Genomic DNA, 122,784 nt, shown 5'->3' on the forward strand with positions numbered 1-122,784 from the left:
CAAAAAATATTTAAATAAACTAGTTTTTTGAGTTTCTGTTCCCTTCCTGTCAGCTCTAAGCAGTCTGGCCATTCCCCTTTAACCTCATCAGTGGGGCATTTTCACCCAGAGAACTGTGGCTCACTGGATATTTTCTCTTTTTCAGGCCATTCTCTGTAAACCCTAGAGATGGTAGTGTGGGAAAATCCCAGTAGATCAGAAATACTCAGACTAGCTCATCTGGCACCATCGACCATGCCACGTTCAAAGTCACTTGAGTCACCTTTCTCCCCCACTCTGATGCTCAGTTTGAATATCAGCAGGTCATCTTCATCACATCTACATGCCTTAATACATTGACTTGTTAGCATGTGATTGTCTGATTAGATATTTGTATTAAAAAGCAGTTGAAAAGGTGTACTGTGAGTATATCATTCAATAAACATGACAAAATTAATATCTCAGGTTAAAAAAAAGTTGACAGTACAGATAGATAAGTTAAAATCTGCATCAAATACAGTAAAAAGAATTTAATACAATACAATAAAGTGACTTTATAAAGTAAAATGTATCCAAAAAGAAAAAGCCCAGAGCAAGTGTCAGATGACATTAAAGTGGCTCAGTATGTCAGAGTGTTAAGTGTTGAAATAAGGGTCAAAGTGAGAGGACAGATGGACAGATGTGTTCCCGTTTTAGGGGTTTTCGCTCCTCTGTCGTTTGTGAAGCCTCCAGAAGGTGTCTTATGTGCTTTAATCTGCTGCACTGCCATTTTTACCTCAGCAGAGGGCAGAAATGTCCCCCGTTAACTTCTTTCTGCTCACACTGTTGCTCCGCAGGGTTGTGAAAGAAACTCAATAATGACAATTGTTGAAAAGCTGTTTTGTTTTTTGTTTTTTTTAAATTGATGTTTGTCCAAACAAAACAGGAACCAAACAAACAAAATAAAAATCTAAGAGCTGCCAGGCAAACCTGGCAGACCTGCACAGTGGACAATAATAAATCATCTCAGGGTCAGTTTTATGTGCTGGCTGACTCATACTTTTCCCTCATTTTCCCCGAAAAGTTGGGATGCTGTGTTAAATCCAGAGTGCAACACTGAACTAAAAATAGTATAAACAAGATCGGGGCATGCTTTAAAACGTATGCCCATCCTGAACTTGACTTTTAAGAAAGCAGGATAGGGGAAACCAAAGGGTTGGGGAAAGTTGTGGAAGGAAACGTTAATGCATTAATTAGTAACACCACCGGGTGTAAATGGAGGATCACAGAGAGGCCGAGTCCTTCATGAAGAAGGATGGGCAAAAACATGAAGTTACAAAGACTGACTAAAAATTATCTTTGAAACATTCACTGAATCTGGGGGAATGTCCTGCCCCTCGGGGGAACGCCGTCTCAAAAGCAAAGGTGGCCCTGTAGTCACACAGTGGCCAGCTCATCACTGCGTTAATACTCTACCACACAAGAGAAGCAAAAAAAAAAACATACACAGAGAAGCTGCAGCCCTCTCTGGGCTCTGAACTCTAAGACAAGGTCGACAACTGATCTGACCGATCAGAATCTGTATGCTTACAGTTAGTTCACACAACATGGATAAACTACAAACACATTATGTTATGCCAGTGTTGTGTTTTGGTCATAATTGAATAAGGTCAGCATTACTAACTGTGGTCATAAAAAACTTTTCTGTAGCGGTGTCAAGGCCCTGAGGCCTTAACTAGGCCCCCAAAAGGCTCCAATCTGGCTCAATGGATGGTTCTGGAAAATGTGAAAATTTCAAGAAAGGAGGGCAGAAATTTGCCTCCTAGTTCCAATTTTTCATGTTCGGGGGTGACATAATAATCAGGCTTTGTTGTGCTTCCTAGGAAGGTTGAGCTAGTTCAGCCATCACTGGTACAACGCAATTCCTGTTTTAATTTGTTTGTTTGTATGCAATTAAAATCGCAGCTTTGTTCACCGATGGAGCCTGCTTGTTCTTTGTGTGTGGTTTATTTAGCAAGTTACAAAACACACAACAGTGGCAGTGTTGGTTGCTTTTACTACTGTTTACGAGCACTGCTGCCATATTGGATTGCAAAGTCGTGGCTGGTGTGGCTGGTGTGACTTCTGTGACTTTTCCAAGTGGGAACTCTGACTTAAGGGGGCGTTCCAGCTGAAAATTCCAGCTTCCCTTTTCTAATGGAACGCAGTATTTATTGTTAGTAATTGTACTTGAATACACCGTGTTTGTCCTCCTACACAATCAGGAGCTTCACTGGTCTGGCCCCCTGTGATCAAACTGGGTTGTATGTGGCCCATGATGTAAAATGGTACAACAAAACATGCCTTTACTGTGTGCTTCACTAGTGTAACTATGGCATTACACCAAAGTTAGGGTAAAAAAACAATGTTTTTAGAATGTAAATATAGCATGTTTACAGTGTTATTTTGCACCTTTGCTGACACAGAGCCCCGGTCTTACCGTTTCACATTATTATTACGTAATCTGATTCACATTTGTTTTGTAAGTGAAAGGTCACTGGTTCAGTTCCAGCAGGAGACACAAATCTCCTTTGGAGCGGGATCAGAAAGGGCAGTAAAAAAAAACAAAAACAAAATCCAAAACAAACAAATTTACCAAATCCAACATGTGGCGCTGCCTGCTGTGGTGACCCCTTGTGACAAGGGAGCAGCTGAAAGTAGCTTTGATTATGTAACCTGTTGTGTTAAGAGCGCAAATAGAGGACATCGCCACTATACTGGGTTAAACTCCACATCTACTAAAGTAGAATTATTACTGAGCGTGTGCTGCCACTTAGACGAAAGTCATTTCTGTGGGTATCACAGCAGCGGTATCACATTTGGCTCACTGTGAAAAACATCCACAAGTGTTTTGAAATTGCACTTCAAGCAGAAATGGGAAAACATTACTGTTTTGAAACCAATCAGCTGTTCAGTTTCAATTCAGCTTTATTTATAAAGTGCCAATTCACCAAAACAGACCCTTCATACTGCAAAGACCCTAAAATAATCAAGAGAAAACCAACAATCAAAACGGTCTGTAATATAGCACCTATCTACTGTAAGTTTTTATTTTTTTTAATTTTATTTTATTAATTCTCAGAATATAAGCAAAAGCAGTCTTGTTTTAAGGAAAGCATCCAAACCTCTGCACGATGATTTAAATGACAGAGGACACTAAAACAAAGAGATCAGAGTGGAGTAGGAAACAATCTCCAGACGTGATTTAATTAGCAAAAATCACATCAGCCTGCTGATGCAAACTGCTACCTTTTACCCAGGTGTTTACTGTGCTTAACTGGTTCTCTTTGTCTTTTTTTTTTTTTTTTACAAAAATCCAACATTACTTTAACATGTTGCTCCTTTTGGTTTAAATGCTGCCACTTTCACACCGATAAAAATTGACTAAACATGTTCATCGTTTATTTGCATGGTTGCTTCTACCCCCTACCTTTATCCAATTCTGACAGCTGGAAGTCACAGTGAGGAAAGTGTGTTCATTTGTGTGTTGCTGTCCTGCAACGTTTAATAACCTCTCTCATATTTAGGTGTGTTTAATTTAGATTCATGGACAAGATGAGCTATTTGTACCTTGCTTTTGGGTCTTTCTTTCTTTTTTTTTTTTTTTAATATCTAATTACTCACGTTCAAAGGTGAAAGATGAAAAATGAGATAGCTAAACGTTAACCTTCTTTTAACCTAAAAGTCCAAACTGTAAAATATTATATAAATATATTCGAGGGCTAAAGGTCTTAGACAAATGATCAGCCAGCATAGTGAACAATTAGTGCAAAGGGCAGACAAAAGGCAAAGTTCAAAAAGTTAGAAACGAGGACACGAGATGTGTGGCTGTAAGGAGTGGTGGAGTGAGGCTGAATTCAGGTGGCACAGGAACAAGGAGAAACAGAACAAAGTGACGGGAATGAGCAAAAACCACATGAAACAGGGAATGACTTTGTGACATGCAGCACGTTAGGGAGGGAATCAGGATAGTCTTTGGTCTTATTGCAGTGAAAAATCAAACAATTTTTGGTTAAAGGAAAGTTTTTTGGGTGATGTTTCAGGAAGAGAATCAGGAATATGTCACATTTTTGATCTAAGGACTGCTTTGCAACAGTGACGAGGCAGTAATGTTCAAGAGGTGTGCTTGTTATCTCAGTCAGTGCTGGTTGGGGGGGGATTACAGTGGATCTATGCCTCTGCGTTAAATCTGCACCGTAGGTACGTCGTAACCGCAGGCCCTTCTGAAAACAGAGGCCTGATTTAGAGTTTTGTGTTGGGTGTACACACATAACCAGAAATCCCCTCTGAACCCTACGTGGTGATCACGATCCCTGCAAGCCGCATCAAACCGACGTGTACCTGAGTTCAGTTTCATTAACCACACCCAGGCCTGATTACTGCAAGATCTGCTGTATCAAGAAATCATTAAACAGAACCTGTCTGACAACGTGAAGCAGGCTAAAAGATCTCACAAAGCAACACATCATCTCACAATCTGAAAAAACAGCTGAGAAGCAAAGACACTGATATCTATCAGCCTGGAAAGGGTTTCAAAGCCATTTCCTTAAAAATGACCTTAAACAGGTTGTTCATACTGGAAAACCCTCCAGTGTAGCTGAGAGAAAACAATTCTGCAAAGAAGAGTGGGACAAAATTCCTTGACAGCGATGTGAATAACTCAAAGGCATTTATAACACATGCTTGATTGCAGTTCTTGCTGCCAAGGGCGGAAAAACCAGCTTTTAGGTTTAGGGGGTAATTACTTTTTCACAGAGTAGGTTTTGAGCGCTCCAGAATATTTGAATTTTACTCAAGTATGGATGGTCTATAGCCCACAATGGGCCATAATATTAGTCAGATAATCCATTAAAAATGCTCCAAAATGCACCAGAAGCACAAACGCAGTGCAAAGATCCAGTTTAATGACTCAGTAATGGATGAGACCAAGCAGAACCTGCCTTTGTCAAGATATACTGTAGGTCAGTGCATGCAGACACATCCACAAGTCCAATATCATGATGGATGAGTTCTTATGGGGGGGGGGACAATAAAAGAGACTAGAGAAACTGCAGCTTTTGGTATTGTAGTACTGAAGATATTGTTTATGTTCACCTTATTAGGACAGATATTTGTGCCGATGGGGGGAAGAAACAGGTGAGTTTAGGATTAAATCAATCAGGCTATTCATCAATCATTAATTTAGTCAGGCAGTAATCAATTACAATAATATGGTACTTTGTAACAATGTAATGATGCCAACACTAATAAAAAAAATGTAAACAATTAAATTCCTCATAAACCAAAGTCCTTCTCATGTCAATCTATAAAATGTTCCTCATTCATGTGTTTTGGTATAAAATCGCATATACAAATGTTTCCTTTACTTTTTAAACTTCAGTGTGAGGATTACTGAAATATTACCGGCCAAAAAATAATCACTATGATCACTTTTTTGTGATTTTTTTTTTTTTTTTTTCATAGAACGAGATCCTGATAAACTCTAACAATGACCTGTAGAATAAATTAATGATAGGATAACAGAAAGAAGGCAACTCTGAGCTGCCATACTTGTTTCACCATCACATTGAACTCCTGGCTATCATAACAGGGACCATACAGGCTGCAATAAAGTCAAATGTGAGTGCGTTTTGTTTTCTCTTGACCTGCTCTTCCTCCGCCCCACCGTCTGCTTCTTCATGCGGGTGGATGTGTTTCACAGAGGGAGGTCTATAACAGCGATGCCCTGCAGACCACAATAGCAGAGACTACATGAGAGCAGCAGAAAGACTTTTACAGCTTTTGTTACTGTCCTAGATTAATGAATGTGAAAGGAGGGCTTTTAACAGAGGGGGGCAGACAACCTGGAGAAAGACAGGGGGCCGAGGATGTTAGATTAGTTGGCTGTGTTGGGAAACCTCCGTATGTCCTGACTGTTTTGCTTTTCAATCAGTTTAGTTTCAGTTAGTTTCCACAGTGGATTTACTCAAACAATAAAAGCACAGTTTATATACTTTGGTAATGTTTCATTTTAGTTGCCTTATTTGGGGTTGTCAGCATACCAGATTTATTTTAAATAATTGACTTTAATGATATGATTGAATATCTAGTTCAGAAAATTAAAAATAAAGATTAAAACAGTGCCAGGCTGTGTGTTTTGTCTCTTTTTGGCAACTGAATTACAGTCAAGATGAGAGTAAAGGGAAGGTCACACTCAGGTGTGTTGAAGCAGAGACACATCTAAAAGTTGCAGGACACTCGAGGCCTGGATTTGAGGATCCCTGCTCTAGTGTGACTTGTCTCCAAGTACTTATCGAGTAATATCATATAAATAGATTTGGAAACAGCAGAGGCTGGGGTCATGCTGGACTGAGGGAACTTTGTCTGGGGAATGTGTTTAGCTTTCAGTCCTTACAGTCTAAATTTGTTTATGTATGTGGGGCCAAACTGTTAGTTTTATTTCCCAGACAGGCAGAAACTAATGTATCTAAAATTGCCAGCACCACGTATGTTTCAAAGGTGGGCAAAGCTTTAACAAAACCCCAAAACTGTGGCCTTCTTCTAAACCCGAAAAACTAGTTTTAGCAAAAACTGGAGTAAACAGCACAACGTAGATAAAATACCAAACAAAAGGAACAAAGCATTGGTCCAGGGTGGGATTCAAACTGTTGTCTGTTAAAGTGAAGGGGGACTGATGTATGGCAAACACAGAAATATGCACAGAGATGTTTTCCAATTAAAGAAATGGCCAAAATGAAGAAATATATGATAAAACTTTACAGGTGAGGTGTTGTTGCAAACATTTTACAGTTACTAGCATCTTTTAAGCTGATTTTGATGTTGGGTAAAATCCTAAAATAAATTATTTTGTTTCTGCAAAAGCAAACTTAAAAGTATAATTTCTGTGGGTAAATAACCTTTTAAAAACCAAAGTCAGATAACTTTTTAGGCCATTATTGTCATAATAAAGTTAATGTAGCTGTAGTAGCTACTCACAGCTGCTTGAGTAGCTCCCCAGAGATGCCCTTCCTGACACAACCCTAAACGGGATTTGCGTCTCCTCTCAGGATCGAACCAGCAAACTTGAATGTGTAAACCACTACACTATGGAGGCAGTAAATAAAATTAAAATACGTGCCCAGATTGACCTGAATTTCAGCTTTAGAAACATTTAAAGCTACTAAGTGTTGATGAGCTGATTCTGTGTGCTGGTTTCCAAAAGATAAGGAGAAAACTGATACTTTAAATATTTGAATTGAAGACACAAATTGCTTTTGTGGCTGTGTCAGAAAGGACATCTGACATAAAAATCTGCTAAACCAATCATGGGGAGCTACCCGCTGTGGCGACCCCTCGAGGATAAAGGAAAGCGGCTTCATTTAAATATCATGAATGTACCTAAAAAACCAAATCACTTTTCAAATCCATGAACAAGCCCATCTTCTTTTTGATATTTTTGATGTGAAATTTTCTTTTGTCATCAAATTTTTTTATTTTTTTTTTTTAAAGAAAGAGACTTTGGGGTCCCCTTGAATGCCAATGAGATGTTTATGTGCCAATCGGGTGCAAACATAGACTTCATTTAAAAGGAGGAGGTGGGCGCTGTGTCCACTTTTTTTTGTGCTTCTCCCATTCCCGGTGAACTCTGCTGTCATTCCCTTACCTGGCATGGCCCACTTGACGATCAACTGACCGACATTCGACCAACGTATAGATACAGCAACACCAGTGTTGGGGTGAAAACCCCTCTCTGCTTGCTGTCCGAATGGAAACACGTCCACAGAAGGACACATTTGCGGGAACATAAGTTACGCTTCAGTAGGGGAAGATTTGTTTTCTGAAAAAGTCACTAAATCTTGTAAAAAAGTTGCTATGTTGGCACCGCTGCAGCCAACATTCAACCAACAGGAGATGATCTTAAAGTACGTGAGAAACCTGGAAATAACCAGTCAACACCAGTGTTAATTTTGACAGCAAATTTTGATTTAGTTTTAGTCATAGTCTTCTGACGAAAATGTATTTTAGTCATCTGAATAGTTTTAGGTTTAGTCTAGTTTTAATTGACTAATTAGCGTAAGAATATAGTCAACTAAATTATAAAGGGTGTAAAATATAAATGCTTTTTCTTCATTTCCCTTGAATTAGTCATTATACACACTTACATGAAATTAAACATTTATTAAAAGTTATTCATTCATTTATTCATTTATTCATTTATATAGCGCTTAACACAACTGACAAGGTGACCAAAGCACTTTACAAATATACAATAAAATAAATCAATTACATTAAATATAAATAATATTACATCACAGAAGACAAAAATAAGATCGTTCCATTACATGGTATTAAAAGCCTGTTTAAACAAATAAGTCTTAAGTTTAGATTTAAAAATTTTCAGATCCGAAATAAGTCGGAAATCTAAAGGAAGGCTGTTCCACAGTCGGGTGCAGCCACTGAAAAGGCCCGATCACCCCAATACTTTAACCTGGTTCTTGGGACATCTAATAAAAGACGATTAGAAGACCTCAAAGATCTCTCGTATACAGCAAAACTTAAAAGATCTGATAAGTACGGTGGGGCCAATCCATTCAACACTTTAAAAACAAACAATAAGATTTTAAAATGAATTCTATAATGAACAGGAAGCCAATGGAGATTGAACAAAGTAGGCGTAATATGATCACGTCTAGAGGTGTTAGTTAAGAGACGAGCAGCAGCATTTTGGACGAGTTGAAGTCGTCTCAGGGAAGACTGACGAACACCAATATAAAGGCTGTTGCAATAGTCAAGTCTGGAACTAATAAGAGCGTGAATTGCCCTCTCTAAATCAGTGCGATCTACAAAAGATTTTACTTTAGTCAGTAGACGCAAGTAATAAAAACTAGTTTGGACTACAGAGTTAATCTGTTTGTCAAAATTGAATTCCTGATCAAACAAGTTATGGGATATTATTAATGCTTAAAAGACCAATATACACACAAACATATTGAACAAACAACATCTTTATTTACCTGACCTTGTTTATTGAGCATAACAATAAAATATTGAGTAGGCCTGCTCTGCCTGAAAAATTCACAGGCTAGTTGTCCTTCCCGGGTTCAGATCAAATTTGTGCAACTGTGCATTTAATTGGATGTTTTCCTAACTTGTCCCTCCCTGTCACAAAATTAAATACGTTCTGATTGGATATCGTCCCTGCCAAGCATTTTTGTCTCATTTTCATTCAATGACAAAAGTGTCAATTAATTTTGTCTTTTTTTTCCTTTTAGGTAGTTTTTATCTAGTTATTGCCTCATTTTCATCATGAAAAAAGGGTCGTTGACAAAAACTATGATGAAAATAGCTCGTCAACGAAACTAACACTGGTCGGCACAAATATTTATGCTTGTTTAAGAAGGGACATAAGTATTTGGACACACTATCAATCCTGTGTTAGCAAAATAAATAAAAAAAAATATGGGCTTGTTTTTCAGTATTTTAACCATTTAGCTCCAGTCACTCATACTCATTCTAGCTATCTAACGCCTTTCAGTGGCTCCATGCTACATTACAGCCAACTTCTGCATGGACCATCTTTTATGTACAGTCTTAATATGATATTTAATAGGGTAAGAAACGTGATTTATGTTTGGGGTTTTCTTGCGAGGCTAACATTTCATTTTAAAGTGCAGTTTGTACATTTTTCCGGGTATAAATGAGCTTCCATACACCTCACCCAGTAGTTTGATTTCGGGGCTCAGGCTGTGGGCTGAGCGACTTCGAAAGGGGCGGGACAGGTGAGGAAGTCACAGGCGGATGGTATAAATCCTCCAGCCTGTGCGAGCAGGGCAGAAAGTTGAGAAGGTGCTGTGTCGTTCTTTTATATCTTCTTTTTTTTTTTTTTTTCTTGTTTCTGCTTCTTTGTTACTGCGTTTGTTCGTTTGGCTGTGGCTAAGCTAGCAACAGCTAGCGCTCAGTTTCCAACTGCCGGGGAAACTTTTAAGGCTCCGCTGAAAAACGTCCCTGAGCACAGCCTGACCTCCTTTTTTCTCTCTCTCTCGGGCATTTTTAGTTAAACTTTCAGCAGCAAAAGAGCATGAATCACTTTTAAAGCTTTTATAGTTAGTAGAACCCGTCTGTTTTGCATATTCTATGGAGAGCCACGGCAGTAGCAGCAGCAGGGACGGGGCTGAGCAAGAGTGCCCAAATCCCTTCATTCACGAACTGAAGCTCACGAAGGTGCAATGGATCAAGGTAATCATTAAATGTATAGATTTTACGTTTGAAAGTAGGGCACACTTACTGCCCTACTTTAAACATTACAGTTAATCTCTCGCTTAAAAAGAGAGCTGTGCTAACTCCGGGTTTAACTCTGGCTTTTTCGGGGTTATGAAGGTAATCCATGCCATGCTAATTTATGCTACCAGATGTGCGCCCTCCTCCTTTTTTTTTAGCTCCTTTTTCTTCGTAAATCTGACCAGAAATACACTCAAAGTTTCCTATAAAAGTCCTATAAAATAACCATGCTAAACAAATAAAATGGGAATGTTAAAATTTGTATCGAAAAGTATTGGTAGGTCTTTTTTTGTAACTTTCCGTGGTAAATGGTTAAAGTCATCCAGTTTGCGCTTATTGTTATTGTCTTATTGTTACTATAAGTAGATAAGGCTAACCAAACTGAGCAAATGAAATAAAGTTATTAGAAATTATTGAGGAAAATTATCCACTAGTACTTGCTATGTAAAAACTGTGTTATTGATCTTTTTCTTTGAATTTCTTAGATTTCCATTTTTTTTGTTATGGTAAGTAGACATGACTAATCCACCTGAGCAGATGAAATGAGAGTCAGGGAATTGCGCCACTATTGCACATTAGTGACTGTAGAAAAATGTGAATTTCGGGGGTAAATTTTCTCCTTAACCCTTCTGGGGATCTTGGTATTTTTTAATGGCTCCACATGAGCCTTTAGGGAGGACTCCACAGATAGTTATGCAAATGATTTTCTTACCTCAATTAACAGTAGTCATTTAATTGCTATTTCTTGCCATTTGCTGCACAGAAAAAAAAAAAAAAAAATAAAATAAAAAAAAAAAAAAATATATATATATATATATATATATATATATATATATATATATATATATATATATATATATATATATATATGTGTGTGTGTGTGTGTGTGTGAGTACCTGCACAGGAAAGGTTTGATTTGAGTTTTATCCTGAATAATTCAGTATTAATTTCAGTCTCCTTTATTTGTACTGTGATACACTCACAAATGTATGTCACGAAGATCAGACTTTATGTCTTTATATCAGGTGTGCCGACTCCCAGCCTTCTCAATTAAATCATAAAAGAAGCAGAAAAGCCTCATTACTCACTAGAGGCAGTTTGTTTCAAATCTATATTAAAGGCTTTCAGGGCCTGATTTTAAGACATTTCTGCTCCAGGTGGGTTCAGCAAAGGTACAGATTAGTGCATAAAAATTCACCAGGACTCAGGAACCAAAGTGTCTGATGCTCAGAATTTATGCTGTGAGTAAACAAACTAATATTGAGTGTCCACGTTAAGCTACTGTATCTTTATGGATTGGGTGGCCAAGGTTGCAGGTTAAAAAAACTACAGTTATAGTCATGGTCAGATCTGGCCGTGCCTTCGTGATAGGGTGGTGATTTCAGTAAGACTTACATGTGATTGTTTTTCCTGGACTTAAATGTGCTGCTCAGTCTTACTGACCATTTATAATAATGCTTTAGAGTATAATCCATATTAAGCTGTTAATATACAAATTCATATCTAACTTATTTTGTACTAAACCATTCCAACTTTATTTTCTAGTTAAGTTTAGCCTAAAAGTGATCAAGCGGGGTCATGTGTTTCTATGCGCTGTTGGGATATTTTTGACCATAAAAATGTTGCCTACCACAAATTTGTCAGTCTACTTCTCCTACAGCTTTTCATAGTCTAATTTCTTTAAATAGGAATTAGTCTGCTGCTGTGGCAGGAATAACAGAAGGTTAAAGCTTTTATTTTTTTGCAGTTTGTTAGTAATTGTTCCATAATTAGACACACCTTAGATATATCAGAAATGTAAATAATCCGAGTGCTTCTGTACTAAGTATATTACATATCTGTAAACCAAATGCTTGTTTGGATTTAGTTTGAAACAAAGGCAGTAAAGTAACAAAGGGTGAAAAAAACACTTCACTGTAATTGGATGTTCAGTAAAGTATTATGTAGTCCGTTTAGTGTTCAAATGATACTAGCATTTATATAATACATATAAATGGTAACATACCTAAAGTTTGAACATGTACTTTCTACATGTACAGAGAAAAATGATTGCATTTTTTGGGGGTTTTTTTACTCCTTTTTTAAGCCTAAAAATGAATGAAAGTCATGATTATTTTTATTTAGATGAAAACATTTTATATTATCTGTCATACATGAAGGAAACAGTATAGACATGATAAACACAATTATGGCCGTAAAAACGTATTCCTGTGTAAAATGCATCAGAGCCGCTCTGTCAATAAAATAGTTTGGTTGTTTGAGCTTCCAGGCAAGAAATGGTTAGAAACTGTGTTTTTCTTCAGGGTTTTATTACTAACTCATCCAACATGAACACGTGTAGACAGAAGCTGGTTATTTTGTGAAGGATATATGTGTGTGTCATATACTAATTGTTGATGCAGTGCTGGGGTGGACGTGAAGGGATTAATCAAGGATGAGCGGTGAGCAGATTGAGCCTCATCCTGGAGTGTGTGTTGTCACGATGGCATGCTTTAACCAGCCATTATCAGCTCCTCCACAAGCACATGGCATATTAACATGTCATTATATAAAACAAAGACTGCTATTCAAATATCCTATATTTACATAAATCTAGGATATATGAATAGAAGTGTTTGCATTTTTCAAACGATGATCAGGTGTAAACTTGATGTCTACTGAACCTGACAGTCACGTATTAGTTAGACGTCTTTTTTAATGGATAAGAACGCTCAGTAGGTAAATTAATAAATGGATGAGATTAGGTTGAATTCAAGTGTTTCTGATGGCACGAAAAGACAGCTTTTCACCTCTCACTTTTAAGTCAGATTTAGATGTTTTAGATTTCGGCTGCAAAACAGCCTCCACGCTCTTCTGGTGTTTGGGATGGGTGAATTCTGGTTTAACATGTCTAATTGTTCCTCTGATCATGCAGTGTATTATCCTGGGCTGCACCCTGCTCCCTTTACGTGTCATCCTGGCTTCTGCCTTCATGCTCATCGCGTGGTTCGCTGCCTGGCTGCGAATCGTTGGCCTGTCTGAGGAAGAACGCTCTAAACCCTTAAAAGGCTGGCGACTCTGGTTTTTCCACTCGATCCTGTGGCTGCTGGGCCGCGCCGTGTTCTTCTGCGTGGGCTTCCACTGGGTTAAGGTGAAAGGTCGCAAGGCAGACGTGAAGGAGGCCCCGATCATGGTGGTGGCGCCCCACAGCAGCTACTTGGACATGGTGATTATGTTTCCAGGCCAGGTGCCGTCAGTGGTGTCGCGGTCGGAGAACAAGAACCTGCCGGTCATAGGAGGTAAAGACATGCAGTTTTGTTACCATACCAACAGTCTTATTGTTTCTACACCTCAAAGCACCTTTTGGATCGCTGAAGAGTTAAAAAAAAAATCCCAGTGCTGATGGGAGCAGTTGGTGTTTCTCTGCTTTGCGTCAGAGTAAACAGAGTTTTTAGCTTTGTGAGTTCACACTGTGCTCTGTACTGAGCAGATACACAGTTCACCGTTTATGGGCTAAAATATCAATTTATTCTTTTAGGTCCAGCTTGCAGTCACAGTGCAGACCTGTAGCCTACTTACTATGCAGACAACCAACAGTGTTTTTTAATGTTTTAGCTCTACTGGAGTGCAGCCAGTCTATAATGGTGAGCAGGAAGGATCCAAACTCGAGGAAAAGGGTCGTCTCTGAAGTGAGCCAGAGGGTGACTTCTAACGGATACTGGCCTCAGGTGAGATGTTTTGTGGTCACTCGACCCACTTGTGGCTTCTGTCATTCAATGAGCTTCTTTGCCTTGAATTTCTTCAGGTAGAAAGACTGAAATGATCCAGCTGTCTTGGCTATAGTCTTTTCATTACTGCCAAACTATAAGGCCAAACTTTGCAGCACTTCGAAACACCAGAAGATAGAAAAACACATGGCACTGAGCTGTGAGGGCTGCTGCTCGTCTTATCTAACAAACTGCCTTTTCTTCATACGTCGCTAGATGCTGATGTTTCCTGAGGGAACCACAACTAACGGCCGCTGTTTGCTCAAATTCAAGCACGGTGAGTTAAATCTACACATGCAAATAGAGAAAACCAACAAAGAAAGTTTGGTCTGCTCGCAAACCCAACTTAGGAAAAGCATTCCAGTCTGGTTTTCCTTGATGTGGCACACTACAGTTTGTCAGTTGTTTGCACAAATCATGTAGGAATGAGTAACAAGAGTGGGAATTACTCCAGGCTGTTTTTCATTTCCTCAATCCTCCGATCTTAATACAGTGATGACGGATGTCGAAGGACTGATTTGTGTATATGTTTGAAAAAGGTATAATTTTGTGTCCTGTGGTGCCACACTTAATTAAAAATAACCCTAAACATTTTTTTAAAAAGTGAAGAACGCTGTGACACCTGAGCTATTAAAGGACAGATTTGGGCTGTGAGAGAACAAACGTGTCGAGGCGAACACATCGCCTTCTGTTAAATCCTTGTAGCCTCAGCTGCTCCGTCTTCCTGTCTCAGACATGACATGAGGGGGAGGAATCAAGGATGTCTAAAAATGAGAAGTGAGGGGGGCGCTGTCTTATTTCTGTCTCTCTGTCACATCAGGTGCTTTCGTTCCCGGCGTCCCCGTCCAACCCGTCGTGTTGCATTACCCCAATGAGCTGGTGAGTAAAGTCATTAAAGCGACAGCTTCATGTGCTAGTTATTAACAACACAGTGTGTTATTAATAAGAGCTTCATTTTATTATGTTTTATTTGTCTGTTTGGTAACATGGAGTAAATCACGGCACTAGGATGAAACCTCCATGAAACAAAATGTAATAAGCTGTTATTGTATGGAGCGAGCTCTCTGTGCTGATGCAACATGTCGTTTTCTGCCGCTGCAGACATGTGTTTGACTCTGGGTTACTCCAACCTCAGTAGAAATACCTGGTTCAGTTTCCCTCATGCTTGTAGAACATTTCAGAGCCACAGTACTAAAAATGAACCATTTTGGTGGTGTCGAGCATCCTGATGCAGCATCTAATCAAAGTTTCAGCAGTTCTGCAAACGTGCTTTCACTTGTTTTGCTGTCTGAATGAATGCAGGTAAACCTGCTGCAAAGAAAGGGATTGAGCTTCAGCTACTTAAGCCTCACATCTTAGACTGTCAGGATTTGACAGGCGCCCTGTATTTAAAATGTCTTACTAGACTTAATTAAGTAATGCTTTTCCAACAGTGAATATATTCTAGACTTGGTCTCTGATGGAGGACACGCATACATAAACTGCTGCCAAAAAATGAATCGAAATTAGAAGTTATAATTTAATAATTTTATAATTTGTAAGCACGCAAAACATATTTTTTAACCTTCTTTTCATTTGGTTTACAACATACAAAAACAATCTATCCTCCTCTTTATAGTTCTATCCTAAAACTGTATCTCTTAAAGAGCTGGAAATCATTTCCACAACCTTGTAGTCTTAAATATTTACATTTCTGTGGCAAATGGGTAACGAGTATGAGCTGCTCAACACACACGTGCTCAATATCAGCATTAACCTGTGGATTCTACCAGAGGTAAATGGATCACATCCCAGCAGTGACAACACCGCCAAAGGCGATCACACACAGTGGAGACAACGCTCCACTCGACACGCTTCAACACGTTCCAAAATCATCTGTCTGCATGCGAAATGCATACCGAGGCCAGTCTGACAGAAGGTGATGTATGTGAAATATTTCAGTCAGGCCAGCTGCAGTCAAAAGGTCATTTCCATCTGCAGCAGTTCAGCGAGTACAGCAAGACACAGAGCAGGCATGAGATATGATTTTAGGTCAAATACAGCACGATAGGGAAAGGAGGAGCTGGAAACACCAGGACTGCAAAGCGGTTTGTAGAAGTAGGCAACTGTGGGCAGGCTGAAGCTGCTTTAATAGCGAAACTGTGTGACGCGTAGAGTGGAAGCAGCCAAGTCATCAGCTGATGTGGGCTGATTCTCTTACGTCAATGGCCTGTGTATGTTTGACACGCACAGGCCATTGACGTAAGCCACAGCACAAAAAAATTGGTAAATAACAACAGTAAACACAATTTAAACTAAGAGCAGCCTGAGAGTGCACATCTCCACCAACATAATTGTGAAAAACTTTTTTATACATACATTTTTTAATGAAATACATTTTTTTTCATGTGTAATAAATCAATGCCTTTCCTTTGCAGCAGTGCACTTTCTCTCTCTCTAAATTCTCTCATTTAATTGTCCTCAGCTGCATGCTGGTCAGCAGGGTTGCCCTTTATTTGTGCAGTCTCACAACACTGAGCCAGAACTGCTCTGCAGACACATCAGAGGCCTTTACTGTGTGTAATATCAGATCTAGTTGCTGCCTCATTCTGTGCAGAGCTGCAGCCACAATATCTTCAAGGGATGTGTAAAAACAGATTGTCACTGAAGTTACATAATAAAACAGAATGGATAAATATGCATAAACAGAATGAAAACATTGTAGTATTACTACTGAACGAGGTCTTCTTCACTTTCAAAAGGAAACAGGTGCACAACCCGTACAGGTGGTTAATACTGTGATACATAGTAAATACTGTGACAGTTTTACTCTGTATGTATGCACTAATCTACATCAGGCTGTAGATACGTCTTCTAAACAAACCCTGATGTTTGTCCAGGCCACTGTTTACATACTGGGTCCTGTCAGGGGGGACAAAACACTGCTAAAATTATACATGCTGTGTAAATCTCCCACTCAGACTGCTGTAAAACCTCCTTTTATTTGCTTTGCACGGAGTCCACTGTTTCTTGAAATGTTTTCTCCGACTCTCCCTCAGGATACCGTTCGCTGGACGTACAAAGGAAGCAACTGGTGAGTCGTTGCCTTTCTTCAGGTTCAGGTCTCTGTGTTTCATTCATGACATTATGATGTCAGGCTTATAAACACTGGATGGGTCCAGCAGAGTGAATGAGGTTGGAGTTTCCCGGACTTTGACCTTTTTAACTCTTCTGAGAAATGTTCATGTGACAGTTTAAATTATCCCTAATGTACAGAAACTGCTCTAGCAGTGTTATGAATCCTAACTTGTTAGTAATGCAGCATGCTGCATTAAAAAAAATTGATTAATCAGAATTTATTATTTCAGTTAAATTAGGAAAAGATTTAATACATCCAGCAGACATCAGTTGGTGCTGTGATAACTTTGTGACACATTTTGTTGATTTTAAACCCGTTTTGAAGCTCTGAATGCCACAGCCACTTGTCTGAGGGTGAAATCTATGTCAAATATATTTTCCTGTTTTTTGTGTGTTAGGATTCAGGTGCTGCTGTACACACTTTCACAGCTGTACACCAACATCACTGTTGAGGTAAGAATTCACTCGGCTCACAAACACACTTAAAACAACAGCACGATGTCCTCTTTAGCCGTTGTGCTTGTGCTGATTTTTTTGTGGCCGCCCTGCCTGTCTGTTTAGCTGTTACTGCCTGTACAATGCTGTGAAGACACAAACGAGTGTTTGGCTGTTTATTGTGCTGCAGTTCCTGCCAGTTTACACCCCTTCTGAGGTGGAGAAGAAGGACCCCAACCTGTTTGCAAACAACGTTCAGAAACTCATGGCCAGGTGAGACCCGCGGCACACAGCTGCTTTTATGGCTGACTCATTCATCAGCATCAGTCGCATTAACAGAACACTACCTGATTCGAGAAAAAATCTGATGATGGAGCTACTGTAACTTTAAATAAGTCACACGCCACACTGCGTCCATTTAACTAGACATGCGTTATAATACAGGTGGCATCTTTCACAGGTATATCTGTCTTTCATAGAGGTGCATGTTGTGTAACCCCATGCTTTGAATACTTATCTACAGATCTATAGTTTTATCTGAAGTGGTTTCAGATTATTGAAAATAACCAGTTCCCCGACTATGAAAGTCTGAGCTGGTGATTCCAGCCTTCAGAGTAAAAAAAAGTCAGATATGAAGAGTTGTCTGTCTTGGGGTAAAAATCACCACCTGTGTTTATTATACGGTTTATTATTTACACTGGTCTGGTTGTTTTGTTCTGGTATCTCAGGGACTAAATATTTGTTTAATGACTTAGGTTTGGGAAGAAGAAGTATCTACATTAGCTGTACTTGTTGTTACATCTGTAAACTGCACTTTGGAGTCACATTGATCCTAACAGAGCTCACCACCTGTATTTCCAGGCTGAAAGAAAATACTTGAATAATAATAAATGATCCAGTAATCCAAATAAAAACACTGCTGTCTTGAAAGGGGATCTTTAGGCAGACAGATTAAAGTTAAATCTTCCTCTTTGTGAGTGATTTCTGTGTCCGTCAGTTGTTGTAATGTATTATTTCTCTTGTTGTGTTAGGGCCCTCGGAGTCCCCGCCTCAGACTATGTGATGGTGGGCCGGTGGCCTGTGCGTAAACTGGCCGATCTCTATGTGCCACTGGAGTCTCCTGCCAGAGAAACGGTGACGCTGCTGTACAAAAAAGGGTAAGAACCCATTTGGATTCATGTTTTACTAAATCTGCTTTATTTATTTTGCAGGAACCTGGTTTCTGCTTTTATATTTTATCTTCTCTTCTTCTTCTCACCACATGGTCTTTGTCCTCCTCTCCGTCAGTTTGGGAGCAGATGAGATAGAAGCAGCGCTGGACCTGATGATTGAGAGGTGCCTCTCAGGAGCTAAGAACACAAAGGTCAGCGCAGAGGAGCTCGCCTCCATCCTCGGGCTGACTGACAGAAACACAGCTGTCCACATCTGTGGCCTCTACTCCAAGGTACACTTATTAAAGTGAAAAAGCTCTTCATCAGATGCTCCACATGCTTTGATTTTTTTTTGAGGCCTCCCTATGCTGAGGCAGTTTTAGTCAGCTGATTCATTAGCAAATCGGTTTGATACAGGAAGTAGATCTAGAGAAACCCCACCAAAATAAAAGTGCAGATGACTGAGAATGTGTTTGTGTGTTTGCTGTTGTGTTTTAGGATAAAATGGTGGACCTCAGATGTATCTACTTCAATGTTGCAGCCCTTACTGGACATGTTGACGTGAACTCTCTGCTTCACTTTGCTTTTATTGTAAGTTCTGCTGTTTTAGATTCAGGAACACCCCCAGAAAATGGATTTTTTTTTCATTTTAATATTTATTTATTTATTTTGTTGTACCTGCTGTTTCCAAGAACACAAAGTGTCTCGTTTTAGTTTTTTTTTTTTCTGATAGCGCAACCTTTTTGTTTTCCAGGTGTTTGACACAGAGAGCAAAGGCAGTCTGAGTAAAAAGGAGCTGACGGCGCTCATGGGAGCGCTGCTGGGTGTTCCTCAGGACAGCACCGAGGAGCTCTACAGGACAGCCGCCGATGAGGGCGAGCTCACCGAAGGTGAGAACCTGCCAGGATTTTTGTTTGGAGAGCTGCTGGGAAAGCGGTGAACCAGCTGTTGACGTCACATTTGTGTCCAGCTGCCGGACGTTTGAGAGCTCAGAGTTATTATCGTGTGTTTAATTGCTGACACAAACTGCAAGCAGTACTGGGGAGTGTGAGGACACAAGAAGGTTTATTAAAGTTGGCAGGAAACATTAGAAAAAAACAGATGTCAGAATATTAGGGTTGAATATTTGTGGATTTCCAAATGGTACAATGTGCAGTGAACCTTGCTGTCTAACACCGTATGAAACAGGGCAGGGAAGGACAGTAACACAAAGGACTCAGACTGTAACACAGAGCGAGTCACATTTTTGTTCATTCACTAGCAGATAGTTATGTCTGTAAATTATGAACTAACTGCATTAACATAGGAGCAGAAACACAAACTGTGTTACTTGTAAAACTGTCCTCAGATTGCTCTGCAGGACCCGGTCTGTTTCAGTGCCATCCGTTGCTACACAGTAAAAACCTGCTGTCGGTTTCTTTGGCACAGTTTTTTGTAGTTATTTACTGATTCCAGTGATCACAATCCCCCCCCCCCCCCCCCCCCCCCCCCCCGCACTGGTCCTGAAGCCCAGTGGATCATACTTTTATTTTCCTACAGAAAAAATGGTTTAAATAATTTATATTTTGCTCAATCTATAAGAACTCTGCCTGGTTCATTAGTAGATTTATATTTTATGTTACAAATTTATATCAGAAAAATAATGTAGAACTATAAAATATATATGTGTTGGAGTAAAGGCTGTGCCCCTCTCTAACCTCGGCCTGGCAGTTTATCTGCATACTGTGGGTTTAACATCAGCTTTTCCTTCATTGAGCTGTGCTGTGTTAAACTGACTCCAGGTGGATCTAAAAAGATCGCTTTTCTTCACATTTCCTCAGAGAATCTGCTGCACGTGCTGACGACCAACACAACCTATCAGAAAGTGACGAAGGAGTACCTGCAGCCTGAGCCCATCATTTCTGTGGCCAACGGGACGCCTGTGAACACCAGACACCTCCTCAACGGATCCATCGAGCGCAGCAAGTCCAAATGAGGATCTTTTCTCTGTAACCAGGTTTTCAAAGAGTTTTGCCTCCTCGAGTGCATGAAGGTGGAGGAAGATTGAATCAGAATAGAATTAACGAAGGATTGTGTTTTGATCTTTTAAGTCTTTTTTTCTTTGCTGTTATGTTTTGGAAAGTATTACATATCTGTTTGCACCAACACTGAAAAGCCAAGAAAAACAAAAGCTCTAAGGTTGGTCTGAGTGATGCTGCTGCGGCTCTCTGAGGTGTTTGTGTGAGGACGGCGCCTTCTGACTTTACCACTGTGCCATTTTTTTTGTATTTTTTTTTAAATTACCAACTCACCCTTCTCTGTGCTGTTACTTTGTCGTTTAAGGGCATAAAACATCTTATTTATAACCTTTCCATTCACACGTTTTAGGGACCTTTCTGTTGATAAAGGGATAATCATAATGACACTTGCAAACAACCCTGGAATACAGTTCATGTGAATTAACTGTTTACATTTGAAAAATAAACTGTGAATTCATCAGAGGACGTGTCCCTGAGATTATTTCCCCATTGAAACAGTCTTCTCTGACCACCTTAATCACCTGTAAGATTGAAGTGCAGCAGAAAATGGACATCAGCTGTCCCGAGCTGTTGTTTGCCACATAGAAACTACAATCACTTTTGTTCCTCATTTATTTAATTCTGTTTGCTGCCTTTGGACTTTTTCGTCCCTTCATGTTTCCTCTTTGTGCTTTTTTTTGGCCCAAGTTGCTCGTTTTCCATCCTCATGTTATCCGCAGATTGCCCCCTCTCTCCGGTTGCCTCCCATTTCTCCCTGAGTCTTTTCACTGGACTTCCTGTGAGGCTCGGGCACTCTCCACGCGGCCCTTTGTCATCTTGCACTCCAGCCCCTGGACTTGGTTTAGGACTTGACGCGGTTGATGGTTGGATCTGGGGCCTCATGTTCCAAATTGTGCCTTCAAAGACGTTTTTGCTTTTTCGACACTGGGCTGTAGGGGATCCAGAGGTCGTCACAGATGTGTTTGCAGAGGTCGATTTCCGGCATGAGCTGGAACTCCCAGGCTTGCATCCCTCATCCAGAGGTGCCTTTCTTTCTTTGGTTGGATGAGCAGAAACGGTCTTCTCTCTGATCTTTGCAGCACCAGCCTTCACTTCTTCACCTCTCATGCTTCTGCTTCTTTTGACCGGGCTTATCATGTTCACATTCTGAAGCACAAAATCCTTTGCTTCCTGTTTCATACCTTCCACTTCCCCCTCAGGTGAGGACTTCCCAGTCTGCTCTCTGTCCTCCTGGGAGTGCTTGGTTTTGCTTCTAGCTGTGGGAGTTGGCTGCCCTCTTTTTGGTGTGGAGAAAAGAGTCCTGTTTACCCGCGTTCCACTGTAGAAAGTCGGGTTAGAGGGCTCACCCTGCTTCCCTGCCTCTGCTTTGGGATCCTTCTTTGCCATCTCCAAAAGCTGCTCTGCAGTGCTTGTTATTTTTGTTTTCTGGCTCCTCTTGTCGCCTTCCTTTCTCTTAAATAACTGCTTTTCTCGTCTCTTCTGCTGTTCTGCTTCATTTCTCTTTGGGGTGAGTTTAGTTGTTTTCTTTCTGTTCTCTTCACTTGTTTTCCTTTCACCATCTTTCTTTTGTTTGCGTTTATCCAAAACCCTCTGATCGCTTCTGATGAGGATGCTGGGCTTAACTTTGATCTTATTGTCCATGCGCACCTTCTCCTCCTTTTCAAGAGTCTTTCTACCCGCCTTTTTCTCTCCTCCTTTCATAACTTGCTGCCTCTGTGGCCCTCTCATTTCAACACGTTTTCCCTTCATTTCACCCTGCGCTTCTCTTCTGGGTTTAGCTGGTTTTTCTGTTTGTTTTTCAGACTCCAACTCTGACAAAGTGCTTTTAACTGGGAGATTAAAGGAGTCTGGGTCAGAGTGCACTGCAAAAGACAAATCATCAGCACTCACACTGGGCCCCATTCTGGAGGTTGAGGGGGACTCCACAGGTGGAGGCGTGGTCTTAATCTTCAGCTTCCTAAGGTTTAAGAAGGAGCATGAGTTGTCCAGTCTGTCATCGCTTTCCAGATCAGAAACCTTGCTGGTGTCTGGAAACAAGTGCACCATTGACATAAAATTGTCATTGTGAGAAGGAGCAGAGCAGGCATCCAGAGGGGTCTGGGATTCTTCAGGTGGTGGAAATGGGTCCTCCACAGGGCCTTCAGCTGCAGCGTCAGCTGTAGGTGGTTCTTCTAGAAGGTGTGAGGGCAGGAGGGGGGCGCAGCGGATCCAGTCTTTCATCTTGGGTGAATTTTGTTTGGGACTGGCAGCAGACGGGATTCCTGCGGGGGCCAAAAAGAGCGACTGCAAAGGTTTTTCGTAACTTGGTGTTGCTGGAGCTGTTTCTTCAGGGAGGGGAGCACTGTTTGCAGGAAGTGGTGGCAGCTCCTCCTGCATCGGTAAACCAAGAGGAAAAACAAAATGTATTATTAAAAATTACCATTACAGGCTTAGTAATTAAAGGATGCTCCACAACACATCATGACTGACAAAACGACATGACACTACCTTTCGCTCTCCCTGTGTGAAAACCTCAAGGGGGTCCTGGTCTGAAGAGAGGGGGGGTATCAAGGTATCGTTGTCCAGTATGGACTCCACCTGGCATAAAGAGAGGCAACAGTTTGGAACACATGAGTGACAAAACTGAAGAAGAAGAAGAAGAGGATGAAGCATTAATATTCAGGAAGCGTTATGAGCAAAATGTACTGAAAGTATCATGAAAATAAGGACACTAGTGCATCGATGCACAATTAGCATTTCACTGCTTTAGACAGCAAAGTGTCACAAGATAATTCATATATCAATTCAATAACTCATTTAAATTTCCAATTATAATTTTTTGTATTCTTCTCTTCTTCTGTGTAACAGTCACAGAAATCTGAGAAGTTTGTTTTCAAAACCCCCGTTTTGATCACAAGCCCTTCAACAACGTGCTAAATTTCGATGCAAGATTTTAATCTGTAAAGTAACTGGAGCTCTCAGTTGACTGTAGAGGAGTAAAAAACTTGTAGAAAATTCTTCTTCTACAAAACGTAGTGACATAGACATTTAAAGTGGCAAAAAAATAAACATGGAAATACACCTTAGAACTGATCTGTAGCCCCTTAACTGGCAAGGGCCCGGTGACGGGCCGTTTGTAGTCCCTTTTATATGGCAGGCTAGACCCTCCCATTTTTATTGACATGTCATTCGGCCAATCATGTAACTGGCTGCACCAAATCACCTGACAAAGCTACGTGACGCCCTCTGAGTATTATTGGCTCTGGGAAACCCATTTCTTAACATGATTGGCCGAATGAGGTGTCAGTCAAAATGGGCGGGTCTAGCCTGCCATATAAATGCACTTCATTCGGCCCGCGGACCAGACGCAGCCGATTAATAGGCTATGAAATGGGTTGTTCAGAGCCAATAATAACCAGAGGGTGTTATGTAGTTGTTTCAGGTGATTTTATTTGCTGCCAGTTAAGGGGTTAATGAAGCAGTTGGGTTGAATTTAAGAATTGTTTGGTTTAGGCACCGACTGTAACGTAGCTAGGGGAAAATGTGGTTTCAGTAAAACCTCAAATTGATGATTGAGCCTATGAACTCATCAGGAACGCCTTTACTGAACTCGTAAATTCACTATGGAGAGGGGTGGTTTTTCTCAGACTTCTATTGCATTCAGACTTTTTTTAAGCGACCAGGGGAGTTGCCCCCTGCTGGCAATTAGAAAGAATTCAAGTTGAAGGCACTTCCCCGTCTGCCTCATGTTTCAGACCACCTTTTTAACAGCTGTTAATATCTAACAGTAACAAATCTAGTTAATAAAAGTTAATAAAAGAGAAGAGATGCTTAACATGCTTAATATATCCTCATTACTAAAATGGCATCTGTAACACTGCTGCTTTGCCCATTTTTTTTCCCTTGAGAAACCATACTGCTGCACGCCAATTTCCTGAATACTATCAGTGGTGTAAGGGCAATTTTTGAGGCTCATAACGTTTTGGTGAGATGCTGTCTTCCTGCAACAAATATAATGAAAGGGTCATGCACAGATAGCGTACCTTACTGACAAATTCTGGATCACTGCACAGCTCACCCACATACTCCAGGAGTGAGCTGTTTTCTAAATTCAGTGCCCCAGCCTCTCCACACTCCTCTTCCCCAGTCTCTTTAGCCTGAGCAGGAAGCAGCTGAAAAGTGAAGGCAATGAGGGTAAATTAACTTTGATGAACAAACACAGTTTTACAAGACAGTTTTAAAACTTATTTTATATGCTTGTGCTTACTAAACCGATAACTTTTCCTGTATTTTATACGATACAGTTGCAGACCTCGTCAAAGAAGAAGTCCAAGCGCGCCATGCATTCCTCAAAGCCATCTTCTTTCATCAGTTCCTCATTCCAAAAGGATGAAGGCTCTGGAAAATCAGCTATCTTTATTTCATTGCCTGGGTTGCTTTCTTGCAGTTTGCTCTTCTGGTCCTCTGTGAGGGATGGTAGGCAGAATAAGAAAGGAGGAAAAATGTTAGCTTTTATTTCTTTCAAATGTCTCACAGTTCTGCTCAAATTTGTTTTTTTTGTTTTGTTTTGTATTTGTGGGGTGGGGGGGGGGGGGCGCTCATGTACCTTTTACGTGATTCATCGACCTCTGATCTCCCTCACTCCTCTCTGATGCGGGAGTTACATGTATCTGCATGCTTCCCGAGGCCCTGCGGCACAGATGGGAGGGTCAGACACAATCATGACACTTCCAGTGTTAGTTACCATGATATCTGCAATAATAGATCCCTTACTGGTCTGCAGCACATGTCTGATGGATTGGCATTATCTGCGGACACAAGATGGGTGGGAGGAGCCCGGGGTTGCACCAGAACTCTGGTGGATTGCTGAATGGGTGCAGCATATAGGGGCTGAAACCGAAACTGTAGCTGGGGCCGTGCGGCAAAGCAGGGGGCAGCCAGTAGGACAGCGGGGGAAAACAGGGGGGACACAGGAACTGTGGTACGGCACCAGGTGATAAAGCTTGGAGGTGGGGAGGAGGGGGGTAGGTAGCTGGCAGGAAGTTCACACTGATGGAGCTCGCCTGCGCCTGGGCATGGGTGGGGCTCACCTGGGCTGGGAAATGTTGCACAGCTTGCTTTTTTTGATAAGATGTGACTTCTTTCCTGGGCATTTGCATAGATCTTGTTTCGTGGACATCTGGCTTTTCCTTTGAAGGAGATCCCTCAGCAGAGAGACGCTGGTGGGGATTTTGTGGGTAGACTTGAGGGAAGACCGGAGCTCCTGACTGAGCGTGGTTCCCTCTGTCATTTGGGTCCATTTCAAGCAGAAATGAAGGTGCTGGATCCATCCTGGTTCTATGTATGCCTGTTGCTTTACTGTCAAAAATAAGAAGGTGATGAATATCACTTATTTCAACCAAAACATGAGCAGATTCTCAGCATATAAAAAAACATTTGCTTTCAGTTTTTCCTGCTCCACCCCAGCTTCTTATAGAGAAGCTCCGGCAGAAAAACAATTATTTTATCTTCCTGAGGATAGATGAACCAGCTGAAGGAAACTGCTGACGACTGCACAGAGTTGAGCCTATTTCTTTAATTAATAAGTGAAAGAGCAAAGAATGTAACTCATGAGCCATTTTATTAGGTACACCTTTTAAGCTGCTTGTAACCGTGTGATGCTATCATGTCAACATTGACTAAAAGCTCAGAGGAATGTTTCCAGCAACTTGCTGAATCTGTGCCACAAAGAATTGAAGGCAATTAAACTATTAAGGAATTACATGGAATTAAATGCACATTATGCACATATGTTGATATTTATTCTATATGTCAACAGTTTTCATACAGTTCAGTTTTTTGAATTAATAACAGTTTGCATTAATAAATTGTAATGGTCCATTACCGCCAAAACAGCCTGATGACTGCCCCCCTCCCTGAGCCTGGTTCTGCTGGAGGTTTCTTCCTGTTAAAAGGGAGTTTTTTTTCTTCCCACTGTCGCCAAGTGCTGCTCATAGGGGGTTGTTTTAGCTGTTGGATTTTCTCTGTAATTATTGTAGGGTCTTTACTTTACAATATAAAGCACCTTGGGGGGACTGTTGGGATTTGGTGCTATATAAAATAAGTTGAACTGAATTGAATTAAACTGAAAAAGCATGATTTGATCGGATGCATCAGCCTTATAGTGTACCTCCTCAACTCCGGCTCAGACAGTCATTTGAATTTTTAGCTCTCTGGAAGAACAGTTAATAAATACCTCACATGCATCAACAGGATTCAGACTTTCCTCGCCACCTGCTCACATGTTACAGATCAGAACAGGTAGCAGAGAAAATAACTGGCATAATAAACGTATAATAAAAGTAGCATTTAGTCACAGTGGAACTATTATGTCCCATATTTTCAAACTTTAGGGTTGCTTTGTATCATTAAAATGAAAAAAATATAAAATAAGGGGCCACACGTGTGTGTGTGTGTGTGTGTGTGTGTGTGTGTGTGTGTGTGTGTGTGTGTGTGTGTGTGTGTGTGTGTGTGTGTGTGTGTGTGTGGATCTATTTGAAAGTCAAAGACAGCCGAGTGTGAGAAGCTTAAAAGATTGATCTGTGTTTGAAAAGGTTTCAGTAGTGAGATTGAAAACAGTCAGATTGTGGGCTGTTTGTCACACAGTTATAGGACAACACTACTGAGGCTAGGTTTACTGCGTGCAGACGTGTTTATTATTAACTTGGTGTTTAAATGAGAGATTTTAGATGCTGCTGGCAGATGGTGAAGACTGAGAAACCAGTATCAGTATCTAACGTAGAAAAGTGGCATTGAGCCACCTCTGTTTTCAACACTTATAATAAAACATAAATAAAATATTTGTCATAGCATGAGCCATTATAACAAACTTTATGGTAAGGACACTCAGTGAGCATTATCTGCACAGTGTCTTTAAATACTTTCAGCTATGAGTACACACAACAGAAACAGCTGATGGTGCACACTGTAGTTAGTAGCAGTTCTTGTTGGGCTTACCTTTCTTAGTGGAGATAAACCAAGGCTTTCATAGACACTGTAAGAGTGTGCTCATGCTTCAGCTCAGTCCATCATTCAAAATAAGCTGGATTCAAGACTATTTTTATGCATAAACATTCCATATTTCATCCACAAATACATCAGAATTCACTACAGTTTATTTATTTTTATTTAATTTTGTTTTTTACAGTGTAGCCTTTATTTATTATATTCCTGTGAATTTCATTTATTAGAACTTTTTCTCACGTGTTGGTTGACTAAATGTTTTGTTTGTTTCGCAGACCCAAGGAGGATGCAGCTGCTATATTCTATGACGCACAGAATACTCGGTTGGTGGAATAATCCAGAATAATTATTCAAGAAACTTGTTGCTTTGTTAACCAGTTAAAATTAAAAATTATCTAAAAGAAAATTAAACAATAGTGTTCAACTTTGGTCACGTGACAAGAATAAGCGACACGGTAACTGATCCGGCCCTGTCTCCGAACGCAGAGGCGATAAAAGCACGTGAGAAACTCCGTTTCCCAGAATGCCGAGCGCTCTGAGTTGTGAACCGGATATCCGCTCTGTCTTTCTGGAGAGGACGCTCCGCAGCTGCACGTGGAAATCACAAGAAAAAAAACGTATTACAACAAAATCTAAGCTGTTGTTGCTATAAAACAGCTTCTCCGACGTGTTTTTAATCCGTGAGGCGTAAATTCCAGCTCCGTCAGGATGTTTCTGCAGTATTACCTGAATGAAAACGGGGACAGAGTGTATACTCTGAAGGTAATGTTGTGTTTATCTCCGGCATGTTTCACGTTGTTCTGTATAATCGTGTCACCGCGGCTAACGTTAAGGTAGATGTAAAGACACAGCACACCTGTGAAAACTTTAAAGTGGGCCAACGAAAACATCGATTAGTGCTTTCAACCTCACAAAAAGCTAAATTCCCAAACGGTGTACACCGTTTGGGAATTTAGCTTTTTTGCTATGCTTCCCGTAAGTGTGCAGGTGTTGTAAACACAGACGTCGCATACGTTAATAAAAGAGTGGGATATAGTCGTATCTTAAGGTAAAAACGGCTTTGAAATCAAAATAAACACGAAAAGCTGTGCGTTTTAAATAAAAATTAAGAATTCAGTATAATAAAGGAAAATACTTAAAACTGAACAAACCCAAGTCAAACCGAATAAAAATAGTTTGCTAAAAGTAGTAAAAACGGTGCAGCGACACGATAGTTAACAATGTTAAGTAGGCGTCAAAGTGAAGTTGTCAGGTGGGTGAAGCCAAAGACCAGCAGTGTGACTTAGTAGAAAATTGGATAAGTCTTTGCATTGTTACTTCTAGTAGATAATGCTTTGTGGACACGCTGCTATCAGCTGACATGTCTAAAGCTTTACTGATCATTCTTAAATTCAGCTGGCTCCACTATTCTATGAGCAGGTGCATTATAAAAGCTTATTACAGCTGCTTTCCATACTGTAGCCACTGTAAAGCCTGTATAAATGGAGGGATGTGGTTTAAACACCATCATCAGACTACCCTTGATTTAACCCAACAGTGGGGGCCGATCCCACAGCCTGCTCTGCACCGCTCTGCTGTAGTTCAGTGTGCCACAGTAATCCAAACTAACCAGATAATCTCAGCGAGCAATGCATGCACAGATTTAGTGTCTGATTTAAAATGTCCGATGTGATTTAGGACATTACAGCTTCAGGCTTTAAATTCCTGCATAACTGAACGGTCCTCACCTTTGAATGTAACGCGTTGTCTTCCTCTGCTCTCGACTGTTGCTTCCATCCCTGTCCATCTCTTGAGTATGAAGTTATCACACATTAACTTTTTTCCTTCCCGGGAAATGCGGCCTCTGCCACGTTACCGGGCGTGCAGATTCACTGTCAAGACTGCACAGACGCAGTTTGCGTGGCATTCATCGGGCTGTTTTGAAATGAATTACCTGGAGCTTCACAAGAGTTACAAAATAACAGGAAACCCGGATATGTAGAGGGTGTAAGTGAGGCTACACATGAACCGACGTATGTTTGAAGTCGTCCGTGGTACAGTTTGTCCGCCGTAACCACTTGACCAACAGTGGGCAGTTTCAGAATGAAATAAAGACCCATTTTCACCTGCTTCTAGTCGAGTCTGAGGTGCCTTGTGGCTTTTGTCACATTCACTGTGAACATTGTCTTGCTGCTGCAGGATTTTTATATTATTTTTGTAATTCTTGGCTTTGCTTTTCACTTTAATCAGGCTGTTTATTTATAAATTTCTGTGTTTGGTACTTGTGTTTTTGGAGACCTGCAGTATTCGTAAATCTGTCTCACTTGGAAAGCGCTCTGGGTCAACTCTTGTTGTTTGAAACATGCTCTATGCTTTTCAACAGCAGGACGTCTTGCATCCATGTCAGCAGCAATGAGGAATCGGGGAACTATGTGCAGATTTTAGCTCAGTGCCTGCTGGTTACTTATTATGTCACAAGTGGAGAGACTTTCTAACTGGTTCTTAAAGCTGGTTGGTTGCCAGGGGCTAGAAAAAACACGCAGCCTGGGGGTGGGTGGAGGTGTTGGGCAGAACCGGTCCGCCGAATTATCCAGTCTGAACAAGTAGATGGCTTTGGAAAATGTTAAAACTGCAAAGAGGAAAAGCATAAATTCAAAACTTTTAACTGTGTTTTCCTGGCATTTGTGTTTTGCTGCTCTTTGGATTTCTTTGATTTATTGCAGCAGACTGGCGATCTGTCCAGGGTGTACCCCCACCTCTCGCCCCGTGACAGCTGGGATAGACTCTCGAGACTATCCCAGCTGTCATGGATGGATGGAAGTTTATAAAAAAGATTTCGACAAGAGCTTAAAATGTATTTTCATGATATGAAAACCTTAAAAATGGTGACACAAGAACATATTTTGCTCTTATTTCATTCTTCTTTTGTGGCTCCTCTTTCCACAGAAGGTGAAACCTGACGGGCAGCCCACCAGCTCAGCCCACCCGGCTCGATTCTCCCCGGACGACAAGTTCTCCCGGCACCGGGTGATGCTGAAGAAACGCTTCAACATACTGCTCACCCAGCAGCCCAAACCTGTCCTGTGAGGGAGCGAAGGAGGGCGAGGAGAGACGGAGCTACAAGGAGAAGAACAAGAAAACTCCTAGGCTGGATTCAAAGGACTGCTCATACCTTCCATTTATGTGATGCCGTTTGTTCATATTTTTTTAAGGTTGTTGTTTTGATTTGTTCAAGCTAAATATGTTTATGCTTCATTGTTCCTCACTTGTTGTCCCCGTGTGTATAAAATCCAGACAAGTTGACAGCTTGGAGGATAAATGAAGAAAACTGAATGCAGATTGTCTTTAATGTGTCACCCACCTGCAGGGGTCGCTGTAGGAATAGGATCACATAATGTGTGGCATTGCCAAAACACGCATACTAGATTTGAGGAAGTGCTTCAGCATGAGATTTGCAGATTCTGCAGATATTCATTTTCCAGCACAGTATAACCTCCTTCCTAATCTTTTTTTTTTTTTTTAAATCTGTTTTACACAAAAACCTGCAGCCAAAGCACTGAAATGACTCGTAGATGTAGGACAGGCATGTGTCCCTCTTCATGTGTGACTGCACAGTATTTTTCTTTTCTCCTTTGTCCAACTGTCCCACATTTTGATTTGCCCTGGTTTTTGAAAACCAGCGTAAGTGGTAAACGCTTTCATAAAGCCTGGCTCGTATTGAGCGGCTGTGAAGAAAGGATGTCAACACATGTTGTCCCGCAGGTTGTGTCACTGTTGTTTTGCTGCCGACAAGATGCCAAAGGTGGAACTGCAAGAGACCGCAGAGTCCCAAGATGAGATTATGATGCAAACTGTCAAATTAAAGGAAATGTAGCTACAATTGAAAGTGGTGGAAGGTTATTCTCTGAAATTTGTGGCTCATTTTTAGCAGACAAAACAGCAACTGGAATAAGTTTTAAGTGTTATTGAGGCAAAAAGGAGAGGACTATCACAAAGTACTAAAATTCACCTTCTTACGGTCATTGTAAATTTCTCAAAAGTTAAGGGAACATTCGATAATCCCAATGTAACGCAGACATTTAAATTTTAGGAATATCAGTCTGGTTTGGAAGCAGAAACTATTGTGAATTAATTTTAGTTGCTTTGGTACAAATGAAAGCTGCACTGGAGAGGCAACAAGAAGAAAACCCTCAAAAGGGGAATGGCTTCTCAGGTGGTGGTAATAGACTGCTGTTCAGTCCTCATTCCTCGTTACTGGTTTGTCTCTAGTTTTGCTTTTTACAAGTGTCCTTATCACTGCTGGTAGCATGAGACAATCTTTGGGTATGATGAGAGGGTGGATGGTGTCCTCGGGGATCTGCTTGCAGACCTGGATTAAGGCATCAGTGAGCTCCTGGACAGCATGTGGCGTGTGCATGATCCGTAACATCCCAGGGGTTCTCAGTTGGATTTAGTTTTGGGGGAGCATGAGGGGCAATCATATCCAGGAGCTTCCTGGACACTGTGATCGCAAGAGGCCAGGCATTGTCCAACACTAGATGAACCCACAGCCCACTGCACGGCACAAGGTCTGAGGAATTAATTGCGGTACCTGACAACAGGGTACTGCTGGCTAATACCATTCCCTTGTTGGGAATGGTGCTTTTCTGGAGCAGCTGTTGTCACTCTGATTTGCAGTTGAAATGGATTCACATGGCTTTATGCTTCCTAACAATATGTCAAAGGTGGAACTGAAAGTGGCCACAAAGTCACAAGATTTGTGTAGAACATGATGCAAGATGCAGGAAATGAAAGGAAATGTAGCTAAAATGAAGACTGTGAACTTTCTAGTGAGAGGGAAAGTGCTGGAAGGTTATTTTCAGTTATTGATTTATTTTTTGACTTGTTTTTGTCGGTTTTTATTCTGACTCTTACAAGGACAAATGGATACCCCTGAAGTTTAATCGTTTTGTGGTGTGATGTGTGACTGTAACATGGAAAACATACTTTAAGCTTTCCCAACAAAAAATAACAGTGAAACAATGGAAAGATACTTTATTAAAATAAGTAAAACTACAGGAGTATTATCATCAAAACAAAAAGTACTGTTTAATGCATGAAAATAGCAAAGGGCACAGTATTTCAGATATTTAGCATCATGTTATTGAATTGCTAATGCAACAGCAATTCTTTAAAGTTTCATATTTTAAGGTTTGGTACTCAGTGACCCTTTGGGCTGCCTCCAAAGGGTCACATGAAAAGTGTGGGGGTCCGCAGTGATAATTAAAGGGGTATGAAGGGAGCAAAACTTAATGTAGCTGGTAGAAAGTTACATTATTCATATTTTTAATATGGTGAAGTAACAAGAAGCTATAGCTGACAGATAACAAAAAAAAGTACCATATCTCACACTGAAATGCCATTGGACATTCTGTATAATGACAATAAAGGCATTCTGTTCTATTCTAGTGGAAACAAAGTACAAGTGGCATAAAATTGAAATAATTATAAGTAATTATTGTGGTTTAACTTAATATTAAATTTGTTATTTATTAACGCATTCTAAGTAATATGTATTAATACGAATGGATAGATAGATGGACGTTCAAAGAAATAACTGATAAATTTGAAATATGTAGCAGCAATCTTCGGAACTACATTACCCATGTAGCGTTTTACCGCTTGTTCGCCACTACGCATGCGCGAGCCATTGAAGCGACGGCAAGGAAAAAAGGACCCGCCGGGCACTCTCGCGTGTGTTTTGTTGAGTCTGTTGGACAAGAAAAAAAAAAAGTGAAAATCTGGGAGAGGATCCAAATCTTCCCAGATGTAACAGAAAACAGCCATATATGCAAGGTGGAAGCATCCTTTAAAGGAAACCAGAGCCAGGTATGTGTTTTAGGTGACTATTGTGTAAGATTGGAGGGGGTTTTTTTCTTAATCATTTGTCGGTGTCGGAGCTCTGCGGAGTTGACAGTTTGTATGGCACCGTTAGCCGCTGCGTTAGCTCCGGTTAGCCGCGCCGACTGAAGGCGACCGACCCGACACGACCTCCGCGCGTATATGTGTGTGTATGTGTGCATCTATGGACACCCGGGTGATGGCTCGGTGCTGGACGTGCTACCCCTCTGTCACACGACCCTTGGTTAAAACGAAAATTGAAACTTTGTAAGTAACGAGCTAATTACCCGGCCGGTTTATCCTGGAATTTACAAACGGCTTTTAAATTTATTTCTTTTTTAGCCATTTGTTTTCAGCCGGCGTTCAAGCGGCTGCGCTCAAAACAGCTCCCTCATGCCATTAAAAACGCTCTCCGTAACGAGGTTTGAAACATCTGCTCGCAGTTTTATTCTAACGCTGGCTCTGACCGTACCGTACCATCTGCAGGTGTTGAGTGACCGGTTCAAGCCAGAATTATTATGGCCAGCTTAATTGGCTTAGAGTGGGCGGTGGTTAGAGAGGCGAGCATCACCCGGCACCCGATTTCCCTAAACTGGCTAATTAGATGTTTTTTTTTTTTATCTTAACTGGTAAAGGTGTTTTTGGCTGTGTCCTTGTCACTGGATCATATTGGCTTACAGCCGCATTAAACTGGTGATGGAGACTGTGCCTGCCGAGAGAGCAGGAGGACATAATCTCCCTAATCTGACGGTAAAGTTCGTTAATTATAGCAATATTACGGCAGTGTTTTCACAAACCTGGAAAAATCTGGAACTTACTATGATTTGACAGCCACACAGTGATGAGTTAGTCATTTTCTGTTAGTTTAGGTTTAAAAGTAATCATTAGTAATGCCTCTTTGATATGTTTGGGATGTCAGGCTAAAAGACTCAGGTAGTCGCACAGGTATTGATCTGGCAACTTGGTGAATTAATCCCTTGTCATTGATTATGGGCCGTACCACTGTGACTGTCTCGTGATGCCAAAATAACAGCTTAAAGTGCAAAAATGAGGACTGAGTTGACAGAAAAGAGAACATAATGTACTCGATACCTATATAAAAATAGACTCTGTAATATTATGTAAGTGGCATACAGTACCAGTTAAAAATTTGGACAAACTGGTACTGTATAGAAGAGTAAATGTGTGTGTTTAAAAAAAATAAGCAACAAAAAACCCCACCCTGGATTTGGTTTGAAACCCCCCAAAATTGCATTTTGCTGGCGCTGGTTGGGTGAAGGGTCACAGGAAATCAGTCAGAATCCACTATCCTTCACAATACAAAGTAGCCACCCCACTTTCTCGGCACCAGATCTTAACCAGGTTATCACCTCTGAGAGATTTTGAATCTGTGTGTTAGACAGCAGTCCACCTCCAAGACCAAAACAAAGTGAGGGAATATGGTATATTAGCCCTTGCAGGTATCTGTATTACAAATCAAGCTCCGCATACCTGGGATCTTTTCCTGGCTTTGCTTAAACTCACCATAGACTGTATATAACACGGATGATACTATATTGCCAAAGTATTCACTCACCTATCCAAATCATTGAATTCAGGTGTTCCAATCACTTCCATGGCCTCTGGTGTATCAGACCAAGCACCCAGGCAGACTGCTTCTACAAACATTTGTGAAAGAATGCGTCGCTCTCAGGAGCTCAGTGAATTCCAGCATGGCACCATGATAGGATGCCATCTGTGCAAAAAGTCCAGTCGTGAAATTTCCTTGCTCCTAAATATTTCACAGTCAACTGTTAGTGGTATTATAACAAAGTGGAAGCAGTTGGGAATGACGGCAAATCTGCCATGAAGTGGTAGGCCATGTAAAATCACAGTCGGGTCAGCGGATGCTGAGGTGCATAGTGCACAGAGGTTGGCAACTTTCTGCAGAGTCAATCGCTAAAGACCTCCAAACTTCATGTGGCCTTCAGATTAGCTCAAGAACAGTGCATAGAGAGCTTCATGGAATGGGTTTCCATGGCAAAGCAGCTGCATCCAAACCTTCCATCACCAATCACAATGCAAGGCGTTGGATGTAGTGGTGTAAAGCACAGCACCACTGGACTCTAGAGCCGTGGAGATGTGTTCTCTAGAATGAAAAAAATCACTCTTCTCTGTCTGGCAATCTGATGGACGACTCTAAAGATTATTTTGGTAGTCGACTAATCTGTCAATTATTTTATCAATTAGTCACCTTACCTCTTCTATAATAATGACCCATAAAAATATGAGTTTGAAAAAAATCTAATGTATTTTTAACATTAATGTGACTGTCACAACAAGTATCAAATAAACTATGCATATTAAAGTGAATGCAATTTTATTGTTAAATGAAAATATAATGTGCAAATAAGTAAATAAAAATGGTCTCTGTCCAAAAGTTCAAATAAAGCTTCATATTAAATCAAAAAGATTTTTCCCGTCCAAAACAGCTGAAAAGTTTACAGATGATTCAGTTCATGAAGAGGTTTACTATTCAGAATGAACGCTGATATTAATGCGAGGAAAAAAAGCAGGAGACAACAAAGCTGCTCCTATTGTCCTTCACTTGTTAGCTAACATAACTGAAATGGTGCCGAGACCATCATCCATGAGAGCTTGTTTCCGACAGGTAAACTAACAGAAACATTACTGTACAAACATTAACAGGTATCAGCGACGCACTAACGTATCCTTCCAGAGCTGATGTCACAGCTCCAGGGTGCTGGTGTTTTAAATGCTCAGCACTGCAGCGATGCTGCTGTGGAAGGAAAGCTCTGCTCTGCACAGTCTGCATTCAGCTTTATTTTTGTTTTCTGTCAAATGCCCCCACAACTTTGACAGTCTGTCTCCATTTTCTTTCATTTTCTCCACCCTCTTCTCTGTTCCACCATTGTTATGTTGTTCACGTTACTTTCTTCATTGTTAATATTGTTGTTATGGCAGACAGTGGAGGCAATACTGCCCCTACATCTTCTTGTAGTGTATTGCAGTTACAAAATCACATGATAAGTGGGAAAAAAATGGATGGATGGGTTTTTTGAAGTTAAAATTACACGTTGACTAATTTTTGTAGTCGATGTAATTGATTATGTCAATGAATCGTTGTACCCCTACTTGTCTGACTGCATTGTACCAAGTGTAAAGTTTGGTGGGGGGGGGGGGGGGTATGGTGTGGGGTTGTTTTTCAGGGGCTGAGCTCGGCCCCTTAGTTCCAGTTAAAGGAACTCTTAATGCTTCCACATACCAAGACATTTTGGATAATTTCATGCTCCCAACTTTGTGGGAAGAGTTTGTGGATGACCCCTTCCTGTTCCACCATGACTGCGCACCAGTGCACAAAGCAGGTCCATAAAGACATGGATGAGTGGGTTTGGTATGGAAGAACTTGACTGGCCTGCAGATTCCTGACCTCAACCTGATAGAACACCTTTGGGATGAAGCCATGGCTTCTTGTCCAACATCAGTGTCTGACCTCACAAATATGCTTCTGGAAGAATGGTCAGAATTCCCATAAACACACTCCTAAACCTTACGGAAAGCCTTCCCAGAAGAGTTGAAGCTTTACAGCTGCAAAGGGTGGGCCGACATCATATTAAACCCTATGGATTAAGAATGGGATGTCACTCAGGTTCATATGCTTGTGAAGGCAGACAAGCGAATGCTTTTGGCAGTATAGTGTATTTTCATGTCTGAAAAATGTTTTTGACTTAACCACTGTGATCAAGTAAGGTGATGGCTCTGGACGACGATGCTTCCTCTGTCACTCATTTTGTTCGTTATGACAAGTTATTCAACATGCACATAAAGAATGATTCCCAGGCATGTTCTCACAGTGAGGATTCATTTTACCCCGGTATTGGATCAGAGCCAAGGTGTCGGCTTTATATCAGAACTGGAAAAAACTGTGTATCTCTGCATTAAGGCATTGTCAGTAGGGATGGATATCTTTGAGATTCGAGTCATCAAATTCTGTTGTTGACTCTAACCCTGCGTAGGTTTCATTTTCACACGAAGGATTAGAGTCAACAACAGAATTTGATCAAATTAGGGCTGCAACTATCGATTATTTTAGTAATTGAATATTCTATCGATTAGTCCATCAATTAATCGAGTAATAAGATAAGAAATACCTTTTGGCTTATTCATCTGCATATTTTAACTTCCGTAGATTTACTGCAGTTTTTCGCTGTGTGAAACAAACGGTGGATGGAGCAGCTACAAAGTTCTCTTTTCTTCAGGGTGACATTTGTTGATCAGATGGATGATGAAGGGCTCCTCCAGCTGTTTCCCAGTAAAGGTTTAATGGTGGTTACTGGAAAAAGCGCTGCTGCTTTGGACAAAAAACGTTTCCTTTTGCTCCACCTTAGCTCACCGTCTCAGTAATGGCTCCGCCTCTTTGCACGTGCCGCAGACGTGTGTAGACAGACTACGCCTGAAACTACTGCTGCTGTTGTTGTGTTATCAGTGTTTTTGTTGAAAAACTGGGGGCTGCATGCGCGTAATGCTGTAATGCTTTGCATTCGCACGCGCCCTCCTAAATACGTTTCTATTGCAGGTCTATTTTTAGTCGCTAATCAGGGATTAAAGCATACAACTATTTTAATGGAGCCCCTCGGTACTGAACGGGGTTTCCCGTGTTACCAAATGATCGCAGTGCTAATGGTGGTGCTCACTAGCAAACTGTGGTGATAGCAATCTGTTCTGGTAGCTAACTGCTGAAATTCTCAGCCCAGTGAGCACAACACACACACACACACGGGTGTGAGAGAGCAGTGGAGGCGTGGAAAAATGTGTCAGCGATGATCCACCCATCCATCGGTGTTAACGGGTTGTTTTTTCAAAAAAGAAGGAAATCTGTCGCAGTGACGGAGAACTTTAATGCTAATGTGGGTGAAATGGTCTGCTTACCTTGTGACACCTGAGCGCTGCAGAATTTAAACAAAGTATCGAAGCAACAAATTTGTGTCGAGGATTTTTTTTATAATCAAATTATTTGAGTTACTTGAGGAATCATTGCAGAGCTAGATCAAATCTTGCAAGCTCCACTGCCATGAATGTGATAGGCATTATTTAGTTACGCACAACTGAGAGAAAAAAAACACTCTGACTTTGATAGAAGCATCTAATAAGCCTGGAGACATACAGCTCAGATGGACTGGATCCTTTTGGAATCGGCCCTCATTGGAAAGCTGTGCTCTGCAATATGGCCATTTTAAAAGGCCAGTGCTTGCTTGTTTTCCATGGAATGGTTGCTGAATTGTTTATACATTGCTCTCAGTATGTTGGCATTGCTACACATCAGTGTGAACTTAAAGTTGGGTTAGATTTAAGCAAGCAGGTCAGTCTCTAGTGAGTCATAAGGATCAGTCATCAATCGATTGATGCCAGACTGGAGATGGAAGTAGTAATATCTGTATCTGAAGCTGTTCTGGCAGCATAAGATGGCCTATCACCTTGCTGTATGTTGTTTAGTTTTCCCTTAATTTCGTTAATTAGAAACACGTGCTGTTGCTTTATAATGGAAACTGATTGCCTCTAGGTGTAGTTCTGTCACTGAATCTGCCAAATGTAGCTGGAGGAGGCTCATGAAAATAACCTCACGCCCTCCTTTAGAGTGGATGCTTTTTCAAGTTGAACACGAAAGACGAATATGCTGCAGCTTTCTTTATCTCTGAGACCCCCCCCATCTTGTCCACTGCTGAATGTAGACTGACAAAGACTGTGAGGCAGGCAGTGTTATAAAACAGGAAAGAGAAGCCGTGCCTGCGATTGCAGAGTGAGAGAAAACAGCCGGGAGCTACTGGCACAACCGGTTGGAACTGCTCTCTTTTAATAATTAAATTATGAACCAAGCTAAAACGCAGTGTTCACCTGTGCTGGGTCACTTTCTTCCCCCTCAGGTTAGTTAGTAAACTGGATATCTAGTTCATAGCCACTAAAGGCACTTGGACAACAGTGATGCTCACACTGGTTACTGTTTCAGACCTCTTTCAGTTAGAGAGCGGTCATGTTGCTGTGAAAAGATGATACCTGTGACAGTAATTTTCCTGGAGTTTAGCTGGTTTAATTTTGCTATGCATTGACACTCACGTGTTTTATGTACAGGAAAGAAGGTAGGTGGAAATGTGTGTGTGTTTTTATGTTGATGTTTTATTCTGAAAGGCGATTTTGATTTGAAAAGCACAGTTATGGCCTTAAAGTGACACGCAGGAAACCTCTTTCCTACATCAGTTATTAAATAATTTATAATCAGCAGCAACTTATTCTTCCTTCTCTTCAGGGACATTTAAAGTCCGTACTCTCACCCCTACACCCCTGCCTTTAATTCTCTCTTTCTTTCCCACTTCCTTCGATTAAGCCTTCCCCCTCTCCTCCTCCTGCCAACAGTATGTATGTATTATACAGTTTTTACTTTACATTGTATGGTTTTTACATTACAATATAAACCGTCTTGAGATGACTGTTTGTTGTGATTGGGCGCTATATAAATAAAATTGAACTGAAACAGTAGCACAGTTTTCAGCGGCACCCTGCTGGCCAACAGCACCCATGGTGGTCGTTGTTAACCCGGGCCCCACTTGATCCGGTATGGAAATCTTTAAACTTTTTGATGAGCCCTGTGTTTGATTTGGCAAATATTTTATGCCAGATGCCCTTCCTGACACAACCCTTCCTATTCAGGACTACAGTGGCTTGTGACCCCAGCAGAACTTTCAAAATAAGAGTGAGGGAATTGTCCATATGTGGTGATACACTGGTTTCATTTACCAGCCCAGGAGGTTGCCACTTGGCATTTTATAAAATGAGAAAGTCACAAATGGAGCCTGTATGATGTAGCTGTGTACTATATGAAGATTTTTTGGGGGCTTTAATTAAATTTCTGCTTTATATTTCCCTGTGTCTATCAACCTCTCCTGTACCCCTCACTGTACCGATTTCTTCTGCCCTGACTGTGACCGCTCATGTGTGATATTAGTATAAAGACATTTTTACCTCCAAGGTGCTCATCAGACAAGTTTTAGTTACATTTATTGGAGAAACGGCAGAGAGATAGACACCTTTAACACACGTGACTGCTGAGCCATAGGAATCTAAACGAAGTTCAGGTAGAAAAGATAAAGCACAAAGGGTAGTTTAAAGATTTAGCTGGATAATAAGACATCCTGAGCTCTGTTTCTCACAGCTGCCTGAAACTTTGATGCTACATATTCACACATTTATAGTTGGAGGATTTGGTCATCCTGTGCTTGTATCACTGGAAAAAAAACAACAGAACATTTTTTATTGTACCTTTTCTTTCACATGCCTGGTGGAAGACATCTAGTTTGCTTAAATGGAGAATTTCAGCATCAAAAGGACAAATTGTAGAGGCCACCGTTACCTCAGTATCAACTGTAAGATAGCCTAGCTCACCTCAGCTCAGCTAGCCAGTCCGTGACTCCTCCTACCCCTTCCCTCTTCTCCTGCACCCCACGTAGTACCCCTACCCACCCCCTATCTCTTTCAAGTGAGCTGCCATGACATCGGTGCGCTTCACCGTGACACCCACCAAGGCGGAGGACCTCCCGGGGGCGTCTGACTTGTCGCCTGACATCAGCCTCCGCTCCGGTTCCCGTGTGCACTTTGAGTCCGAGAGCGCCAACAGAAGCGACCCGATCAGCGAGGCATCGGGAGGCGTGACGACGACTTCTGCGACAGGAGGAGGAGGGGCTGACACGCCGGATCACAGCAGCATAGACCAAGGTGAGGGGACACACATCTAGCTCAGAAATATTGCTTTCTAAGTGATGGTGTTTAATCTTATGTTTGAGACATGACAGCCCTCTTTGAAGTTTCTTTATTGGCTTCGTTATAACTGACATAGCTGTGCAGTTTCCATCAAAACCCATGAAAGAGGGACAATGCGTTCAGGGTTATGTTGCATAGGTCAGTGTAATGTTTCCTGACTTTTGTTACATGACGGCTAGGTTAAAAATTGATGCTGATAAGTTTTTATTGATTCTGCTTGCAGGTCAGATTTTTTTTTTTAAATCGTTTCCTAATCAATCTTCTTTCTGGAAAAAACTTGGCCTACGCAGGTTTTCAGCTCCAACTCTGAAAGCAATGTGAAAACAAAGCAAAAATTCATAATGTGACTTCCTTTGTGCCATGTGATTCGCATCATTGACTTTGCAGAGTGCAAAACAACATCCAGACATTGATAAAGGGATTGATGAGTCTTGCAGACATGATTCTAATAAACTGGACAGTTCGGTCCTGTTTCTACCTGATTTCCAACCTTTTTCTGCTTTTGCTTCTGAATTTTACTGTTAGTCTCTTTGCAACATTCAGTTTTCCATTCTTACGTAAGCTACAGAATTGACCAACATACGGTCTGCCGTGTTTCTCGCCTGTGTTTCTGACACATTTTTGGTTTAAACACAATTCAGTCCGTCTTACATATGATCATTTAATAGTTAACTTTAACACAGAAGTTTCCACACATTCTCTGTAAAATTAGTTTAGCTGTATTCATGCAGTGCACTTTTGTTAGTTTATTTTTTTTCTGTTTTGCTTTTTATAGCAACAGACACAGCAGCAGTCATCTTAAATAATGTAGTAATGAGATAAAGACCATAAGAAGCACCACGATCAGCTCCATGTCTACTTGTTAGGTGCTTGATACGTAACCTACGTAAGTGGCCAATGTTGTTGGCCACGTTTATGCTTGTGCAGGTGCGTTGGGTGTGTTAAATACCTTTCGGTCATGTCACGGTGTTTTACGTGCGGTGGTGGCCGACAGAAACATAAAATGCTGGGACTTTTTCCCTCCTGGGTCCTACTCTTTGCTATGGTCAGTTTTTTTTTTTGTTTAAGGTGCAAACATTTCTCCCTCTAGTTTTTTCGCTTCTTTGTACAAACTTGGGAAGTAGCCAGAAACGCAGGGAATGAAGGGTGTTTCTCTGGAGGTGTGCTTCAGGTTACGTTGTAAAACTTCAAAAATAACTAACGATATTAGACCAGAGTTATGGCATTTTTCTATAATGATGTCAGGGCTGCAGCTTCATCTAGTGGCAGATGACATAACATTTAGGATGAACATTTACCTGCACTGGGTATCAATTAAAACCTTAATAATTAGGCTAACCAGCTAGTACGTCTGGTACCGACTAGTGACAATAGCGACGATTAGTCGTCTAGTCCATTAGTCGCGCACATCCCTATTCATAATGTGGTTGAAGGGCGTTGCTCTGGTCTGTTCTTTCTGTTTTAAAATCTGTTTTAAATATCTGCATTTATGACAGCTATATCAGCAGATAGTTAGTATTCGATGATATATTGGTCAGGCTTTAATGCTTGGAAGACATCTAGTTTCAGTGTGGACCAAGCTTAGGATCTGGACTTATTCAGTCCAAACCACACAGCAGCATATTAATGAATAACCTCATATTGTTGATGGGTTCAGGCGTTTGCTTTTGGTGTCTCTTTCCACCATCTTTTTGTCTCTGCTAAGTTACTATATGTACTTCCTACATCTTCCCCATGCTAATGTGTTTATTTTAATTCACCTAACCATAACTCTGTATAGATAGCATTCTGTCTGTAGCAAACTTCAGCAACCCTCCAGATGTTACTGGTGTTTAGTTTTTTTTGTCTTAAATTACAAATGAAGTCATAGCAGCGCTGTACATTTTTCAGAAATACTTCAGTCAAAATACTGTGTACCCACTTTAGATGGCAACTAGCTGTCTAACTTACTGAGTCTGAAAACACTAAGCTTCATATATTTTGTTCAGTATTTGTTTGCTTTTGGGAACTGAGGGAGTCTTTGGACCTGCTAATGATGTCAGAATGAACAAGCAGGTAAGCAAGAACTTGGCGACAGTGAAGAGAAAAGAACCCAACTTTGAACAGGAAGAGCCAGGCTTAGGGAGGGCAGCCGTCAACGGTGACCGGCTGGGGTGGGCCACTAGTTATGATGGCTCATGTAAAAACCACTGCTGGATTCCCATGCAACAAATTCCCCCAAGTGAACTAGTGAGACAGGTTTTCATTGGACACACAGAAAGGTTTCAGGCAGCTGTTTGTCCAGAGTGTTAGCTTTATGGGAAATAAAAAAGATAATGCCATTAGGGTAGGGTTTATGGCTCTCTGGGTTATTAGGCTTTCCATTTGTTTTTCTAAGTGAGAACTTTAATCCAGAGTGCTTCCCTCAGGGTTACACACCACTGAGCAACAGTTGAACTTCACCGTTTTTGCGGTTAGCAGAAGCTGAGAACAATGAGAGAATTTTATGCTGTTGTGACCGGAGTGTATGTTCCACTTCCTCCACTGCTGTTAATAGTCCGCCTACAGAACAGATTCAATTCTTTGCTTTATCATAAAACCTTTTCATGTGTATTTTCATGAGAATACACAAGAGTCCAGATGAATAAATAAAGAAAAATGGTAAACTCTTTGTGACTGATGTGACTATGCAGACATCACAAGGGTTACAACCATGCTGAGATGATCCACTTAAGCTCTTGCATAGTACTAGGATGCCCCAAGTGCTTTAATAAGCTTCCATAAATAGAAATTGAGCCAGTTAATACGGCTGAGTTTCAGTCAGGCTGTTGTGATGCTGCGGCGGCTGTTTGTGTGGCTGCCCAGCTTTGTGAGTCTGGGCAGAAATAGCAGAGCAGCCGTCTCAGATGAAGAAAAATGCTGTTGTAGAAGTGAACGAGTCAAAGGCAGGAGGTGTGGAGAGTTATTTTCGGAAAGGTCATAGGCTCTGTGATCCATTAATTTTGACACCAATAAAGTTCCCCACTGAAGTAGGTGTGTATACAGTCCACACACTGCTACATCTGGCTCCAGTAACTTAATGCTCCACTGACTGTATGCACACACACACACACGCGCGCGCACACACACACACACGAAGCATTAAACTCAGGTGTGGGCAGAGGACTCCTCCTGGGGACACACACAGCTGTGTTCCCTTGTGTTGAGCTGGGCGTGGATTGTAAACTGAAGTTCAACAGCTGAGGCGCTGAGAGGACTGCAGTAATAACTCACAGATTGACTCTGGACAGCTTATTGTTACCTCGCCCACTGATAGATGGAGGAAGACACACTGGTCTGTCTGTCTGTCAGCAGGATAACTCAAAAAATTCTGAAAGGATTTCGATACATTTCTGGAGTTGTTGAGGGGGGTACAAGGAACAATTTTGGTGGTGATCCGGATCACGTTCTGAATCCAGAATTTTTTAAAAGGATTTCTATATCATAGTGAGATTTTGGGATATCATTGTTCATTATTGGAGGAGGATTCCAGATCTAATGATCCAGAATGCTGAAAATGATTTATGATTGAGTATGACAACACTGGGTGGTGTTTATTGCAGCGTAGTATCGGCACATAGAAAATTTGGGGTGGGCAAGATATGCGCACTACTGCGCTCTTAGCCAGGCTAAGAGTGGGATTTGAGATTGATACTAGTATAGATATTTAGGAGCGCATAGCACTATAGATATAGTGTCATAATGCTGTGTTTTCTACAGAGGCAACAAGTGTATGAGTACATGGAAAAGAAGGCACCCCAGCACTTTTATTGTGTCGCCTACCAAGAAGCAGGGAGACACTTAGTGATCGCTTCGCTGTTGTCTGTCTGTCACACTTTCAGTATCTCAGTAACTGTGCAGCATATTGACTTCAAACTTGGAGGATAGGTACGTATTGAATAGTACAACTGCAGAGCACAAGAACCATGACCCATCCTCCTCTTATACTGGAGTTATTGGCCTTTGCTCACTTCTTGAACTAAAAAAATTTTTAGTCATTCAGAGTCATCAATATTTCGATCATTCATTCGTCTCTCAGCTGTCCCATCTCTGTGTTACCTATGCCAGATATCTTTATCCATATTGAATGAAATAAACTTCACGTTTAAAATATAGACAGTTCTATGCAGTACCTGTTGAAGAACCGTTATTTACTGTAAAAATCTGTTTATAAATATTAAATGCTAAGCTTAAAACTTAATCCCTTACTTTTGTATAAATGAATAAATTTTCTGACAAGTCTTTGGAATACTCTTGTTTATAATAGTATCATGCATACTTTGTGACAGTAAATAGTGGATAGGTGCTCAGATTCCTCTCCAGTCAGTGATCCATGGATGGCCTCCAACTCCACCATCTTCAACTGCAGGTTGCGACAGTAGTTCTTGTTTCGCTGTGCTGCCTCAGTGATTTTTGGCGTAGCGGCACACAAACATCCACATGTTGCTAAGAGACACGGCTAAATGACATCCTGCTTACACGGGCAGTGCTGGGTGAAGCTGCTTAGCACCAGCTGAACTTTCAAAATAATAGTAAAAACTCTAAAATGAGTTGCAATATGTACTCAGGCCGCAGTTCAAATAGCTGGTAGCCTGTCTCAGTAAAGTCTCTGTATGGGGAAACTTTGAAATTTATACTCTCAATATTTGAGGAAAAACAAAGTTGCAGCTATTCTGTTGAAAAGTGCCTGACCTGAGTCACATGTTGTCATTTGAATCACTGCAGTTCTTTTTTTTTTTTCTTTTTTTTTAAGCAATGCAAGAACAGCAGCATGACAGGCCATAAACATTGTAAACCAAAGACTAGTCTAAAGAACGACAGAGCAGCAGAGCAAACTGCATGGAAAGCAGTGCAGCACACCTCGTATCAGTTGGTTCTCTGATGCTTCGATGCTGACTGTTGGTGATGTTGGCCAAGCTACCAGACAGTGCTGCAACCTCTGCTCTAAGCCAAAGACACTCTGTGGTGTGACAGAGTTTGATGACTGCGCTAGAAGAGGATGCACACGTCTAATGTCTCCTGTGGAAACCTGATATTTGGCTTTGCAGATTAAACAAGAGAATCATTTTCACTCCTCTGTGGGCTCACTAGAGTGACACACACACTGCACGGGAATGAACAGTATTCTTGTTATTTTTTTTATTTTTATTTTTTTAAAGGATGAGGCATTAGTATAATATTTCTAGATTATAAAAACATGGACTTATGTTTGTGGTTCATATATATTAAAGTATCAGCAAATGGTGAAAAAAAGAGATTTTTGCAACTTTTTGACACAGATGTTAAAGGAAACCTATAAAAGTTTTCCTTATTTTCTCTCGCCGGCCCTCTATTAAGTACACCTTTTTAGTACCAGGCTGAAAACCCCTTTGCCTTCAGAACTGCTTCAATCTTTGGCACAGATTCAACAAGGTGTTTCTCAGAGATTTGGGTCCATACTGACATGATTGCATCGCACAGTTGCTGCAGATATGTTGGCTACACATGGTAAATGGTAAACTAGTTTTTATATAGTGCTTTTCTACTCTAGCTGAGCACTAAAAGTGCCTTATACAATACATTTGCATTTACCCATTCACACACACATTCATACAAGCACTGTTTTCTACTTCAAAGTGCTTTCTGTCTATTCACACACATTCATACTCTGACAGTTGCATCAGAGAGCAACTTGGGGTATCAGTATCTTGCCTAGGTATACTTTGGCACAAAGACTGAAGCAGCCATGAATCAAACCAAGCTTCCAATTAGTAGATGACCTGCTCTACCTCCTGAGCCACACCCACTCCAATCTATGATGAGAATCTCCTGTTCCACCACATCCCAAAGGTGCTCTGTTGGTTTGAAATCCACTGACTGTGGAAGCCATTTGAGTACAAAGAACCCATTATCAAAGCTCAGTAAACCAGTCTGAGATGATCTGAGCTTTGTGACATGGTTTGTTATCCTGCTAGAAGCAGACATTAGAAGATGGGTACACTGTGATCATAAAGGGACAGACACAATCAGTAACGACTTTCAGGTGTGGTGTTTAAAGCATGCTTAATTGGTACTGAGGGGTCCAAAGGATGCCAAGAAAATATCTCCCACACCATTACACCACCAGCAGCCTGAATCAGGATGTATCCATGCTTCCATGTTTTTTTTTTTTCCTGCAAAATTCTGACCCTTACATCAAAATGTTGCAGCAGAAATTGAGACTGATTAGACCGGGCAACATTTTTCTGACTTCCTGTTTTTGGCTGACAGGAGTGACATCCAGTGTGGAGTCTTCTGCTGCTATAAGCCCATCTGCTTTAAGGTTCAACATGTTTTGAGTTCAGAGATGCTCTTCTGCATACCTTAGTATTAATGAGCGCTTGTTTGAGTTACTGTTGCCAACCTCTCAGTTTGAAGTAGTCTGGTCATTCTCCTCTGACCTCTGACACCAACAGGACATTTTCACCCAGAGACCTGCCGCTCACTGGATATTTTCTCTTTTTCTGACCGTTCTCTGTAAACCCTGGAGATGATCAGCAGTTTGTGAAATACTCAGACAAGCCCATCTGAGACCAACAAAAATGCCTCTCAAATCACCTTTCTTCCTCATTCTGATGCTCAGTTTGAACTTCAACAGGTCATCTTGACCATGTCTACATGCTTAAATTCACTGAGCTGCTGCCATGTGATTGGCTGAGTAGAAATTGTCAATGAGCAGCTGAACAGGTGTATCTGATAAAGTGTTGAGTGTGTATATATCCTGTCATAATCATGATAATATTAAATATGGGCTACTTGGTCACTGTAAGACAAAAGCTCAGACTTCAGACTGCTCTAAACACTTTAGTTTCATACAGTTTTTTTTCTACTTTTGCCTTTGTATGATGTCATTGTCAACATGACAGAGAGCTCTAGCAGAAACTTATCTGCTGTTCAAACCTTCTGTTTGTGAGGGCCAACCAGTCAGAATCAGAATAAAGTTGGCTTAAAGAAAGAGTGACCAGGATAATAACTGAAATGTGAATCATGCAACGCTCATCTAGTAGAGTCTAAGAATAAAAATATGTAGCTGAAACAAGCAGGTGATTGTTTGGTCTTTAATCTGTCAGAAAACAATTTAAAATAAAAGATCTAACTTTTTGTTTTTTGTTTTTTTTTCTCAGACCAAAAATTCAGAGGATTTCTGAACTGCAAGAGTGCTGTTGTGACTGTTGTGACTGCATTATCAGGCTGAGTCAGTCAGGCTGAACAGATAGAAAGTATGAGAATCTTAACTGTCCTGAAAAGCAGGACATGTTGTGCTGAACACGTTGAGTGACATGATTTAGTTTCTGTGTGTAAAACACGTTGAGATTAAAAACTCAAAAAAGCATGCAGTGAATGATCGGCCAATTTAAGTTTTTAACAAACAAGTGAAAGAGCTTCCTGATTAGCTCGTCAGTTACATTTTCCCACCATGCGATCGTGCTTCAGCCACTAATTAACAGTGAGTGTTGAGTCAGTTTCATATTTGCTATCTTTGGTCAAATGAAGCACTGTGAACAGGATGGGAAATTACCACCCACCAGACAAATGCTGGCTTTTTTTTTTTTTTTTTTTGCTATCAGAGCTTGTTGATTAATTATTTCTTCAGCGTGTAACCAGCCGATGTTCTAAAAATACCGTGTGCTGTGCTGATAGTGAAAGTTGGCAATGCATTTTTAGATTTACCGGCCAGTGTGTCATACAGTCTTGTGTGTGAACTTGTTCATAAAGTGCACAAACTGAAAATGAATCAGAGCTGCAGCTGCAGCACGATTTTTACAGGTGTGAAGAGGGAGAAGCTGCCAGTATTTACAAGAAAATGAAGCAAAAATAGGAACATTTGTTGTATTGGTTTTCTTTTTTTAAATGTGAACTTTTACATTTATATGGGTGGGGGGGTCCAGCCTGAAATCATTGTTGTTGTCAAGCTAAAAAAAAGTTGATTAAAGAAATTGAAAAGCTCATTTTTTCTTTCACACATCTTGCGGCAACAGAGCGCCTCGTTTTTCAGTCTGAGGTTTTGTTCTTGTGAGTGTCCTTTTGTTAAGCGTGTAACCGTTTGCTGCCATTGGCGTGCGTGTGGCGGAGCAGGGAGGGGAAGTGATGCTGCTGACTCAGGTGCTGCCGATGCAGCGGTCTGCACTGACGGAGGAGGAACTGAGCCAGCCACACGGGGACTGCTGCATCAAACTGCGTGTCTGTGAGGGAGAAATTTGGAAGTCAGCACCACCAAGCCATGATGACAACGATTTTTAACAAATGACTTCCAGTGTGCTTAGTCATGATCACGCTGCATCATCCTTTCCTTTTCCTCTGTTTATGGGCTCTCTCTGTCTCTTTTGTTTTGTTTTTTGACTAGGTGAAGGAAATTCCAAAGCCTCCAGTGTGTACATCAACAGCAATCATCAGGTGGATGATGACGACTTCTATGACAAAAACCTGGCCTTATTTGAGGTTCGAAAGCACATTTCAGCCACTCACAGTTCATATTTGTTGCTTTCTTTTAATCCATTCATTCCTGTGGTTTTATTATACATTAGAGGGGTAAGAAGAAAATTGGAGCCCAGAATAACCAGCATGTGGCTGGTGGGTGCAGATAATTTCAGGTTTTATAGCTTACAAAGTTCTCTGGAAGCAGCCCTTTCTTTGCTCTCCCACTTCTTTATCTCTTGGTTCAGTTTGCCTCTTTGTCTCCTCGATTTCCTTTTCTTTAATAGCTTCTCTCTGTTGCCTTTCTTTGGTTGTCATTTCATCTTTCATTTGCTTAGTCTCCTATCTTTACTTCATCCCCGCCTCTCTGTTCTCATCCCTGTTCTTTTTGTCTTCTTTTTGTCCTTCCTACTCTTTCTTTCTTGGCTCCATCTTGTTCCCGACTCCCCCAACTGTTTTAATCTCCTTTGGCCCTCTTTCTCCCTCCACAGTCCTTCACTGGCACCTCTTCTTCTTTGTCCTTTACTGACAGGAGGAGATGGACACTCGGCCGAAGGTGTCCTTTCTCCTCAGCCGCCTGGTCAACTACACCAACCTGACTCAGGGGGCCAAAGAGCACGAGGAGGCTGAGAGCATCGGTGAAAAGAAAAAACCCAGCAAGGTATGCTTGTGCTCATCTGCTCGGTTCAAAACAAAAGAATAAACAATGAAATATGCAACAACACAAGTGCAACCTCGTAAAACTCAAATTGGATCAGTGTTTTAATGAGAGCTCACTGGATGAAAAGATTATTTAATCTGTCCACATATAGCACATGATCCCGGGTGTTCTATGAGCAATGATCTCTTACTGCAGTATCATAGCTAAGATGAGGACTGGATGCAGTGATTGTGTACTATGTACAAAGTTAAAATGATCTGGATCACAGTAAGAAATGTCCTCATATGGCAAGCAGTCCATATGTTGTACTTGAAATAATAAAAACCATCCATTCGTTTATCATTGGTTATTGAGCACCTGTCCTAGAAAAATTGCACTTTCTGCCACCCTCTTGACACTGTGTCCACAGCTGAAAGTACATTCTGATGTGACCCTGATGTGCACTGCAATTCTAGCTGATAAGGTGCTGGCTGGCCCAGATAAGACTGTCTGTTTTGGAGGTTTGAGAGTAATTGCATGTTTGCCGGATTGCATGGACACATTTGCCAGCAGAAGGCAGGGAAAGTTAAACCAAAACATGTTTAATCCTCCCGTCTGGATCCTGCCGTGTGTTCAGTACAAGCATTAACATAAGTCTGGCGCATCAGGGAGGTGTCATGAAATAATTTCTTGGCCATACCTGGAAAGATAATGGTGGAGCAGAGCTAAGTTAGAAATGTGCTTTAAGAGATAAATGCACTACTCACACATCAGACCTCAATGCGGTAAAAATCAATCACCGATAAATAGTTAAAATAGGTAGCTAAATGTAATGGATAAATGGCTGAAATGCTTAGCTATAAGTAATTATTGAATGATTCATATAATTGGATAGCTTCATGTAATTTATATACAATGAAATGAAATACAGTAGAGTTAAAGGTAATAGATGAATGTTTGAAATGCATATGAGTGAAAACCTGACTTGCAAATTAAATCGTCGAATAATGGTTCGAATGATAATCAGTGATGTTCTAAATTAGCCTCTAGTGTCGGCTCACTTCAGTGTGTTTACTTTCTCTTTGTTTCCACATGAAGGTAAAATAAACATGCATTGAAATAAATGAACAAATTCCAAATTGACGCTTCAGAAGAATAACATCATCTACTGTATTTGGATTTATTTGCTGCTTAAATGGTTGCTGTTTTCTTTTTGTGTGTGTCCTTCCAGTCACCGCAGATGGGGACGTTGATGGGCGTTTACCTGCCGTGTCTGCAGAACATCTTCGGCGTCATCTTGTTCCTGCGGTTGACCTGGGTGGTGGGAACCGCTGGGGTGCTGCAGGCCTTCTGCATTGTCTTCATGTGCTGTTGCTGTGTGAGTATTTGTGTTAGCAAACAGGCGTAATGAGACCAAAATGCGAACCTCTCTAAATGGCTGCATGTGGGATTCTCTCCTCTCCAGACAATGTTGACCGCCATATCGATGAGTGCAATCGCCACCAACGGAGTCGTACCAGGTATTCCTTCACCTCTCCGTCTTTCCCTTTCATCTGTGGATTAAATGACACAAGCATTGGCACATTATTTCTATAACTAGCAAAAGTGCTATGATTGGTTGAGCCAGTCTGGTGGTTCAACAACAATGTTACGGTAAAACACAACCAGTGAATACGGCAGTAAGCACAAGCAAATACGGAGTAGTCGTCTTCACGGGAATAATGATTCTCTAACTCCATTGCTTTGGATCATACCTCAGTTTTTTTGGCCACACTTTCTTTTCTTCTTTTTAAAATTTTTTTGTAAGTGGGACTGAATGAGATAAAACATAAATATTCTTTTAGCCGGTGGTACAAACACCTGATAACTGAGTTCATTCTGTAATGAAACAGTCAGACTAGCATTTACACCTCCATATGGTTATGAAGCAGAGGCAGTTCTTCTGCCTCTGCTTGTTTTCTCCCTCCTCCTCCTCTTTTTCTCCCTCTTCCTCCTCCTTCTGTTTCTTCTCTGCTTTCCCCCTCTTTCACTTCCTGTTCTTCCTTATTTTTCATTTTCCTTCTCCCGATTCTTCCCTCTCATCTTCCTCTGGTTCTCCTTCCTTCCTTCCTTCCTTCCCTCCTTCCAAAGCTATTTCTCAGCCTTTATTATCTCTTCTTTATTATCTGTTCCTATTATCTGTCCTCTACTTACACACATGCGTAAAGTGTGCCCTTAATGAAAGGACATGCACACAGAGGAACACTGAATTTTTGATTTCCGTTTTGGTTCAGTGTTGTTACACTCCAGTCTCATGATGGCAGAATACGTGTCAGCTGCTTCAGTATATGACTGAATCACAGTGTAGTTCCACGATAAATCACTTTTTTATGGTGACAGTTTCTAGTTGAGTGAGTCCAGTGGCCTCTGCAGATGAGGCCGCTGTTGTGTTGAGTTTTGTAGTTTGTCTTCCCCTGGTAGTCCTTCTCATTTTCCAGCTGTGGCAGGAATGTTAAAGTTTTTCTAACTACTGTTATTTCTGTGTGTCCCGTCTCTCCCTCTGTCTGCCTCTCCCTCTCTGTCTGTACCTTCATTAAAAAAACCTAGAATATTTATCTACCATTGACCTTTTCTATCACCCAAATGCCTCTGGGCAAATAGTCTGAATGTCAAAGTATGATTTATTTATTCCCCAACAAGCATGCCACAGTTTGATAATTGAGTGTAGAATGAGAAACCCTCAGTAACATAGAAAATGAATCTCTAACATTTGTCGTCTTCCATCAGATATTTCACTCCACGCCCTCTCTTGTCTGAAGAGCTTCCAAGCGCTCATGTTTTCTAGTGTCAAATGGTGGTCATTAAAAATGTGTGTATGGAGTTTACTGAGGTTAATCTGAAGAAGTAATAAAAAAGTGTTTGGCTTCTCAAATACAGCGTAGCACTAAAAAATCACTGAGCCAGGACACCCTCTGCAGAGAGAGTGATGTGAAGGTTCAGCAGGTTTTGTGGCCTCGCTCAGGAACATCTCAGTAGTTTACATGTTAAATATGTTTAACAATATCATAACACAATATCACTTTCATAGACCCATTCATATTTTATTTTACATCTTATTTACATCCACCCTGTTTTTTTTATATTTCTTTTTTGTAATGTACTGGGCTGCAGTTTGAAAACCAAACACTTCGAGTCAGTAGAGCATTTGTATGAGCTCTTACTGTTTGATCCCCCCCGTGTACTTTGTTTAGTATACCTGGTTCAAATGGTATCAGCAGGATAGTGTCAGCTGTTTGCCTGAGCTCACTCAGAGTAGCATTTGTGTAGGGGCTCTGAATTTAAGCGTAATGCGGGCTGGTTTACAGTACCTGAGTTTCAGTTGATTGTGTTTATACAGTCTGGTTTAATGCTGGTGCTTGATGTTTAGAAAAAAAGTATGAGCTTTGCTAACCGGCTGTTCCAGCAGTTAGGAGGTTAACATTGGATGCAATAACCTCAACCTGGTCCAGTACTTGGAGTGAGCCGAGAAGCAGCTGTCCTGTGCCATTTGCAGATACCGTTTGAATGAAAGTCTGCTCTGTCTGTATCGGTATCACACAGAACATTATGCTTACTTCTACAAGCATAGTATGACTCCTCTTTTCTCTCCCTTTACCTCCCAACATCATAATGTTACTAACCATCCATCTCCCCCCTCTTTCTCTGTCTTTCTTTCTTTGTCCATCCTTCTTTTTCTTCCTACAATCTCTCTCTATTTGTCTTTATCCAACTTTTCTCCTTCCCCCTCTCTCCCTCAACATTTTCACTTCTTCCAACTTACATACACCTTCCTCCTCCTTGTTCCTGCTTCCTTCCTCCCCCTCCAGCGGGAGGCTCCTACTTCATGATAAGCCGCTCTTTGGGTCCAGAGTTTGGGGGGGCAGTAGGCCTGTGTTTCTACTTGGGCACCACCTTTGCTGGAGCCATGTACATCCTAGGAGCTGTCGAGATCCTTCTGGTAAGTTTTCCCTCGAGAGTTTGATTTGTTTTTGTTTCAGTTAGCGCCGCTTTCTCCAGACTTTCCTCTGTATTTAGAAGCTTATGTGGTGATGCTGTTCTATAGAGGAAATTTGGGTGACCCCATAAAAGACAAAATACCAGGATTCTAATGAGTTTTGTTTATTGGAGTTTCTTCTACTCAAGCATGATGAATTTTTTTTTTTTTTTTTAGCTAAAAATATCAGGAAAATGCTTAGATTTCCCACACACCAGGTAGCAAATATTCACAGCCTTCACTCTAAGTGGATCAGTTATTCCTTTTGTGTAAAAGCCCAGTCAGAGCAAGAACTTTAATCTCAATGATTTTAAATAAACATGTGTGACCTGGGTTAGGATGGGTTAGGGACCCTAATGGAACCTGATCAGTTTTATTGGCAGGCCAGTATTGCCTATATGTACGACATATATAACAGCTGATAAATGAACATTTTCAAAGTAAGGAAGAAATGACAGAAGCACCCTTAAACCATGTTGACAGTTGACATGTTTGTCTGGAGAAGAAAAAATTCAGTTTTATGTTATTTATTAGTGCCAAATCATCACAACAACAGTTGCCTCAAGACACTTATGTATAAAATATAAATGTATGTATCAGCCATTATATTAAAATGTTGGATTTTTAAATCACCAAATAGGCGCTAAAGATCCTTTGTCAGTCAGGCTCAATATACGATCTAAATTCAGTTTTTGCTCGCCTGGCAAGGAGTGAATTTTGTATAAATTGCTCTAAATAAAGTGTTATATATATTATCACCCTAAAATAGCCCTGTTTGTTGATATGCAGGGTTGCCCACAAGGGTCTGATGAAACCAGAGGTATTTTATGGAAGATGCATGTGCCTTTATTAACACAGTAAATATAGCACAACTATACATCCTCTATTAGCATTAGGTTAACTGGGCTGCTTTCTACCCCTCTCCCTCTGACAGATGTACATTTCACCCAGCGCAGCTATTTTTGAAGGTGAAGGAGCAGCCATGTTGAACAACATGAGGGTCTACGGCTCCATCTTTCTCCTCTTCATGGCCCTGGTCGTTTTTGTGGGCGTCAAATACGTAAACAAACTGGCCTCCGTCTTCTTGGCCTGTGTCATCATCTCCATTTTATCCATCTATGTCGGAGCGCTGGTCTCTGCCTTCAGTGTGCCGCATTTTCCGTAAGTGCTGATTATTTGGAAAAATACAGAGTTAACCGATCCTTTGTGTGTCACAGTTCTGACTGACTGGGCTTTCATCCACAGCGTGTGCATGCTGGGAAACAGAACTATCAACGGCCATTATATTACTGACAATCACTGTAGTAAAACAGTCCTGGGTAAAGTTCCAGCTGAGAAATTAGACAGCAACTTCACAGTTAATGGTGGGTTAAGATTTTTTACTCTGTTAGGAGTCATGAGCCTCAGTTAGACCAGTGCAGTTTTCTGAAGTACTGTATTTTGTCCAACAGAACACAGCACAGCAGGCCCCACTTTTGACCCCAGCCACGTTCCTGAGGTGATGTTGGAGACGCCCACGTGTATTAGGATGATTTTTTGCCAAAGCTCAGAACTCAACGCCACCTGTGACGAATACTTTACTTCAAACAACTTTTCTGAGATTAAAGGGATCCCCGGCCTGGCTAGTGGGGGCATTTCAGGTAGTGTGTGTGTGTGTGTGTGTGTGTGTGTGTGTGTGTGTGTGTGTGTGTGTGTGTGTGTGTGTGTGTGTGTGTGTGTGCATGCGCACTGAGTGCTGAGTGCAATGACTCTCTGGATCACTGATCGTATAAGATATGGACACAGCCACTGTGACATCACCCACTGGTTAGTAAAGTCTTGTTATGAAGGCTTGAGCTGAGTGTTTTTCCCGTTGCCTTCTTGGCGGTTTGAAACTGATGAGAGAGGTTGTTAGCCAAGTCAACTTGGAAGCTGTGACCATCTTTTCTACAGTCTACGGTCTGTTTCCAGTCTCGTTTCTCAGCTCAGAGCTACAATATAACCTCATATATAGCAGATTGGTGTGAAAGTGAACTTCCTCTCCACAAAGTGTGCATTTAACAAAATTACACTGTATTTCTTTAAACATTTACTTTACATTTAAACAGGCATTAGATGTTAAATGTTTTGCATTCATGTATCTGTACACAATGGCACCATCAGCACCCAGATGTGCTGAATGAAAGCAAGGCTGATAAGTAACTGATATCTCTGCGTCTGGGCTCAAAATTGATTCTTGCTTCTGCAACCAAAACAGGAAGGGGTTAGCACTGTTGTTTTTCCCGGTAGCTATTGGTAACTTGCCTTGGGCAGCTAAAATGGTGGATGATGGAGCAACTGTAGAAACTTTTCTGGTGAAAGAAATTAAATCCTGACAAACTCTTCTAACAGTAGTGAACCTTCACTTGCCTGATACAGTGTTTTAAAAGCAATCTGGTCTTTGTGATGGGGGGGGGGGGGTCAGGGGAAGTTATACGTTGGTGCTTTAAGGAGAAACATCTATGTTGTTAACATGGCATAAGATAAGATGAGAAATACCGCATTTGTCCCCAAAACTGTTAAATGACTGTGTTACAGCAGCCAAAACATAAAAAAACAAAGAAAAGAAAACTTAGATCAGTAAACATGCAATATCACAGAACGGTTAAAAATGACACTAAAAAAGGAACTTGGTTAAAAAGAAAACACAAAAGTGAAGATGACATCTTCATCAGCTGATGGAGGAATCTAATGGAGTGTGTTGATTCAAACTGGATTCAGGCAGTAGCAGCCTTGTGCAGCCCCTCTACATTTCTTCTTACTGCTTAGATTAACGTCCTGCAGCCATGTGCGGTCACGCTGTTGTCACTCAGTGCTGGTGAAGATTCTCCATGACCAAGAGTGTAATGTGAAGGCAAAGCGCCACTAAGCTGGTTAAAAACTGAACTTTACGAGACTTGTGAAACAAAAGGTAGCCATTTCAACTTTGCGTAAATCAAAAGCAAGAAAAATATGCATGTGCAGAGGAGGGATGGTGGATGTTTTGGACAAAGAATGTAGAAGACCTCAGAGAAGGTTCATGGATGTAGTGAAGGTGGACATGCAGAGGATGGGCTTAACAGGTTACACTGAAGGTTAAGTAACTCATGCAAGTACTTGTTGGCTCTCCTCCAAACAGAGAATCTGTGGAGCTCCTACCTCAGCAAAGGGGATGTTTTGGAGAAAGGAGCCCTCCCTGCCTCTCAAGTTGCACATCCACCATCAGATCACCATCCATATGTGTTCGCTGACATCACCACCTCCTTCACAGTGCTGGTGGGCATCTTCTTCCCCTCAGTCACAGGTATAGACTTTGCTAAAATACTAACCCAGCTACATTCAAGGTTAATTCAGAAATATAAGCATATAAGAAATGTAAATCTGATATTGGCTTGGTTCAGTGATGAAAGCAGATCATTGACAGGAAGAGCGCAGTAGGCGTGATATTGATTCCCGCTCACAGTACAGCTGCTGATTCAGGATCAAACGCACCTGCCAGGCATCTATTCTTGGGTTTCTGTTGCTGTCTCTGTGCAGTTGATTTTATTTTCACTTTTTAGCTTAAAAACATTGGAAAAAAGAGTTGTTCTCTCTGGTGATTTTAAATATTTATCAAACTTTAAACAGCATTTCACTTGTGAATATGTTTATTTAAAAAAAAAAGACTGTGGTATTCAGGGTTAAAGTTGCTATTTTAAGCACAAAGCTGTTGAGCATTACTCGTGTCCTCCTAATTTGAACGACTTTGTTCCTCAGGAATCATGGCTGGCTCCAACCGGTCAGGGGATTTAAAAGACGCTCAGCGCTCGATCCCCATTGGAACCATCCTTGCCATCCTCACCACCTCTTTAGTCTGTATCCTTTCATCGCAGATTTTAACTTGCATGCACACAAATCGGAAAACAACTCGAAACAACGATGTTACAACACAGTCTTCTTCCTCTTGTAGCTCTTTTTTTTTTTTTTTTTTTGAGTGTGGCACTAAAAGCACTTTGAGCGTTGTTTTTTCTGACTGCTGTTTGTTCAGACCTGAGCAACGTTGTGTTGTTTGGAGCCTGCATCGAGGGGGTGGTTCTCAGAGACAAGTTAGTACATCTGTTCTTGTGTTTGCACTGTACCAGTGAAAAGTTTGGACACACTCACCCATTCATAAACGCTTGACTGGTACTGTATATACATGTATTCTGTTATAGATGAGCCTAAAAACCTTTGATGTTTAAAATACTTTATATATTGCTACTTCTGCAGGTTTGGAGATTCAGTTAAAGGCAATCTGGTGGTAGGGACTCTGGCTTGGCCTTCTCCGTGGGTCATTGTGATCGGCTCCTTCTTCTCCACATTCGGCGCCGGCCTCCAGTCCCTGACCGGCGCTCCTCGACTCCTGCAGGCCATCGCCAAAGACAACATCATCCCCTTCCTCCGGGTTAGAGCCTGTAGCTCTCAGTTTAATTACAGGGACTGTCAAAAGTAGTTAAAAAAACAAGCACTGAGAGAGCATTCACTAAAGCTGCTGGCTTTACTCTTGTTGTGTTCTGCATTCACTTAATGATACAGTCTAAAGCTGAGGTCTCTACAGATATTATGTGTATATTTATGCGGGATACTTGAGGTCTTTGCACTTGCATGCTGAGACATCCTGCAGCAGGCTGAGGAAAGTGTGCAGATGCGTAGATGGAACCAGAGCACAACTATGTTTGACGCGAGTGCTTTAAAGTGATAGTCTTTTATCTTTTCGCTTATTTAGGTAGTTAGAGTGTAATTTGTTGTTGTTTGTTGAGATGCTGTATTCTCTGAAGTTCATGCTTTTCAGTGAAGCTTTGGAGGCTTTATTTGATTTGCGGGGCTCAGGCTGTTGCCTCTTTCCACTAACTATATAATAATAACAACCCTCAGATCTTTTTTTTCTTTTGCAGTATGTGGCAGCAGACGGATTAGTTGGCATGGGAACTTTAGGATCAAAAGAGCTGTCTGTTGGGTTCATTTTGTTTTGGGGAAAGGTTGAGTTATTTTAGTTTTATTTGGCACTTTGTTGGTATTTTGTTGGCATGAGCGACATCTAAATCTCCCAACCTCAGTGAGGGAAAAGCATTCATTTAGCTGTTTGGATAAACATCTCTTTCCTCAGTGTGATTTACTGAGTCTGTGTGCGTGTATTTGAACTCTTTTCTCTTTACTATTGTTTGTGTTTCTGGCAGGTGTTTGGGCATGGGAAAGCTAACGGGGAGCCCACGTGGGCCTTGCTGTTGACAGCTCTGATTGCTGAGCTGGGGATTCTCATCGCCTCTCTGGACATGGTGGCTCCCATCCTGTCGATGTAAGATGCAGCTGTGTCGTGTTTGTCTGTGTGCGCGTGCACACTAAGTATCTGCCCTTCAGGAACCTCAGTTTCAATCCCTCGTCTGTCTCTAGGTTCTTCTTGATGTGTTACCTGTTTGTGAATCTGGCCTGTGCCCTCCAGACCCTCCTGAGGACACCCAACTGGAGGCCTCGCTTTTCATACTACCACTGGTACTAACAAACACACACACACACACACACACACACACACACACACACACACACACACTGACGTTTGCTTGTCTGTCCAGGTCCTTGTCGTTTCTGGGGATGACTGTCTGCCTGGCACTCATGTTCATATCCTCTTGGTACTACGCAATTGTTGCCATGGTGATCGCTGGCATGATCTACAAGTACATTGAGTATCATGGGTATGTTGCCATGGAGATGTACTCCTTCTACATGATTGTGCATGTACAGATCGTTGTCTGTTTCATATTTTTATCTTATTTCCAGGCTGGCTCGGGCTGCATGAATAAATCTGGTTCTCCTTATACATTCTGTGTGTGTGTGTGTGTGTGTGTGTGTGTATCAGAGCAGAGAAGGAGTGGGGCGATGGGATCCGTGGTCTGTCACTCAGCGCTGCCCGTTATGCTCTGCTGAGGCTGGAAGAGGGACCACCACACACCAAAAACTGGAGGTACCCAAAATGTAGAGAACACCAGCTCATGTACAACCTGTGAGATGACCTCTTATAACTTGGTGTAGTGTTTGGACTTATTTAGTATAAATGCCATGCTAGAATCAGACCTGTAAGACATCACCAGGATCCACTTCACATTTAGCATTACCGATGAGAATCAGATGAAAGCCTTTAATTCACCAGCAAATGAGATCCATAAGTCTGTTATGGTGGAGCAATCAAGATTCAGAATAAAGCACTAAAATGACAAAATTCACCGGTTCCAGTTTTCAGATTTATTTTTTACTGATAACAGTATTCTGTGTTGGTGATTCCTGAAGTGTGAACTGTGAAGTTAATGGAAGTGGGTCATGATATGTCACTGGCAATAAATACATTAAAAAAAAGGCTTTTGGTTTTTACCATCCAGCATTTCTGATTAAATATTTACACTGAAAAAAGTAATCAGACCTAATAAAACAAAGTCATGGGGTTTAAGTTTCATGTTATCCTTCATTTATCTGCCTTTGTGTGATCTCAAAGTTTTATAAACCTCACCGAATGAATCAGTAGAAGACCAAAAGGATTCTGGGAAAGCAAAAATAAGGATCTCAGGTTCATCTCTGTGTGGTTTGTTTATCACATCTGTGATATAAAGTGTCGAGACTGCCGAAGATTTTCAGATCTCAGAGTGGACCACAGCACTTTCTTGGAAAGTCTGTTCTCTTATTGTAAATGGACTGGTACTTATAAAAGCCCTTTTATACTCTTAACTGAGCACTCAAAACACTTTTATACCACCCAGTCTCTCACACACATTCATACAGCACTTTCACTTTCACTAACATTCACACTCACTCTGAACACATTGGTGGCAGATTGAGGTTTGGTATATTGTCCAAGGATACTTTGACATGCAGACTGGAGGAGTCAGGGATCAGTTTATCACAGTGTAATGAATGTTTATTTATTTATTTATTTTTTTAAATTTGCTGCTCTGTCATTGCACTTTGACAGTGGGGTTTCAGATGAAGCTGACTGGGTTGAACTGCGTTAGTTTAACTGAAATGATTGCAACAGAAAACAGAGTTTGTAGATGTCGTGAGCAAGCTCTGAAAACGAGGGAGAACTGGCTGGCAGTTTACAGACTTGCACCATTGGCATTATTAAGAAGCTAGCTAGAGTTACAGCCTATTTTGTTTCACAGAGACATTAGTGCGCTGATCAATAAACAGCTCATTGCGGTGAACTGTAGTTCCATATCTGGGGAGATGCACATCAGGCTGAATTAAAGGCGCATTTATTAACTTTTCCAGCGCTCCCATCACGTCTCTGTCCTTGGCTGATGTTTGGCAAGTTATCTCTGAATTACAGATGGTCAGATCTCTGTTTTGTCTTCCTGAGCCATTTAAAAACTTCTCATCCACATTGGCTGTAAACTTGACAATTTTAATGTCTTTTATCAGCTGTTTTCAGGGTCAAAGAGAACAGATTTTATATCTTTTAAAATGAGACAGAGCATTGATAAATGATAATTATGCTGTTAAAGCATTTAGTTAGTACACAGTAATTTCCGTTGACAAGCTAAAGCTCTGCTATCACAAATATATGGAAAGAATCCACATCCATTAACACACAGACACACACTCACTCTTACTCGTTTTCTTGTCTGTCCGTCTCCAGGCCTCAGCTGTTGGTGCTGCTCAAACTGGATGAAGATGCCCACGTCAAGTCTCCTCGCCTCCTGACGTTTGCCAGCCAGCTAAAGGCAGGAAAGGGCCTGACCATTGTTGGGACTGTTGTCTCCGGGAACTATCTACAGACCTACGGCGAGGCGCTCGCTGCTGAACAGGTAGGACCAGTTGTTAATGATGCATGGCAATGACGTGGGTATTTACAATCAGATAAAAATGCTACTTGTGGATGCAACATTTTACCTTTTATCTGTCTTACCTCAGACTCTAAAGCACCTGATGGATAAGGAGCGCGTGAAGGGCTTCTGCCAGTGCATCGTGGCTCAAAAGCCACGCGAAGGTATCAGCCACATGATCCAGTCAAGCGGCCTCGGAGGAATGAGACCCAACACTGTGGTGATGGGCTGGCCTCATGCCTGGAGGCAAAGCGAGGACCCACAGGCCTGGAAGACCTTCATCAGTGAGTCTAGAGATGATGGCAGAGCAGTTAGTGAGTTTGTTTCAGAGTTAACTGACTAACAGCGCCCCCTCTCCTCATTCCAGACACGGTGCGGGTGACCACAGCGGCCCACCTTGCCCTGCTGGTGCCCAAAAACATCTCCCTCTTCCCTAGCAACACCGAGCCCTACACTGAGGGCTACATCGACGTCTGGTGGATCGTCCACGACGGGGGGATGCTGATGCTTCTGCCTTTCCTACTGCGACAGCACAAGGCAGGAAAATTATGTCGCCCTTAAAAATCTACCAAAGCTTTTGAAGCTTCCACTGAAAACTCTGCTCTTTCTCCTCACAGGTGTGGCGTAAGTGTTCAATGCGAATCTTCACAGTGGCGCAGATGGAGGATAATTCCATCCAAATGAAGAAGGATCTGCTAACCTTCACCTATCAGCTGCGCATTGATGCTGAGGTGGAAGTAGTTGAGATGGTAGGCACATAAACCCCAGAACAAACAAACAACCAGTTTTCTTCCTTTATTATATTTTCCTTATGTAGGTTTAAGTTTGCTGAAATTCTCTTACTCACTTTTTTTTTATACACACAAACCACTAGAATTAATGCTTAGACTGAAATGATGTTTGAGATTTTTACATATAAAATAAACCGATGTTAATTTAGTTCTTTTAGCCTGTGAGCAGGAGGTAATGATCTGTGTGTTTCACAGCACACCAGAGTTTTAAATCTGGATGGCAAGGGTTAAGGCCTATGGTGGATTTAATTTTTAGAACATTAACATTGAGAGCAGTGTTAATTTAGTCAACGAAATTATCGTAAGAATATAGTCGACTAAAATATAAAGGGTGTAAATTGTAAATGCTCAGTTCCCTTGAGTTAGTCATTATACACACTTACACAAAATTAAACATTTACTCAAAGCTATGGAATATTATGAATAATATTAACATTAGCGTTTCAAATGCTTCCCACACACCTGATCATTAACGCCACCTTACTGAGATAATACGAGTGTTTTACAGCAGGACACACTCTGAAAGGTACAGGGCAGTGTTCAGGACTAAGATTAGGAAAGGCTAATCCACCACGGTGTGGAGATTTTCTCTAAACACAAAAACACTTCACTCTGCATGACATTAAAATGCTTACCTTTGGAGATCTGGGTGACTGGTTTGCAGATGTCGTTTAAGATTTGTCGTGTTTTTACCCGAGATAGTCGCCCCACATGGTTTACACATCGTTTTGTTTGTCACGGCATCAAAGGACAAATGTGTCCATACATCGGCTCTTCTCTTTCTCCCTGCTGACATTGTTTACATAACTTAGTTCTATCAGAAGTAAAGACAAATCACAGGCTAGTTTGGTCTTCCCGTATTTAGAGCAAATTTGTGCAACTGTGCATTTGATTGGATGTTTTCCTAACTTGTTCCGCCCTGTCACAAAATTAAATCAATTCTGATTGGATGTCGTCCTGGCCAAGCATTTTCATCTCGTTTTCATTCGTTGACGAAAGTGTCAATTAATTTCATCATCGTTTTTATCCTTCTAGGTAGTTTTTATTTAGTTATAATCTCGTTTTCGTCATGAAAAAAAGGGTTGTTGACAAAAACTATGACGAAAATATTTTGTCAACAAAATTAACACTGATTGAAAGAAGGTTTGAATCTCTCTGTTTTCCCTGTGCTCATTTCCTCCGAGAACTTCCTCTCACAATACAAAGACACACTACTCTCTGCATTACTGTTTTCTTGCCTCTTCTGAGCATGTCTGTCGTCCTCTCCTCAGCATGACAGTGACATCAGTGCGTACACCTATGAAAGGACGCTGATGATGGAGCAGAGGTGTCAGATGCTCAGACAGATGCGACTGTCTAAATCAGATCGGGATAGAGAGGTAAGTCTGACAGTCTCATAGCGGGAAGTTTATGTCGTGTGAAGAAAGTCTGTAGGTTTGTTTAGGATAGATGAAGAGTTGTGTTTGGGTCATTATTTAAACACACAGAAAGTGTATGCAAGCTTAGCCTTAGCAGTAGCAGTAGCAGCAGCAATAATAGGCCAGAGGCAGGTGGAGCTACAAGGTCTCAGGTGAGGTGAGGGGTCAAGGCCAGCTGTGAGGTTATAATTCCTTGGAACGGTAAGTATAGAAAGAATTTTCTTTATTTTTATAAAAATAATTTTGAACAAACTGGAGATAAAGTTCTGTGTACAGATGCCATGTTTTGGCTTTGAGGGCACTGTTTTCTTTCAGATAAAAATCAGAGTTAAGGAGGAGGGAGAGCTCAGTTTTAAGGTCCAAAGACTGCAATAGAAACCGAAGTTATTAAGGTAAAGGTAATGAGTTGATACCAAAGAAATCCAGGTCCATTTCACCCATGCTAAACGTTACCCTGAAGGACTCGAGGCACTGACAAAAAAAAAAAAAATTGCACTGCAGATAATAACTTATTAAAGTTCATGTCACCTCCTTATGCTGCTCATCTCTTCAGAGGGTACGCTGGAGTTTTGATGATGTAAGTTTGCGCAGTAGAGAAGCAACAGCTGTGTGAAGTAGAGCATTTTAGACTCTAGAGTAGTCGACAGTCAGGACGTGCTGTCAAAGCAAAGAGTGAACAGCCGTGAGTGCAGCTGAACCCTTCAGAAAAGGAGTCTGGATGTTTACGGCACGTGGACGGTATTCAAAAAGACTGATGTGGTCACTGTGACGTCAGCAGTTTGGTGTTTTGAAACGGCACTTTCATTGGCTAACGACTTGTGACTGAAAAGGCCTCAGTGAATAAGTGTTCTCTCCTTCATGACTCTTAGAATGACCAAAATAAGCAAAATTAAAATGCAGAGTCACCCCCCCCCCCCCCCCCCCCCCCCCCCCCCCAATCCCAGCTGGCATTTAAACAACAAGAAAGAGGGAGGGGTTGTTTTTGTTTGTTTTTTAATCTGTTCCTACTAAAACATTTCTATTAAATGTTTTATCATAATGTTTGGTATCATCTAGTTTTTATGCAGCAGTCTTTCAATCCGGGATGTTTCTTCTTCTTCTGTGGGAGACAATAAAATCACCTTGACCTTAATAATTAAAGGATGGTGGGACAAAATGTGAGGAAAGGGTTTGAGAACCACTGCTTTAAATAAAACACTGAAATCTTACTGAGTGAATACCTTGACCTCTCTGATGAAGGGGAGTTTTATAAGATCAAATCCACATTTATTTCACTCTCAGGTTCTTTATCTGAACGGTTCAGTTTTATGTGCTAGCCTGTGTCAAATGCTTCACATCGTCTGTTATTTCCTTTCTTTCACTGTTCTGTCACCTTTCTATTCCTCTACCCTTCACACTTTCTGACTTTCAGATGCCTTTTGACTCAGGTCTCGCTTATTTTTGCTGTCGTGTCCCTGTAGCTCTGCTCCAGTGTGTCCGCTCCCCCAGAGTAGATGCAGCCTGTGATTGATTTTTGGAGAGTTAGGTGACCTTGTGTTTTCTGTAGGCGTATCTTTCCCCCAGGTACAAAAGTCCTGGAGTCTACTCGTCAAACACCTCCAGAGGAGACAGAGACAGACAGGTACAGAGCGACAGACAGAAGCAGGAGTCGGGACATAGAAAAGAGAGGAGGCATCGCATGAGGTAGAAAACAAAAATGTTAGAAAAACAGATGAGAAGGAGCACGTTCGTGTGTCTTTACACGGCAGGCGCAGCTGGTGAAGGACCGTAACTCCATGCTGCGTTTGACGAGCATCGGCTCAGACGATGACGACGACACTGACGGCGGCGAGCGAGACAGGGCGGCGAGCAGCGGCAGCTCCGAGCACCATCGCCGCGTTCAGATGACGTGGACCAAAGAGAAGACCACACAATACAGAGCGACGCACTCCGGCTGCTCCACGCCCGAGGGCTTCAGGGACATGCTGAGCATCAGGCCGTGAGCACAAACAACAGGGTTCTCTCTGACATGCTCAGGGCACTGTTAGCAGGTCATTTAATGCATCTCATTTGTTTTTTGTTGTTTTTTCAGGGACCACTCCAATGTCAGGCGAATGCACACCGCCGTCAAACTCAATGAGGTCATTGTCGCCAAATCCCACGATGCTCGACTCGTCCTGCTCAACATGCCGGGACCCCCCAAGAACCCTGAAGGAGATGAAAACTGTATCCTTAAACCCTGAGGACTGCACCAAAGTAGACTTAGAGGCTTGTTTTTGACATTTTTACAGTCATAAAGTGTCTTTTCTCACAGCAGGCATTTGGCCTTTAATGATGGCTTTGTTCTGTTACTTACACCTCCTCAGGCTTGTGGAGGGAGAAATCTCCTTACTCACCGGTTTTATATACATGAAGATTTGCAGTAATCAGGGTACGACACTGGAAAAAAATGCAGTTTTAAGGTACTTCCACATTCGGAGTTAGACGGTACATCCATCCATATACAGCCTACAGTTTCCATTTATGGGTGACGCTGTGGTCGACGTGACCGAACAAAACCCCGCCTCCAAATATAGGCTAGGGAGGGAAAAAACATATTAGGAAATTTGAGATCTTGGGAATTTCTAGGCTGAAACCATACAGGCTGAGTAAAGGTGTGAAAAAACAAAAAACCATCCTATCTGACTTTTTCTTATGCTAAACCAATGCCAGTCACAATTTTCACAATAAAAGCCCTTGGTACACTATAACCATATCACCATTTAAATTATTAGAAATCAGGGTTTTTCCCTGCACAGAGGAATTTTTGGCCCCTTTTAATGAGTTTTGTTTTGTTTTTCTTTTTTAATTAAAAGAAAATCCCCAGAAAAAAATGGAAAAAAATTAATTTTGTTTATTAAAAAGTCAGGGAGGACCCCATATTATTTGTGTGTTTAACTTCTTGATTGTGAACTAAAAAATAATTGCAGTGGGTTATGTGCAGAAAATAGTTGTTCAGGGTTTATTGATTAAGGACACCTGTTAGCTAATCAGAAAGCATTCTCAAGGTAACATGACATGAGATGTTCGTTAACTCACCGAGCAGACATGGAGTTCCTGGAGGTCCTAACAGAAGGATTGGAGCGCGTTCTGTTGGTGAGAGGCGGAGGAAGTGAAGTCATCACCATCTACTCCTGATTAGACAAACACAGGAAGCCAGCATCAAACAAGCAGGAACGTGCAGGAGAGACCAGAGGGAGATGGTGGGATCTGGGGGCTCTGTGGGTGCAGGGGGTGGGGTCCAAAAAAAAAAAAAAGAGAACCGATCACAGTCATGGCGACTGACACCCAGCTCAACCCCTCTTCCTTTCATCTGCATACTTTTCTGTCATGGTGCTGGTTTCCATCCACATGCTGTCAAAGCTACAAAAATGCCAACACTATTCCAAAAAGGAGCATGACACAAAAAAATTAATGAGCTCTGTGTGTGTACGTGTGCGTTTGTGCATTTATGTGAGAGTCACCCACCCGAGGGTCCTCTGACTCGATGGGGAAGGGAGCAGCGTTGTGTTAAGAGTGAGTTCATTGGGGCGACGGACTAAAGGTGAGAGGCTGCAGAGCGTCGCGGCCGACACACTGATGAGACTCAGGGTTGCTTTTTGTACAGAATGTATTTTGGAAGCAGACGTGAGTTTGGCCTAAATGTCTCAATTTAATGCTGTTTGCTTTTTGTCACTTCCCACAAACATATCAGTTTACTGTTATCAGCAAATTGCACATCAGTCCCAGCCTCATTTATTTTCATGTCCAGGAATATTTACACAAACCTGGTGAGAATTTGATTTAATTCTAATTCTAATTCTAATCTAATTCTTGCTGCTGCTACTTCTTAGAATTTAGTCACAAAAACCTTAATTGTAAAAATGTTAGAGTTAAAATTCAGACTTCTTAACTCAAATGATTTTATTCATCAAAATATTAGATGACTATTTTAATAAAAGTACGAGAACCTTTAAAAACAACACACTAAAGCAAAATTTCAGGCTATAAATAAATGGATAAGATATAAAAATTGTGAAGTGCTGATAGTAAAACTACTGAAAATTATGAGATATGAAATGAAAATTAGGACCCAGCAGAACTGTTATCTTAAAAAAAATGGATAAAACCCTCCTGATTTTATTTATTTTTAATCTAAAGATTGATTGGTACTTTTTGTAAATTGTTTTAAAAATAGTAAACATGAAAAATTAACTAAGGCCTCAGCCACGCAAGCCGAGAGACTGCTCAGTGACCACATTTGCAACCACCAGAACTCTGTATTCTCCAACTGGTTGGCAAGTGGTTGCTGACAAAGTGCGACACAAACCAAAAACAGAGCCCATTAACCTCCGTTGCCAGTTAGCAAGTCAGTATCTTTCACGCAAACTGCCGGTAACTCTAACAGTCTGCTAGCAACCAAAGCAGTCGCAAAAAGGTTTTCTGATTTCACCTGATGACTGCCTGCAATTCCTCGCCAACCAGTCTGGGAATACATACTTGCTCTAGGCACTGGTCCTTACTACAGGGTCACTGATCCATCTCAAAGCCTGTGTGACCGGGCTTTAGCAGTGGATTTCGCAGCAACCGGAATATACAATTTTCCTAGCAACCGATGATTGTCATCAAAAAGGTTTCTAGGCCTGTGCGCCTGAGGCCTAAATTTATCAAAACTGGTGGAAAAAACAACCACTATGGCTTTGTCTCGAATGTAAAGTTGCTTTTTTGGTTGTGTTGTTCCAGTAGAGACTAAAGCCCAGCTAGGCCAATAAAAATTGGTACTACCAGATAACCTTTACTTAACCAGGCGAGTCAGTGAGAGCATGTTCTTATTTACGCTGGCAGCATGCAGATGGCAACGCCTGTTGAGGAAATGGGTAGTGGGAGTTTAAAAAGGTAAAAGCTGCAAGCATTCCACTAGTGAAATGCTGCCCCCTGGTGGGGAGAGTTTTAGTTCAGTTTTGGAGAGGGTAATTACAAAAAGGACCTTTTTTTTTAAAGACAAAAATTCAAATTTCTGATTTGATTGTTAATCCTCTTCCCCTTCAGAAACTGTCAGGACTTTAAAATGCAAAAATCACAGATTTTAATCTGAAAAACCATCAAGGAGCAGCTGCTCTGTGGTGTTTGTTGTGCAATAAGGAAAACTATTTATTGCTTAAAGGGGAGGTCTGTTTTTATGCACCACGTTCTCTGAGTCGTGTATGTGAACCACGATTCAAGTGAAACCAAAATGAAACCAGCGCAGAGGGCTTTCCTCTGTGCCGTGACCTGGGCCCACATTGTTTGTTTGACAGCAGCGTAGAGTTTTGTTTAGAGATGGGGACAGGGATCATGGTTGTTGTCACAAAGACCTCAGAGAGGGAAAAACTATTGTCGATACACTGGACCATTGTGGAGAGGACCACATCATGTGTGTACGTTTGTGTGAATGAGATGCGTTTGTGCGGTACATTTCTTCTTTAGAGGATATCGGCTGCGTTGTGCAATGCGAGTTTGTGCCCAGAAACCCTCAACCTCACCTGGAATAATCCTGCTGCCATTCTGCTTGTTCTGTGTGTGTGTCTGTGTGTGTCTGTGTGTGGGGGGGGGGGGCTCATAAGCTTGTAGCTAAAGTGAGGAACTCCAAACTAGTGGTGTTTGATTCCACGCTAACAGTTTGTTCTTTTATTCTTTTCTTTTTTTTTTTTTTACAGTGTTATTGTGCGGGATTGTTCTTTGTTCACTGTTATTTCCTAATTGATGTTTTCTTGCTTGTACATAAAGGTGAAAAAGATCCCACGTTTTATCTTTTTTTAATTACATTAATATAAAAAGGAATCGTAAAAAAAAAACTTTGCTTGGAAAAAAATGGGAATAAATAAAGCAGTTTTGAAAAACCTGTTAAAAGTGTGAGCCTTTTGTTTTGTATCTTTTTGTGGATTCATTCTATTGGCCTGATTATAGAAAGTTGAATTTTGTATCTGAAAGTCATGTCCTTAAGAAACAGGAAAAAATAAAGACCTGACAGAAACTGAGCAGCATCTGCCCTTCAGTTGATCCATCTGCTGTTCACGGAAACCTCATCAGAAATGGTCAGTGGAGTGGTGGCTGTCTTAAGGAAGGGAGATGGGAAGAAAAGGCTGAGGTGGACTGGACTGAAAATCAGTAGCAACAGGTCGGATGGAGTGATGAATCCACATTTGACATTTTTGGTTCAAGCCGTATGGAGGAGATCAGGAGAGAGAAAAAAACAGCATTTACAGCCTTCTGTAAAATGCAGTGAAGGATCTGTCATGGTTTGGGGCTGCATTTCAGTCAGTGGTGTTGGAGATCTTGTCAAAACTGATGGAATTATGAACACAGAAAAGGACCAACAGATTTTGATCCACCATGCAATACCACCTGGAAAGTGTCTGATTGGAAGCAGCTTCGTTTTTCAGCTTGACAATGATCCCAAACACACTGCCAATGCAGTAAAAGCAAACCTGGGTAGAAAAATACAGCCCAAACGTCAACATCTTGACAGAGAACAGAACAAAAGGCACCCAAAGAAGTGCTTTGAATGTCCTTCAAGAAGCCTGGAGAACTAGTCTTCAAGACTGCTTAAAGAAATTACAGAAAGCTGCCTCAGAGAGTTCAGGCTGTGTTGAAGAGTAAAGGTGGTCACACCAAATGCTGACAAGCTTTTTTCAAGAATTGCCTTATTTATTGTATTTCCATGTCCCATTTCCTAATTAAAAAATATATATTGAAAGGCGCAACAACTGAACTGCGTCTTATTTTGAAAGGCCAATTTCTTAAGTTGTGCGTGCTGATGTCACACACACGTCTGCGCGTACAATCCGGAAGCCGGTGCCATGTTGTGATATTTGAGGAAATCAGTTCTGGGCGAAGTTTCCCTGGCAAAAGTGGGATTAAAAACAAACAAACAAAACAAAACAAAACAATAATCAGATTTCGGGGGTGAGCATGGAGGTAAGAGTAGCCGGTGTTAACACAATAAACTGTTCACTGCTGTGTACGCATACATGGTTATAAAGTACAGCGCTATCACACCTGAGCAGCGGCCTGCTGCTTGCGCTGACCTGCCGGGTCATTGTTCCTCTGTTCACGGGCTTCATGTAGCCTCTGCTAACCTGTTCATCCTTCCCGTTACCCCGGCGTCTGTCTGTGAGCGTGTCACAGCAGGCGGGCCGGGAGCAGGGCCGCTGTTTGTGGACTTTAACCGTGGAACGGCTATGAAACGCTGCTTACTTATCCAGGAAATAGCCGCCGGACAGAGCAACTGAAGGCGGCCGTTAAACGCCAAAATAAGCGATTAAACGTCCTGAGAACGGTAACAACCAGCCAGCTGAGCATAACACGGTGTTTTATTTCACGTCAGATTGGACACTTTCCGTTAACGGAGATCAGTGCGCTAACAGGATTAACTGACGGTAACAGGCAGCTTCCTGTTAAACCTTTCAAAATTAAACGAGGCAGCCTTTATAATAGTGTGTTACCCAGTAATGATAAATCTCTAGATTTATTCCCAGGGTGCCACACTGACTTAGATATATGAAGCAGAGGTGCACACTTTAAACTGAAGGAAAATATGCTGCACAGTGCTCTGAATTACACTCAGCTACACAAATTATGATGGAGAAAACGTATAAAGACCAACCCCTTTAAATGCTGCATCAACTTTTATATTATATATATATATATATATAAGCAGTGCTGTATTAAAGTCTCAAGTCACCCCATTTCTTTATAGTTGAACTCCTAGTACCAGTACTGCATGAATAAAGTCCTCTCGACTCAGTGCAGGTGGTGGGAGACAGAAGGACTCTAACCAAAATAACATCACTGATGGACAAGGTCTCCCATCCCATGCATGAAACTGTTGCTGAGCTGGAAAGCTCCTTCAGTGACAGACTGCTGCATCCTAAATGCACAAAGGAGCGTTACCGCAGATCCTTCCTCCCAGCAGCTGTAAGACTTTATAACCATCACTGCTCCCAACAAAAACCACAATAGCCTACACAATGTAGGATATTATATAATATACTGTAAATAGTCCGGCCTGTTAAGGTTCAACACACAGGCACATCATGTACATTGTATATAGTGTTATTATTAGTAGTATTAAGGTTAATATTGTTTGTTGATTTTATATATATTCTTTTCTTAATAGTGTGAATTATTATATCTTTATTTATATTTATAATAACTGCGGCTGCTGTTACACCCAAATTTCCCCTCTGTGGGACAATAAAGGCTGTTTCTTCTTCTTCTTCTTAAATCAGGAGTGGCAGAGAAGTATGTCCGGGTGGTGCAGGACATGTATGATGACATCAAGTGTCGGGTAGGAGTGAAAGATAGGTTCAAGGTAGGGGAGGGATTACTGAGCCTCTTCTTGTTTGCAGTTGTGATGGGCAGGCTGACAGCTGATATCAGGCAGGCGTCTCTGTGGACTGTGATGTTTGCAGATGACATTGTGATCTGTAGTGAGAGCAGGGAGCAGAGGGAAGAAACCCTGGAGAGGTGGAGGTATGCATTGGAGAGAAGAGGAATGAAAGTCAGTAGAAGCAAGACAGAATACACGTGTGTGAATGAAAGTGAGAGATGTAATAGTGAAGCTGTAAGGAACAGAGGTTTTGAAGGTGGATGAGTTTGAATACCTGGGGACAGCCATTCAAAGCAACAGACAGTGCACCAGAGAGGTGAAGACAAGAATGGAGGCATGGTGGAGCGGGTGGAGATGAGTGTTAGGGGTGATTTGTGACAGAAGGAGAGCAACAAGAGTGAAAGAGAAGGCTTGCAAAATGGTTGTGAGACCTGCTATGATGTATGATTAGGACACGTGCAGAGGAGGGATAGTGGATATACTGGACAAAGGATGCTGTATATGGAGCTGCCAGGCAGGAGGAAAAGATGAAGACCACAGAGGAGCTTTATGGATGTAGTGAAGGAGGACATCCAGAGGGTTGGTGTAACAGAGGATGGTAGGAGCAGGGTGAGATGGAAGCAGATGATCCACTGTGGTGACTAAAGGAAGCAATCAAAATGACAATTAAAATTAAGTTGCTGTGTTACTATTTCTTTCTTTTTTTTTTTAATTAAAGTATTCAGATAAATGTTTAATACATATTTTGGTTGTGGCCATCTCATTTTTAAAGTAAAGTGCTGGGTCTGCACATGCTGCTGATACAGTTAAGCACACAGCAGGCCAGACTGGCCACATAGATATATTAAAAATACTCCAAAATAACACAGTTCAACTCGGTGACTGTTAACAGAGGCGACACAGATCAGTCATGCATAACTTTAAGGTGTAATGCAGTTTAAAATGAGTGAGTTATACATTTTCCCCCCTGTGTAGTTACAGAGATCAGAAGTGCTGTAATCATGTTTATTTCTGCTGTAGTTTGAGTATTTTTGACATGGGAGTCTGTGGTGATTCACTCACTTTTGGCGCGAGCCTCAAGAGGCCACTAGAGGAACTGCAGGAGTGTAAACAATCGCCATAAGTCCTTGTTTAAAAATATTCTGAAAATATTGAAGGGTCACAACTGCAATACTTTATTTGAATATGAGGGGAAATGTTGTCCAGTGCAAAAGTCCAGAGCCACAACACATTTCTTTATATTTTGAAAATGGGAAATAGAAAATGGAAATACAGAATATAAGGCAAAAACTGTTTGAATAATTCTAATGAGCTTCAAAGTCAATATGTGGTGTGACCACATTTATTCTCATAATTTCATCAAGCACCTGTGTTTGATGACAATAAAAGCTTCTGATTCTGATTCTTTAGCCCAGCCTGAACTCTCTTAGGCCTGAATTAGACTTCTATATCATGGGGTCTACCTACATAACCTACATAAGTGGCCAATGTTGATGCTGCATTTATGCCTGTGCGAGGTGCTGTGTGTGTGTTAATTACCATGTGGCCGTGTCCCAGTGCTTTACATTTTCATTTCTTTAGTTTTCAGGAACAGTTCTCCAGGCTTCTTGAAGAACATTCAAAGCTCATCTTTGGATGCTGGCTGCCTTTTGTTCTGTTCTCTGTCACTGCTTCAATAATGTTGAGGTCTGGGCTCTGGGGAGGCCAATCCATGACTGATAGAATTTAATCTCTGGAGCTTGAAAAAGGCGACTGGACTTCTTTTTGTTTCTTGAAGACGTTTCACCTCTCATCCGAAAGGCTTCTTCAGTTCTCAACCAAATGGTGGAGAGACCCAGGTATTTAAACCCCTGTGGGCGTAGTCCCCTGGAGGTGGTTATGACCCTCTATTGATCATGTGCGTGAACACATGTGCCCAGGTGTGAAGGGGGCGTGGGTCATATTTAATCAGTGGTTTCAGTTGAAACCAATTTAGGACTCCGCTCCATTGTTTCCTGTGGCCTATTGAGGTCACTGGAACAAAGGTGTGAATGGGGGTTGACACGTCTGGGAAGGGAGCTCAGGACAGCACTGTAAGCGGGGGAAAGTTGGTGACGTAATCCACCTCCTCTGTTCAATGATGGTTGTTCACAGTGGACATAGATGGCTTCTTTCACTCCTCTTTCAAACCATCTGTTTTCCCTGTCCAAAATGTGGACATTGGCATCCTCAAAAGAGTGCCCTTTTTCCTTCAGATGCAGATGTACTGCTGAATCTTGTCCTGTCGAGGTGGCTCTTCTAAGTTGTGCCATTCGTTTGTGAAGAGGCTGTTTGGTTTCACCAATGTAGAGGTCCGAGCACTCTTCACTGCACTGAACAGCATACACTACATCGCTGATCTTGTGTTTGGCGGGTTTGTCCTTGGGATGAACCAGTTTTTGTCTTAGGGTGTGACTTGGTTTGAAGTATACTGAGATGTCATGCTTGGAGAAAATTCTTCTGAGTTTCTCTGACAAGCCTGACACATATGGGATGACAATGTTGTTCCTCTTGTCCTTCCTATTCTCTGTAGTTTGTGTTTGGCCTTCATTCCTGTGCATCTTAGCTGATTTGATGAAGGCCCAGTTGGGGCCTTCATCATTTAATTTAGAATTTAATTGTGTGCTCACAAATGTGCTTCTGGAAGAATGGTCAAAAAATCCTATAAACAGATTCCTAAACCTTGTGGAAGGGCTGCCCACAAGAGTTGAAGCTGTTATAGATGCAAAGGGTGGGCCAACATCATATTAAACCCCATGGATTAAGGATGTCACTCAAATTCATATGCGTGTGAAGGCAAGACAAGCCAATACTTTTGGCAATGTAGTGTTTAAAGAAATGAGGTGTGGCTCAAAACTTGGACATTCTTGTGTGGTGTATATAAAGCTCCTTGAGGTGACTGTTGCTGTGAATTAGCAAAGATACGTAATACTGAAATGAAGTCCACGGTCATTGTTGAAGTTCTTTTATTTTGAAATCCGCGTTGCCCTGCATCCGTTTTGTGCCCCGTGTAACTTGTTTATCAAAGCCGCGATCCGTTTCTCGGGATCCATTGAGCGTCCTGGCCCGGGCCAACGTGAAGCTTAAAAAAAAAAAAAAAAAGGGGGGGGGACTCGGTCTGTTTCGCTGTCTCAGACACCTTGACACGACCGTGGTCGGTTTGCCGTTAAACTCACGCGGCGGCCGACTGAGACGTCGGAGGAGCGGCAGACAAAAGCGGGCGCCGGGCTGGCGGGGCGGCTGAAATGTGAGCGGCACCGCAGCCTTGCGTCAAAGCCTGCTAACGCTAAACCGTGGTAGGACAAAGTCACCAAGAAAGACGGTTAAACGGCCACGTTACCTTAGATCGCCGGCTGGCGGACGGGCTATTTTTGGCGCACATGCTCAGTTTTACTGACTGCGAGCCACGACTGTCAGTGTCGGCGGGTTTTTAAAGAATCGGGGCTAACGGTGGTGACGCGGGGTTAAGGGGTGTTTGGTATCTCCTCAGTTAACCAAGCTATCTGTAACCGCACGCTGACAGGGAAAATCACCGTAAAGGAGATCCGGTTAATAGCCTGACGTTGTTTTGAAGCGAAAGGGGCCTCACAGCTCACATATGAGCTGAAAGGATGGATCTGAATTTTTACTCGGATTTAACGGATGGTACCGGGCAGCACGACGGGGATCCGGAGTTCCTGGATCCGCAGTCTTTCAATGGATTTGACTCTGACAACAAGGTGACTACCTGGGGCTGAAGAGCTCCGCTGTGCATGGTTACCCACGTACTAGATCTTGGTTAGTATAGTATTACAAGGTTTAATCACTGGTTTCTCACCTCTTTGGTCTGTGGTCGGAGACCCTGCCTGTGTAAAATTCACTCTTAAACTGCTAAAGGGTGAGTGAAACTCTGAAACCATGTATATTTATATTTTCCTGTTTGTGCTTCTGCTTAACCCTCCAATGTACAGTGCTGTGAAACCGCATTATTCCCCTACCTGGTTTCTTTATTTCTGTATTTTTTTTTTTGGCACGTTTTAGTTCATCAGCACATTTTAATATTAGACAATGGTGACCCAAGTAAATAGAAATTGCAGTTTTTCAATGATTTCATTTATTAAGAGTAAAAATATATCCAAACCTACCTGGACCTGTGTGAAAAAGGAATTTACCCTCCTTGTTAAACCATGAATTAACTGATTAACTACATTTTTTGTAAAACGGAGTTTAATTTCACTAGCCACACCCAGGCCTAATGCTGCCAGACCTGTTGGAATCACTTAAGTAGATCCTGTCTGACAATGTGAAGTAGTGTAAACAATCTCAAAAAGCAACACATCATGCCACAATCTAATGAAACAGCTGAGAAACAAAGTCAGTGACATCTGTCAGTCTGGAAAGGGTTACAAATCCATTTCTGAGGCTTTGGGACTCCAGTGAACCACAGTGAGAGCCATTATCCACACATGGAGAAAACCTGGAACAGCGGTGAACCTTCCTACCAAAATTACTTCAAGAGCACATCGACGACTCATCCAGGAGGTCACAAAAGAACCCAGAACAGCATTTAAAGAACTGCAGGCTTCACTTGGCTCAGTTAAGGTCAGAGTTCATGATTCAACAATAAGAAAGAGACTGGGCAAAAATGGCATCCATGGAGAGTTCCAAGGAAAAAAACAGTGCTGACCAAAAAGAACACAAAGTCTCATCTCACATTTGCCAGAAAACAGCTTGATGATCCTCAAGACTTCTGGGAAAATATTCTGTGGACTGACAAGACAAAAGTTGAATATTTTGGAAGGTTTGAGTCCCGTTACATCTGGCACAGAACTAACACAGCATTTCATAAAAAGTGCATCATGGCAACAGTCAAACATGATGGTGGTAGTGTGATGGTCTGGGGCTGTTTTGCTGCTTCAGGACCTGAATGATTTGCTGTAATTGATGGAACCATGAATTCTGCTCTCCACCAGAAAATCCTGAAGGAGAACGTCCCTAAAGTTCAAGAGCACTTGGGTTATGCAGCAGGACAGTGATCCAAACACATTAGCAAGGTCTCCTCTGAATGGCTCAAAAACCAAAGTGAAGGTTTTGGAGTGGCCTTAAACAGGCCATTCATGCTGGAAAACTCTCCAGTTTGGCTGAATTAAAACAATTCTTAAAAGAAGAATTGGCCAAAATTTCTCCACAGTGATGTGAAAGACTCATTGCCAGTTATCACAAATGCTTGATTGCAGTTCTTGCTGCCAACAGTGGCACAACAGGTTATTATGTTTAGTGGGCAGTTAATTATTGGATAGCCTTTTCTCTTAATAAATGAAATCATTTGAAAGCTGCATTGTGTATTTACTTGTCTTATCTTTGTCTAATAGTAAAATTTGTTTGAGCTGAAATATTTGTGATAAAAAATAAAGAAAATAGGATGGAGGAAAATCTGGTTTCACAGCACTGTACATCAGTGGGTTAAGCAGAAGCACAAAAAAGGAAAATGTGAATGAACATGGTTTGAAACCGCTTGTGTAACAAATGCAAAAAAAAATCTTAAGAAATCAGGAAGGGGGCAGGTATTTTTTTTCACAGCACTGTATAACATCTAATTCTAACCATATATTTAGGGGAGAAATGTTACTTTTTTTGTGTGTGTTTAAAATGCAAATATATACCCCCCCCCCCCCATCTCTTCTGCTAGCAGTGTGTTTGGTTGCTCTGATAGGGATATGAGTAAATCTGAGTCTTCATTTGCCTCTGTCACCCACAGATGGCTCCATTATTGTCCCTGCATATGCATCACCAAATGCATTTCAGTGTGTAGATTTTGTTAATTCAGTTAAAAAATTGAGACTTTCTTTGTGTTGGCAGGCTTAACAAAACCTAAAACCCCAGTCAGAGCTCATGAGCATCTTGACTTTGATTATCAAGTTTCTATTAACATTGTGCTTCAGCCTGCTCCAGTCAGAGACATTTATTCATCAGAGTGGCAGATGATAACGAACTGTAAAGAAGAGGATATATGCCAGGTTTTTGTAGCACACAGTAACTCGAGAACTTTAGGATTGATTTAGACGTCAGTGCGCTCACGCCTGACAGCGTAGCCTAAAATGAGTACGGTGTGGGAATCACTTCAGTTTTTTTTTTTTATCTTGAAGATAAAATATTTTAAAGTAAAACGCTGAGCACCTAACCTTCTCCAGACCAGGATATGTGCTCAGCATGAGTTCCCATGGTGACCTAACCAGGTTTAAAGCGGGAGCCTCCTCTGTGAGTTTAAGCTTGACATACCTCGCTACCCCATGAATCCGCATTTTGTAGCGCACCCCCTGTGGATATGATGATCATTGCCCCCCCTCCTCAATCACTGTAGCTCTTTTTTTTGTCCTACCTTTCAGTTTCCCGGAGGCAGTGACAACTACCTGACGATTTCTGGATCCAGCCACCCCTTCCTCTCCTCTTCAGAGGTAGGCCTTTCTACCTCAGATACGAGCATTGAACTCTGGTTATTTCTGTGCACCTCCCATCTCTGACGTGACAGATGCATGTCATGTCAAGGGCTTCAAAAACCAAAAAAAAAGCACCAGTATACTTGAAAACCAATAATTTCTTGTCATTTTGCCATGCATATTATGGATGTGCCGGGTTTTTCTTTGCTCAGAATGGTTGACTGTGGACACCAGTACATTTGGTTGACATATGCTTGAGTCTTTATTGCCTTAGTAAAGAGAATTTCTGGATTGTTCTGTTATTTTTGTCCATTTTATTAACAGAAGTGTCTTTCGGCTGAACTAAATTAATCCCTCCTTAAAAACATACAGGCTAAAAATATATTTAACTGCAGTCTTGGTCATTTTTCTTTAGGGGAAACCATATTTTTTTTCTCTTTTGATACTCTGATATGGTGTTAAACTGTCAATGCATAGTATTTTAATCGTCCTGTGATCTCTGCAGCCGTCAGCCTTCCAGTCAGTAACATGGGACTCTTTAATGACATTGGGATGGTGTATGTAAATGCACCTGTTCTTCTAAAGGCAAAATCATGAAACACCTTCACTTGAGTTTCAGCCACTGTAAAGGTATTTTAAAAGCTCCAGAAGCCTTATCTCACCACCTGCTGCACTGTTAACTTCCTGTTTTATTTTGGTGGTGGGATCACCTCATCTGGAAAACAATTCTTCGACTTTGTTAGAGTAACAGTTCAAAATAACCCTTATTTATCTTTTATTGCACTTTCAAACAAGATGTTTTAACTCCTCTGCTGTATGGGTGTGTAATATTGACAAAAAATAATATCTCAATATTTTCTATAATTTTTTTTTCAGTAACCATATAAACAATATTTTGCATTATCTAAAAATGTTTTCATACAAGAAGTGCAAGCTGGTAAAATACAAGACTTAGATCAGTGTTTTTGATATACTCGCTTATTTTTATTTTATCTAACCTTTATTTAACCAGGAAAAACACATTGAGATTACAGTATCTTTTTCAGCAGTGTCCTGGGCTTGATAAATGTAAATAGAAAAACTTAGTTAAGTTTTTCAAAAGCAGTTGGTCAATACGGAAGACTTGACAGAATTGGGGGGGTCAAAAAAAGAGGCTGTCCAGGGGGGGATTCCCCCTAAGGCTCCAAACAGGTGAGCTCTGAGAAAGTTGTTAGGTTATGACGCAGTGATCATAACATACCTACTTTAACTTAAAGGATATTAACATCCATCCATCCACTGTCTTCCTCTTTATCCCACTAGTCGTGGTCACAGGGGCGGGGGGGACTAAAGTTTGCTGGGTGTGTGTCTTGCCAGACACCGTAGCTGATTTAAGTCTGTCTTCGACAGCGGGTTCCCAAAACTTTTCATACTACTCATACTCATTGATGATGGAACAGAATAGTTGTCGAGCTATCGGCTTTCTTACAACCACCTCCCCGCCAAGGATTTAAGGCGGTAGACTGCGAGGCTGGCGATGACTGAATTTCTTCCCCTGGTGCAGTGTGTTCAGTCTTTTCCAGCTTTAGGTGTGTTGTTTAGGCAGCTATGCTAGCGCACAGTATGGGCGCACTCAATGCGCACGTGCAACAGCCTATACTAAAGCATAAAGTAGTGAACGCGTGGAGCCGAGGTGTTTTGATTATTCGTCTACGATAATATCGTATATATATATATATATATATATATATATATATATATATCGTCTACGATAATATTGTATATATATATAAATATATATATAAATATATATATATAAATATATATATATAATATATATATATATATATATATATATATATATATATATATATATATATATATATATATATATATATATATATATATATATATATATATATATATATATATATATATATATATATATATATCACACAAGACAAGGATACACACACACACACCAAGAAGAGGAAAAGAAGGAAAGAGAAACAAAGAGACAGAGATCCAGAGACAGGAAGAAGGCGAGAGAGCAGGCGCTTCATTTGATAGAAACTGAGGATGCTAACTCTGCCTCTGACCCATGTCAGTTTGCATACTCATCCCCTCCTGAAACTTGATCACAGACTGACCAACTTCTGGGCAAACTGCCAACTGCTTTCAGAAGTGTGCTAAAAATACACACCTGCCCCCCCCCCCCCCCCCCCCCCCCAAAAAAAAAAAAAAAAAAAAAAAAACCTTTACTATATGACAAATCTGATGGGCATAGTAAATAATGGGGTCCTCCTCTAGTTAAGGTATTTGTCACGCTGCCACTTCTAGACCTAACCCACCTAATTAAATTTATTCCCATAATATTTTATATTATCCTAACTTGGTCAGTCTGTCAGATTTCAGAAGGCATACAAGGCACAGAGTGAGAGAAAATGCAATGTGAAGTGATATGATGTAATGAACATATGTGCATGAGTCCTCATGCATAATATAAATGTGTATAACAGGTCTAAGCCCTAAACTACTAACCTAAAGCATACAGTGTTCATCAATCCAGTGTCTATATGACCAGTATTGCCACTAATAAAGTATACTATGTATATTATAACTACTGCTACCATAACAACAATAAAAAAAAAAAAATCCCCAACACTCTGAGCCCCTCCTGAATTACTGTGCTCCTCACTTTACCTGTGAAGTCTTGATTATACTTTGTTGCGGACATGTACAGCTGGAGACCCCACGGCTGGGTAGTCATTCCTGCTATATTTCTTTAAAGTCCACCACCTGGGGTGCATGTGTAGTTGTTACATTGTAACGTAAATTCTTCACGGGCAAGCGTGCAGTCACACATAATGGACAGGCACGCAAACATCGGCTCTGACCCTCGTGATCACCATCTGAAGACGAAATTTACATCGCTCTGACCCGAGTGGACCCTAGTGGACTCACAGACCCTTTAGAGGAAACTTATTTCCGCCACTTGTGTCTGTGTCTCAATGTTTTCATTCACTACTACTCGTGGTTATAAGTGAGGGTAAGAACATAGATCGACTGGTAAATGATCAGGATAATACTGTTGTGTAGAAAATGGACTTTTTACAGAGTGAGTCATCAGATGATATTTAAAAAGCTGCAAAACTGACTCATCCAGAGTGAGTCAAATTGATGGGATGACTGAGGGCTTTCACTGATACAGATGTGTGATGAATATAGATGGTTTAATTTGAGGTCAGCATGTTGTCCAATCAGTTACTCTAGACATCTTTTTGCTGCTGCTTTGCCACCAGGATAGACGGGAACCTAAAAGCAGAAACATGCGTCGGTCATTATGTAAATGCCCAAGCAGCTGCTGAGGCATCATCAGGTAAAACATCTAAATACATACCTAGTTTTAACTAGCCTGCAGCTGGCTGGTTAAAAACACTCCAACTGTAGGCTTCCTATGTAATGTTTTCTGCTGCTTTAACAGTTTCTAGGTTAAAGCTGCGTGTTTTTGGCTCATGATCAGGAGTTTTATGAAGCTGAGTTTCATATATACTCAAGCAGAACAGATGTTTTTATCTATTAAATAGAAAATCTGTTTCCTTGCTGTGTCTGGTTAACTGGTATCCTAAAGATCAGCTGCATCTGTTGGTTTTTCCAGTCCAACTATTAGCAAATTCATATCAATTTGTCAAAGAGCTTCCTGTTCCCAGGCCAGCATCATCAGAACCGTAAATGTTTCAGTATCACTTTTTGGCCGCTGTTACTGCCTCTGCCCAAAGCTTATGGACTGATGCGTGTGAAAATTTTACTAGTGGTTGGGGGCTCGGTGCAGCCTAGAAGTGATTAACTTTGGGAGTCGATCTGGATCCCAGAATTACTGGAATTTTTACCATTGTTAGAAAAGGCAAATTTAGACATTTACACATCAAATTTAAATAATAATTGGTTGTGTGGTGATATGAGTGTAAGCGTGGATTAGTTTGCTGTCATTTCAGTAGGTTTGTGCCAGAGCTCAGAGGTTCCTACATCAGAGAGGGTTGCAACAGTTTGAAATTACATGGTGACCGTGAAATGATGTCACAGTTGGCGTCCACAACAGCCAATGCGGTGACTGTAAATGAGGCTTAAAGGTAATGGTAAATGGTAAATGGACTAGCTCTTATATAGCGCTTTTCTACTCAGAGCACTCAAAGCGCTTACAAAGGTACAGCCTGCTGTTTGAGTTTATTTAATAGAAAAAACAATATTGCACTCATAAATGGATTAGTGTGTAATTACAATTACACATAAATGCATTCTCATAGACTTAATTAATCCATTAAGTATGCATAGTAGGGGACGCTGGTTTGTGGAAGCCGCCATCTTGAATACAGTGGCCGAAATGGACATTGGTGTTCCACCTGATTGGGTGTTATGTATGTGGCTAGAGACAGGCCACATGTGTACGCCCTATAATTTACCTTTTAATTTAAAGCTCACGAACCACTCTTTGTACATATATATTTTCATCATCTCATTTTCTCTCTCCTCCCTCATTTCCATCTCATCCTCTTCGTCCTCACCTCAATTTTCAACTCCTGAACTGAAGTCACAGCTCATGAAACATGAAAAAGTGTATAAATATTATTCCCATTATTGTAGGAGTAACTTACTGTCAGCAGATTTGACATGTGATCCTCCCGTCTCCGGACAGCGGACAACGTGCTGGCTAAACAGCAGCAGCAACTGCTTATAATTTAACATTATGTCAGCTAATGTTTGGCTTGATTGTCGAGTGTCCTAAAAATCCCACTTCCCCTCGGATAAACAGTTTGATTACATTCTTACACTGTACGAGAGTTTATTCACTAAGCCTCAGAGTCCAGCAATGTTAGATCCACTTCAAAACTAAGCTAACTAGCTAACAGCGGCAAAAACACCAGCGCTTACTGACAGAAAAGTCCTGAAAATCCTCAACAGCTCATCTCGGTATCGCTGTCATTGGACAAAAGTGAGCTTCACTGACTCATTGACTCGTACCGGACTCCTTTCACAAAGTTTTATAGCCTCTTCCAGCGTAAATAGATGTGGACACACATTGACAGCTGAGGTAAACAGCAGCCAGAGTTGTTTGTCCTACAGTGGCCACCGCAGCTAGGATTATGCACTTGAACTAGAAGGGTTCAGAAAACAGAACTCAGTTGGCTGCAGTCTGTAATCTTCTGAGATCTAGTGGTGATATTTTACACACTGCGACTTTAAACTCGAGAATTTTATTCTATTTTCTTCTTTGTTTCCTAAATCTCCCAAACTTGTAGATAACATGCAAAAACAAATTTGATTTGTCTATTTTGTTTATTTTCTATGAGATTTAAACATGAAGATATCTAACTGTTCTTTTAATTATTGTTTTAATAATGATTTAAGTAGTCAATTGTAACACGTTCATAAATGATTAAACATCTGATGAAACTTAGTTTTTAAAGAAACTGTCAATGGATCACAAACCACACAGTGTTATCACCACACACTATAGATGGGGAAGTGGCTGGCATTGCTAAGGGTTCAAATTTCACTGGCTGAGCAGTCGGGTTGCACACCTAGGCAGGGGTTTTCCCCCAAAGCCGAGCGTTTTACCAGGTGAGGATTTGAGTGGACTGTTTTATTAGCAGTTCATGCATCAAACTGTTGAATAAATACATTTTTTCAGACATAGTTTGGATAAATATTTGCAAGCAGTGGAGTTAAAGTAACAAACACTGGAAATATTAGAAAGTCAGTTTTTTTGATTGCGTTGATTTGCGTGCGGCTGGGATTTTCGGTCTGCGTCTTTGTCCAGCTTTTCCTTTTTCTTTAGCTTCCATGTTGAAACCCCTAACTCGTTCTTCCTGTCCCCTCCTCTGATTCTCCGTGCTCTCCAGACGTTCCACACTCCCAGCCTGGGCGATGAGGAATTCGAGATCCCTCCCATCTCTCTGGACCCGGACTCTGCCCTCTCTGTGTCAGATGTCGTGTCCCATTTCGGGGAGCTGTCAGAAACTGGACCCGCTGACAGCGTCGTGGTACCCGGGAACGCTGTTGTCGAAGGCGATGACCCCTCCTTCGCATCCACTTTTGTCAGCGCTCCCAGCCAGGGGCTGGAGCACCTGACTCTTGGAGTCATGACCCAGTCAGGAGGAAATACTCTGTTAGGGTCGTCACTGGGAATGGTAAGGAATACAAGACATTTTAACATTAACTCACTATTAATCTATTCTTTAAATAACTCACTTTTTCTCTCCCCGGTTTCCCTCCTTCCTCAGGATCTTGGTCATCCCATTGGCTCTCAGTTCAGCAGCTCGTCCCCAGTGACCATTGACGTCCCTCTAGGTGATATGGGCCAGGGTTTGTTGGGGTCCAACCAGCTCACCACTATAGACCAGTCAGAGCTCAGCGCTCAACTGGGGCTCGGCTTGGGAGGCGGGAACATACTGCAACGGCCGCAGTCGCCCGAGAACCCGCTGTCAGCTACAGCCTCGCCCACCAGCTCGCTCCAGGATGATGACATGGATGACTTTAGAAGGGTGAGTCTTATTATAATCAGTTTCTCATGCTCATCTATTTGGAAAGGTGTTACCATACTGTGCCACTTTTTCTCCTCCTCCAAACCAGAGTGTCCTCGTGGAATCTCCGGTCTCTCTGGCCGTCTCCCCCGGAGTCATCTCCCTCGATCCCTCCCCGTCTGAATCCCCACTGTCTGCCCCGACCTCCAGTGTCTCCTCTGCAACGGGACGGAAAGGAGGGGCAGGAGGGGGGAAGAAGGGTAAAAAGAAAAAGGATCCCAATGAGCCTCAGAAACCTGTGTCAGCCTACGCTTTGTTCTTTAGGGACACACAGGCAGCTATCAAGGGACAAAATCCCAACGCTACATTCGGAGAGGTTTCTAAGATAGTGGCATCAATGTGGGACAGTCTGGGAGAGGAACAGAAACAGGTAAGAGGATACTGGGGGGGAAACTTCCTCTGGTTCCTTCAAGATATGTGAAGTGTTCAGTTAGCTGAATGGAAGCAGACATGGAGTCTTATGTATTTATTTTTTTTTTTTTTAGGTTTACAAGAGGAAAAATGAGGCAGCAAAGAAGGATTACTTGAAAGCGCTGGCAGAGTACAGGGCCAGCCTAATTTCTCAGGTGTGTCAAACCTTGAAGGCTGTCTTGATGCAGCAGCTGCATGAAAAGGATCGTTTGTAGGGGACTGAACACAACCACGCTCACATGGTTTCCTGATCTCCTCCTGTTTACACAGCAGTGACTCTTAAAGCCAGTCACCTTCTGAAGTGTTGCATATGACTGGGATAAATTTGCTCTTGACTGAGCTGTTTTACACAGCAAGCCATATATGTCAGATAATTTAAAAAAAAAAAAAAAAAAATTGCTCCAATATAAAAATGTCTGCCTATAAATTAGTTTTCCTTGTGTATGGCTTCAATATGTCCAACTCTCTTCTCTTCAGGCTCCTATTGAAGTCATGGACACCACCCCATCGCCCCCACCTCCAGCCCCGGCTCCTATGGTCACAACCACGCCTGCCCCAACCCCGATCACCCGGCCCACCAGGTCGCAACACTACAACCCAGAGGAGAACACCATCACCAACATATGTACCTCCAACATCATCTTGGACCTGCCGCAGGTCACTACGCGGTCCCGCACCGGTGCCATCAAACCCCAACTTGCTCCTGCAAGCGCCGCCCCGAATGCTTCCACTGTCACCAAAATCATCATCAAGCAGACGCCGCTGCCTTCCGGCGGCGTATCGGTCACAGCGACGACCGCCTCCTCGCCACGCCAGCCGCCGCCGCTGCAGCAGATGCAGAGCACCCCTCCTCCACCTCGGCTGCAGCAGATGGTGCACGCCCAGGCTCCCCCGCCTCTGCAGGCCAAACCGCGGGGTGGAGGAGCAGCGGCAGCTGCCATCGCTCCACCGCCGCTTAAGGTCGTACCATCAGCGCGTCAGTCAGATTCAAGCACGCCGATCATTGTGACGTCATCAGGTGAAGCCTCCACGACAGTGTCCACCTCGTCCTCAGCTCTGACGGTGCAGGTGGGACACAGGGCCGTTATGACGGCCGGAGAGGAAGTGGCAGATGCTGAGGAAGGGGTGAGCAGCTCAGCCAAAGCTTTGTGCATCAATCTTGTGATGCTGTGAACTTAACAACTGGATATTAATTCACTATTAAAGGTATGGATGAACACAAGCTAATATAAGCACCTGTATTTGATTTTTGTCTGTCTTCTCAGATGGAGGTGGAGGTTAATGTCACCCCCGGTCCGAGCGTGACCCCCACTGCCAGCCCGACCATTTGCGTGCGTGCGGGCTGCACAAATCCCGCCGTGGAGAGCAAAGACTGGGACAAGGAGTACTGTAGCAACGAGTGTGTCGCCACACACTGCAGGTGCGTATTGAATAAAGATTAGATTGAACTTTATTGTCATTGTACACAAGTATACAATGAAAATTGCCGAATTAGTCACACACAAATTAGTCATTTGCGTGAAAAAGTTACATCCAAAAAAAACCCAACAACTTAAAGACATTATTTTCACAAATAAAAGATGTAAGCGAAGACTGAAGAGTAAATTATGCCTGTTGAGTGACTCAGCAGGAATAGTTATATACGAAAAGCTGACCTAGAGAAAATAATTAATTGGAAGCACTATTTGCAGTTCCTTTTTGTAAATCCCTCTGTGTGAATAAGATATTTCCACCATAAATAGATGCAAAAAAGGCACCAGTTGGTAAAGCTTGCTAGGTTACAATAAAAGTCCGTGATCTCGATTATTTAACTCATTCACTGACTTAACAATTCTTATTAAGCTTTGAACTTGACTCTTTATAGTTTTCTTTAACTTTAAAGGGTCATAAAATGAGTTGGAGGTGGTGAAGGCCATAGGCTCATCCATTAGTGATTTGGGCCCTGATTGGGGGCTGATGTTGACTGTACAGCCCGTCTCAGGGGCCCATTTAAAAAAAAAACAAAAACAAAAAAAAAACTGTTGGGATGTGAATAATATGGAAAAAACTGATTTCCATTTCTTCAAATCCCTAAAACTGAATTGAGTGCATCTTGTTCAGACATGGTTGACCCTGATGCTCACTGAAATAAAGTAGTAATTTTCTCTTTTCTCTCTCTCTCCCCCCCCCTTCACCAGAGACGTTTTCATGGCCTGGTGCGCCATCCGAGGGCAGAACTCCACCACGGTCACATAGGACCAGGACGTACCTGACGGAGGACTGAGGACTGATGACACAGAACAGGACAGAGAATAACACATGAAATGCAAACGAACAGAGAAAAGACTGAATAACAGGCTCAGGTATTGGCACATAATGGTTTGTTTTGTTTTATCGTGCTCATGTCATCTTGTGGATGACACCCCCCCCCCCCCCCAAAAAAAAGAAAAAAGAAAAGAAAAAGTCACTGTGTTGTACCTCCCTGTGGCACAAATGCTTCTCCAGCAGAATAAAACAAACTCTCGATTATCTGCGAATACTATGACGGTGAGGAAACCATAGATGCTCGGCTGCTCCAGACATTTCCTGTTGATCATCCATTTGTGAATTTAAAATATGGACTTGATAAAAGCAACATTTTATACGGACTCTGGTGTTTTTAATTGTTTTGAAAAGGAAGGGGTGGGGTGGGGTGGGGTGCAGGTAGAACCCTGCAGATGTATTCATTTTCTTTCAGAAAAATTAATCTTTACATGTGTATGCTCTTCCCTTTACTGTTACAGTGAGGACTGATCAATGTGAACGAAGTCTCGAGAGTTTTGATTCGTGCGTTTTTAAGTGTGGCTATTTTTTTTTTTTTTTTTTTTTATTTAAAAGACCAACAACCGGGCAAAGCACAAGCAGTCTTAAAGCTACTTTGGAGTTGTGGGAGGGGTTAAAATGTTTGTTCGAAGCCATTCAGAGACGCGGTGGAAATGATCCGCCCTCAGCCAAGCGCTGTTTGCCACCTTTAAAAAGCCACCTGAGGAAGGAGGAAGAGGAGGGGTGAAAAAAAAGTTACTTCTAACATAAATAAGGTGCTAAGATTCAGGAAAAATCTGTAGAAACACCCTGTAATCATGAGAGCTTTTTAAACCTGTGTTGGACTTTTGCTTTGTGAGGTGAAAATTTCTGTTTTGAGGAAGGAAGGAAAAAAAGAAACATGTTGGAATAAAATAAATGCACCAGCTCTGACAACACTACTTACTGCAAAGGGAAACTGGTGTAAAATCTTTATTTTTTCAAGGTGATCTCGTTTCAGGTGAGGAAATGATGCCGATTTGTTAATCGCAGGAAGGATGGCTGCTTCCAACATAAATAATGCTTCCCAGTCTGATGAAATAATGCAGTGATCAGTCGGGTTGATTGTAGATATACTGGAAATGTTTTTAATTATGAAATAAAATATTTTATGTTTTAATATACACTTGGTGACAGTTTGGGCTCACGTTTACAGCTGGAGGATCAGGTAATAGCAGAAATATACTGTTTTATATTGTATTTACTATTTTTATTCTAGGGTAACAAAGTTGCTTTGGGCATACTGGTGTTTTCGCTGCTTGAATGTGTTTTTTTTTTTTTTAAATATAAAAATAAGTGTGTGGCATTCAGTAATTATAAATAAATGCATAACCTGTAGGGGGAAAAAAAGGGAGACAACTCTAGATACTACAGCATTGCAGCCTGATTCTTATTTTTATAGCTTTTAGATTAACAGAAAATGTAAAAAAAAAAAAAAAATTTAATAGGGGTTTAAATTAAATAACATTGAAAGGGACATGACACGATTTAAAACCTTATTTTGAGGCAAAATTCTTCTGCCTGGGATTTTCAGACTTGTTTGTCAAAGGTCTGATTAAATTAGTTTTATCTGTTATTTAGTGACAGGTTAAACCCAGCTGAGAGTGGTTTACAGTGGTGCCCAAGGTAAGTACGTTGCGCCAGTGGGGGGCTGGTCCATTGATGCAGGGAGGTTGCCACCAATGCCACTGGGCCAGAATACTCTTAATCTCACAGTGTTCAACACCATTGAATGGCAGCGCAGATAACTGCAGTAGGAATGGAATGGAATGCATTTACTCAATTACTTAACTGAAAGCCAGGTTTAATGTACTTTTAAGTATTTCTGTGTTATGGAGGAACATTTTGCAGCTACATTAATGGCAACAGGTCAGTAACATGATATAAAGAGCATCTTAGGCAGAGTTTCTCCAGTCTCCAAAAAACTGTCTCCAAAGTGTGGAACAATTTCAGAATCATGTTCTTGAACTTAGTTCAAATTTTCATAATTCTCTCATCACAGTACAGAAAAGATTTAGAGGATCTGGAGAAATCTGTGTGTAAGACACGAGGCTGAAAATCAATATTGGATGCCTTTGATTTTTGGGCCTTTAAGCAGCACTGCATGAAAAACAGGTATGATTCTGTTATGGAAATCACTGCATAGACTCAAACACATCCAGAAATCACTGTCTGTGAACACAGTTTGCTGAACCATTCACAAATGCAGGTAAAGCTCTGTGATGCAGAGAATAAGCCATATGTGACCATGATCCAGAAACACTGCCATCTTCTCATTTAAAGTGGAAAACTGTTCTGTGATCAGATGAATCAAAATCTGAAATTCTTTTAGAAAACATGGAAACTGCATCCTCCAAGCTAAAGGGGAGAGGGACCATTCAGCTTGTTATCAGCACTCCGTTCAAAAGCCTGCATCAGTGCCTGTGGAAGTGGCAGCTTGCATATCTGGAAAGGCTCCATCAGTGCTGAAAGGTGTACACGGGTTTTAAAGCAGTATAGACTCCCACCCAAATGAGGGCTTTTTCAGGGAAGGCCTTGCAGGTTTCAGCAAGATAATGCTAAACTGTGTGCTGAACTGGCCTGCCTGCTGTCCAGACCGTTTACCAACTGAAAATATTTGGAGCATCATGATTTAAAAAAAATAAATAAATAAATACAACAAAGCAGACCCAAGGTTGTTGAGCAGCTCTATCAGGGAAGAATGGGACAGCATTCCTCTCCCAAAAGTCCAACAGCTGCTCTCCTCAGTCCCCAGATGTTTGCAGATTGTTGTCAAAAGAAGAGGGGATGATACACATCACTTTTGAGACGTGTTTCTGTGTTCAAATTCAAAACGAGTTATTTTAGTACATATTCTCTGTTTAAACATTTGATATGTTTTCTATTGTGTTCAACTTGAACATCTTCTAGCCCAAACAGCTCAATCTTTGTCTTGTCTGACCATGAAACTTTTCTCCAGACGTTGCAAATTTCAGTTTTTTTGAAGCAGGGGCTTCTTTCTTAGTCAGCTTTACTATAACAGCTTCAGCTTTTCTGGGAAGGCTTTTCGCGAGGTTTAGGAGTGTTTATGGGGATTTTTGACCATTCTTACAGAAGCGCATTTCTGAGGTCAGATGATGTTGGACAAGGCCTGGCTCACAGTTTCCACTCTAATTCATCCCAAAGGTGTTCTGTCAGGTTGAGGTCAGGACTCTGCAGGCCAGTCAAGTTCTTCCACACCAAACTCACTCATCCATGTCTTTATGGACCCACTTTGTGCACTGGTGCGCAGTCATGTTGAAACAGGAAGGGGCCATCCCCAAATTGTTCCCACAAAGTTGGGAGCATGAAACAGTCCAAAATATCTTGGTATACTGAAGCATTAAGAGTTCCTTTCACTGGAACTAAGGGTCCGAGCCCAACTCCTGAAAAACAACCCCACACCATAAACATAATCCCCCTCCACCAAACTTTACATTTGTTACAGTGCAGTCAGACAAGTACCGTTCCCCTGGCAACCACCAAACCCAGACTCATCCATCAGATTGCCAGATGGAGAAGTGTGATTTGTCACTCCAGAGAACAAATCTCCACTGCTTTAGAGTCCAGTGGCAGCGTACTTTACACCACTGCATCCAACGCTTTGCATTGAACTTGGTGATGTAAGGCTTGGGTGCAGCTGCTCGGCCATGGAAACCCATTCCATGAAGCTCTCTTCTTGAGCTATTCTGAAGGCCACATGAAGTTTGGAGGTCTGTAGCGATTTAATCTGCAGGAAGTTGGTGACCTCTGTGCACTATGCAACTCAGCATCTGCTGACCCCATTCTGTGATTTTACGTGGCCACCACTTCCTGGCTGTGTTACTGTTGTTCCCAATTGCTTCCACTTTGTTGTAATACCACTAAGAGCTGACTGAAATATTTAGAACTAAGGAACTAGTACTGGACTTGTTGCACAGGTGGCATCTCATCTTACAGTATCACGCTGGAATTCATTGAGCTCCTGAGAGCAACCCATTCTTTCACAGATGTTTGTAGAAGCAGTCTGCATGGCTAGGTGCTTGGTTTAATACACCTGTGGAACAGTGATGTGCAGTGAGGTTTGTGACGGGGGGGGGGGGGGGGTACTGACTCCCCTGACTGCATGTCACTGCTGTGGAAGTGACAGGAACACCTGAATTCATTTGGATGGGTGAGTGAATACTTAGGGAAATATAGTGTACATGTATGTATAAACACGCATGTGTAAAAGTATCAAATGAAATGAAAACCAGCGCTTAGTCAATGAAAAGCCGACACATTAAGAAAAACAGGAGCAGTCATTACAAACATCACCATCTAGCAGAGGAAAAAGCATTAAATTGGGAGCTTCTCACAAACGACTCCGTAGCCACGGGCGGTATCGCGAGATTGACGTCAGTACAGTCGTTTGATGACGGTGGCGGGAAAAACGGCGGTGGCGGGAACTGCAACGTGGTCAACATGAGACAGGGGGCGCTGCTGTGCAGATAATGTGGAAATGCGCCACAAAATACTAACAAAAATATAAAATAAGATAAAGAGTGAAATTATTTTTTTCTATTATTTCGGGGTTGAAAACACAATGAGGAATTACGGTACCGTTTATTGTTTAATTTTTTAAAAATAAAATCTGATATGTGAAGGCTCGGAGGGGGAGGGAGAAAAAAAAAAATCAGACTCCGGAGGCCACAAACGGGGGGGGCGGGGGTTACTGAGGACTTAATTATATCAGAGTGGTGTGTTCGTGGTCTTGTGTGGGAGAAACTCCCAATTTTAATAATTTTGTGACTTTTAAAGCACGTTATCAGGTTATCCCGCCGGTGTGTTTTTACATGCCTCCTCACCGCAGAGGGCCTGTGTTGTGTTAACTGTGAGAGAACCAGTAGCGGCGGCGGCAGCAGCATCTCGTGGTGGTATTTGGAGCCCAGCAGGCGTGGAAAGAAAGTGCGTTGTTGTTAGTTGACACTGCTCATCATCACCACCACCACCACCACCAACAACAACCATCATCATCATCCTCCTCCTCATCCGGCCTGCTGAGAAGCCGGGAGCTGGAGTTTGAAACGGAGCGCTCGCCATGGCGGTAAACCTGGACAAGGACGCATACTACCGCCGGATCAAGAGATTATATAGCAACTGGAAGGTAAAGGGGGGGAAAAGAGAGGTGGGGGAGGGAGGTGAAGTGAAGTGAAGTGCGTGTCCGCTCTGGTGAAGTTTAGTAGAGAAAAGTGGAGCTGGTGGTGGATGCTCGGCGTTAAGTTAGCCGCGTTTTTCCCCGCATGAGCGAGTGAACTGGTCGGGGTGAACGGTGATGTTACCCCCCCCCGCCTGCCTGCTCGTATCCAGCGCGAACAGGGGCCGCCACCTGCTCTATTTTACCACTTTTAATTTCCACATAAACCCGACGTTTACAACTCATTTTTTGTTTGTGTTGCACCAAGCAGGCTTGCTGCCTTCATGCTAAAATCACCCCATTCACTACGCTAGCTAGCGCGCTAGCGTGTTAACTTTACTCACAAGCTAACTTTACTAGCCGAGCGGCTAACTGTGGAATAAATCAGCGCCTTCTAAGTTCACATCTAAAACCGAGATAAAGCCGTGCCATGAGCGTTGTTAGTTTCTTAGGTGTGCCTGACAGGTGGCTAGCTGCTCACTTGTTTACATTTACTGTCACTTCGCACTTCGCTGCATGCTAATATTAGCTGGCTAGTTAGCATAAGGTTAACGCCAGCATCCCGGAGACATGTGCAGGATACCTCAAGCTTTTGGAAACCACTTTCTCCTTTGTTTGAGGGGTCCTGCGCGAGTTATTGAAATCTTAAGCGTACTTTTTTTTTGGTGGCTGAGATAAAAAAATTTAAAGTTGCAGCCTCGTGTTGCTGACTTTTCAGCTCATGTTAGACTCCGTGTCACGCTCACTTCTTAATCGTTTCATGTCCATCATAACTGCAATTTAAGCCTCTAAAGTACCTTAATATAATATAGCCGGATATCCTGAAGCATAAAGCTGGCTTAACTTTGAGTTCTGTGTGTGCCACAAGTTCCCCCAAAGAACAACTGCAGATGAAGTAGGACCACCTCACTCTGGACGTCTTTATATGCTCTTTATTATCTCATGCATGACATCAAACTGTGTGTGTGTTTGCCTTCTTTCCAGAAAGGAGAAGATGAATTTGGCAAAGTCGACGCCATCGTGGTCTCTGTGGGAGTTGATGAGGAGATTGTGTACGCCAAATCCACGGCAATACAGGTGAGTGTGCAGAGCAGCAGCAGTGGGTCAGCGGATGGCAAGAGTGCACCTTAATGGGGGTTTTCCTGCCTCTTAACGGGCATTTTAGGAGATGACTTCACCCTTAATTGCAAGTGGTCAGTGCGCAGTGATGGCAGTCTGAGCTACTTAAATGAGAGAAATCTGTGGGTCTTTCTGTTATTTCCCACCATTTTATTTGCAAAAATGTCTTCTAGCTTTGAGTCCATGAAGCCCAATTTAACAAAATTGGTTTATTTTGGTTCTGGTTAAAGTCTCTCTCTTACTTTTGCAGTTGCCAAAAGTTCTAATTTGTAAAATTTTCCCCAGTTACCTAATCTTGTTTTTCACATGTTACCACTACAGTATCAGATCTGAGGAGTTTACAGAAACTGCGCAGACTCGTTTGTCCTTTTTCTTTGAGTTGCACTCTGGCTGCAGTTAATGAGAGTTACGTCTGCATGTTACAGGAGACACCTGCTGAGTTATGTTATGTTCAAAGGTTTCTCTGCTTGTTACAGCAGTTAAGATGGAGGTTTGGCCTCACACAGAAATAATTTTATATAAGCTATGGGGCAAACACATTGCAGCATGCTGCATCCTGTGTCTATTCTCCAGACAAGCAACCACAGTTTGCATTTGCACCATCAAGAAGCAGCTCATCTGTCCTTGAGGCCCTTTGTAGTGTCAAAACAAGCTTTGCCAAAGAGAAAATGGGTTATTTAACCCCCAAAGGCTTCATCAGACCTCCACATTAACAGTCAAACACCAGTGTTAAACTCGAAAAAGCCCTCAAACTTCTCAAATCACTGCCCGTTTTAAATTTTTTGCTTGTTTTCCTCAGACGTGGCTGTTTGGCTACGAACTGACGGACACCATCATGGTGTTCTGTGACACCAAAATCATCTTCCTCGCCAGCAAGAAGAAGGTGGATTTCCTCAAACAGGTGGCTATAACTAAAGGCAACGAGAACGCCAACGGTGTCCCGCCCATCACCCTGCTCACCAGAGAAAAGGTAACACATAAAGACATCTTCGTATGCACACCTGGAAGGGAACAGTGTGTGATTTGTAATTAAAAGTTAGGTTTGTCCAAAAAGAGGAATCTGGTTTGTAACCACAACCTTGAAAAAAATGTAACGTTTCCACTCCTCCACACTCTTTCCACGGTCTTTTTTTTTTTCTTTTGTGGTAAAAATCTGTTCAAATGTTGCTAAATCCACTAATAGTAGGTTTCAGGTGGGTGCATTAAGCTTTGTAGCCACTTAGATAACAGTAAGTGACTTCGAAGTTGAAGATGGAGCCGTTCAGTGCTCTTCTTCAGTGAGAGGATTACATCCAATTTTGTTGCACATTCGTTGTAGGTTTCCCACAAACTTCACCGTCATCTTCTTGGATTCGAAGCAGGTGGAGGAGTTGTTGTGAGTGCCTTTTGCAGAGCAAAATAAAGACTAGAAGGTGGAGTCTCCGGAGAGACGGCTCATCATTTTATTTTTTCATAAAGTGCCTTAGTTATTCTGAAACTGTTTTATGCACATGCCTGCTGCTTCCACAAAAGAAATAGAATTAATTTCAGGCTCGAGCTAGAAAGTTACCAGATGCACCAAATACAGCCAGCACAGAGGTGTGTGATAGTGGTGTGGAGAGAAGGATGACTCAGCAGCAGCAGCTAACATGTGGGGAATGGAGAGGCCACCCACATCCCCATGTTGGTGAAGTAAGGCTTGGGAGTGGGGGCATTGGTGTCGAAGCAGTGTGACGTAAAAGTTGGTAGACAATTTTGCTATGCTAACGTACCTGCCGCGGTATGCTAGTGTTAGTTCCTTGTTCCGCTGTGTAAATTGTTTTTGCCCACGTGTCATGTCCCTGCGCCTCACAGTGCTTTAAACTAATGAACAGAGCCAAATGTGTTTAATGTTCAACAAAAACCAGTGTTTTTGTGTTTCCTCACTGGTAGTCAACACAAGCTTTGTGTGCACGGTTTTAAATTAAACTTGAGGAACCTCGTAAACAACCTTGGAGAATCTCAGTCACAATTTGCTATTTGTGTGTCACCTGTGTTTCAGAACGAGAGCAACAAGGCCAACTTTGACAAGATGATCGAGGCGATCAGGGGCAGCAAAGAGGGCAAGACGGTGGGTGTGTTCAGCAAAGACAAGTTCCCAGGAGAGTACATGAAGAGCTGGAATGACACGCTTAGTGCTGAGGGACTGGAGAAGGTGAGGCGCAGTCCCAACATGTCAGCTAAGTCTGTTTTTTTTGTGTTCCCATTTCAGTTGTGATCAGCTGCTTTGTGCTCCCCCCGCAGGTGGACATCAGCGCTGTGGTCGCCTACACGATGGCAGTCAAGGAGGACGGGGAGCTGGGCCTGATGAAGAAGGCGGCAGCCATAACCAGTGAGGTTTACTCCAAGTTCTTCAAGGAGCGTGTCATGGAGATCGTTGATGCAGATGAGGTGAGGAGGAGGATGAACAGCAGTGCTGGACTTTGCATCAGCTTGTGTTTTATGCTTCTGAATATCTTGTTTTATGTCAGGAGAAACTTGAGTGTTTTACATGGTTGAGCTAGTGTTTGATTATTCTTCTGCTGCATCTACCACAGAGCATGTAGGTGTAAGAGCCGACAGGTTTAAGGAGCGTTGCTGCAAAGAATCCATTCATGCAGCTGCAATACAAATGTCCAAGGTAGCACAGATTGATTAATGCACAGACACTCTCAGATCAGCACAGGGTTTTCTTGTTCTTCATGATCTGCAGCATGATGTGAATGCAGTTTTTACACTCTTTGTCCTTGAAGGTGTAACGGCTGCTTTCTGCAGCAGAGCAGCTTCCACACATGTTGTAATTTGTATCTTTTGGCCAGTACGATTATAGAAGGTGAAAATCCAGGAGCACCTCTACCAGAATTTGCTCTTCATTCCTGTGTCTTTTGCTCCTCCCAACAGAAAGTGCGTCACAGCAAGCTGGCAGAGTCGGTGGAGAAGGCCATTGAGGAGAAGAAGTACCTGGGCGGTGCGGACCCTTCCACCGTGGAGATGTGTTATCCTCCCATCATCCAGAGCGGAGGGAACTACAGTCTCAAGTTCAGCGTAGTCAGGTGTGTGGAGGTACAGTTGCACTTCGAGTTGGAGTTAGGACGGTCTGCGATTTATGGTCATGTTTAAACAAATTGGTGTTTGGCAGGGCTGACGAGTAATTTTCCAACAATCACGAGGGTTAGGACAAGAGAGGAGGATAAGAGAGAAACAAAAGCTGTAGAGTAATCTGCATCATCCCTGTTCCTTCTCTATACAGTGATAAGAACCACATGCACTTCGGTGCCATCACATGTGCCATGGGGATCCGCTACAAATCGTACTGCTCCAACCTGGTGCGCACCCTCATGGTGGACCCCTCTCAGGAGATGCAGGACAACTACAACTTCCTGCTGCAGGTGGAAGAGGAGCTGCTCAAGGAACTCAAGCACGGTGAGTTCAGCAGCATACTGGCAGCACATACTGGGAGCTTTGGATGCATGTTTAAAAAAAAATTACAACAAAAAAGGGCATGGCGATAGAGAAGTTAGTCTTTGCTCTGTGTTCTGTAATCTTCAATATTTATGTACACACTGGGTTTCTAACATTAAAACACTGGGAATAAGGTTTGGGTGCAAATACAGATCACCTGAATAGTTTCTTGATTTTTCTGATTGTAATGAAAAATGCCTGTTTTAGCTTATATTAATTAAAAAAAGAAAAGGGTCAACTTGTCATACACGATAAAGCAAATTGTCAAAACTGACCTGGGAGAATGACTGAAGAGTAATAAGTTGATAGGCTGTTGGAGGAAAAAGGAGAAACGCTGACCATGTGTGAACCTCCTGCGTGTCCTCCACAGGAGTCAAAATCTGTGACGCGTACAACACAGTCATGGAGTACGTGAAGAAAGAGAAGCCAGACCTCGCATCAAAGCTGACCAAAAACCTCGGGTAAATGCCCACAGATGCTGCCTTTTCTCTGACGTACTCAAATTTCAGCACTCTAATCTTTATTTCCCTCTCCGTAGCTTTGCGATGGGGATCGAGTTCAGAGAAGGCTCGCTGGTTTTGAACGCCAAAAATCAGTACAAACTGAAAAAAGGTGACTGTTTTTTTTTTTTTTTTTTTTTTTTTTAGGGTCATGTTAAACTAAGTAAATGAAGCATACAGGTGGTTTTATGTGTCAAAGATGTTTTATAGCACCTAACTGAGACCTCTGCGTGTGTCTCCATCAGGCATGGTGTTCAGCATCAGTTTAGGTTTTTCTGACCTTGTGAATAAAGATGCCAAGAAAGACGAGCAGAAGAAGTATGCCTTGTTTATTGGTGACACAATACAGATCAATGAGGTAAGCAGGCTTTGCAGCTAATGATGCATCCTCTGTTTTTTTCAGTCAGCTGTTGATAAAGTAGCTTGAAGCCAAAGGAGATGTCAGCAAACATCTTTGTCAGACTAGCATTTCACTCCACACCAATATGAGGTTAGCAGCAGGTTGATTGTAGCCAGCATTGGTTGCTTCATCACATCCAAGTCAACTTTGTTGCTGTTATGCTGATGCTGAAACATGACCGCACATGTTTTTACAACCTGAAATCTCTCTTTAACAGGAAGAGGGTGCAACAGTTCTCACGCCGGTTAAGAAAAAGATCAAAAACGTGGGAATCTTCCTGAAGGTACGTGGTCACAGTGCCCACTTGGTGTAAGAATCAGGAGCTGAAGAGGAGCCATTTGACTGTTTAGGTGCAGTTTTGAAAAATTTACTTCTGATGATATACTTCATGGGGAAAAAGTACTGCTCCACACCTCTTGGGTTGCCTGTGGGTCAGGTGGCAGAGTGGGTTCTCATCATTTGGAAGGTTGGTGGATTGATTCCTGACTCCAATTCGTGTGCCGAAGGATCACGGACTCGAGGAGGATCAGTGTTGCTCGACAGACATCCACATTAACGTCAGAGCATGCAGAACTGTTTATATGTGGAGGTTTGACATGAAACTGTTGTGAAGCAGATTTAACTTAAATTTACTATGACTCTCAGAATAATGACAAAATTAATTTAATGCCTCGATGGGAAATTTTGATGATGCCATTCACCTCGACAGTCATCACACCATTGTCCAATAATGCAACCCTAGTGCACGGAGCACCAGAGCCGTCAATGCTCAGCTGCTTCAATAACTGCAAAGATCCAAACCTCCTCTTGTCATTGGCATTAACATCAGCGTCAAACTGTGTACCAGGAGCTTCATCGCATGGCTTTCCATGGCCCAGAACTTTAGTCCATATAGTGTATATTTAAGTTGACAGAATGTATTTGTTGTTTACATTTAATGGTCCTGAGCATTTGCCACAGATTTGGTTGATGTTTGCAGCTGGGGAGAAGGGCCTGGTGAGCATGTCAGTAGGTGCATCCACACTTTCAGTTTAAAAATAATAAATTTGTGATAATAACTGGTGTATTAGCACTCAGCTGCCGCTCTAGTCAGTTTACCTTGTGCATGGACTGCAGCTCCTGAACTGTAGGTTGTAGCTGTAGCCCCCTTTTTGCCATCGCTTGGCTTCGTGGTAGAGACCACATGAAGAGAGGCAGCTCGGGGGGGGGGGCTGTCCAGAGATGGAAAAACAACCCAAAAAATGCTAACATGAGTCTGGGCGGTCTAGTTAAGTCTTTGTGTGTGGGGATTCAGATGTTACCTCTTCTTTTTTTTTTTTTTTTTCCTGCTAATTTATGGCTTGTATATTTTGTTGTCAGCATCTGGCTGCATCTGTTCCCCAGCAGCACCTGTACTGTAGTTGAGAGCCGTTTCAGAGACTTTTCATTCATTAACATGGCTCCAGATGTGTTTTGGCTTCATCTCTGTGTACCGTCACCTTTTTGTTGTTCCATATTTGTAATGTTAGTGTACGTTCTTTGTTTACTAGAGCACCTGTATTGTGAACCTGGCGGCTTTAAAACACAGCAAGGCCACACAGGGAACATTTACTTACCTGTATATGTTGCTTTTTTTTTTTTTTTTTTTTTTTTCCCCTCTTAGAATGATGACGAGGAGGATGAGGAGGAAGAGGGCGATGATGCTGAGGAGCTGCTGGGGAAGGGCGCTCGGAGTGCCGCTCTGCTCGCAGACAGAACCAGAGTAAGTGCGGACGTCTGCGTTGCTGAATACGTGACTGGTGTTTTTGTGATTTTTGCTGCCTTGACAGAGTGTTGATAACTAAGAGTGTGAATGTCTTTGTACTCTATCAGCTACTTGGGAAGGTAAGTATTCATTGTTTCTTCCTAAAATCTCATCAGCTGAACTGGTTTAGTCTCAATAATTCCTTTGCTGATGGGAATGAAGTTGTCATTTTTATTTGAGTGACACTTTTGTTTTTGTTTTTCCCCATCCAAAGCTTTAACACATCTGTTCTCTGCATGTATGTTGTTTTTCCACCTTTTTTTTTTTTTTTAAATATATATTTAGTTTTTTGTTTTAAAAAAGTGTCCTTGTTGTCTCCATGTGGTCACTCAGTTGTTTTTTTTTTTTGTTTGTTTGTTTTGTCAAACTTAGAACGAGATGACGGCAGAGGAGAAGAGGCGGGCTCACCAGAAGGAGTTGGCCAATAATTTGAATGAAGAAGCTCGGCGCCGTCTGACGGAGCAGAAAGGAGAACAGCAGATTCAGAAGTGAGTCTTGTTACTGTTGGTTTTAAAGGTACTCTCCCCTTACAGAATGAGCTAATGCTAAAGCCAGAGTGCAAAGAAACAAACTGACTTCATGCCAAAAACATCATGATTGTGTTAAAGAGAGATCAACTTCAGCTAAAGTAGAGTGGGGCTCCAAAGTCCTCGCCACAGGTGGTGTAAAAGGTGGATGTAGCTTGTGGGCCTGAAAAGTGAAAGCAGTCAGGAAGTGCTTTAAACCTGCAGTGTTTTTAAAGGCCACCAGGGGGTCCATAGCTGTGGTTACAAAAAGACTAATGGTCATATTGAGGTTCTGCAGACACATGACCACTAACCACATGATGTTAACTTGTCAACCGTTTTGGTTGTGTGACAATCACGATAACGGTGTAGGATCAAGCGAATAAGGCTGCAGTCACACAGGAGCAGAGACCGGGTCAGTCTGCTCGCGATTGCTTTTGGCATTGCTGCACTCACCCGTAGTCTGTATGGAAGCGACAGATTCTCTGAGCTGTAGTGAAACTGAAAAAGTGCGACACAAACAGGAAACGGGCACCATTTGCCTTTTGAAGCATTGTTGGTCTCTGTTTTTGTATAAGACGTGTGACATAAAGTACTTTCAGTGATGCACGGCGGTCTGTATGTCTGCTGTTTTTGGTCGATGCCAGCTTCAGCACAGTGTGAGCAAAAAGGCGATGACTCCAGTTCAGCAGCAGGTGGTGTAACAACTGTTAAAACACCAAACAAGAACCTTTTAATAAGTGCCTGCTTTTCTTTTTTTCCTTTAAATAAAGCCTGAGACAGAAGCTGGCAGCAGAGCTGTAAATTCTCATATTTAATTAAGTTTCTCATCATTAAGTGACTCCACTCTGTTTCCTCTCAGGGCCAGAAAATCTAACGTCTCCTATAAGAATGTGTCTCAGATGCCCAGAGAAAAGGACATCAGGGACATGAAGATCTTCATTGACAAGAAGTACGAGACGGTCATCATGCCCGTCTTCGGCATCGCCACGCCATTTCACATCGCCACCATCAAGGTACTCTGAGGTTCTGCGGGGTTTTTTCCTTTGGCTCAGAACGAGTCTTTTGGGGGGGGGGGGGGGGACTGCTTTAACAACAATCCAGACAAAATCACACACAGAGACTTTGTTACCTTACTTAAAAAGGCTACGCAGTGTGTTATTGACCATTTTATAAACAAAATGTTTTAACGTTTGAGTAAGTAAACCCTACTTCAGAAAATAGTTCAAATATTTATCGCGTACCTGATGATTTTCAGTTGTTTAGGGTTTATTTTTTTCTGTATGTGTCAGTTTTGGTCTTAATTACTTACTTTTTTTTTTTTTTGTTCAAATGTGTTTTCTGTCTAGAACATCAGCATGTCTGTAGAGGGCGACTACACCTACCTGAGGATCAACTTCTATGTCCCCGGCAGCTCTCTGGGACGACAGGAGGGAAATATCTTCCCAAACCCCGAAGCCACATTCGTCAAAGAAATGTGAGTACTTCCAGGTCGTTCTAGTGGCATGTGTGTAGATTTCTCTGCACACATTTTTTGCAGGTCACTAGAAATCTGTCATGCTGCAGTATTTGAAGGAAATCTGACATCGCAGGACTAAAATCCGCTGTCGTTCCAACGGCCCAGTTTAAAATGAACTTCTTTGATCTTGAATGTATACACCTTCTCAAGCTCCCATTTTCTTTCTCCTTCCCCCTCAGCACGTACCGGGCGTCCAACCTGAAGGCTCCCGGTGACACGTCGGTGCCCTCCACCAACCTGCAGAACGCCTTCCGCATCATCAAGGAGGTACAGAAGCGCTACAAAACGCGAGAGGCCGAAGAGAAGGAGAAGGAGGGCATTGTCAAGCAAGACTCGCTGGTGATCAACCTCAACCGCAGCAACCCCAAACTCAAGGACCTCTACATCAGACCCAATATTGCACAGAAGAGGATGCAGGGATCACTGGAGGCTCATACTAATGGTGAGGAGACCAGCTTAATGGGAAGGCTGGGAAATGAGTGTGCCTAAGCCTCAGAAGTGTGTGTGTGTGTGTGTGTGTGTTTTTTTTGGTGAAATCTCCTTCTTCTTCACCACACAGGGTTTCGTTTCACGTCAGTCCGCGGTGACAAAGTGGACATTCTTTACAACAACATCAAACACGCCATCTTCCAGCCGTGTGACGGCGAGATGATCATCGTACTGCACTTCCACCTCAAGGTACGCTTATTTAAAAATAAATGCTTAAAATGTTTGCCATTTTAGACCTTAAAGTCTTAAATAGGATTTGCACAATACTTAAAAAAGTTAAGGGAACACTCATGTCGTCTGGTGTTTGTCTCTCCAGTGCATCTGCTGACACTTTGATTTGCACCAAAGCAGCTGAATTGGATTCATAATGGTTTCTGCTTCCTGACCGGACAGATTGATGTCACTGAAGTTTGATGACTGAGTGTTCCTTTAATTTTTAGCTCCGCTGCCCGAAGAAAAAGTCAAATTATTGTCTAAGTTCCAAAAAGTGTGGAACAGACGCTGCTGCGTGGTGCTTCATATTGACTGTAAAAATAAGCATGTTATTGATCTATAACTCTTAGGGTTACTCACCTTCTGGCTGTCTTCCCTGATGGCCAAACTATTCCTTTAGTCTAAAAATGGCCTGAAAATTGGGAGTAATTTGAACAGCATTCGCACTGTTTCATGATGTTTTCCTGCAGAATGCCATCATGTTTGGTAAGAGACGCCACACAGACGTCCAGTTCTACACAGAGGTGGGCGAGATCACTACAGACTTGGGCAAACACCAACACATGCACGACCGAGACGACTTGTACGCCGAGCAGATGGAGCGGGAGATGAGGCACAAGCTGAAATCGGCCTTCAAGAACTTCATTGAGAAGGTGGAGACGCTGACTAAAGAGGAGCTGGAGTTCGAGGTGCCCTTCAGAGACCTGGGGTGAGTAAATCGGATCGTCTGGAACAGATGTGTATGTGCAAGGAGAATGAAGACTCCCCTGTGAGTGTGTGACCGGGCCGTCTTTGTTTACAGGTTCCAAGGCGCCCCCTACAGGAGTACCTGCCTGCTGCAACCCACGTCCAGTTCTCTTGTGAATGTGACTGAATGGGTGAGTGAGCACCTGACACTGAGCTGGAGAAAGTTATAGGCTTTTTTAGGGCCCGAGCACGAACTGTGCGAAGGCCCTATTGTAATTGCTTCGTTTATTATAATTTTTTTTTTTTTTTTTTTTTTTTTTTTTTTTTTTTTTATTATTATTCAGGCAAATGAATTGGCTTTTTGGGGGCTTTATCATATTCAAAAACTCATGAAACTTTGCACATGCGTCACACCTGGTGAAAATTTAAGTATTTTAATGGGCTCGGGCAAGGGCGCGCCCAAATGGCTCGCTAGCGCCCCCTAAACTGGAGCCCCACCGCTGTGTTTCACGTACATGTATGAAACTTCATACACATGTATATCATGTCCAGGCGCACAAAACATCCTCTTGGAGCCATGCCCTAAACCCAACAGGAAGTCCGCCATTTTGAATTAATTATGCAAATTTGGCGATTTGCAGCCCTCACACTTTTTCTAATAACTCAGAGGTTTTAGAACTGTTATCATCTTCATATTTGGTTTGTCTAACCTACACCCCCAGGGGAATCTAAATCTCGAAAATGGTGAGTTTTTGCCAAGGGGGAGGGGTCCTTATGCCCCTTTGAACTTTGATCATTCGCCATGAAATTTTGATTGCCTCTCATTCATACCTACATGATCCAATGTGCATCAAACTTCTCCAGTAGGATGAGGGTGCCCCCCTGAACACATACATATGACAATATTTAATATCAGTCGCAGCGCCACCTAGTGGGAACAGGAAATGTCATATTTTACACTTGGAGGTCCAGCTCCAAGGTGGTTTAGCAGAACCATCTCAAATTTCACCTGGAAAGCCTTAAGAACTTGGACTTACTGTGTTTTCAAAACTGTGACTTTTTGACAAAAGGGCGTGACCCTTATGGGATGGCAACGTTTGATGATTCGCCATGAACACAAAAATGGCTGTAACTCAAAGCCAACTTGCCCAATCTGGCTCAAACTTCAGTGGTGTGATAAGCATGCTGCCCTGAACACACTCATATGCATAAAGTCCATAAACGGCAGAGCGCCGCCTAGTGGCAGCTCGGAATATCTTAAAATAGCAAGTTTTTTGAGTAGCCCCGGAGCTACGTTTTATCTACATGTATGAAAATGTACAGGCTCATGTAGCATACTAAGACGTACAAAAAAGTCTCTTGGACCCATACCCCAAACCCTACAGGAAGTCGGCCATCTTCAATTGAAGGTGTCAATTTTTGCGATTTCCACGCCTGCTACTTGAACGAACTTGTCCTAGGGCATTTCACCCACTGACACCAAATTGGCTCCAGATCATCTACACAAGTAGCCCATCAAAAGATATTCATGGTTTTGTAGAATATTGAACGGTGTTGCCGTAGCAACCCTCTAAATGTGGGATTTTACTCATATACCACAGTGCACCAAATTGTTACATCTCTGACATACATTGTCCGATCTGCCTCAAACTTCACAGGCTTAATGGGAGGGTAAGGGAGACTGGACACACCCATCTATCAGCTTTGTTTCACACTCATAACGCCACCTAGTGGTGACATGAAATCAGTAGAATACTGATAACCATTATCCTATGATCATTATAATTTCATTGATGGCTGCGGGCATTACATAGAGCATTGTGATACTTTCATTAGTGGGCACTCACCGACGCCACCTAGTGGAAGCGGGAGACGAACGACGGGAGGTACAGCTAGCCTGCTGAGCTGTCAGCAGCCGGGTGAGCCCACTACTCTCTCGTCTGCGAGAAACTCAGAGCGCGGCTCGGCTGGAGCGTGCCACGGGTCGACGCGCGGCTTGGCTGGAGCGCGCCACGGGTCGACGCGCGCCGGGTGCGAGGGCCCGCTCATCGCCGCTTGCGGCTTTAATTTTGTTTTGTTTTTTTTTTTTGTTTTTTTCCTCTGTCTAATTTAATGTGTGTAGTCACCTGTAGAGTAAAAGCTGTTTATGAAAAATCTTTTTGTGCGTCTGCAGCCGCCATTTGTGGTGACTCTGGACGAGGTGGAGTTGGTCCATTTCGAGCGTGTGCAGTTCCACCTGAAGAACTTCGACGTGGTCATCGTTTACAAGGACTACAACAAGAAGGTCACTATGATCAACGCGGTACCCGTGAACTCCCTCGACCCCATCAAAGAGTGGCTCAAGTAAGGTCATCGAGGGGCCAGCAGTTTCAAACGTATCTTTCTTTAGATGTCTGATTTTAACATGCGCTCAGAAGGATTATCATTAAAATGCTTTTCCCCCCTTTTTAGCTCTTGTGACATCAAGTACACAGAGGGAGTCCAGTCTCTGAACTGGACCAAGATCATGAAGACCATTGTTGATGACCCAGAAGGATTCTTTGAACAAGGAGGCTGGTCTTTCTTGGATCCAGAGAGCGAGGTGAGCTTTTCCCAGTTTTTTTTTTTTTTTTTTTTATTTAATAATGTTCACATTTTTTCTCATGAACTCTATTTCAATCATAACATGATGCAAAGGATAAATTGACAGATTACTGAGGTTATATTACCTTTGTAATCACATCCCTCTGTCTGTACTGTTTTGCCTCAGGGAAGCGGCGCAGAGGAAGATTCAGAGTCAGAAATGGAGGATGAGACGTTCAACCCATCTGCAGATGAAGAGGAAGAAGAGGAGGAAGACAGTGATGAGGATTACAGCTCAGAGACAGAGGACTCTGGTATGATTTTAGATGGAAAATTTTGAACCTCAGATGTAAAGATGAAGTTCTTTTTTCTATTCTTACATTTTTGTGGCTAAAATGACTTGTACACACTGATTACATCTGATTTTTATTGTTTTGTGCTGTGGTGCAGACTACAGTGCGTCTCTGGGCAGTGAGGAGGAGAGCGGGAAAGACTGGGATGAGCTGGAGGAGGAAGCCAGGAAAGGTTTGTATTTGCTAAATTTGACTTGTCGAAATTTCCAATTAAAGTGTTCAGGCTCTGACGTGTGCACGCCCTCAAAATAATACTCTCCAAATGCAGCTATGTCTGGTATCAGCCACTAGAGGGTGCCAAATGACCTCAAACTTTACAGCTCTCATCTAAAAACAAACTTTAAATCAGCTTTAATTTGAGATTTACAGCTTTGTACTCTGTTCAGCTACTTGTTAACACATATTTCTCATCAGCCAATCACATGGCAGCAACTCAGTGCATTTAGGCATGTAGACATGGTCAAGATGACCTACTGAAGATCAAACTGAGCATCAGAACAGAGAAGAAAGATCATTTTAAGTGATTCTGCATGTGGCATGGTTGTTGGTGCCACATGAACTGGACTAAGTGTTTCAGAAGCTGCTGATCTGCTGGGATTTTCCCACACAACCATCTCTATGGTTTACAGAGAACGGTCTGAAAAGAGAAAGTATCCAGTGAGCTGCAGGTCTCTGGGTGATGTCGGAAATCAGAGGAGAATGAGCAGACTGCTTCTAGCTGATGGGAAGGCAACAGTGACGTGAATAACCATTCATTACAAACCAGTGTATACAGAAGAGCATCTCTGAAGGCACAATGACCCTCAAAGCAGCCCTTAGTACCAACTGAGCATCATTTAAACTCCACAGCCTACCTGAGTATTGTTGTTGACCATCTCCATCCCTTTATGACCACTGTGTACCCATCTTATGATGGCTGCTTCCAGCAGGACAACACACCATGTCACAGAGCTCAAATTTGTTTCTTGAACATGACAATGAGATCACTGCACTCAAATGGCCTCCACAGTCACCAGATGTCAGTCAAATAAAATGAGCTGGAATTGGTGATTCTCATCATGGAGGTGAAGCTGACAAATCTGCTGTGTGATGCTATCATGTCAAAACGGACCAAAATCTCTGAGGAATGTTTCCAACATGTTGTTGAATCTGTTCCACAAAGAATTAAGACACACCTGAAGGCAAAATGGGGTCCAACCCAGTGCTATCGATATGTACATTAATAATATTGTAATTATTATATGTGTGTGTGTGTGTATGCACATGAGCAGGTATAAAATTATGACCACCTGCCTAATATTGTCTTAGTCCCCCTTTTGCTGCCAAAACAGCCCTGACCCATCGAGGCATGGACTCCACTAGACCCCTGAAGGTGTGCTGTGGTATCTGCACCAAGATGTTAACAATAGATTCTTTAAGTCGTGTAAGTTGTGAGTTGTGGCCTCCATTATTTGGACTTACTTGACCAGCACATCCACAGATGCTCAATTGGATTGAGATCTGTGGAATTTGGAGGCCAAGTCAACACCTCCAACTTGTTTTTGTGCTCCTCAAATCATTCCTGAACCATTTTTGTTTTGTGGCAGGAAGCATTATCCTGCTGAAAGAGACCAACAGGGAATACAGTGTCCATGAAAGAGTGTAAATGGTCTGCAACAATGCTTAGTTACAGTAAGTGGTACGTGTCAAAGTAACATCAGCATTGATGGCAGGATCCAAGGTTTTCCAGTACAACATTGCCCAAAGCATCACACTGCCTCTGCCAGCATAGTGCACCCTGGTGCCAGGTGACACACGCACCCGATCATCCACACGATGTAAAAGAAAACATGATTCATCAGACCAGGCCACCTTCTTCCATTGCTCTGTGGTCCAGTTCTGATGCTCACGTATCCATTGTTAGTCCTTTTGACAGTGGATAGGGGTCAGCATGGTCACCCTGACTGATCTGCAGCTATGGAGCCCCAAACACAACAAACTGTGATGATCTGTGCATTCTGACAGCTTTCTATCAGAACCAGCATGAACTTTTTGAGCTACACTAGTTCGTCAGTTGGATTGGACCACACAGGCCAGCCTTTGCTCCCCATGTGCATCAGTGAGTCTTGGCTACTCATGACCCTGTCGCTGGTTCACCACTGTTCCTTCCTTGGACCACTTTTGAGATCCTGACTACTGCAGAGTGGGAACATCCCACAAGAGCTGCAGTTTTGGAGATGCTCTGACCCAGTCATCTAGCTATCACATTGGCCCTCGTCAAACTCGCTCAAATCCATACAATTGCCCCTTTTCCTGCTTCTAGCTCCCTAACATATCCCACCCACTAACAGGTGCCAGGATGAAGAGATAATCAGTGTTATTCACTTCACCAGGCAGTGGTCAGAATGTTACGCTGGATCAGTTTGTACAAACAAATGAACAAACTTGGTCCAGTGCATTTCTGCGCACTCTGCCGCACTACACATGAAGGGTTTGATCACACCGTACTTCCCTGTAGGAAAACAGCCGTGAGCCAATAAAAAACCTTGCGGACTGATCACAGCAAAAACAAAATTAAAGAGCTCACACACTAAATACTGAGTAAGTATATGAAGTCTGTAGTAAAGGTCAAGTGGCCATTCCTAACATCCTCTCACTCCACCATGATTAGATGTCTCAACACCACAACTGAGTTTTTTTTGTTTGTTTTTTTAAGGAGCAAGCCTTTGTGACATTTGTTTTTTTTTTTTCCTCCCCCCCCACCCCCCCCACCCCCCTCCCAGCTGACAGAGAGAGCCACTACGAGGACGAGGACACCTCCAACAGGAAGAGGAAGGTTCGGTCATCCGCCCCACCGAGCAAGAAGAAGCGACGGTCCTAAATGTCTCGTACATTCATTCATACTGCCAAACCTAGCTGACCCCTCCTCCCACCACGACTGGCTCCTCACACTTCACACAGACACACACACACCTGCGCTCAGACACAGTGTGTACATAGACTTAGACCCCCCCCCCCCCCCCCCCCCCCCTATTTTTGTTGCGTTATCGGTGAAGTGTCATGTTGAGATGGTGAAAGAACCAGCAGGACAGCCACGCTTCACTCATTAGCCTCCCCCCTCCTCCCCCTTTTCATTTCTTGATCATTTCCCACCTCCATTCATCCATCCATCAGGGTTTATTGTGAGTGTGTGAGAGAGAGAGAGAGTGTGGTTTAATGGGTTTTTATTGCAAGCATTGTTTATTTTCTGTTAAAGAGTTTCTTAACTAATGGATAATAAATAAAGAGACTTGACATCTCCTCTGCCAAGTGTTTTATATAAACTGAGAAACCTGATTTTTTTTTTTTTTTTTTTTTTTTTTTTTTTAAACCTCTTGTCTTCCCCTCCTCGCCCACTTTCTGTTTCTCCCTCTTATTATTTTCATGAGTGTCTGTTAAATTGTGGTAATACGATCATTTTTTTTGAGGGAGGGAGGGGGGGAAGAAACATTTCAGATTCTTTTTCCTGTTTTTGGAGTGGGGCTTATAAACTTATCCATAAAGACACAAACAACCCTCGCACTTGTCCTCCTCTTGGCCCCCACTTTTTTTTTTTTTTTTTTTTTTTTTGTTGGTCAATCTGAGTAGATATAATGTTGTACTGTTTAATTCTGAAAATCCTGTTTTTGTTTTTGTAATAAAATTAAAAGGAACTGTAGTTTCCATTTGTCTGTTTTTCTTTCACATGGTTTCAGTTTTGCACGTTAAGTGTTGACTGCATTATAGGAGGCTGGTCACTGGTGTTGTAGAGCATTAACTCTGTGCTGTCATAACATACATTACATTTTTTTCTTTATTCCTTCCAGGCAGCCAGACTTGTCCTTTTTAAAGTGGTCTTGAGCAGCAGTTCTCCAGCTTTCTGAGGGTCTTTCAGAGTTTTTCTTTGGACATTGGCAGCTTTGTCACTTTTCAGACCTGTCCTGGTACCTGACCATTTTTAGAGGAATGTTTTTCTGTTTAAGTCATTTAACACTGACCTATGAATCATTCAAGCATGAAGGTAGTACCTAATTCAAGGGAAGAAGCAGTGTTGTGGCTACATGTAACAGAAATCGCAGTAAAGAACCAACTGTGTCTTTAGCTACTTACTAGCAGCCTGTTACAAAAAAACACATTTGTTCCAATTTCTTTATGTTAATCTGTGAAAAATGCCAAAGATAAGACAGTTTGACAGACATAAAATAGCATTTTTGCACCAACAAGATGATTTCCAAAGAGCTATTTGCTGAAAACTTGGTAAATCAGCATGGTGGGCAGTGTGTCAACAGAAGTGTCAGGCCTAGGCTATCTACAGCAGATGAACAGTTTGTGAAAGTCACGTCCTTAAGAAACAGGAAAAAAAATCCAGCAAAGACCTGACACAGGACCTGAGAGATGAATCTGATCTGTTTACTGCTCACTGAAGCCTCATCAGAAATGGTCTGTGGAAGGTCTGTCAGGAAGCTATTAAGGAAGGGAAACAGGGAGAAAAGGCTGAGGCATGCCAAACTGCACAAAAACTGGACTGAAAATCAATGGCAACAGGTCTGATGGAGTGATGAATCCAAATTTGAACGTTTTTAGTTCAAGCCGTATGTACAGAAAAGGCCAGGAGAGAGGAACAACTGTGTCTACAGAAATCTGCAAAACACAGTAGAGGCTGTCTTCAACACTATTTGACACTATCAGGTGTCTTTGTGTGTGTGTGTGTGTTGTGAAAGAAATACAAATGGGAGGAAAGTCTGCACCACTAATCCCAAGTTGCCATTTCATTTATTTATTCGTAACTTTAAATGCAATATTTCCAACTTCACCTGAAGGCAGCACAGCTTGGTGCTCCCTCTAGTTATTGAAAATCAGTTCAGCTGCAGCTGAAATTTATACAAAGACTGAAGGAAAAAAAATCCCAGTTCAAGTTTATGTTTATTGTTAGAAACAAGAGCAAACATTTTTATCACATTTTCAAAAATATATTTGTTTGAAAACAGTGATTTTAGTGACATTCAAATATGTTGCAGTAATACAAGCAGTAACTCATAAAATGAAGGCCAGTGCAGATTCAAACCACTGCTATGATAACTGGCTAAAACTGGGTGTTAAAAAGCATTTGAGCCAAAAAAAACCCCCCAAACTATAGAGAAAAAATAAAATCTCATTTTGAGTGCTTCCAAAAAACAAAACAAAACAAAAAAAACCCCCTAAAATTAAATCCTTCAGTTTAAATCTTTGTTCGCTGACGTGGATAAAAACTTCTCTAATACCTATTCTATACTTAATATTGTTCCTTACAAACATTTCATTATAACAACAACAACAAGAACCAAAACAACAACAATAATAACATTTAAACAATAAATGATTAAAGCTAAACCAGTAAACCTACTCTAACTAAAATTAGATTATAAGAAAAAAAAACTATTTCTTCTTCACACCTGCAAACATCTGAGATTTTTTTGGGGAAGTTTGCAGGTGTGAGTCCAGCTTTGCTTTTGCTGTTTTGCAGAGTAAACTCCAAAGTAAGTGTACATGATGTAGAGTTCACTGACAGTCAGAGTGAGGGGCTCCCACTCTGAAGACAACAGGACCCTGAATGGTGAAGCCAAGATAGAAAAGCATGGGTGGCAGCGGTGAGTCAGGTGGTTGATCTTCTGTTCTAACCTTTATTTTCTGGTTTCCTGCACAAACAAACACTTCCTGTTCTTCATCCTCCTCTGACTCTGTAGAAGAACATGGCTCTATCTGGACTGGAAGAAGGATATCTCTGATTTCTGCAATGTGCCACACCTTCCCACTGAGCCACATATCATTGATCTGCTTCTCTTTCTCTTCAGTGTCCACCTTTTCCTCCACAATTGCATCCAGCCTTGATTTGTGGATCCATTTCTTCAGTCCGGAGCCTTTTCCCAGAAAAAACAGCGGCACCAGGTAACGGCCTCGAAGGTATTTGGCATACTTGGCTTTCTCAAATGCATTCTCCATGAATGTGACATACCTTTGGAGGTCAAGGTTTAACATGAGGTCAGGAGGTAGCTGTGCAGGCTCCCCAGCTGGGTCTTGTTCCTGATCTTGTTCTTGATCTTGTTCGCTGTCTTCCCAGGTTGTGTTTGTTGACCCATTGTCCTCTGTGGCCTTTGGTTCCACTTCTTCATCATCCTCTTCTTGCAGCACTTGAAGCTGTTTTTCTGGCCAGAACAGCATCAGCACCAAAAGATAAAACTCAGGTCTGCTACTCGCCACTTCTGTCCCCAAGAATCTGTGAATTATCATTTGGAGCTCCTTCATTGGGCTGAGCTGTGGAGAATCAGGCATCCTGTTGCTCAGGAGGATGTTGGAGAGGATGTAGCTCTCTGCTTGTTTGATATCATCATCATTTTCCTCGTACATCACCTTCAAACATTCTTGAATTGTCTCTAAATCAGACACGTTTTTCTCAGCCTCCTCAAATTTAGCACGTCTTCCCTTTGACTTGAAAAGACCGTGGTTCAGCAAATCAAGAAGGCCTGGAAAGCTGGTGGAGTCTGCTGCTGTTTTGTTGGTGTAGTATTCATAACAGAGTGCAACATCCCTCCAGAAGTAAGGTGGCTCCAAGGTACTCATGTTAGGTTGGGAGTAGGTTAGGTACCATTCAAAGAAGTCAAACTTATCTTCAATTTCTGTTTCTAAGTTTGGATATAAAGCTGCAGAGCGGTCTTTGAGCTTCTCAAAGGCGATCTTTGCCACTTGGAGGAAACCAAAGAGCCCTCTGTTGTTGAAGATGTCTGAAATGTTTCCAGCTTCAGCCATGTCCATCATCTCTGGGCTGTCTTCTCTCTCAGCTTTCCTCTCCACCTCTTTAAATGCTTTGAAGGCCTTGCTTGCTGTTTCTATAATATCAGTTTGGCTACGAATAGCTTCCCTCAAACGTTTCTTATAAACTTGTGCAAGAGTGTCAGCAATGAAAGAGTTGTTTGGACATCTTTTAATGGCCTCTTTTGCCCATTTTTCGGCTTTAATGGTGTCTTTGTGATATAGGCGAGAGATTGTTTGAGGGAAATTGGGGTTCTGTGGGAATTTTTCAGAGGCAAATTCCAATACAGAGACAGCATTGTGAAAATCCTCCTTATTCCAGATATCACTGATCAACCCCGAAAACTTCTCTTTACCATTCTCTGTCACTTCTCTTCTTGTCAGCAAACCTTTGATGAACTGAATCATGTGTGGTGTGGACTGATCTCCACAAAGTGAGGACATTAAATTTCTCATGATTGTACTTCTGTTAATCCTCAATTCATGCAGTAGCTCCACACCTCTTTGTGCAATCACTGGGTGAGTCACTGACACACCTTCAGGACTGGATGTGCTGATGAAGCGTGTAAAAGGCTCCATTCGTTCTTCAAAGGGGGGGCCTCCATGGATGGGATCAGGCGGTCCAAGGATCTGTTGACACTCATCCATATGGAGGTAGGAGTCAGGAATGTATGCACCGAGCAGCGCCAAGAAAGAGAACAGCTGCGTGTTTTTGGCCTGTGCGTTCTGTTGCACATACTCTGAAATGAAAGTAAGGGTTTCTGCTGGCACTTGTTCCATGGTGGTGAGCTTAGACTTCAAACTGAAATGGAAAGTTTTGCCTTTCGCTTTATTTATTCCACCCGTAAAATAGTCCAGTGGTATTCAGATACCTGTAGGGGCAGGGATGAGACCGATGTTAATCATTTAATTTTAAAATATGCAATCATTCAACCACCCGGTATGGTTTTCAAGACAAACTCCCTTTTAATAGAAGGAAACTGCAGGTGAAGGTATTCAGGGTGTCAAGAGGATGACTTAATTGGTGATGCCATGACTGCCTCCAGTCCCATCATAGGACAATTTAGTTTGAGGAAACAAACATGAGGCTGGAAATGAAAGCCAGATCAGCATGCTACCAGCATTTGTAGTTTAGTATTTTGCTGGTTTAGAGTATTTTAGCAATGCATATATACAAATCTATTACAGATTATGTTAGCTAACAGGCAGGTTTTGGGCTGGGAAGGTTGTCTATCTATCTATCTATCTATCTATCTATCTATCTATCTATCTATCTATCTATCTATCTATCTATCTATCTATCTATCTATCTATCTATCTATCTATCTATCTATCTATCTATCTATCTATCTATCTATCTATCTATCTATCTATCTATCTATCTATCTATCTATCTCTGCTGTGGCATAAACCCTACATTAGGTGGAGGTCTCATATATTAAAAAAATGTGAATTTCCAAAGTTGAAATCTTATTGATAGCAGTGATGAAATGTAAGCTGACAACACCTATCATTTCATTACCAAGAAAATGTGCATCATTAAGAAAGAAAACAAGCAAAAAATATTTGTGCTGACTTACCTGTTGGAGATGAAGCAGGTTTGTGGATGACTGGAGAGCATGAGGATGCTATTTAAGCAGTCTGAGCTATGCCTTCAACATACTGCACATTCTCATCTCCTGGGTGTGGTGTGGAGCTCCCATTGTGCTGTCATGGCTCCTTTGCTGATTAAGCATGACAACAATGGTGGTTTTATTTGTGCATAATTAAAATAGCTTCAGTAACTTTTGTTTCTGCAGAAATGATAATGAAGTCCTGTTTTCCTGTAAATGGTGACTTTGCCTACTATATGTTTGAGATTTCAGTTAATATAACAGAGCATCATTATGCTGTGTTATATTAATAAATGATAAAGGATGGATCAAATTTAAGTTTTGTTTTTTTTTTCAGCATTTTTGAGCCCTCATAACATCAGTAGCACAGGAGATATCCACACCAAATTTTCAAGACATAAAAAGATATTTGGACTCTGTTAAAAACTGCAAACAAATCAATTTTACACCAACTCTGAGTGTCACAATGAAAAGCCAAAATCTATTTTTTGTTCAGCAGGATTTTTTTTTCAATAACCAACTTTGACCATCAGTTTCTTGGGAAAGGTAATAGTCTCAGTAGCCACACTGCCCCAGTTTAACATCTGTGGCACAGTGAAATCAACAATGGTAGCCCAGAGTTTGATCTGGAGAAAACTTTAAAAATTGCATTTTGGGTAAACTTTCAGCAATCGTGTAACCATGTAGATGACTGGTCAAGTATTGCCAATGAATGCTCTTTTTTCTTCACCATTTTTATCCACATGTTAGGACTTGCTAATATAATTTTAGCCTCTAAGATACATTAGCGCAAACAGTCATTCTAAATCAGTGGTTCTTTTTCCATCATGCTCCACTTCATCGGTCGAAATCTTTTCACACCCCATGCGAGGCAACGTCCGGGGGGGTGTGCCCCACAGTTTGAGAAACACCGTTCTAAATGATATCCTCGATGTCTCATATCAAATTAAGCATTTTCAAAATTATGGAAATACTGTCCAGTAAACTCTAATAAGTGAACCTTAAGTTTTCTTTTTGTCTGACATAAAATAGAAATATACACATAAAGTCAAACATCACACCAAAATTACTTATGACAGACATATGCATCACAGAACATGATGGATTTGACTTGTAAACAGCAACTTCTGCACAACCTCAATGAGCTGTATTCAAAGTCCAAGAAAGAATAAATATTTCATTATTCAGTCATTTTCTACTGTAGTGGTAATGAGAATATTTAGGAATAATGAGATACATTGTTGGGCAGCACGGTGGCGCAGTGGTTAGCACTGCTGCCTCACAGTTAGAATACCATCTGGAAGGCCTGGGTTTGATTCCACCTTGGCCCAGGCCTCTCCCTCTCTCTGTGTGGAGTTTGCATGTTCTCCCCGTGCTTGCGTGGGTTTCCTCCGGGTACTCCGGTTTCCTCCCACATTCCAAAGACATGCACTTACTGGGGTTAGGTTAATTGGCTATTCTAAATTGCCCATAGGTGTGAATGTGTGTGTGAAAGGTTGTTCGTCTCTCTGTGTTGGCCCTGTGACAGGCTGGCGACCTGTTCAGGGTGTACCTTGCCTCTCGCCCTATGACAGCTGGGATAGGCTCCAGCCCCCCCGCGACCCTGAACAGGATAAGCGGAAGCGAATGGATGGATGGATGGAGATACATTGTTGAATTATGAGGTTTTCTTTACAAACAAAACTGAAGGAGTAACAGGCTGGGGTGGTTTGTTGTCATCTTTGTCTTGTTAGCAGTGTGAGAGTGGTTCATTGTTCACTGTAAAATATAACACACCCTGCTCTTCTAGCTATGAATGAACACTGTAAGCAAAACTGAAACAGTAAAGGTTTATCTCACATTCTATTTGTGTGGTATGTGTGTCGTGTGAGTGTGCCTTTAGGTTTACGTCAGTGCATATTTTTTATTTTGTCCACAAATCTCTTGGTTTTAACTTCTAAATCCCCCCCAAAACCAAAATATTTAGGGTGTGTTTTAATAGATTCTTAAATAAAGTTTGCCAGCTTTGTTTAGCAAAAATTCTAAAACACAATCTCTTGTATATAGCAGATCAACTGCATATGTTAACTAGTTTTTTCTATCTATTTTTTCTATCTAAATCTAAAAACTCAACTAGTGACTTTTATGTGGGTGGTTGTTAGTTATTTAGCTAATTACTTGCCTCACTGGCCTGTTTTTTTTTCCTAACTTAAGCTAACTTGCTGTTAGTGCCAACAATACATTTATTGCACAAAATTATATTTTGGTATCAACTTAGTGTCCCCACATTTCCCAGAATACAGTATAACAAGCCCTCTGTGAAAGTGTGTAAATACTCACTCAATGCTACTGCAGACAAAAGGATGTGTGTGATCACAGGGACGATCCCACTGCAACATTATCGGGGCAGACGTAAACCAGTTTGTGAAAGAGCCAGATCAGCCCGATCCAGAGACTGTGGCCCTTCGCTTTCTCGTTAATCTTTTTAGCGGCTCATTAGTTTTCACACTGACCGGGTTTGTGTGATACTGTCTGCAGTGACTCTCAGGATTTTGCCATGATGTAGGTTTGGTATATAAGGTGTAGTGTTCTCTCCATACTGTAGCTGTCACCTGGAAGAAAAATATTAGGTAACTGGGTAAAACCCGTTTACATGTAGATGAAACTGTGAAAAGTGTGATGCAAATGTGAAACAGAGAACGTTTGATTTCAAAGTAAAATTTGCACCTTTTGAAACAACTTTACTGTGAAGGCGAGTATCTGAAGTTTCACCAATACTCACCAAACATTTGGCTGTAGTGTTTGTCAGAAATCTGTTAGCGGTCAAACCAATCACAAGGAGCTTTTTGGTGCAACATGCTCTCTATGACTGATTTCACCTAGCAACAGCCAGCAATCTCCAACAACCACTTGTCAGTGAGTCAGAACTACACATTTTTCCCTGGTGGCAGGATGTTGCCAGATGTGTCTATGACCTGTGTGACTGAGGGTTTATCTGGATCCATTTGCAGGGGCAGCAGTGTAAGCAGATCCACCTAGACCTCTTTCTCTCCAGAAATCATTCATTCTTACTTTGTCCTGCCTGGTTTATCCAGTAGGATCATTAACCCATGTTATATTTTTGAAAGAATAAGTCTTAAAGGCAGGGGTAAAAGTAAGCCCGTACGGTCCAGTACTGGGTACCACTAAAAGATTCTGCGCCGGTACGCAGCACCGGCAAGAGTTGGAGTGGCTGTCTGCTGTAAAGCCATCATTCAGAACCGGTCACGGCTGCACTTTGGGTCAGAGTAGATCCGCTAGCAATAAGCAGTCTAAAACACGATCAGTTAATAAATTGCTTTTATTCTCATTTCAAATTGTTTCTGAACTGTTTGTGCTATTCTGGAGCCTCAAGTCTCTAGCTTCTCTCCCCTCAGAGAATGACGCTTTTGTCAACGGACAGCCACGTCCCGTAAGCGGGACGGATGTAGTGCATTGTACATGACAGGCTAGACCCTCCTATTCTGATTGACACCTCACTCGGACAATCATGTAACTGGCTGCACCAAAATCAATCGAAAAGATTACATGACGCCCCCTTGTAATTATTGGCTCTGGAAAACCCATTTCTTAATATGATTGGCCGAATGAGGTGTCAATTAAAATGGGAGGGTCTAGACTTCCATATAAAATGCACTACATCCCGGACAGGACGCGGCCAGTTAACAGGCAATGACATTGGTTTTCCAGAGCCAATAATAACAAGAGGGCGTAATTTTTACTGGTGATTTTGGTTTGGCCAGTTAACAGGTTAAAACGTTCACTGCTACGTTTAATGTCGGTCTGCTTGTTATGTATATATGTGTGTGTGTGTGTGTTTGTGTGTGTGTGTGTGTGTATGTGTGTTTTTGTCATAGTACCAGCAAAAATTTAAAACTACTTTCACCCCTGCTTAAAGGGGGCACTACTGTGCTTAGTTACCTGCATTGTCTGACATTCTTCAGTCTCTGCAGTCCTGGCAGCAGCTATCAGCAGCACAAAGAACGTTCATGCAATCCACAGAAGGAATTTGAATATAGCTGAAGTCAATTACAGGAAATGATTTGAATGGAAAATTTTCCTTATTTGTTTAGTCTCAATCCCCACAAACCAGAGAGCTGTGCTGAAACAGTCACATATAACATGCATACATAGAAGCTAACTTTCTTTCCTGATGGAGGGCAAGAGGTTTTAAGTAACTAGTAAGAAAGCACTCCATTTATTAATTACCAACTGTACAATGAAAAACAGGCCTTAATTTGATTTTGCTAACCTCTGTGTCACCCTGCTTCCAGTCTCACCTCACCTGGCTCAAGAGCTTACCACTCACCTGCACAACTTGCCTGCTGACTCTAGTCTGGTCCTCTGAATCTTCAGCCCCTCCTCTGCACTCGGATTCCTGTGCCCAGCTTCCTGCCTGCCCTCCTGGAAGTGTCCTCTCTGTGAACCAACTTAACAGCAAGTCCACGGACGGACTCACTCATCAGGCCAAGTAGGTGAACACCTTTCAATACAGTCGTCATCAACAGCCTTCTCTTGTGGATTCCTCTCCTCTGGAACCTTGTCCTCTCCTGCAGCGGCCCACTTCTCTAATCTTAGTCATTATTATGACTATTATTATTTTTAACCCCAGTTTTGGAGGTTGAATAAAAAACACATTTGTATCTTGTCTAGGAACTGATTTTGTTTTTTTAAATTTTGTATTTCAGGAACAGTACCTCCATGACAGATGAATGTTGCTTTCTGGTTACAGTCAGCTTGAAGCCAGACTGTGTACTTTCCACAGAAACACAGTTTCAACTCTAACTTAGGCCTCTTTGTCAGTACCTGAAGGAAGTTTCTGCTCCATCTGACCAGACCCAGGCATCCTTAAACAGACAAAATCACACTGTGTTGGTTAGTGCAGCAATCTCTAAACTTTCCTGTTCTGTATGCACACATGCCATATCAGTGTGCTTCAGTCTGCACAGATCTTATACAAATCGCCACACGATCCCAGTGATCCCAGGGCCTATGTTTTCCTGGAGCTTTTCCCCCCTGGTAGGGTCTCCCAAGGCAAACTGGTCTTGGGTGAGGGGTCAGATGAAGAGCAATTTGGATGACCCTTATGAAACCCCCTCCCAAGGTAACAGTTTATCCTGCTTGGGATAGAGTTACTGGGGCTCTACCTTGGAGCCAGGTCTGGGGAGTGTGCTCGATGGAGAGCACCTGGTGGCCAGACCTTAGCCTGTGGGGCCTGGCTGTACACAGCCCAAAGAGGAAACATGGACCTGCCCTCCTGTAGGCCTTCTGACCACAGGAGGTGCTGTAGGGGTTGGGTGCAGTGTGTATTGGGCAACGGCCCTGGTGGACCGATCCCTGGCTATTGAGACTGGCTACTGGGACATGGAATATCTCCTCTCTGGTGGGGAAGAAGCCTGGCTAGTGTGTGAGCTAGATATAGTCGGGTTTACCTCAATGCATGGCCAGGGCTCTGTCTCCAGTCTCCTGGAGAGGAACTGGACTCTGTTTCAGTCTGGAGTTGCCCTCGGTGAGAGGCGGCGAGCTGGGGTGGGTATTCTTGTGTTCCCTCGGCATGCTGCCTGTACGTTGGAGTTTTCACCAGAGGGCAAGAAGGTTGCTTCCCTGCGCCTTCGGGATGGGGAACGGGTCCTGACTGTTGCTTGCGCTTATGACAGTTCAGAGTACCCTTCTTCAAGTCGCTAGGTGGGGTGACCTGAGGGTGCTCCATCCGGTGACTCCATTATCCTGCTGGGAGACTTCAACACTCATGTGGGCAATGACAGTGAGACCTGGAGGGATTTGATCGAGAGGAACGGCCTGTCCAATCTGAACCATAATGGTGTTTTGTTATTGGACTTCTGTGAAAACCACAGTTTGTCTATAATGAACACCATGTTCAAACATAAGGATGTTCGTAAGTGCATGTGGCACCAGGACACCCTAGGTTGCAGGTCGATGACAGATTTTGTAATTGTATCACCAGATCTGTTCTGGACACTCGGGTGAAGAGAGGAGCTGAACTGTCAACTGCTCACTACCTGGTGGTGAGTTGGATCATGTGGCGGGGGAAGATGCTGGACAGACCCTGCACACCTAAATGTATTGTGAGGGTGCGCTGGGAACGCCTGAGATCTTCAATTCCCACCTCTGGCAGAATTTCTGAGGGAGGTTGAGGACACTGAGTCCGAATGGACCATGTCCATGTCACCATGACTGTGTCACCTCCATTGTTGAGGCTGTGGCTGCAAGGGGGTTGGTACTGTTGTGGTGGTAATTCCCGATCCAGATGGTATACACTGGAGGTGAGGGGACCCATCAAGCTGAAGAAGGAGTTGTATTGGGCTCGGATAGCATGTGGGACTTCAAAGGCAGCTGATGGATACTGGCAGGCCAAGCAGAATGTGGCTCAGGTGATGGCCAAAGCAAAAACTTCGGTGTTGGAGGAGTTTGTTGAGGTCATGGAAAAAGACTTCTGGACTGCCTTGAAGAAATTCTGGCATACCGTATAGTGCGGGTGGGGAACTACTGACTTCAACTGATGATATAGTGGGCGGTGGAAGGAATACGTCAAGGACCTTCTTAATCCCACTAACATGCCTTCTGTAGTGGAAGCAGAGTGTGGGGATGAGGAAGACGACTGGCCCATCACTGGGGGTGAGGCCAGTGAGGTAGTAAAACAACTCCTTTGTGGCAGGGTGTCTGGGGTGGATGAGATTCACCCTGAGTTCCTGAAGTCTCTGGATGTTGTTGGGCTGTCTTGATTGACACGTCCAATGGTGTCGTGCTTTACACCACTGCATCCAACATTTTGGATTATAGTTGGTGATGTAAGGCTTGGATGCAGCTACTCAGCCATGGAAACCCATTCCGTGAAACCCTCTATGCGCTGTTCTTGAGCTGATCTGAAAGGCACATGAAATTTGGATCCTTGAATCTTTGAAGTTTGGAGATCAGTAACTACTGACTCTGCAGAAAGTTGGTGCACTACACACCTCAGCATCTGCTGACCCTACTCTGTCATTTTA

General features: G+C 42.0%; 6 protein-coding genes across 10 annotated transcripts; 5 read left to right on the forward strand and 1 right to left on the reverse strand.

Annotated features, from left to right (window-relative positions):
• Positions 1 to 9,538: 9,538 nt before the first annotated feature.
• Positions 9,539 to 21,131, forward strand: LOC115797227 (lysophospholipid acyltransferase LPCAT4-like). Of its 2 annotated transcripts, none has more exons than XM_030753750.1 (13): positions 9,539 to 9,822; positions 13,169 to 13,532; positions 13,849 to 13,961; positions 14,217 to 14,277; positions 14,821 to 14,879; positions 17,039 to 17,073; positions 17,516 to 17,570; positions 17,743 to 17,825; positions 18,584 to 18,709; positions 18,840 to 18,996; positions 19,202 to 19,294; positions 19,458 to 19,593; positions 20,524 to 21,131. In XM_030753750.1, exons 2-13 carry the CDS (start codon positions 13,226 to 13,228, stop codon positions 20,676 to 20,678), a joined length of 1,380 nt encoding a protein of 459 aa, XP_030609610.1. In that variant the 5' UTR covers positions 9,539 to 9,822; positions 13,169 to 13,225; the 3' UTR covers positions 20,679 to 21,131. The 2 variants fall into 2 exon arrangements, with proteins under 2 accessions (XP_030609610.1, XP_030609608.1); XM_030753748.1 differs by lacking the exon at positions 9,539 to 9,822 and adding an exon at positions 9,836 to 10,212.
• Positions 21,132 to 21,333: 202 nt separating this feature from the next.
• Positions 21,334 to 27,758, reverse strand: LOC115797451 (uncharacterized). Its single transcript, XM_030754033.1, has 7 exons — positions 27,697 to 27,758; positions 25,474 to 26,058; positions 25,307 to 25,389; positions 25,013 to 25,164; positions 24,744 to 24,872; positions 23,209 to 23,298; positions 21,334 to 23,091 (listed from the first exon to the last, which is right to left on the reverse strand). The coding sequence occupies exons 2-7, from the start codon at positions 26,028 to 26,030 to the stop codon at positions 21,337 to 21,339; spliced, it is 2,766 nt and encodes a 921-aa protein (XP_030609893.1). The 5' UTR covers positions 26,031 to 26,058; positions 27,697 to 27,758; the 3' UTR covers positions 21,334 to 21,336.
• Positions 27,759 to 28,231: 473 nt separating this feature from the next.
• nop10 (NOP10 ribonucleoprotein homolog (yeast)) lies at positions 28,232 to 31,561 on the forward strand. The gene is made up of 2 exons (XM_030753778.1): positions 28,232 to 28,464; positions 30,628 to 31,561. Exons 1-2 carry the CDS (start codon positions 28,411 to 28,413, stop codon positions 30,766 to 30,768), a joined length of 195 nt encoding a protein of 64 aa, XP_030609638.1. The 5' UTR covers positions 28,232 to 28,410; the 3' UTR covers positions 30,769 to 31,561.
• Positions 31,562 to 33,375: 1,814 nt separating this feature from the next.
• Positions 33,376 to 67,783, forward strand: slc12a6 (solute carrier family 12 member 6). 2 transcript variants are annotated; one of them, XM_030753798.1, is made up of 28 exons: positions 33,376 to 33,549; positions 40,559 to 41,325; positions 49,751 to 49,845; positions 50,354 to 50,482; positions 51,693 to 51,839; positions 51,927 to 51,981; positions 54,307 to 54,437; positions 55,408 to 55,634; positions 55,719 to 55,837; positions 55,925 to 56,113; positions 57,610 to 57,774; positions 58,227 to 58,325; positions 58,498 to 58,555; positions 58,719 to 58,893; positions 59,666 to 59,784; positions 59,880 to 59,978; positions 60,059 to 60,178; positions 60,343 to 60,447; positions 62,113 to 62,281; positions 62,388 to 62,583; positions 62,667 to 62,836; positions 62,917 to 63,048; positions 64,362 to 64,469; positions 65,062 to 65,085; positions 66,055 to 66,129; positions 66,257 to 66,486; positions 66,580 to 66,713; positions 67,573 to 67,783. In XM_030753798.1, exons 2-28 carry the CDS (start codon positions 41,100 to 41,102, stop codon positions 67,662 to 67,664), a joined length of 3,588 nt encoding a protein of 1,195 aa, XP_030609658.1. In that variant the 5' UTR covers positions 33,376 to 33,549; positions 40,559 to 41,099; the 3' UTR covers positions 67,665 to 67,783. The 2 variants fall into 2 exon arrangements, with proteins under 2 accessions (XP_030609658.1, XP_030609659.1); XM_030753799.1 differs by lacking the exons at positions 65,062 to 65,085; positions 66,055 to 66,129.
• A 3,546-nt stretch (positions 67,784 to 71,329) lies between these two features.
• On the forward strand, positions 71,330 to 89,519 carry tox4b (TOX high mobility group box family member 4 b). Of its 2 annotated transcripts, XM_030753801.1 has the most exons (10): positions 71,337 to 71,462; positions 76,418 to 76,613; positions 79,260 to 79,328; positions 85,190 to 85,477; positions 85,571 to 85,831; positions 85,920 to 86,240; positions 86,356 to 86,436; positions 86,759 to 87,406; positions 87,547 to 87,701; positions 88,459 to 89,519. In XM_030753801.1, the coding sequence occupies exons 2-10, from the start codon at positions 76,506 to 76,508 to the stop codon at positions 88,514 to 88,516; spliced, it is 1,989 nt and encodes a 662-aa protein (XP_030609661.1). In that variant the 5' UTR covers positions 71,337 to 71,462; positions 76,418 to 76,505; the 3' UTR covers positions 88,517 to 89,519. The 2 variants fall into 2 exon arrangements, with proteins under 2 accessions (XP_030609662.1, XP_030609661.1); XM_030753802.1 differs by lacking the exon at positions 76,418 to 76,613 and having other exon boundaries at positions 71,330 to 71,462.
• A 3,792-nt stretch (positions 89,520 to 93,311) lies between these two features.
• Positions 93,312 to 110,918, forward strand: supt16h (SPT16 homolog, facilitates chromatin remodeling subunit). Of its 2 annotated transcripts, XM_030754101.1 has the most exons (25): positions 93,312 to 93,743; positions 94,758 to 94,850; positions 95,692 to 95,862; positions 96,913 to 97,065; positions 97,155 to 97,301; positions 97,791 to 97,942; positions 98,140 to 98,312; positions 98,722 to 98,812; positions 98,890 to 98,963; positions 99,097 to 99,209; positions 99,469 to 99,534; positions 100,894 to 100,992; positions 101,103 to 101,114; positions 101,407 to 101,522; positions 102,403 to 102,556; positions 102,890 to 103,017; positions 103,239 to 103,501; positions 103,619 to 103,737; positions 104,232 to 104,470; positions 104,564 to 104,639; positions 106,622 to 106,791; positions 106,900 to 107,029; positions 107,198 to 107,324; positions 107,461 to 107,535; positions 110,126 to 110,918. In XM_030754101.1, exons 1-25 carry the CDS (start codon positions 93,678 to 93,680, stop codon positions 110,221 to 110,223), a joined length of 3,105 nt encoding a protein of 1,034 aa, XP_030609961.1. In that variant the 5' UTR covers positions 93,312 to 93,677; the 3' UTR covers positions 110,224 to 110,918. The 2 variants fall into 2 exon arrangements, with proteins under 2 accessions (XP_030609961.1, XP_030609962.1); XM_030754102.1 differs by lacking the exon at positions 101,103 to 101,114.
• Positions 110,919 to 122,784: the final 11,866 nt, after the last annotated feature.

This window comes from Archocentrus centrarchus, chromosome 18 (assembly GCF_007364275.1).
Source record: "Archocentrus centrarchus isolate MPI-CPG fArcCen1 chromosome 18, fArcCen1, whole genome shotgun sequence".
Taxonomy (NCBI): Eukaryota; Metazoa; Chordata; class Actinopteri; order Cichliformes; family Cichlidae; genus Archocentrus; species Archocentrus centrarchus.

Excerpts from the sequence above, each read along its gene's own strand:
- LOC115797227 (XM_030753748.1), top strand. The coding sequence starts at position 10,111 with ATGGAGAGCCACGGCAGTAGCAGCAGCAGGGACGGGGCTGAGCAAGAG. Across the intron at positions 17,826-18,583 it reads GTTCAGAAACTCATGGCCAG|GGCCCTCGGAGTCCCCGCCT; the intron begins GTGAGACCCGCG and ends TTGTTGTGTTAG. Across the intron at positions 18,710-18,839 it reads ACGCTGCTGTACAAAAAAGG|TTTGGGAGCAGATGAGATAG; the intron begins GTAAGAACCCAT and ends CCTCTCCGTCAG.
- nop10 (XM_030753778.1), top strand. The coding sequence starts at position 28,411 with ATGTTTCTGCAGTATTACCTGAATGAAAACGGGGACAGAGTGTATACT. Across the intron at positions 28,465-30,627 it reads ACAGAGTGTATACTCTGAAG|AAGGTGAAACCTGACGGGCA; the intron begins GTAATGTTGTGT and ends CTCTTTCCACAG.
- LOC115797451 (XM_030754033.1), bottom strand. The coding sequence starts at position 26,030 with ATGGATCCAGCACCTTCATTTCTGCTTGAAATGGACCCAAATGACAGA. Across the intron at positions 25,390-25,473 it reads CAGACATGTGCTGCAGACCA|GGCCTCGGGAAGCATGCAGA; the intron begins GTAAGGGATCTA and ends TCTGTGCCGCAG. Across the intron at positions 25,165-25,306 it reads GTCGATGAATCACGTAAAAG|AGGACCAGAAGAGCAAACTG; the intron begins GTACATGAGCGC and ends CATCCCTCACAG.
- slc12a6 (XM_030753798.1), top strand. The coding sequence starts at position 41,100 with ATGACATCGGTGCGCTTCACCGTGACACCCACCAAGGCGGAGGACCTC. Across the intron at positions 55,838-55,924 it reads CAGCAACTTCACAGTTAATG|AACACAGCACAGCAGGCCCC; the intron begins GTGGGTTAAGAT and ends TTTGTCCAACAG. Across the intron at positions 59,785-59,879 it reads GTGGCTCCCATCCTGTCGAT|GTTCTTCTTGATGTGTTACC; the intron begins GTAAGATGCAGC and ends GTCTGTCTCTAG.
- tox4b (XM_030753801.1), top strand. The coding sequence starts at position 76,506 with ATGGATCTGAATTTTTACTCGGATTTAACGGATGGTACCGGGCAGCAC. Across the intron at positions 76,614-79,259 it reads GATTTGACTCTGACAACAAG|TTTCCCGGAGGCAGTGACAA; the intron begins GTGACTACCTGG and ends CCTACCTTTCAG. Across the intron at positions 87,702-88,458 it reads TGTGTCGCCACACACTGCAG|AGACGTTTTCATGGCCTGGT; the intron begins GTGCGTATTGAA and ends CCCCTTCACCAG.
- supt16h (XM_030754101.1), top strand. The coding sequence starts at position 93,678 with ATGGCGGTAAACCTGGACAAGGACGCATACTACCGCCGGATCAAGAGA. Across the intron at positions 97,302-97,790 it reads AGATCGTTGATGCAGATGAG|AAAGTGCGTCACAGCAAGCT; the intron begins GTGAGGAGGAGG and ends TCCTCCCAACAG. Across the intron at positions 98,964-99,096 it reads TCAGTACAAACTGAAAAAAG|GCATGGTGTTCAGCATCAGT; the intron begins GTGACTGTTTTT and ends TGTCTCCATCAG.